Below are 144,179 nucleotides of genomic sequence, written 5' to 3' on the forward strand. Positions count from 1 at the left end.
CTCTCAAATGCCACAATAAGGAGCGGAGCGTGGATGTTCTCCATTGGCTCCCAGGTCCGAGCCTCTGGACCATGACCCTTCCAGTCCACAAAATAAAACTTTTTACCACGCACCACCCTGCATCCCACGATGGCATTGACCTCAAACTCATCCAAAGACAGGTCTGATGTCCCAGCAGATGACTCGGAGAACTGGGACATGTGAATAGGTTTAAGGAGGGACACGTGGAAGGTGTCAGAGATAGCCAAGTGTGGTGGAAGAGCCAGGCGGTAGACCACTGGATTGATCTGCTCAAGAACCTTTAAGGGACCAATATAGCGAGGTGCAAACTTAGTGGACTCGACCTGCAGCCTGATATTACGGGCAGAGAGCCACACTAAGACGCCAGGAGCAAAAGTCGGAGCAGGGCGCCGGTACGTGTCAGCAGACACCCTCATTCTCTCCTTAGAGGCCCAGATGGCATCCTGAGTGGGGTCCCAAATGTCACGAGCCTCCACTGCCCAGTCTGCCACCCTGGAATCAGTGGACGACATGGGCATCGGGACAGGGACACGCGGATGCTGGCCGTAGTTAAGGAGGAACGGAGTCTGACCGGTGGAATCGGCCACAGCGTTGTTCAAGGCAAATTCTGCCCATGCTAATAAGGATGCCCACTGCCCAGTCATCCTGCCTGGCTGAGACAAAATGTTGCAGGTATGTGACCAGGGTTTGGTTAGCTCTTTCAACCAACCCGTTTGTCTCGGGGTGATAGGCCGAAGAAAGATTTAACTCAATAGTGAGCAGACTGCAGAGCTCCCTCCAAAACCGAGACGCGAACTGGGGACCCCGGTCACTGAGTATCTTGTCTGGCATACCATGCAAGCGGAATATGTGTTATATAAACAACACTGCCAGGCCCCGTGCAGAAGGTAGCCACAAAAGTGGCACCAGGTGCACCATTTTATAAAAATGATCAGTGACCACCCAGATGATCGTGCTGCCGCTGGACTTGGGCTGACCGACCACAAAGTCCATGCCGACCATCTCCCAAGGTCTGTCCGCCACCGGTAGGGGGTAAAGTAGTCCGGCAGTTCTCTGCCGAGAAGACCTGTTCTGGGCACCGGAGTCTCATGCTCGAACGTAATCTCCCACGTCCTGAGCCATATACGGCCACCAATATGTTCTTGCCAGGAGTTCGGTGGTTCGCTTCATCCCAAACTAACCGCCCACCTTGGACGCGTGAGCCCAAGAGAGAACCTCTGGTCGCAGACAAGGAAGGACAAAAGTCTTGCCCGGAGGCACTGACTCAAGAGCAATCGGGGCCACGGTCCTTAGGCTCTCAGATGGGACGATTAGCCGAGGCTCAGACTCCTCCTCCTCCGCTGACATCACGGAGCGAAAGAGGGCATTGGCCCGGATGTTCCTCTCACTGGACAGAAAATGCAGGGTGAAATGGAAGCAAGAGAAGAATAGCGACCATCTGACCTGGCGAGAGTTCAGCCGCTGGGCCGTTTGCAGGTATTCCAGGTTTTTATGGTCGGTGTACACCTGGAAGGGGAACTGAGCTTCCTCCAGGAGAGTCTCCACTTGACCAACTTCATTGCCAGCTGCTCCCTGTCGGGGCGATATGGCGGAAGAATCTCTGCCGCCTTTTTAGAGAATATGTCCGTGTACTGTTGATAGTGCTTAGGGAGCGACGAAAGATCCGCGGGGACCTCAGTGGAAGCTACCTGAACGCACTCCTTCATGCATCTACCCTGACAGGACTTGCTAAAGCCAAGTATTTTCCCCGAGGACCACTCTATGTGAGGAGAGTGACAACGCAACCAGGGAACTCCTAGGAGAACCTGATCGATGCATAATGAGGAGAGACAAGGTCTTGTGGTGGGACAGAGACAGCGAGAGCTTAAGGGGAGCTGTCTGATGTGTAATTTGGGAGGGTAGTGTCGAGCCGTTCACCACCCTGATGGTAGCGGGGTGAGGTAGCAGCACCAAAGGGACTGCGTGCCGTTGGGTGAAGGCTGAAGACATAAAATTGCCCTCTGCCCTGGAGTCCACGCAGACCTCTACCACCAAGGTGGAAGCACCACTCTCTACCATCCCCTTAAAGGACAGCTTGGAGGAGAAAGTTTCAGTGTCTAGCAGGCCTCCTCCAATTACCACTAGATGCAGGCGTTTCCCGACCGCTGTGGGCACCTATTCGCCAGGTGAACAGGCTGTTGACACTGGAAACAGAGTATTGGGGTGCGCACCGAGCGGGACATGGAGCCTGTGCAAGACACCTCCATGGCCTCTGGAGGCTCGATCCCCTGATTGGGAGGTTCCAGAGGTTTAGAGAAGGTGGGAACCAACCTAACCCTCGATCTGGACTGGGAGGGCTCCAACCCACGCTCCGTGAAATGAAGATTTTCCTATTTTGCATCTGTTTTCTCTCAGAAAGGAAATGTAACATCAACTGTTCTTCACTGTCCTATTAAGGGAATAGAAGAATCCAGGATATCTATAAACAGAAAGATAGTGAAGAAACACTTAGCTAACCTAAATGAATTCAAGTCTCCAGGTCCAGATGAATTACACCCCAGAGTACTGAAGGAGATAGCAGAAGAAATTTTTGAACCCCTCTCCATAATCTTTGAAAATTCTTGGAGAACAGGAGAAGTGCCAGAAGACTGGAGAAGAGCAAATGTTGTTCCTATCTTCAAAAAGGGGAAGAAGGTGGACCCAGGCAACTATAGGCCGGTGAGTCTGACTTCTATACCAGGAAAGATCTTTGAGCAAATTATCAAACAACATGTATGTCAGCACCTGGATAAGAATGAAGTGATTAAACAGAGTCAGCATGGGTTTGTAACTAATAAGTCATGTCAGACTAACTTAATTTCCTTCTATGACGGAATCACTGATTGGGTGGATCAAGGAAATGCTGTAGATATAGTATATCTTGACTTCAGCAAAGCATTTGACAAAGTCTCTCATACAATCCTTATTGAAAAAATGACTAAGTATGGAATGGACAAGGCAACTGTTAGGTGGATTCATAACTGGCTTAGTGATCGGACCCAAAGAGTGGTCGTAAATGGCTGCACATCCAGTTGGAAGAATGTCTCAAGTGGGTTACCACAGGGCTCTGTCCTGGGCCCTGTATTGTTCAACATCTTTATCAACGATTTAGATGAAGGAATTGAGGGTAAACTGATTAAATTTGCTGATGACACAAAGCTAGGAGGGATAGCTAATACTAGAGAAGAGAGAGAGAGGATTCAAAAAGATTTAAATAAACTGGAGAAGTGGGCAGCAACTAACAGAATGGTTTTTAACAGGGAGAAATGCAAAGTACTACATCTGGGCAATAAAATTGAAAAAAGCATATACAGAATGGGAGGAATAGGGCTTAGTGACAGCACATGTGAAAAAGACTTGGGTATACTAATAGATTGTGTTGAGCGAAACGGGTCGAAAAAATTCAAAAGTCGCCGACTTTTGGCAAAGTCGGGTTTCATGAAACGAAACCCGACCCTAGGATGAGGTCGGCCACGAGGTCGGCGACTTACGCGCCAAAGTCGCGTTTCAAAAGTTTGTTTTGCGCTCTTTATCAGCCAATCAGGATCCACGGACACTGTGGGCAATGTGATGACCTAGGCACGGGTCACCACCATCTTTCAGAAGGGCATGCAAGTGATTGGCTTGCTTTGGTGGGCGTCACAGGGGGTATAAAAGGGCGTGCACGCCGACCGCCATCTTACTTCTGCCGATCTTAGTATAGGGAGAGGTTGCTGCTGATTCTGTAGGGAGATCGTTAGGCAGGGAAGAAGACAAAAAAACTGCTTCTGCTGCTAGCGATTTGGCCTGCACAACACACAAGTCACTGTGTGTGCAGTGCAAGGGGAGGCTATATTGTGGTGTATCAGTGGTGTTGGTTGTTGGGCTGCCTTTTAAGGCTTCCTGACACGCTGGCATTGCTGTTTACGGACTGCTCCGCAAACTGCTTTTTTAAAAGCAATCCAATCTCCCTTATCCTCTAGTCACTTTTGTCACAGCTGTGCCATCGAGCCTGTCACATAGCGCTCAGATATCAGTGGGCCTCACACAATCCACAAGCGTCCAGTGTCCAAAAGTGTGCGCAGAGATTCAAAATCTCCATTATTCTCTCGTCACTTTGGTCACAGGCAGCTGTGCCATCGAGCGTGTCACATAGCGCTCAGATATCAGTGGGCCTCACACAATCCACAAGTGTCCAGTGTCCAAAAGTGTGCGCAGAGATTCAAAATCTCCATTATCCTCTCGTCACTTTGGTCACAGGCAGCTGTGCCATCGAGCGTGTCACATAGCGCTCAGATATCAGTGGGCCTCACACAATCCACAAGTGTCCAGTGTCCAAAAGTGTGCGCAGAGATTCAAAATCTCCATTATCCTCTCGTCACTTTGGTCACAGCTGTGCCATCGAACCTGTCACATAGCGCTCAGATATCAGTGGGCCTCACACAATCCACAAGTGTCCAGTGTCCAAAAGTGTGCGCAGAGATTCAAAATCTCCATTATCCTCTCGTCACTTTTGTCACAGGCAGCTGTGCCATCGAGCCTGTCACATAGCGCTCAGATATCAGTGGGCCTCACACAATCCACAAGTGTCCAGTGTCCAAAAGTGTGCGCAGAGATTCAAAATCTCCATTATCCTCTCGTCACTTTGGTCACAGCTGTGCCATTGAGCGTGTCACATAGCGCTCAGATATCAGTGGGCCTCACACAATCCACAAGTGTCCAGTGTCCAAAAGTGTGCGCAGAGATTCAAAATCTCCATTATCCTCTCGTCACTTTGGTCACAGGCAGCTGTGCCATCGAGCGTGTCACATAGCGCTCAGATATCAGTGGGCCTCACACAATCCACAAGTGTCCAGTGTCCAAAAGTGTGCGCAGAGATTCAAAATCTCCATTATCCTCTCATCACTTTGGTCACAGGCAGCTGTGCCATCGAGCGTGTCACATAGCGCTCAGATATCAGTGGGCCTCACACAATCCACAAGTGTCCAGTGTCCAAAAGTGTGCGCAGAGATTCAAAATCTCCATTATCCTCTCGTCACTTTGGTCACAGGCAGCTGTGCCATCGAGCATGTCACATAGCGCTCAGATATCAGTGGGCCTCACACAATCCACAAGTGTCCAGTGTCCAAAAGTGTGCGCAGAGATTCAAAATCTCCATTATACTCTCGTCACTTTGGTCACAGGCAGCTGTGCCATCGAGCCTGTCACATAGCGCTCAGATATTAGTGGGCCTCACACAATCCACAAGTGTCCAGTGTCCAAAAGTGTGCGCAGAGATTCAAAATCTCCATTATCCTCTCGTCACTTTGGTCACAGGCAGCTGTGCCATCGAGCCTGTCACATAGCGCTCAGATATCAGTGGGCCTCACACAATCCAAAAGTGTCCACTGTCCACAAGTGTGTGCAGAAATTCTAAATCTCCCCTGCCCTATAGACACCTTGTACCTTGTTTTACATTACTATATAGTTTGTTGGATTTTGTCTACATTTCTACCAAAAATGAGGAAGGCTGGTGGAAGAGGCCGTGGAATTGGGCGGGGGTTGGCAGCTGGTAATGATGGTGTTGGTGGTGGATCTGATGGTAGTGGCAAGAGCAAAATAGGACCGAATGCAGGAGGTGCTGACCCTGCGTCATCGTCTGGCTACATAAGGCCTCGAACGCTTAGTTTTCTAGGAGTTGGCAAACCGCTTTTAAAGGCAGAGCATCAGGAAAAAGTTTTGTCTTACATTGCTGACTCAGCCTCCAGCTCTATCGCCTCCTCTTCTTCAGTTGTAAAAAGTAAAAGCACTGAGTCGTCATTGGAGGCTCATGTTCATAAATCACACCTTTCCTTGTGTCCTTCACCCCAACCAAGATTGAAGGATGACGCAGGCCATACTACTGATTACTCCATGGAGCAGTTTTCACATACCATGCCTGGATTATCAAGTGAAATGGTGAATTACCCAGGCCAAGATGAATCTGACATGGAGTGCACTGATGCACAGCCGCTGATGGATGATTCTGCTGGTACATTCACTCAGAGCACTACATTGTCCTCGCAGTGTACAGAGCCAGATTTTGACCCTGATGAGACTCAGGTGCCCCTTCCCGCATACTATACCACCATACACGGTGACACAGAGAAAGGTGCACATGACATAGAAGAGGAGGTGATGGATGACCCAGTTGTTGACCCAGATTGGCATCCATTGGAGGAAGAGGGTGCTGCTTCCAATAGCTCAGATGAGGAGCATCCACAGCAGACATCGACATCGCAACAGCTGTTATCTGGCAGGCCCAGAGCACTCCAAAGACAGGTTCCAAACATCAAAAGAGTTGATGGACAGCTTGTCCAGAGGGTCAAAAGATCACAGCGTGCTAGGCCGCAAAATGTCTGCCAAAGTAGGAAGAGTGCAGTTTGGCACTTTTTTGAACAAAATCCTCATGATCAGGCCAGGGTTATCTGTAAGAAGTGCGCAAAGACCTTTAGCCGAGGGAAAAATCTGAAAAATTTGAATACCAGTTGCATGCTTAGACATTTAACCAGCATGCACTTGCAAGCATGGACACAACACCAAACCTCAAGTGCCACATGTGCAACTGATCACAACGAAGGTAGTCAGCAACGCTACATTGTTTCCCCCACTGTAAGCCCACCGGTTAGCACAGCAGCAAATGTTGAGGTGTCGTTGCAAGACCACAGCAGTCAGGGAATCCCACTGTTATATCAACGAAAGACTGATTCTAGGCCATCAGAAAGAACACCAACTCCATCAACATCATCAACCCTCTCTCAGTCCGCCCTGTCCACCGCTACTTCCACCATATGCAGCTCTCAAGTCCAGCTCACCCTCCCAGACACTATGAGTAGGTCAAGAAAGTACTCAGTCTCTCATCCGCGTACACTGGGTTTGAACGCCCACATTGCCAAACTAATCTCGTTTGAGATGATGCCCTTTCGGTTGGTGGAGAGCACAGCTTTCCGCGAACTCATGGCCTATGCAGTACCACGCTATGACCTACCCAGTCGCCACTTCTTCTCTCGCAAAGCCATCCCAGCCCTCCACCATCATGTGAAAGACCGCATTGTCCATGCACTCAAGCAGTCAGTGAGCGGAAAGGTGCACCTCACAACTGATGCATGGTCCAGTCGGCATGGCCAGGGCCGTTACGTGTCCATCACTGCGCACTGGGTTAATGTGGTGGATGCAGGGTCCACAGGGGACAGCGGTGGTGGGACAGTGCTGCCTAGCCCACGGTATAGGAAACAGTTGGCTGTAGGCGTTTGACCCTCCTCCTCCTCCTCCTCCAGAAGCGAAAGCTCGTCCACAGAGCGCAGTCGTACGAGCACTCCATCTGCAGCTGCCACTGTTGCACATGATGTTTCCCCCTATCGAGCAGCTAGTGGAAAGCGTCAGCAGGCTGTGTTGCAGATGATGTGTTTGGGCGACAGACACACCGCCGAGGTGCTGGCCGAGTACTTGAAGCGACAAACTGAGTCATGGCTGGGCAGTGTACATCTGGAGGCAGGCTAGGTAGTTAGTGATAACGGCCGTAATTTTGTGGCAGCCATAGCCCTTTCAAAATTCAGCCACATACCTTGCTTGGCTCACACCTTGAACCTGGTGGTGCAGTGCTTCGTCAAAAATTATCCGGAGTTAACAGCCCTGCTCCAGAAGGTGCGAAGACTGTGCGCGCACATCCGCCGGTCGCCTGTACACTCCGTTCGTATGCAGAAGCTGCAGCGATTGCTCCACCTTCCCAACCACTGCCTCATTATCGACATTGCAACAAGGTGGAACTCCACCCTGCACATGGTGGAGCAGCTGTGCGAGCAGAGGCAGGCCATAATGCATTTGTGGGAGGATACACGGCCAGGCACTTTGAGAGCAGACATGGAGTTGACAGGCGTGCAGTGGTCGAAGCTGAAAGACCTTTGTAAAGTCCTTCAGTGTTTTGAGGAATGCACACGGCTGGTAAGCGCAGACGAAGCCATCCTAAGCATGAGCATCCCACTTATGCGTCTGCTCATGCAAACTTTGACGCACCTTAAGGACCAGGCGTCTGCAGCCAATGTTGATGAGGAGGAAGAGGAGGAGGGAATCCTTGATGACATTCAGCCATTGTCTGCTCAGGGACCTCTCCTGGACGAGGTGGAGGAAGAAGAGGAGGAGGAGGAGGATGATGGGGATGATTACTTAGGGGAGGAGGATGCATCTCGTGGGGCAAGTGAAAATATTGGCGTGGCAAGGTCTGGTACAGGGTTTGTGCGTGACTGGAGGGATGTGGATTTGCCAGAAAGTGCTCCTCCAACCAGCACTCGCAGTGCATCATTTACTCCGGGAACATTGGCCCACATGTCAGATTATGCCTTGCGGATCCTAAAAAGGGACCCCCGCATTGCCAAAATGATGAGCGATGACGACTACTAGTTGGCCAGCATCCTTGATCCACGCTATAAAGGCAAATTACAAAACATCATGCCACAGGAGAACCTTGACCTAATATTGGCTAATAAACAAGCAACTCTGGTAAATCGGTTGCTTGAGGCATTCCCAGCACACAGCAGCAGTGATGGTTCTCACACGAGCCGTACGGGCCGGGGGCAGCTTGGCAGAGGTGTTCGTGGTGCACACAGCAGAAGTGGCGTTGGAGACAGGGGTTTCATGACAATGTTGCGGACTGATTTTTCAAATACCGCTCACACAACTGGTAATACTGCATTGATGGAAAGTGACAGGAGACAGCAGTTGTCAACTATGGTTACAAACTACTTTTCCTCCCATATCGATGTTCTCCCACACAGGTCATTCCCCTTTGACTATTGGGCCGCTAAACTGGACACCTGGCCTGAATTGGCCCAATATGCCTTACAGGAGCTCGCTTGCCCAGCTGCAAGTGTGCTATCGGAAAGAGTCTTCAGTGCAGCTGGATCAATCCTGACAGAAAAAAGAACCCGTCTGTCAACCCAAAATGTGGATGATCTAACCTTCATTAAAATGAACCACGCATGGGTTTCCAAGGATTTTGTCCCACCTTCCCCTGATGACACATAGGGTGACAGAAAAATGGCTTGCTTTGGTCCACCTCTTCCTGGTACTTCACCTATTTCGCCTTTTGCATCAGCTGAATGTCCAACATCAACATATGCCACTTTCTAAAACTCCCTAACTGTGCTGCCTCCCCCCCCATGGCCGGGGTCACCACCTACCGCACGACACCGTGCGAGTGCCGTTGCCCTGGACAGGTGGGTAGGCCGACTCTTGGGTGCGGCACTGGCACAGGGTCCCTCATAGTGCAATCAAGTGTCTCTGACGGTGGTGGTGCACACCCGCCGTCAGACACACCGCTGTACTATGAGGGGCCCAGTGCCAGTACCGACGCCCACGAGTGGGCCCCCCTTGCTTGGGCAGGGCCCCAGCATTTGCAATCTTTACCTCTCCCTGCTCCTCCGCTGTGTAATCTGGGCCGTCAAATCCATACTGTGCCTGACACCGTCTGAGCCTGCCTCCTGAGACATATATTTTGAATGTGTACGCTATCCATACATGTTATCCAGGGATACGGTACCCTTTCTAACCTTTGTGCAATCACGTGCAATCCATACTGGGCCTGACACCGTCTGAGCCTGCCTCCTGAGACATATATTTTGAATGTGTACGCTATCCATACATGTTATCCAGGGATACGGTACCCTTTCTAACCTTTGTGCAATCACGTGCAATCCATACTGGGCCTGACACCGTCTGAGCCTGCCTCCTGAGACATATATTTTGAATGTGTACGCTATCCATACATGTTATCCAGGGATACGGTACCCTTTCTAACCTTTGTGCAATCACGTGCAATCCATACTGGGCCTAACACCGTCTGAGCCTGCCTCCTGAGACATATATTTTGAATGTGTACGCTATCCATACATGTTATCCGGGGATACGGTACCCTTTCTAACCTTTGTGCAATCACGTGCAATCCATACTGTGCCTGACACCGTCTGAGCCTGCCTCCTGAGACATATATTTTGAATGTGTACGCTATCCATACATGTTATCCAGGGATACGGTACCCTTTCTAACCTTTGTGCAATCACGTGCAATCCATACTGGGCTTGACAGCCTTTGATCCTGCCTCCTGAGACATATATTTTGAATGTGTACGCTATCCATACTTGTTATCCAGGGATACGGTACCCTTTCTAACCTTTGTGCAATCACGTGCAATCCATACTGGGCGTGAGAACGGCTGGCGAGCTGTTAAGCAAGCTACAGCACCTGTCCAGACAAGTACAGGGATTCCCTAGCGAGGAGACTTATTTGATTGTTTTCAATGTTGGGACAGCAGTTTTTGGGGAGCACTATACTCTGGAGAATGATAGATGGGGCCCACCATACACTGGAACATTCCAAAGGTGGACATCAGACACTGGAGCAGCATTTACAGGGCCCATTATACACTAGAGCATTAGAAATGGGGCCCATTATGTTTGGAGCATTATTTGGGCCCGTAAGACAGTGGAGCTTCATCCATGGGGACCAACATATACTGTAGCATTATGTGGAGCTCATCATATACTGTTTCAAACATTATATGGGACCAATGATTCTGTATGGAGAAATAGATGGGCCTCGTCATGAGATGTAAAAAGTGAGGTATTTTTCATTGTACTATACCGCTATTTATCTGCCGTATCGGAGCATGATGAGTTGTGGTATGTGTTAAAGGGGCGCTCTTTCGCCCAGGGCACATGAAAACCTGCAGCCAGCCCTCCCCCCCCCACAACTTTAGCCAAATAACCCCCATTTTTCAGTGCGTAACTTGTATTATGAAGTTAATTAAGGTTGACAAGCTTAAGTAAGAAGAATTGATGCTTTTGGCATTCAAATGGGCACTGTAGGTGTGTTTCCTGTCCTCCTCTCACTGCCGACTTTTATTCCCCATTGACTTACATTGGGTTTCGTGTTTCGGGACGACCCCGACTTTTCCCTATAATCGGACGATCTTGCTCGACCCGACTTTTGGAAAAGTCGGGTTTCACGAAACGAAACTCGACCCTAAAAAACCAAAAGTCGCTCAACTCTACTAATAGATCACAGACTGAATATGAGTCAACAATGTGATGCAGCAGCAAAAAAGGCAAATGCAATTCTAGGATGTATTAACAGAAGCATACAGTCTAGATCACGTGAAGTCATTATTTCCCTCTACTCCTCTTTGGTCAGACCTCACCTGGAATATTGTGTCCAGTTTTGGGCACCACATTTCAAAAAAGACATCAACAAACTGGAGCAAGTTCAGAAAAGAGCGACCAGAATGGTGACCGGTCTGCAAACCCTGTCTTATGAGGAAAGGTTGCAGGATTTGGGATTGTTTAGTTTACAAAAGAGAAGACTGAGAGGAGACTTAATAGCTGTCTACAAGTATCTAAAAGGCTGTCACATTGTAGAAGGATCAACTTGGAACAGGCTGCCATGAGAAGTGGTGAGTTCTCCTTCAATGGAAGTCTTCAAACAGAGGCTGGACAGGCATCTGACTGGGATGATTTAGCGAATCCTGCTTTGAGCAGGGGGTTGGACCAGATGGCCCAGGAGGTCCCTTCCAACTCTACGATTCTATGATTCTATGATTCTAAGATCTACGCGGGTGGAGATGGTGATAAGCTCCTCCAGATTAACGCGAACCTACCTGGTGGCCAGAGCGTCCTTAACGTGCTCTGCCAAACCCCTCCAGAACACTGGTATAAGCACCTTGTCAGCCAATTCCAGTTCGGAAGCCAGTGTCCGGAACCGGATGGCATAATGGCTGACCGAGGAGGAACCCTGTACCAGTGCCAACAACAGAAGCGCGGTATAATGTGTGACCCATGGCCCCAGAAAGACCTGTTTCAGAGACACCAGGAACTGGGAGGCACTCTGTACCACGGGGTCACCACGCTCCCACAGTGGAGTGGTCCATTCCAGAGTCCTGTCCAACAGGAAGGAGATAATAAATCCCACCTTAGCCCGTTTTGAGGGGATTTGCGTAGTCAGCAGCTCAAGCTGAATAGAGCACCCTGCAGGAGGCGCTGTAACCTGAGAACTTATCGGGCAGCGGGAGACTGGACAACGTTGGGGCAGGAATGGATGTGGAGGTGCAGGAGACAGCTTCTGCAGCTGCCTGAAGAGCGACTGCAGTGACATCTGCAGCTGAGGCTGACCGCTCGAGAGCTGAGAACCTGCCCTCCAGCTGCTGGACATATCTCTGCAGACGCTGATCGTCCGTTATTGCTAGCCAGACCCTGGCGCTATGATAATGTTAAGGGCTAGCAGAACTCACCCGATAAAGAAGATGGTATACGGAGGGTTCGCAGCCCGGGGTCCACCGTGCAAAGATGGAAACTGCTGCTTAGACAATGACTGATACAATAACACAGGTGGAAGCCGGACACTGGCGGGCAACCACTGACCCAGTGCTTGCAAGAGCAGACTCTGTTACCACACGGACTGTACTAGCCGGCATAAAACCGTGCCCTGTTAAGCGTCACTGGACACGAGTGGGAGTAGTACACCGCACAGAGTGGGTACTATGACTACCCTGGCGGTCGCCACTTACCAGTATAAGGACTGTGCTGGAAAGCGCTAGTAACTGCGCACGGCGCCGCACGGATAGCCACTGTGGTAACTGTGGAGTTGTGGTGTCTGCACTGTCTGACGCCCACTGGTGCTAATGGAACCTGAGCTAACTGCACTGCGACGCTAAGCAGTACTAGTGCTAGCTGCAGGGACTAACTCTAAGACCCTAACTCATACACAACAGAGGAAGGGGGATCATAATGAGTCAGTCACCAGAATCATGCATCCATCTACAGACACACCACTAAAGCAAAAGACTCAATGTCTATCATAGCGCATAGCGGGGAGGCCATGCAAACCTTTTATAGCCGCGTCCTTCCGGGACCTTCCTGATGGTCCAATCCGAGCTGGAGAAGGACCTGAACATGTGACCTCCGATCTCCAATGGTAGATCGTCCCACGGGCATGCTCAGTGGACCGAAAGGAGGACTTAGTCCCTGGAATCATTCGCTGCTGACCTGCATGCATTGCTATTGCTGGACCAGAGATGGCAGCAGCAACTAAACCCTCAGTGCTGGTGTGAGCAGAGTACCCGGATCAACGGGTCTGCTGAGCATGCTCCACTGCGGCTGGAGAGGAATGGGAGACCGCCAAAGGCAAAGTTCAGGATTCCTGCTGTGCAGCGCCAGGAACCCGAAGCCTAACAATGCATCAGAATTAGCGTTCTTACGTCTCACTCAGTAATTGATGGTAAACTCATAGTTGGAGAGCCAAGCCATCCAGTGCACCCAGCTTTGCCATTTTAATGTGTGTTATCAGATTATTGTCTGTGTAGATAGTAAACTTTGCTAAAGCCAGGTAGTGCTTGAAGTGCTCCGTTACTGCCCAGACTATGGCGAGGAACTCCAGTTTAAAGGAACTGTAGTTGTCGGGGTTCCTTTCAGTGGGATGAAGTTTCCTGCTGGCGTAGGCAATCACTCTCTCCCTGCCTTTCTGCAATTGTGAAAGCACTGCTTCCAGTCCCATGTTGCTGGCATCTGTGTAAAGTACAAATGGTTGGTCATAGTCAGGGTAGGACAGGACTTCATCTCCCGCTTATCCAAGCTGATCCAGCTTCATCTGAGTGAAGGATTCTTCTAGCCTGTTGTTCCACTCGAGCGGAGGACTCTTGTTCTTGGCCTTCTTGGATTGGCCCACTAGCAGGTCTTGCAGAGGTGCGGCTATCTTGGTGAAGCACTTGATGAATCTCCGGTAGTGGCCCACCAATGCAAGGAACTGCCGTACTTCATGAATGTTGCTGGGTCTTTTCCAATCCCGGATAACGGTGACTTTGTCAGGGCCTGGTGCCACGCCTTCCGCACTTACCATACGGTCAAGGTACTGCACCTTGGGTTTCACAAGGTGGCATTTGGGCGGCTTTACTTTCAAACCAAAATTGTACAGGTCTTCGAACACCTCGGCTAGGTACTTCAAGTGGTATTCATAGGTTTTGGAGAAGTTGATGATGCCATCCAGGTACAGCATAACGGTTTCAAAGTTTTTATGTACTAGGCTGCATTCCATTAACTGCTGAAATGTCCCCAATACACTGCAGAGTCCGAATGGCATGGAGTTAAACTCGCAGAGGCCCATTGAGGTTGTAAAGTCTCTCTTCTCTCTGTCTGCTTCTGACACGGGAACCTGCCAATACCCACTGGTGAGATCTAAGGTAGAGAAATAGTTAGCGGATCTCAATGCAGCTAGTGATTCCTCAATTCTAGGTAACGGATAGGCGTCCTTGTGTGTAATCCTCTTACTTCTCCTGTAGTCAACACACATTCTCATGGTACCATCTTTCTTTTTAACAAGGACTAATGGAGCTGCCCAGGGGCTATAACTATCTCTGATTACCCCAGCTTGCTTCATCCCTTGTAACATATCCTTGGCACGTTGATAATGAATTGGGGGTACAGGCTGGTGCCTCTATTTAATGGGCAGATGATCTCCAGTGGGGAAATGGTGTTGGACCCCTTTTGCCTGCCCAAAGTCTAGAGGATGTTAGCTGAAGACCCACTCATACTCTATACTCTCGAGCCACCCGGTAAGCCCCATGCTTTTGGTGCAAAGGAAAGGAGTCAGTGCCTATGTGTAGCTGTTGACACCAATCCTCCAGCTGCCACTGAGAGCCATTGTCCTCCACCTGGTTGGATGGAAGCAAGGGTTCTGCTGCCTCTATTGCATTGTTACTTACAGTGAACAGCTTATCAAGGGTGGCATATCGGGGTAAATGGACCTCTTTCTCCCCACAATTCAGGATGCGAATCGGTACTCTCCCCTGGCGGACATCAACTACCCCCCTGCCTGTCAGGACAGTGAGCCTGCTATCAGAGTACACTCGTTCTACCTTGGCCTGGTAATCCTGACCCCTGAGGCCTATTGCTGCCTGATACCAAATTAACATTTCTCTCCTTGGGGGTACTGCAATGGGGAATGGATCACTCACTCTGATGCTGCCAACTCCTCCACCAGACAGCTCTTCCTGTTGTCTCTGCATCAGTGCTTTGATCTCCTTTTGCAGGACTCGCTGCTGACTGGAACTGGCGGTCTCCGCTACCTGTTACAAAACAATAATTTCTCCAAGACAATATTCTATTACATTTGAGCCTAAAGTAATTATAGGATGGCATTTTTATTTGTCGATATCAGCTATAATCAAACATTGTGACTGCAATTCTACTCGACCAACCTTGATGGTCACCTCTTTATACCCCACCTGAGGCAAGGGCTGACCATTACTGGCAAAAATGACAAGGTCTTCATCTGGGCTGCAAGTAATGTCTGAGTCAGCCCAGTACCTCTTAAAGAGGACATATGGCATTGTCGTCACCTGGGAGCCGGTGTCCAGTAAGGCATTAATCGTGAAGCTATCAATCACGACGGGCAGAACCGGCCGTCCTCCCACGTACTTGTCTCACCAGTTTTGTGGGTCTGGGCGTCTTACTCCTGGGGGTTGGCCCTCTGCTCAGTGGTCCCTCATTTAAAATACAGAATCTTGCGATGTTCCCCGCCTTGCTGCAGTGGCGACAGATGGGCTGTCCAACCTGGTCGTAGAGATCACTGTCTCTCCCTCTGGTCTGTGGAATCCTCCTCTGCCGTTGCCATAGAACGTCATCCGGACTGGAGGCCAGCTGAATCTTTTTCTTTGGAGCCTCTTGCATGGACTGCATAGATGTAGTTAGTGCAGCCACAATTTGGTCAGCTCCTGGACCTGGAAACAGATCCACAGAAAAGTCATTATCTTGGGTTGGCATGTCGGCACGCCTAGGGGGCAGTGTGCCGCTAAGATCTGGATCACGCAGCACACAGATGGCCCTGTCCTCAAAGTGGGCAAATCCAGTTCAGGATTTTGTAGGACTATTATGCGCAGCTGTGGCCTTTGATTGTTAAACAGGAGACCTTCTATAAACTGCTCCGTTTGCAACCTATCTTCATCTTGGACGCTGTCAGGGTCAACCTGCTTTACAGCCCTTAGTGCTTCCTGAAGTTAAGAGCATAGTCCCGTATACTGTCCTGTACCCTTTTTTTTGCACCCAAAGAATCTCTCTGCTGCAGTGCAGATGTCAAAGGTGTCCTTCAGCCTGGCCAAGATATGTTTGACAGTTCTTTAATCAGTGCCTGGCCATGACTTTACTTCCCTCTGGGCCGCACCGGTTAACTGGCCAGTGAGGATGCTGACTTTTTGACTCTCAGACAGTAGGTACACTTTAAACAAACTATATAGTCTCTCCTTGAAATCACTCAGGGTGTGTGACTCCCCTGAGTACTGTAGTAACCAGGCCGCTCCTGGTATGGACGGCATTTGATAGCGGCATTATGGAGTCTGTAGCTGGGGTTTATGGGGACTGCAGCCGCCGCTAAATCTGGATGCCTTATGGGGGATGACGCCGCCACTGAATCTGGCTGCATCATGGGGGTTGCAGCCATCGCTGGATCTGGCTGTATCACAGGGGCTGATGCCGCCGCTGGGTCTCCACCCGAGCCGGACATTTGCTTTCCCCCTAGTAACCTCAGCCAGGCCCTGCGTGTGTTACAATTGCAAGTGGCTGCTCCGCAGACAGGATCGATGGAGCTCCTCCAGATTATTTTTTTTTCGGCGGGGCCTCTTGCTTCCGCTCACCACAGAGCGCGGCCCGTGATTCACTTTGCACCCTTCTTCCAGGATCTGCCCACGACAACAGGCACCTCTCTTCCCGCGTGCCGTGCAACACAACAATGATGATGCTTTCACAATTTAGCAAAATCTCTGGCGTACAGTACCCGGCATTGCAGGGCTACAAGATCCTGTTTGTGACGCCAAAATGGAGCTCCCACCAGGGGCGTGGAGATACTCGGTACTGGGCCGCTTCTTAAGGAGATGTGTCATGACAGCAGTGACCCGGTCCATGGCCCTGGGCATCCAATGAAAAATAATGATTAAAGGGGAAATAAAGTTTATAAGAGATGATTCGTGATGCTACCTGTGGTACTCAACTAGAAATGGCCGACGCTGCTTAAAGAGACCGCTGGGGCTGATGGTGATGCGTGGATTCTGAACTGAATAACGATGGCCTTGTTGATTTTGAGACTCAACAACTGCACTCTTCTGCTCACAAATCCTTTCCAACATATACAGTGTAGATTTCCAACACTGGGGACATCACACAACAGTCAGTGAGCCGGAAGCTGCAAATGCTGCTGAATCACGGCAAGGGCAGCTGAAGCTGTGTGCTAGACCTGACACACCCTTGAACACCGCGTTCGAGGGTGCATCATGAATTAACGCATCATTGCTAATGCATGCCGATATTGGCATGCGTTAGGATGCTTTACTGTCATTGCGGGCAATAGCTTTGTGATGGTGTGATATGTTGTGTGGGTATCATTTTGTGTACATTTATATTTTATGTATTTCCATAGTGTTCTCTTGTTGCCCTTTATCATTCCATGTTTTCCCCATCTTGTCTAGAGTCTCAATTACTTTCCAAAAGTCTGATAACTGAATTATCTCTCTTACTGTTTGCAGCCTGACTGTATCTATGCCTCTTGATGAACCCCTTGTAGTGCCTTAATCCCCAAGGCACCTTTGTAAGGTCTGGGAGGCCTGAAAACCACCCCAACCTGTCTGACTACCCCTAGACATAAGGAGGGGACTGGTGAGGACAGGAGCTGTTCAAGTCGGACCCTGTGTTGTAATGAACGTGTGAATACGGTAAGTCAGAGAGAAGGGGAAGCATATGGACCCATTTTATCCTCTGCTGAATTTTTGGACTCTCATCTCCTTGGACATTCATCCTGTTATGAAACTTCAATCGCGTTCTGGACTATTGTATCCTCAGTGTGGATTGGTTATTGACCCTTTAGTTTTGCCTATAATAAAGGTCTTGGGATTGTTATCACTTCCCTTGCTCTGTCGATTGTGTGATATCGGAGAAGAACCACGTGATAACTAGTGGCAGCAATGGAATCAACAGAGTGTAACCAATGGAGAACCACCCACAGAGTGAGTACAGAAATTGGACTGTATCCAGTTTACTGGAGAGAGCCAGAGACCTGGGCCTGAACTACCAGGGACTGACTAAAGAAGCCTTACTTGAACTAATGGTGGGTGCTAGCCCATCCACCTCCTCCCAGATGTCTGAAGGACAAGCGCTGGAGACAGGGATCCCCACCTCAAAAAGCCAGTGGTTGATGTGGTACGAAGAAGAGATGGCAGTGTTGGGCCCTGGCGTCTCTCAGGAGTATAAGGAAGAGGCTGTCCGCCGGGCACAGCAGAGACAAGAAGCAATGGAGCTTGAAAGAGGGAGTAATGCAATGTGGAGTTTAAACCCAACGATCCGGGAGCCTGTAGGGATCACCTGGACTGAGTTTAAGCAATTTGATGAGGCTTCCAGAGATGTGGAGGGGTTCTTCAAGGACTTTGAGCAGCAGTGTGCTGTGATGGAGGTGCCCCACTCTGACTGGATGCGTTTGTTAGTGGGACTCCTGAATGGAAGCATTGACTCACAGCGGAATCGGGATTATACTACTGTAAAGCAGACTATCCTGGATTACCATGCTATCACCCCAGCCTCTTATAGGGCAAAGTTCCAAGACCTCCCATGCACCACGGGGGGATCATTTAGGATGTATGCACATAAGATGTCCCAGGCATGTCGGAGATGGATGGAAGCAGAAAACGCCTTTACTGTGGAAAATGTTATACAGGCATTCCTTATAGAACAATTTCTTGCAAAGTGCCCCGCAGAGGTACGGGAATGGGTCAGAGAGCGCATGCCGGGTACCGTGGAAAGAGCTGCAGCCCTGGCCAATGAAGCCCTTACTATCCGACCACAATGGAGAAGGCTTCTGGACAATGAACCACAGCCTGCTCCCACGCCCCGTCCCCCTTCGATTATATCTGCCCTTTCACCTAGTCACAAGCCGACGACAATCACGCCTCACCATCCTGGGCCCCAACAGTTCTGATCATGACCTGAGGGTTTCACAGAGAGGAGATGTTATGGGTGTGGGCAACCTTGAAATTTGTAGTTTGGCTATCCCTCAAGGATTCGGAGGGAGCCCCACCTCGTCCAGTGCATCTTGTGCATTCCATCCTGCCTGAGGAAGAGCTACCACCACCCCCACCGAAGTGGACCACCGACCACGGCACCATACATACCCTTCCTGGAGTGTACAGACTCTGGCCTTTGTCCTTTAGCTACCCAGAGCAACCGCAATACCACCCGCAGGATGTCTTAATTTATGGATACAAAGTTTCAGGATTTAGAGACACAGGGGCATGCCTGACTATTGCTGACCCCCGTGTGGTTCAACCCGAGGCAATTTACCATGGTCTGGGAATTCCCATTGTCCTGGTGGGGGGGGGTGCCCGCAAATATATACAGCGAGCTTCTGTGTGTTTGGATTATGGTTGTGGAGAAAAACTGTGTTGAATTGGAGATATGGAAGGACTTCCTGCAGATATGCTCCTTGGGAACAACATTGGGGAGTTACAGTGCCAATTTGTGGGAGCAGTCACCCAACTACAGGCCCTTCAAACACTACGTCATCCGGACCTCACTAGGGAGCAACCACCACGAACCGCAGCAGAGTTGGTAAGCAATACTGTACGTTTGCTGCTACTACATTGGGAGAGTCTTGGGACAGAGAGGAGTTTAGGAGAGAAATAGAAGGTGACACTACCTTAGCAGCCCTTAGGTGAAGGGCAGAAACTGGGCACATGGGAGATAATGGGGATGGCTTCACTCGAGAAAATGGACTGTATTATCATGTAGCAAAGGTCAGTGACAAGGGCAACCATGACGCAACAACTAGGCAACTCATTGTCCCTCAGAAGTACAGGGCACAGCTACTCCAACTGGCCCATGACATCCCTGTGGCTGGACATCTAGGGAGGAAATCGACTGAAAAGAAACTCACACAAAGATTTTACTGGCCTGGCATCTCGCAGTCAGTAGCCCATTATTGCAGCACCTGCGATGTGGGCCAGCGAATGCGGCATCCAGGAGCTCGACATAAGGTACCCCTGCAATCCTTGCCCATAATTGTAGAAACATTTCAAAGTGTAGCTGTTGACATCATAGGTCCTCTGGCCTACCCCAGCAAGTCGGGAAAAAAATATATCCTGACAGTGGTGGACTATGCCACTTGGTATCCTGAAGCTGTGGCCCTGTCCAGTATTACAGCAGTAAAGGTGGCCGAGGCCCTTGTTACAATCTATACCCGGGTAGGGTTTCCTAGTGAAATATTATTGGATCAAGGGACGCAGTTCATGTCAGATCTGGTCCAGTCCCTATGGCATACCTGTTGTGTTCGAGCCATTCGCACCATCCCATACCACCCGCAGACCAACGGACTACGTAAACGCTTTAATAGAACCCTAAAAAATATGCTGAGGGCTTTTGCTGACGTTGAAAAAGACTGGGAAAAATACCTGCCACATCTCCTCTTCGCCTATTGGGAGGTTCCCCAAGAGTCCACAGAGTTCTCTCCCTTCGAACTACTGTTTAGCCGGAAGGTCCGTGGGCCTCTCACTCTTCTGAAAAAACATTTGGAGGGAGACGTCTCAGATACCGGAATGCCCATTGTTCCCTATGTTCTAGAGTTCAGAGACTGTCTCGCCCAGCTAGCTACCTTGGCTAAAGAACACCAGCGAATGGCCCAGTCCAGACAAAAAACCTGGTATTATGACCATAATGCCAGGACCCGGGAATTTATGGAAGGACAACAAGTGCTCATGATTACTGCTTTCCCTGCCAACAAGCTTCAAGCATTGTGGGAAGGCCCTTATCAGGTTGTCAAGAAATTTAATGACACTAAGTACGTTATTGCACTGGACTCTAGTGGTCGATGACAGAAAACCGTCCACAATAACATGCTGAAAGATTACCACGACCGATCTCAGCCTGTTCTAGCCGTCTGCCACCCCCCTAGTGATACCGCCGACAACGAGTGTCTCCCCGATCTTCTCCAGGTCGCCCAAGCGGGAGGATCACTGGAACAAGTGCCCCTGGGCTCCCATTTATCGGATATACAAAAGGACGATATTTTTGCTGTACTAGAGCCAAGGGCTGCTGCTTTCTCCTCAAAGCCGGGGAAGACTACTCTCACCAGCCACCATGTGGAAACCCCAAACAACACCCATCCAGCAGGTTGCCTACTGGGTTCCAGCGGCTGTTCAAGGCATGATAAAGAATGAACTGGAGGAGATGAAATGAGTGGGAGTTGCTCTGCCATCCCACAGTTCTTGGGCCTCTCCTGTCATCCTGGTCCCCAAGAAGTATGGTACAACACCTGCATTGATTACAGACGATTAAATGATGCCACCAAGAGTGATGCTTACCCCATGCCCAGGATTGATGATCTATTGGATCATCTGGCCAGTGCCCAATTTGTGACCAAGTTAGACTTGAGCAAGGGGTACTGGCAGATACCCCTAACGGACGACGCTCGGGAGCGCTCGGCCTTCATTACTCCATTTGGGCTTTTTGAGTTCCTGGGAATGCCCTTTGGTATGAAAACTGCCCCCGCTACTTTCCAGTGACTGGTAGATCGACTGTTAGAACAATGTCAGGACTTTGCCTGTGCTTACTTGGATGACATTGCTATTTTTAGCACAACCTGGGAGGAACATCTTAAACACTTGGGCATAGTGCTAGACTGTATCCTTACTGCAGGACTGACCATTCACCCTGATAAATGCCAAATAGGGATGGCTGAGGTGTAGCACCTCGGTCATAGAGTAGGGGGTGGGACCCTAAGGCCAGAGCCTGCCAAGGTGGAAGCCATTAGCAACTGGTGAAGACCCCAGACTAAAAAGCAAGTACTTGCATTTTTAGGAACTGCTGGTTACTATCAAAAATTTGTTGCTAATTTCAGCACCTTGGCCCAGCCCCTAACCAACCAGACCCGCAAGAACATGCCTAGGAATGTGATGTGGACGACTGCATGCGAGGATGCCTTTTCAGCATTAAACACCTACCTCATCACTGCTCCTGTCTTGGCTGCCCCTGATTATAAGCGCAGGTTCCTCGTGCAGACAGGTGCATCCACCTTTGGGATTGGGCAATACTTAACCAAGTGAACGCCGCCAGAGAAGAACATCCTGTTGCTTTTGCCAGTCGGAAATTACTGGATCGGGAAGTTGCCTATTCCACTATTGAAAAAGAGTGCCTTGCCATCGTATGGGCGCTAAAAAAATTGCACTTGTATGGCAGAGACTTTAAAATTATTACAGACCACAACCCCCTCACATGGCTGAACCACGTATCGGGGGACAATGGAAGATTGCTGCGGTGGATCTTGTCCTTACAACCCTACAGCTTCTCCATCCAATACAAGTGGGGAAGCCAACACCAGAACACCGATGGGCTATCTCGACAAGAAGAACCATAGGCTCCCCAGGCCGACCTACCCCTGCCACTGTACAAGGAACGATAAACGATTGAGCAATGTGGACTAAAGCGAGCAGGCCAGAGGTCTGTGTAGACCTCATTGCATGCTCACTTATTATGAGGGGGGAGAGTTTGTGATGGTGTGATATGTTATGTGGGTATCATTTTGTGTACATTTATATTTTATGCATTTCCATAGTGTTCTCTTGTTGCCCTGTATTATTCAGTGTATTCCCCATATTGTCTAGTGTCTCAATTACCTTCCAAAAGTCTGATAATTGAATTAGCTCACGTACTGCCGGCAGCTTGACTGTATCTATACCTCTTGATGAAACCCCTGTAGTGCCTTAATCCTCAAGGCACCGTTGTCAAGTCTGGGAGGCCTGAAAACTGCCCCACACCTATCTGACTACCCCTGGATGTAAGGAGGGGGCTGGTGAGGACAGGAGCTGTTCAAGTCAGACCCTGTGTGGCGATGATCGTGTGAAGACGGCACATCAGAGAGAAGGGGAAGCATATGGACCCATTTTATCCTCTGTCTGCTGGATTTTTGGACTCTCATCTCCTTGGTCATTCATCCTGTTACTGAACTGCATTCGTGTTCTGAACTATTGTATCCTCAGTGTGGCGAATTATTTATGGACCTTTTAGCTTTGCCTATAACAAAGGTCTTGGGATTGTTCACACTTCCCTCGCTCTGTTGATTATGTGATATCGGAGGACCCCGTGACAAGCTTTATAAAGCTAAAGAAACCACCGGAGCAATAGGCACAGGAGGGCATGAATTTTGGGATGTGCAGATCTTTTAACTCCTGCAGTTCTGTGTGTATTGCTGTTGATTTTAAGCTTGAGTTTGTGCCTGGTGTTCCACTGTGAGGAGGGTGGGGCTTATTTAGATGAGGTAACGGTCTCTTTTGTGAGGATAGTGGGGGCTGGTCTCTCTCTGTGTGGGGGATGGGGGTTTATATAGAGGAGGTAAATTGTCTTTCTACCTCTTTCTTTCACCAGATGAAATGGAGAAGACATCAGACAGGGAAATATAATACTGGGGGTTTATCACTTCACATAGCTGGCTCCTACATCATGTATGGGATTAATATTACCTCAGAAATTCATATAGCCAGTCATGAGGTCATCACTTCACATTACAGATGATAGGTGCACAATCACCTCAGACATTGTGTAGTTTCAGCTCCTACATCTTGTATGGGATCAATATTACCTCAGAATTCATGTATCTGCCATGTTCCCTCATGTCTGCAGTGAAAGGAGGTCATCACCTCACATTACAGATGATTTTAGGAGCACAATCATCTCAGACATCATGTATCAATATAGTATCAGCCCCTACATCATATATGGGATTAGTATTACCTCAGAGATTCATGTGGCCACCATGTCCCCTAGTGTGGCTGCTACAGGTGTACAGGGTCTGCCGTAACATGGTGGAGCTGGGTTTACTTGACACTGGTGAGAGGAGAGCAGCTGGGGATGGTATATGTATGAGAGGACAGAGCGTGGACACATACATTGTCTGCCATTAGTTCTGTGGGCACATGTGCTGGAGATAAGGGTGAGAGGGGAAGAGTGAGGGGGATGGGGTGTGCTGAGGACGAGTGGCTGCACTCCATGGCAAGGCTGTGTGTAGTGGCCTTGCTGTGCTGATTATTCCCTCTCCCCTTCCCATTTATGGAGTCTTGTAACCTGTATGTGACCTCATCTATGCTATATGCTGATCATTTTGTGTGTACATATCCTGTGTATCCAGGTTGCTTTCACTATGTATGTGGTATCTGTGTAAAGGCTCCATCCAAATGTGCTGTATACTTATCATGGATACATAGCTGAGGTCCATGTTATCACTTCTCACCCTGCTATATACAGATCATGCTGTGTATAAAGACACTGTGAATACAGGTTTTCCCTTGCTGTACATATAATCTGGACCTGACTTCCAGCTTAGTTCTTTCTTTCTGTAGTTATGGCAGCTTTTATTCCTCTTATGTTACACGCTGTCCTGCCTGATATATCCATCCTGTTTCTGTGTATTGTCCCCCTCATATATTGCTTGATCGGTGTATACCAACCATGTTCTTATTTCATATTACGTAAGATGGTGGATAGCACAGGCCTGAGTGGATTACCTGGAGCTTTAATATATATATATATTATGTCACGATCCCACCCGCTGACACCGGTATGTCATGGACGGAGAGATGCGACGCACTGCCAACACACGGCTATCACAGGCGCACGGGGGCTTATCTTAGTTATCCCACCGCTCGCACCATGTGATAAAAACAGCAAGCTATTCTTGCCCTAACAATTTACCGCAGGTGGGTTATTTTGAATGTCCCACCACTGCTAACAATCTTCCACGAACTGCGGGGATTTATGAATACCCACTTTTCAGTTCCACTTTGGAACTCGCAGCTCTCCAGCGCCACCCTTACCCTCAGGTCAGTCAGGGAACTACACCTGGGATAATTGGTTTCCGGACGGGCTGCTTGTTGTGCACGGGCGATTAGGCCGCTGCAGTGAGGGAATTATCAATGCTTTGGCTGCAGCCACACAATCAGCTTCTAAAACCATTCTGTCACTGCCAGCTAGCCCAACCGACCTAAACACACTTCAACACCACCAGCTCCAGCTTTCTCTGCTTAAGTTATAAACTTAATAGAGGGGTTTGAAGCCAACCCAATCAGTGGCGTAATTATCTTAAAGGCACGTGTTCATTTTTAGAGCATGAAGACAGACTAATAAGTTTTATAATTTATTCCCAAAAGGGTGGGCAGTGATTACACAGATAAAAAAATGTTACAAAGTTGAGACATTAGGTATGTACAAAGCAAATATAAAATAAAAGGGATTAACATAGATCAACACTTACAGTTGCTTAGATGGTCTGTAGGCTAACCATGTGGGGAGGCGGGGGCCACATGTTGCCCTGCATCTGGGGTCCTTTTGGCATCAAACCTCCAGCTCGAATGAATGATTTTTTGGAAATGAATGCCTTAAAGCTTTGAGTTTGTGACCTCACAAAAGGGGCAGTCTGGAGAGGGTCAGCCCCTTTTCTTGGAGCTACAATTCTGACTACAAAACTTTTTATAACTATATCTCGCAGAGGGTACCTCATATAAACACGCACATGGTATCATTCTTTTTATTCTGTCAAATATAATAATTCAAAACCAAACATGCAGTAGTTATGTTACACCGTTTAGGAGAAATCCAGTTCTCTGTTTCTATGGGTGCTGGAACAGTGAAAATTATGGGCCAGAAGGCTGGTTTCATGTCCTACGCGGATATGTGATTTTTATATCTCTGTCGCATATCATTTTCACGATCCAGCCTCTTGAATATTACTCATACATACATCCAGCCGCATGGTGCTTCAAACAAAGACATTCTTTTCACTTAGCTAATTTATATAGCTTAGCTGTGGCGAGGAGAATGTGTGCACAGGATGTGTCTGGTGTAGGGTTTCAAGCAGGCAGAGGAGACACACACAGCTGCTAAGGGGGAAGGAGGGAGGGGGGTCACATCTCCAGCATGTGACAAGCAAAAGTATAATCTGTAGTGTAACAATGGGAGATTCTGGAATGTTCCAGCGAAGTCATATTTTACTTATTACTACACTGTGTATACAGGCTTTTCCTTGCTGTACATACTGTATAATCTGGACCTGACTTCCAGCTTAGTTCTTTCTTTCTGTAGTTATGGAAGCTTTTATTCCTCTTATGTAGCACACTGTCCTGCCTGATATATACATCCTGTTTCTGTGTATTGTCCCCCTCATATTGCATGATCAGTGTATACCCACCAAGTTCTTATTTTATATTACGTAAGATGGTGGCTAGCACAGGCCTGAGTGGATTACCTGGAGCTTTAATATATATGTTTCATCATCATCATATATAAAAATAAATATTTGTGGAGTAACTCAGCACAGGGCAGGATGGTGAGTGGGGCACTATTAATTCCGCACATGGCGGGTAGTGAGTGGGCACTAATAACTCAGCACATGGAAGGCAGTGAGTGGGCACTAATAACTCAGCACATGGCGGGGCACTCACTGGTCACTAATAGCTCAGCACATGGCAGGGTATTCAGTGGGGAACTAATAACTCAGCACCTGGCAGGCAGTGAGTGGGCACCAATAACTCAGCACATGGCAGGGCATTCAGTGGGCACTAATAACTCAGCACCTGGTGGGGCATTCAGTGGGCACTCCTAGTGTGATGCTACACCTTGCTCTAGAGGACATATCATGGGCCCCATTTTCAGCCCTTTCTCGTCTATTGTATGTATGTTGTGTGACTGATTGGGATACAGACCTTGCAGTATTCTGCACATACACCTATGGCTGCAGGCAGCTTATACTAGACCTACATATTATATTTCTTACTATTTATGTGCAGCTGGTGATTTGAGAGCCGTGTCTGTCGTTAACTGCTGTAGAGGAGCAGGTGGCTTCTCCTCATTTATTGTTGCAGCATATTGTTAGGGGCTGGCGGAATGCATCAAATAATAAGAAGATGGTAATAAGGTTCGTTCACAGCCTGGGGTCCACCGTGCAGAGATGTTAACTGCTGCTGGCAATGGCGGACACAAAATGGCGGTATCGCACTGGACACACGTGGGTTAAATGGTACCCAGTATGTAGTGGCAATGGGCACTGTTGCTTCACAGAGCCACAGAACCACAGAACACAGATGCCATACCCTGTTGACTGTCACTAGGCACAGCTGAATCAGCGCTAGTGTACAGACACAGGACTGTGCCCCAAGGACGCGGGGTAAGAGCCTCTCTAGACCCACTAGGTGCATGGCGTCGCTCTTACAAGCACCCCTAATCGACGCTGGCTACTGTGGAGCGCAGTCCAAGTGCACAGTGGCGTACAGGCAGAGCCACTACTTGGCGCTGAAGCTCGGCCCTGCACTATCAGCCTAGGCACTACCTGGCAAGGTTGATCAACACATGCGTACCAACGGTAGGGGTTTCATAATGAGTCACTCACCAGAGACACTCATACATGCACAACACTCACTCCACATGGATTATACTAGCGCACGGCTATTCGATCCTTTTATAGCCGCAGCCTTCCAGGACCTTGCTAATGGCCCAATCTGAGCTGCTTGAGGACGTGAACATGTGACCTCTGACCACCAATGAGTGGTCGTCTCACGGGCATGCTCAGATGGGAAAAAACAGGACTTAGTCCCAGGGGTGTCTGCTCATTGCTGACTAATGCTGATTGCTTTAGCTGAACCTGGGGCAACAGCAGCAACCAGATGCATACCATTAGCCTGTGCAACATGCCAGGACCAATGTCTCTGCTGAGCAGGAACCTCAGTGGCTGTAGAAGAATGGAAGACAGCAGAGGACATGGCTTGAGATTCCCACTGTTTATATTGACCAACTCTTCTGGCTAAAGCAGTGCATTAATCTGAAGAACAGTATACCTAGCCATTGAGTCAGTGGGGAGTGACTAAGGGTGAAGTAATCAAGCAAGATGCTTTCTTTGATGATTTTGACCCAGTTAGAGCGGTTAACAGAGAACGTCATCAACTGTATTAAACAATCAACAATGGCGTGGCAGGGTTATTCGTAATGCATTCAGACATATTTATTTCAATTAATATATCCAAATATGAAAGTTATTTAAGGGTTGGTTTTGATGTTATATTGTGTATAGCTTTTAATTACTCCTTATTTATAGTATCTCTTTATATACACTCTCCTCTTTTCCAGCAGTTTCTCTTTTAGTTCAGAGTGCATTCAGTGCATATAATGCTGTGACTGCCCTTTTTCTCAGTTGGAAAAGCCATCCTGTCTGGCCTATGCTATTACGGGTGGTTCAGTCCCTCTGTCCCACTTGTCCTCTGACATATTTATGTCACTTGACAAGTGGAAAGGTTTTAAATACAAGAGTTAGGACTGTCCCACGGGGGTTGCCGTGAAGTGGTGGGATGGCTTGCACATTATTTTGATCAAAATTATGTTAACTACATACCCTTATTATTATTACTACTTTCATTCAATTTTTGCAATTTATTTTTTACTTTTTTATTTTAGGATATTTGTTTTGTGTTTTGTTTTTGGTTTTCTCTTTTCCGGTAGTAGTAGTAGTAAGTGGGTTTAACCCTCTGTCAGGAACAATATTCGCACTAACTCATAATGGAACAATGTGCCTGTCAAGCGCAGGCTAGAAAAATGCCTAGAATATCTAATTTTCTCAATTTCAGTGATCTAAAAGTGATCAGAGACCTTCATAGGGATGTAATAAAAGAGACTACACATTATCAGGTGCAAAACAAACCCATTTACTCAACATAAAAGTAATAACTTTGATATACACAAATTTCAAAACTCCTGAGAAGCACACTTTCATTTGTAAGAAAATCTGCCTTATTTATATAAAGTATCCTAAAACCTTTCTCTATCCATTCATAAAACAAGCTAAATAAACAATAGTAATGACTAAAAACATTACATACCAACCTTATAAAGTGTGATGTGTTCGGGACCAATGAGCCTGAGAAGCCAGCACAGCTATATCTTCCTTCCTGAAGCTCTGCAGACCAACTGTGGTATCAGGTTTCACACAGCAGCTAGAGCCAGGAGACTATCTGGAGTGAGGGGGTTTCCTGAAAATCTGGTGAGAAGGGAGAAATGAAAGTAGAAGAGCTGCGCCTGTCAGATCCATTGTTCCTGACGGAGGGTTAAGGAATAATTCCTGCCCAGCACAGCTACTGTATATAGTGGTGGTTTCTAGAACCAAAATCTGTGAAGTGGTGAATTATTACAGCTGGCTGCGATACCTGCAGCATAATAGATTTTGAGGCATGACAGATATCATTATACAGGTATCCGACTGTGGCCACCAACTTTATTATGGTTTACTTTCCACATTCCCCATAAAGGGATCCTCATTGCAGGATGTCTAGTGACTGATATCTTGCTGTAGTTACCGTATTATCGATCATAATTTGGTAGAGTTGCAATGATAAAATTATTCTGCTGGAGCTCTGGAATTGCGTTACTTGTAGGCACAGACTTTCCGTAGCATGTAGAACTGGTTGATGAGGGCCGAGTCCATTTAAGGTGTCAAATGGCCTCGTTGGTGGTGGTCCCTTCATGGCTGTCTGTCCTGGTGCCACCCCTTTTTGGCCGTCTGTCCTGGTGCCCTTTTTGGCCGTCTGTCCTGGTGTCACCCCTTTTATGGCTGTCTGTCCTGGTGTCACCCCTTTTATGGCTGTCTGTCCTGGTGTCACCCCTTTTATGGCTGTCTGTCCTGGTGTCGCCCCTTTATGGCTGTCTGTCCTGGTGCCACCTCTTTATGGCTGTCTGTCCTGGTGCCGCCCCTTTATGTCTGTCTGTCCTGGAGTCGCCCCTTTATGGCTGTCTGTCCTGGTGCCGTCTGTCATGGCTGTCTGTCCTGGTGCCGCCCCTTCATGGCTGTCTGTCCTGGTGCCGCCCCTTCATGGCTGTCTGTCCTGGTGCCGCCCCTTCATGGCTGTCTGTCCTGGTGCCGCCCCTATATGGCTGTCTGTCCTGGTGCCGCCCCTTTATGACTGTCTGTCCTGGTGCCGCCCCTTTATGGCTGTCTTTCCTGGTGCTGCCCCTTTATGGCTGTCTGTCCTGGTGCCGCCCCTTTATGACTGTCTGTCCTAGGGATGCCACTTTATGGCCATCTGTCCTGGTGCCGCCCCTTTATGGCCATCTGTCCTGGTGCCGCTGTGGTGCCCCTGAGGGTTCAGTTGCCACAGAGGTACTGCACCTCCTCCTGAGGTGTGGTACCCCACCATCCAGGAAGGTTGGAGGCTCCTAACCATGCTCCAACCCTTGCATCCCACATAACACAGTAGTTCAGCAAAGCCACATTGTGGCTCCCTGCTTGGAGTGTAGCAGAGCACCTTTGGTGGCTCCCTGCTTGGAACACTAAACGTGCTGGGAGGCGGGTGGAGTTAGAATACATAAAAGAGCGGGAAGGGATAGGATTTCAGGTCAGTCAGAGAGTCACTCAGAGAGGAGTGAGGAAAGAAGATCCCTGGGAGAGGGATGGAGGAAGGAGGTGCTGCAGCAGATCTCAGTGACCTGGGTCTGCTGGCATGGGAAAGGAAAGAAAGAGAAGGACATTGAATAGAAACCTGATCTTCCATAAGAAGGAAAGACTAGTATGGAACGTAGGAGTAAAAGGGAACAGAGGACGTGGGTTAGAGGAAGAACCCTGCCTAGAAGTTCTAAGTGCAAGGCCAGGGCCCGGTCCCCGAGGTTGTATGGACACTAATGGTTCTGCAGCAGACACCGGTGGAGTAGTGGGCTGTAAATGCACTACTCCCATCTAAGACATGGGGGCACAACAGCAACATTGATAGTGAGCCGGGACTCAGGAGTAAGGAGTCCCCGAAGCAGGCTACAGCTGTCTGCCATACAAGTAGAGTTCTTGGGAACATCTGTCAGGAGGAACTCCAGTGTAACTCAGTACTAGGAGATCTTCACACTTAAAGGCGCTATAGAGGAGACGTTCAGAAAGGCACATGTTGGCGGAGTGTTGGAAGGGAGCGTCCTATCTTGCCTGGAGGTCGACTGAGTCCCTGACCCGGAGGACACAGCACGGAGGCAGGCATCTGTGTGTACTACAGACTGTGAGTAAAGCTTTGGAACTACAAGCCCTGGTGTCCTCCATTCATTCCTGCGCCAACACACCAGGTACCGCTACATCTGGGTACCAGCTGCTACACTGCCTGCGCCTCTCAGCCGCCCCTCCATCTACACTGCCCTGAGACTACAGCTCCACCTGTGGGGAGCTTCACCATCTTGGCTGCAACACACCACCAGTCCCAGAGGATCTGCATGCAGAGTCGGCTTAACATCTCCCTTGCCGAACACCACAGGTGGCGTCACAAACTATTCATCAATTCTATTTCATTGTTCTTTCACCCCCTTTTGCCATGGAGCCCCAGGGCCACGGACGGGGTCACAGCTTCTGTGACAACTCCCATTGAGATCAACGGGCCCGGTGCCGAGTACCCCCACAGCCCTGGGAGGGCGATCCACCGCACCTTTATGTCCGTCTGTCCTGGTGCCGCCCCTTTATGGCTGTCTGTCCTGGTGCCGCCCCTTTATGGCTGTCTGTCCTGGTGCCGCCCCTTTATGTCCGTCTGTCCTGGTGCCGGCCCTTTATGGCTGTCTGTCCTGGTGCCGCCCCTTTATGGCTGTCTGTCCTGGTTCTATATGTCAGACAGCTGGGGGTATCACGGTACTTGTGAATCCCAATGTACTAGCACTTCACCTGACTGCTACTGTGATTCTTTTAATCCTGTGATTTAAATAAAGCTGTGGCCAGTTTGACAACCAAAACAGTGTGTTTGTGTATTTATTCTAGTGCCTAGGTTTACTGTAGTTATGGTGGATATAAGATGGAGTGGGGATCCGTCCCATATCCACAAGTCATGTGACTAATGTAATCTTTTGCAATGTGTAAAATGGAGGCGGCATTTTGGGGGGTTTAAATGAATAAAATCACACATTGTTTGCACTGTCTGGGACCTGAGGATTTCTGAAAATTCATCACATTTGATATTTGACGAACAGTTCATTAGTCTCTTCATGACAAGATAAAGAAGGATTATTGGTCGTGTCAAATGTAACCATCACTTCTTACCAGTATAACTAATATCCATGAAATAAACCCATGACTGCCTGCGACTTGGGTAAAATAGCCGCAGCAGCCTTTTATTAAACATTGCCACAGACTTGGGGCGCCCACATCCCTGGCACCCCGAACATTATATAACATTACCCAGCTGATAGGTCTGGTGCAGAGGCAGAACCCACAACCTTCCAAACCTTCCCCGGTCGCACCGCACCGGCCCAGAGAATGAGGTATTAATAACACTGAATTAGTACCCCTAACTTCACAGGACTTACACCCCCAAGTGGCCTTGGACTGTCACAGAAGCCACCATACCGTACTAGTGCCTTCCCTCCAAATGCCATCACCACTGGACCAGCCTCTAACCTGGACCTATCCCCCGCCGATGTGACAGGAAGAAGGGTGGGTGGGCAGCGGGATCCAGGGTGGAAGAGAAGGCAGGAACCCTCCCCTGTCCCTTATATATCACCACACAACCCCGCCTCCGAAACGGCCTCCCACCAATCAGACTCCAGTACACCACCACAAATCCCTCCCATCCTGATTGTCACACAAGTTAACCCCTTCACTCCCACCCTCTAAATTGTGCTGCAGCCTGTCCACCCTGCGGCTCCTTCACTTGTCTCATTTCTCAGCATTCAGTCTTTGTCTCTCCGGTAACATTCTCATATGTTTCTCAGGTCCCAGTATCCCGCTGCTCAGATCCCTGCTCCCCTGGAAGCTGGAAAAAGGGGAAACCGACAATTCACACCTGCTGCTATGACTGCGTCCTGTGTCCAGAAGGCGAGATCTCCAATATAACCGGTATGTACAGTCTGAGGGGTGTAACCGGCATCCGGCACCTTCTTATAGAAGATAGGCTCCGCATCGACCTCATTCACACAGTGCAGAGCAGGACGTCACTCAGGGATCGGTGTGTGGGAAATCAGCCCCAGCACTGCCTGCAGCGGTCACCACCCAGCACTGTCTGCAGCGGTCACCACCCAGCACTGTCTGCATCGGGCACTGTATGCAGCGCTCACCACCCAGCACTGTCTGCACCGATCACTGGCCAGCACTGTCCGCACCGGTCACTGCCCAGCACTGTCTGCAGCGGTATCCGCCCAGCACTTTCAGCACCTATCACTGCACAGCACTGTCTGCACTGGTCACTGCCCAGCACTGTCTGCAGTGGTCACCGCCCAGCACTGTCAGCACCGATCACAGCACTGTCTGCACCGGTCACCACCCAGCACTGTCGGCAGTGGTCACTGCTCAGCACTGTCTGTACCGGTCACCACCCAGCCCTGTCTGCACCGGTCACTACACAGCACTGTCTGCACCGGTCGCCACCCAGCACTGTCTGCAGTGGTCACTGCTCAGCACTCTCTGTACCGGTCGCCACCCAGCACTGTCTGCATCGGTCACTGCTCCGCACTGTCTGCATCGGTCACCACCCAGCATTGTCTGCACCAGTCACCGCCCAGCACTGTCTACACGAGTCACCGCTCACCACTGCCTGCACTGGTCACCACCCAGCACTGTCTGCATCGGTCACCGCCCAGCACTGTCTGCACCAGTCACCGCCCAGCACGGTCAGCACCAGTCTCCGCCCAGCACTGTCTGCACCGGTCACTGCCCAGCACTGTCTGCAGCGGTTACACGGAGGATAGAACTTCATATTTTTCAGATTTATCACACATGATAGGATTAGATCCATGGCTCAGCAGATGGTTTCACACATGATAGTTTTAGATATACAGCTCAGCAGTGAGTATCACACATGATAGGATTAGATACGTGGCTCAGCAGATTTATCACACATGATAGGATTAGATACACGGCTTACAGAAGGTATCACACAAGATAGGTTTAGATACATGACTCAGCAGATGGTATTGGAGTGCCCGCCATGGCCATGGGGTACTCGGTATGGGGCCCCTTCTTAAAGGGGCAGTGTCACAGTGGCAGTGACCTGGTCCGTGGCCCTGGGCAGCCACTAAAAGGGGAAATATTCACAAGGGATGATAAAGAGTTTGCAATAAAGTGTTTGTGATGGCACCTGTGGTTTCTGGTCAGGATTAGCGTTAAGCGATACCTTCCGATATTGGGAAATATCGGATCGGATTGGATTGGACAGATACCCCAAAAATATCGGATATCGTCGATTCCGATACCGGAATCAATGGGACACAAATATCGGAATGAAAATAAACCCTTACTTTCCTTGTACGTTAATTCTACATGAATGAAAACAACTAAGAAGAATGTAGAATGTATTGGGGGAGGTGGAGGAGACATAAAAGGCATAGAGGTTTCACCCAATCAAATGGAATAGCAGGAATAGCCCGTTTTGAGTTTTGGAAGAGGCATGCTCCTAATGGGTGCCGAAGTGGAGGCTACAGGCAACCGAGTTTGCCCCCTCCCTCTCCCTCCTTTTTGGCCGTTCGGGGAATCTCTTCCTCAGAGCTGCTCCCACCACCTTCCTGTACCTCATGCCATGATGGGTCAAGGACCTCATCATCTACACTACCCTCTTCAAACGACTGCTTCTCCTGGGTAGTCTCGACAGCACAGCACGCACCAGAAAGTGGCACCTGAGTCTCATCATCAGATGCGTACTGAGGTGTGCTGACCAAAGGCACTGGCCCATCCGCCTCTTCAGATTCAGAGAGACAAAGCTGTTGCTCATCACTGCATACTACCTCTTCATCAAATTCTCGAATGCTGCTTGGCTGGCCCCCTCTTTCCAAGCCAACAGATTCAGAGAACAGAAGTAGAGATGGCTCCTGTCCAGGGCTCTCTGACTGCCTGGGCAATTTGGCAGGTGGTGAAGAGACAGATGGTTGCTCTTCAGGGCTCTGGACCTGAGAGGATCTGGAACTAATTGAAGTCAATGCATTAGCTGCCATCCATCCGACAATGGCTTCAATTTGTTCGTCCCGCAGCAGTGGGGTATGGCTAGCGCCTACAAAGCTGCGCATAAAGGACTGTTCCCTGGGAAAACGGGGGGGATGCTGAGTCACTGGTGCCCGCAGCAGGCACAGAATCCCCACATCCACTCCCTGCAGAAACTCCAAGCCCATGACCACGTGCCTTACTCCCTGCCTTCTTCATCTTGGTAGACTGATAAAGATAGGCAGAAAAGTACTAAGGGCTTAGTGTGCTTATTCCTGAACAGCTGCTAACAGGTATAAGAAACACTAATTTTATAAAGTGTGGACTAGACTTTAATATGAGCTAATGTGGCCTACACAACTGTAAAGTGGAGTGTTTGGTGAACTTTATTAACTTTTTTTTTCCACAAAAAGACACTGGATGTGCCCAAAGATGTAAAACCGATAGTATTACAAACTTTTTGTAGCTATTACAATGCAGGAAGGTAACCTACAATGCAATAGATGAGGCTCCATAAAATAGGCTAATACTAATTTGGCTGGGGCTGCAGGGCACAAGCTAGCAGAAAGGCTCCTCTATCTACTCCTATATAGTGTTTGCAAATATTCTAGCTGGATACGGAAAGAACCACACTAATAGGAGAAATCTGGAAAAATGAGCAGCACTAATGCAAAAAAGGACAATGTATGAGGCAGTGACACACGCTGAGCGGACTACAACCGGAGGTGGCTGCAGAACACACTACAGCGTGAGCTTCACTCACACACAGAGACCTCGCAGACAGCCATGAACAGTGCTGCAAGGCTGCAGAAAAGCTTCTCTATCTACTCCTATTTAGTGTTTTCAAGCAATCTAGCTGGATACGGATGGAACCACACTAATAGGAGAAATCTGGAAAAATGAGCAGCACTAATGCAAAAAAGGACAATGTATGAGGCAGTGATGCACGCTGAGTGGACTACAACCGGAGGTGGCTGGATGCAGAACACACTACAGCGTCAGCTGCACTCACACACAGAGACCTCGCAGACAGCCGTGAACAGCGCTGCAAGGCAAAAGAAAGCTACAGCGGTTGATAAAGTAGCCTGGGTAAAGCACAATATAGCAAATCACTAGGTCACACTGTCCCTCAGAACAGCAGCGTCCTATCCTTAACTGAATTTACAGCAGTGTGAACCCAAAATGGCGGCGGCTTTTATAGTGCATCATGACATCATTTCAGCAGCGAATCACAGCCATGCCAGTAGTTGCATGCCTAACATGCTCTAACAGGATGTGCCCACACTTCTTAGGATCCTCATTGGCTGAATAAAATCAACCTGGCTCATTGCATTATGAGAACTTTTGATTCTCATTTTCGATATACTAAAAGTATCGGAACTCAGTAACGGAATTCCGATACCGCAAATATCGGTCAATACTCGATATTGCAGTATCGGAATGCTCAACACTAGTCAAGGAGTGACCAATGTTGCAGAGCAGATCCTCTGGGACTGATGGTATGATGCAGTAGAGTGGGAATAGCTCTCCACAGGCAGAGCTGTTGTCCTAGGGCAGTAGTTGTTGTCATAAATGTCAAGTTTAATGATGGTAGATGTAGCAGTGCTGAGTGAGTGTTGAGTTAAAAATTCAGAGGACACAGCTGGGTGCAGTTCCAAAGCTTTACTGACAGTTCTAGTGTGCACAGATGCCTGCTTGGTGCTGCGTCCTCCAGGTGAAGGGCTCAATCAACTCCCAGGCAGATGGAGCACACCTTTCCTCACTCCCATCTATATATGCCTTTCCTGGCTGTCTCACAGTGTTGCTTTCTCGCCTCTTCCTACGCAACACCTCACAGTAAGTGTACCAGGCCAGAAGCCGCGGACCTTGTCGGGTAAAGTAAAGTACTCTACATTTCCTTTTGGCTGCCTTTCCGGTGAAGATTGCTGTGGTTAGTGGCTGAGGTACCTAAAGGTGCCACACCTGTTGGCTCGCTAGCTGAGTCCGTTGTAGACTACACTGGGCTAGGGGCCAAGACCCTTCTGCGACCTGACATCCGTCAGTGTAGAATGAGCCCCACGGGTGGCTCCCACCCAGCCCATGCCTCTGGGATCCCTTCCCTGTACAGGGAGCTTCTTTCTGTATCTATTCCTTCGAGCAGCTCCTCCAGACCAAGAGCTACTCCACATACATCCTTCCACCTCTTCCCCAATGGAAGACTCTCCTAACTTCCCTTCTATTCTCCCACTCTGAACCCTCTAGCTCCACCCACCTCCCAACACCCTTTATGACCCAAGCAGGTGTTATCCAGGGTCCGTGCTACTCTAGGGTGTGTGTTGGATGCAGGTGTAAGGCTATGTGCACATGTTGTGGATTCTGCTGCGGATCCGCAGCGGATTTGGCCCTGAAGATTCTCCTGCGGTGCACAGTACTATTCACACATGATAGGATTAGATACACTGCTCAGCAGACAGTATCACACAGGATAGGATTAGATACACAGCTCAGCAGATGGTATCATACATGATAGGATTAGATACACAGCTCATCAGACAGTATCACACGTGATAGGATTAGATAAATGGCTCAGCAGATGGTTTCACACAGGATAGTATTTCACTGTGTGCAGAATTATTAGACAAATGAGTATTTTGATCACATCATCCTTTTTATACATGTCCTACTCCAAGCTGAAAAGGCTTGAAAGCCACCTGCCAATTATGTAAATCAGGTGATTTGCATCTCTAATGAGGAGGGGTGTGGTCTAATGACATCAACACCCTATACACCCTTTTCCAATCTCTGCTCTGAATCCACTCCTGTGTCTCCATTCAATGTCAGCAAGCAGTTAATCCTGAATGCTATCTGTGTTTTCAACTCTGCAAGCTTATATCTGGTAACCAGCTTTTCCAATCTCTGCTCTGAATCCACTCCTGTGTCTCCATTCAATGTCAGCAAGCAGTTAATCCTGAATGCTATCTCTGTGTTTTCAACTCTGCAAGCTTATATCTGGTATATAGTTTTTTCAACTTACTCTGCTTGTCCCCTTATGTTGTGAGGTCAAGAAACTTTTTAAAGTGCTTTATGATCCATGTAGTGCTGGACATGTGTTTATTTGACCACAACATTTTATTGGGTCCTGGTGTCTCAATTTAGTGTGATTGATTAACGAGAAGAGAGCCAACAAAAAAGAAAAAAAAAAAAAAAAACTTAGCCTTAACCTCCTATATATTCAGACCTAGCTAGGGGGAGCATTTATGCAGGGGGCATTTATGCACATGTAATCGAAGTACATGTATCAAAGTACTATTGGCAGTTATAACATGGCAGTTAGACAGGGCAGGAGACAGGTAAGACATTTATATACATCTACTCCCTATACATTTGGAGTACAACAAATATATACCATATGCATTTGTGTAGTTTATATCCTGGCCTCTGCATTCACACACATCCACCGCCCTGGCATTAACTCTCTACACTCCATTCATATCTGCCCCTCGCTTCTTTCCTCTCCTATGAATAGCACTCACGCTCTTTTCGCATTGTTAAATTGCACAGATCCAGTCAGTCCCACCATTCAACATCAGAGACGCTCTCACAAATCACTTAACCATCTGCTCACTCTTTCTATCCTCCTTCTCCTAGTCGCAGGAGACATTGCTCCCAACCCTGGTCCGCCATGTTATAGAAAGTCAAACCCCCCGACTGCTACACTCAGAAACCCCTCTAATCTTATTAATATTCCCTGTATGCCATCTGTCTCTCTTAATTGTGCACTTTGGAATTCTCGCTCAGTGTGTAACAAACTCTCCTTCATCCATGACTTCTTCCTTTCTAATTCTCTTAACCTCCTGGCACTTACTGAAACCTGGATCCAGCAGTCAGACACTACCGCTGCTGCTCCTCTTTCATACGGGGGGCTACACTTCTCTCATACCCCAAGATCAGACAATAGAGCAGGTGGAGGCGTTGGTCTGCTCCTATCATCAAAATGTACCTTTCAGGTTATCCCTCAAGTACCCTCACTTGTCTTCCCTTCTTTTGAGGTCCATGCCGTCAGACTCTACACCCCCCTCTCCATGCGAGTGGCGGTGGTGTATCGTCCTCCCGGCCCCTCCCATCAGTTCCTGGATCATTTTGCCACTTGGCTTCCACATTTTCTCTCCTGTGACATCCCTACCCTCATCATGGGAGATTTCAACATCCCCATTGCTCTTCCCCTCTCACCATCTGCTACTCACCTTTTATCTCTAACCTCCTCATTTGGCCTTTCGCAGCTTACTAATTCTCCAACGCATGAAGACGGAAACTCCCTCGACTTGGTCTTCTCTCGGCTTTGTGCAGTGGATGATTTTGCAAACTCCCCTCTCCCGCTCTCTGACCACAATCTTCTTTCATTCTCTATAAAGAACTGCCAGGCTGCTCAGGTCACCCCCACTGTCCAGACTTATAGAAACACACAGGCCATTAACACCCAGAAACTTATGAAGAACTTGCAGTCTTCATTGGCCCCTATCTCCTCCCTCTCATGTCCTATTTCTGCATTGAAGCATTACAATAAAACACTTCAAAGTGCCCTGGATGAATTTGCACCCCCTATAAATAGAACACCACAACGCAGACAGCAACAACCCTGGCACACTGTGCAAACACGTTTCCTGCAGCGGTGCTCCAGGTGCGCCGAACGTCTGTGGAGAAAATCCAATCTACATGAAGATTTCATCCATTTTAAGTTTATGCTTAGAACATACAACACTGCCCTTCACCTCTCCAAACAAACCTATTTCAACACCCTCATCACCTCACTGTCAAATAACCCGAAACGTCTCTTTGACACTTTTCATTCTCTACTCAATCCAAGAGTACAGGCCCCAACCACAGAGCTCAGAGCTGACGATCTGGCTAATTACTTCAAAGAAAAAATTGACCCGATTCGACAGGAAATTATCTCCCAATCACCTCATACCACGCACTGTCCTCCCTCCCCCACTGCATCTAGCTCACTCTCTGATTTTGAACCAGTCACAGAAGAAGAAGTAAGCAGGCTCCTTGCATCTTCTCGCCCAACTACTTGCACCAGTGACCCATTTCCGTCACATCTCCTCCAGTCCCTTTCCCCTGCTGTCACCCCTCACCTAACTAAAATATTTAACCTCTCTCTCTCTTCTGGTATTTTTCCCTCCTCATTTAAGCATGCCATCATACATCCACTACTTAAAAAACCATCCCTCGACCAAAACTGTGCCGCTAACTATAGACCTGTCTCTAATCTTCCCTTCATCTCTAAACTCCTGGAACGCCTGGTCCACTCCCGTCTTATCCGCTATCTCTCAGAAAACTCTGTTCTCGACCCTCTCCAATCCGGTTTCCGCTCTTTACACTCCACTGAAACTGCCCTCACTAAAGTCTCTAATGATCTGCTAACAGCTAAATCAAATGGTCATTACTCCATGCTAATTCTCTTGGATCTCTCTGCAGCATTCGACACTGTGGATCATCAGCTCCTCCTCACTATGCTCCGTTCCATTGGCCTCAAGGACACCGTTCTCTCCTGGTTCTCCTCCTATCTCTCTGACCGCTCCTTTACTGTATCTTTTGCCGGTTCCTCCTCCTCTCACCTTCCCCTTACTGTTGGGGTCCCCCAAGGAACGGTTCTAGGCCCCCTCCTCTTCTCCTTGTACACTGCCCCTATTGGTCAAACAATCAGTAGATTTGGGTTCCAGTACCATCTCTATGCTGATGACACCCAATTATACGCTTCTTCTCCTGACATCACGCCAGCCTTTCTAGAAAACACTGGCGATTGTCTAAACGCTGTGTCTAATATCATGTCCTCACTATATCTGAAACTGAACCTGTCAAAAACTGAACTCCTGGTGTTTCCTCCCTCTACTAATGTACCTATACCCGACATTGCTATTTCTGTGGGTGGCTCCACTATTACTCCCCAGCAACAGGCCCGCTGTCTTGGGGTCATACTTGATTCCGAGCTTTCCTTTGCCCCCCACATTCGATTACTGGCTCGCTCTTGTCATCTGCACCTCAAAAACATTTCTAGAATTCGACCTTTTCTTACTTTTGACTCTGCAAAAACTCTTACTGTTTCTCTTATTCATTCTCGTCTTGACTATTGTAACTCTCTTCTAATCAGTCTCCCTCTTACCAAACTCTCCCCTCTCCAATCTGTCTTGAATGCTGCAGCCAGGATCATATTCCTCACCAATCGTTACACCGATGCCTCTACCTTGTGCCAGTCATTACACTGGCTACCCATCCACTCCAGAATTCAGTATAAACTTATTACCCTCACCCACAAAGCCCTCCATGGCTCAGCACCACCCTACATCTCCTCCCTTGTTTCAGTATACCACCCTACCCGTGCCCTCCGTTCTGCTGATGACCTGAGGTTAGTATCCTCAATAGTCAGAACCTCCCACTCCCGTCTCCAAGACTTTACACGTGCCGCGCCAATTCTTTGGAATGCACTTCCCAGGTCAATACGATTAGTCCCCAATCCCCACAATTTTAAGCGTGCCCTGAAAACACATTTTTTCAGACTGGCCTATCGCCTCACCACATTAACCTAATCTATCCCTGTGTGGCACAGCCAAAAGTTTTACCATAACCAGATTTCCTGCATCATGTTCCCACATGCTTTATGCATCCATTAGCCCTCTGTGTCTGTACTGTCACACACTTAACATTATGGCTGGTCCATACAATCAGGTCAACTGTTACCACCCACCTTTCGTGTCTCCCTTTTTTCCTCATAGACTGTAAGCTTGCGAGCAGGGCCCTCATTCCTCTTGGTATTTGTTATAATCTACTGTATGTGATTATTGTTATGCTGTAATGTCTATTGTCTGTATAAATCCCCTCTGAAATGTAAAGTGCTGCGGAATATGTCGGCGCTATAAAAATAAAATTTATTATTATTATTATTATACACTCACTGGCCACTTTATTAGGTACACCATGCTAGTAACGGGTTGGACCCCCTTTTGCCTTCAGAACTGCCTCAATTCTTCGTGGCAGAGATTCAACAAGGTGCTTGAAGCATTCCTCCGAGATTTTGGACCATATTGACATGATGGCATCACACAGTTGGCGCAGATTTGTCGGCTGCACATCCCTGATGCGAATCTCCCGTTCCACCACATCCCAAAGATGCTCTATTGGATTGAGATCTGGTGACTGAGGAGGCCATTTGAGTACAGTGAACTCATTGTCATGTTCAAGAAACCAATCTGAGATGATTCGAGCTTTATGACATGGCGCATTATCCTGCTGAAAGTAGCCATCAGATGTTGGGTACATTGTGGTCATAAAGGGATGGACATGGTCAGCAACAATACTCAGGTAGGCTGTGGCGTTGCAACGATGCTCAATTGGTACCAAGGGGCCCAAAGAGTGCCAAGAAAAAATTCCCCACACCATGACACCACCACCACCAGCCTGAACCGTTGATACAAGGCAGGATGGATCCATGCTTTCATGTTGTTTACGCCAAATTCTGACCCTACCATCCGAATGTCGCAGCAGAAATCGAGACTCATCAGACCAGGCAACGTTTTTCCAATCTTCTACTGTCCAATTTCGATGAGCTTGTGCAAATTGTAGCCTCAGTTTCCTGTTCTTAGCTGAGAGGAGTGGTACCCAGTGTGGTCTTCTGCTGCTGTAGCCCATCTGCCTCAAAGTTCGACGCACTGTGCGTTCAGAGATGCTCTTCTGCCTACCTTGGTTGTAACGGGTGGCAATTTGAGTCACTGTTGCCTTTCTATCAGCTCGAACCAGTCTGCCCATTCTCCTCTGACCTCTGGCATCAACAAGGCATTTCCGGCCACAGAACTGCCGCTCACTGGATTTTTTTTCTTTTTCGGACCATTCTCTGTAAACCCTAGAGATGGTTGTGCGTGAAAATCCCAGTAGATCAGCAGTTTCTGAAATACTCAGACCAGCCCTTCTGGCACCAACAATCATGCCACGTTCAAAGGCACTCAAATCACCTTTCTTCCCCATACTGATGTTCGGTTTGAACTGCAGGAGATTGTCTTGACCATGTCTACATGCCTAAATGCACTGAGTTGCCGCCATGTGATTGGCTGATTAGAAATTAAGTCTTAACACACAGTTGGACAGGTGTACCTAATAAAGTGGCCAGTGAGTGTATAAGGTGTGTTTGTTAGGTAACTTCCTTTCCTTTGGCAAAATGGGTCAGAAGACAGATTTGATGGACTCTGAAAAGTCAAAAATTGTGCGATGTCTTGCAGAGGGATGCAGCAGTCTTGAAATTGCCAAACTTTTGAAGCGTGATCACTGAACAATCAAGCATTTCATGGCAAATATCCAACAGGGTCGCAAGAAGAGTGTTGATATAAAAAAGGCGCAAAATAACTGCCCATGAATTGAGGAAAATCAAGCGTGAAGCTGCCAAGATGCCATTTGCCACCAGTTTTGCCATATTTCAGAGCTGCAATGTTACTGGAGTGTCAAAAAGCACAAGGTGTGGCATACTCATATACATGGCCAAGGTAAGGAAGACTGGAAAATGACCACCTTTGAACAAGAAACATAAGATAAAACGGCAAGACTGGGCCAAGAAATATCTTAAGACTGATTTTTCTAAGGTTTTATGGACTGATGAAATGAGAGTGACTCTTGAGGGGCCAGATGGATGGGCCTGAGGCTGGATCAGTAAAGGGCAGAGAGCTCCATTCTGACTCAGTGACCAGCAGGGTGGAGGTGGGGTACTGGTATGGGCTGGTATCATCAAAGATGAACTTGTGGGACCTTTTCGGGTTGATGATGGAGGGAAGCTCATCTCCAAACCTACTGCCAGTTTCTGGAAGACACCTTCTTCAAGCAGTGGTGCAGGAACAAGTCGGTATCTTTCAAGAAAAACATGATTTTCATGCAGGACAATGCTCCATCACATGCATCCAAATACGCCACAGCGTGGCTGGCCAGTAAAGGTCTAAAAGAAGAAAAAATAATGACATGGCCCACTTGTTCACCTAATCTAAACCCCATAGAGAACCTGTGGTCCCTCATAAAATGTGAGATCTACAGGGAGGGAAAACAGTACACCTCTCGGAATAGTGTCTGGGAGGCTGTGGTGGCTGCTGCACGCAATGTTGATCATAAACACATCAAGCAACTGACAGAATCTATGGATGGAAGGAAGGTGAGTGTCATCGTAAAGAAAGGTGGCTATATTGGTCACAGATTTTTTTGTTTTTGAATGTCAGAAATGTTTATTTCTAAATTTTGTGTTATATTGGTTTACCTGGTGAAAATAAACACGTGAGATGGGTATATATTTGTTTTTTATTAAGTTGCCTAATAAATCTGCACAGTAAGGCTAGTTTCACATTTGCGCCATTTTGCGCAGCATTTTTTGCGCACTTGAAACGCTATGAAAAAATGCTTGCAAACGCATGTCAACGCAGTGATTTTTTTAAGCATCAGTGTGCGCATGGCAACAAAAATACACAGCGTTTGCATGCGTTTTTGCATGCATTTGCGTTTTTTATGCGCATGCGTTGTCTAGGTGTCGCATTTCACAGGATGAAAATCCTTGCAAAATTCTTGAAACAGACTCCACCATTGGGACACCAGTGGGCGTGTGTCATGGGAATTCTTTATATATACCCTGTTTACAGCTGAATTCTTCAGATTTGCTTGCTTTTTCCTTTGTCAACATGGATCTGGAAGAGTTTTCACTTCAACTTGGATCTGGACATCGCGCTGGCTCATGCTTTTGCATTTGCTTGCCAGCAACAAAGGGACAAAGGGAGAGAGAGACAGCGAAGACGGCAGCGGGGGCATTTGTGGATACATCCGATTATTGAACTCCGGGAGAGCCATGGAGCGTACCACACCCTCTACGGCGAGCTCCAAGCAAACCTGGAGAAATTTACTGACTATACCCGAATGTCCCAAGAAAGCTTCAGGGATTTGCTTGCTCGTGTTCAAGAATCCATCCGGAGACAGGACACACAGCTCCGTCGTGCGATTCCTCCTGAGGAACGGCTCCTGGTCACATTACGGTAGGTAATATTGAAAAACCAATGCCTGCATAATTTTCTTTGTTCTGCCATGTACTATTCCAAAGCCTGCAGAATTATTTTTATGGCATGTAGTAAACAAAAGCCTGCAGAATTATTGTTATGCCATGTACTATTTTTTTTATTATTTTAAAAAACCATATACATAAATATTAATTTTTGTCTTTCTCAGTTTCACAGATTCCTGGCTACTGGAGAGAGCCTCTCTTCACTCCACTTCCAGTACCGGATTGGAATAACCACCTTGTCGGCAATAGTTGCGGACACCTGCCGGGTTTTGTGGGACGTTCTCTGTCCAGAATTTATGCCCCTGCCCACCGCGGAAAAGTGGATTGAAATAGCTGAAAAATTCTGGACAGTCTGCAATTTCCCCAACTGTTTGGGAGTGGTGGATGCAGAGGTGTAGCTAGGGTTTTGGTTCAGGGGGGGCGAAACATATATATTCCATTATTGTGGTGTCAGTGCAGGCCACAATAAAGGAAGAGAGAGCATCACATGATGCTCCCTCTCCCATCATTAACCTCTTCCTCTGACACAGCGGGCGCACGATGACGTCACGTCATCGCGTCCCCTCTGTGTGCCGGTCTGACTGAAGCGCAGCTCCTGCTATCAGAGCAGAGCCGCCGCCAAAATCAGCATGGGAGCGAGGAGGAGAGGTGAGTATAGTTTTTTTTTTTTTTTAATTTATATAGTGAGTCCTGGTTGCATGATTATGATACCCCATATGGGGGGGCAGCATAATACCTGTATGAGCGGGCAGCATGATATACCCCGTATGAGGGGGGGCAGCATGATACCTCGTAGGAGTGCGGTAGTATAATACCCCTTATGAGAAGTGGGCAGCATGATACCCCATATAATGGAGGGCAGCATATTACCCCATATAAGGGAGGGCAGCATGCTACTCTATGAGGGAGGCTGCATTATATTCTGAAGGGGCTACATTATATTTTTTGGGGGCACTGTATTATACCATATGAAGGGGGCTACATTATAGAGAAAGAAAGAACAGAAAGATTAGAAGGAGAAAGAAAGAAAAATATTAGGAGGAAGAAAGATTAGAAGGAGGAAGAAAGATTAGAGAAAAAGAACAGAGAAAGAGAGGAAAGAAAGAACAGAGAGAGAGAGAGAAAGAACAGAGAGAGAAAGAAAGAACAGAGAGAGAGAAATAAAGATTAGAGTGAAAGAAAGAAGGGAAAGAAAGAACAGAGCGAAAGAACAGAGAGAGAGAAAGGAAGAGGGGAAAGAAAGAAAGAACAGAGAGAGAAAGAAACAGAGAGAGAAAGAACACAGCGAGAGAAAGAACACACAGAAAGAAAGAAAGATTCTATAAAGATACTATAGCAGCCCAGCTCCCATTGTAGTGCCCACCTGAGCCTCCCAGTGCAGGACATATCATGATCCGCTCACATGGCCGACATCCCAGAGTGCAAGACGATCCCGCTGTCGGAGGAGACGGTGATGAATCTGATGCATTCCCAGAGGTGCCTCCATGATTCCACCACAATCTCCTCCCGAAATTACCTCATTTCCGGTCAGCTTCCAGCACGTCACTTTCGGTGGAACATCATGTTCAAATTTTAAAGTGCTCCTCGGGGCTCTGCCATGTACTCATGTGTCCACGGGAAAATTAAGCTCCCGACAGAAAAATCGAGACGGTTGGGAGGTATGAATGCTCCCCACCAGACACCTTGTACACGCATAGCTCCACACACCTCATACACACACGGTTCCACTTTGTATGCCTCGTACACACACGGCTCCACTCAGTACACACATGGCTTCACTCTGTAAACCTTGTATACATGCGGCTCTGCTCCATACACCTCGCACACATGCGACTCCGCTCCATGCACCTCATACACACGTGGCTCAGCTCCGTACACACGCGGCTCCACTCCGTAACTCGTACACACGCGGCTCCGCTCCATGCACCTCGTACACACACAGCTCTGCTACATGCACCCTGTCAACCCCTCCAGAACCCACACAGAAACTTCCCTTCATCCAGCACCATGAGATCCAGCACAGCAGAGTCCTGCATACACTGAGAGGCCCCTGATCATGTGACCCCTTACTCCTCCCCTCCTGTGACCTCATCACAGGTCCTGTGCACCCAGAAGAGATTAGAGCTACGCTACTGCTCCAATCCCAGGACGCCATGACAACCAGCACAGCAGAGTCCTGCATAGTGCATACAGTGAGGCCCCTGACCATGTGACCTCAACTCCTCCCTTCCTGTGACCTCATCACAGGTCCTGCTGCATAGAAGAGAACATAGGGGCAGAGCAGGGAGATGATCGATTCTCCCTCTCTGCTGCAGATACAGTTAAGTGTAAATCTGGCTGGGCCCCCTCAGAGTGCGGGGCCCGGGGCGACCGCCCCCTCTGGTAGTTATGCTACTGGGTGGATGGGAAACACATCCGGATAATCAAACCCAAAAGACGTGGATCAGAGTACTACAAGTACAAAAAGTACTTTTCTACAGTACTCATGGCCATTGCGGATGCAGACTGTATGTTTGTTGCAGTGGACATTGGGGCATTTGGCCGTGGGAATGACTCCCAGGCTTTTAAAAACTCTGACATGGGCCGGAGGTTTTATGGGAACCATTTCAATTTCCACATGCCACAGCCTCTTACCCACACCGAAGGTCTGCCACAGCCATTTGTAATGGTTGGGGATGAGGCCTTTCAAATGTGCCAAAACATGCTGAAACCCAACTCCAGGCTGGACTTGGACCACAACAAAAAAATCTTTAATTACAGACTGACCAGGGTCCGAAGAACTGTAGAGTGTGCCTTTGGTATTCTTGTCTCCAGATGGCGCATTCTCACCACAGCAAATAATCTGAAACTGGAAACAGTGTATGAGGTGGTGAAGGCGTGTCGGGTTCTTCATAATTTTGCGATGGCTAAAGAGCACCCTAACTTTGAATTCGATGATACAGCTCCAAACTCATTGCCTGAATTCACTCAGCACCCTCTCAGGTCATCCGTTGAAGTTGGCCAAATGAAGGACCAAATTGTGGCCTACTTTATCTCAGATGTAAGATGGGTGGAATGGCAAGATCGAATGGTGTAAAAATGTTTTCTTGTGTGTATGTTAATAAAAAACCTGTTTTGATACCTGTACCGAGTGCACTGCTTTTATACACTCCAATACAATAATCACCTGCCCAGGTGTACCAGTGAATTCATGATGCTGTGTTTTGTATATCATGAATTTACTAGTACTCCTGACCAGGTGACTCTACATACACACAATTTGTATGACCTTTATCATCTCTACAGTTTGTGTTTAATTTGCAGCGACGGTGGAGATAATACAACTAATATTTGTGTCACCTGGCCTGATGTTACAAATAGTGATTTGGGGATGCTCTAGCATCCTTCACTCTTTATGACACCTGACCATGTGACTATAAATATTATTTGTAGGATCACCACTGTGGCTTGAGTATGAACGCAGACTGGAGAGATAATAAAGTTTATACAACTTCTACAATCCCCAGGCCTGGTGTCATGCTGAAGTGAGGATGCCCAAAATAACATATCCTGACTTCAGAATGTTATCACACATGGGCAGGTGAATACACATATGAGTTAAACTGCAGCATCGCTCCAGTCTGCGTGAAATAGATAATGCAGACTGAAGTGACGCTGCAGGTTAACTCATATGTGTATTCACCTGCCCAGGTGTGATATATAGTTATGATACAAGGCCAGGGTATTGTACATATGACGTGTATTTTCCCCATCATCTCAGTTTATACACCGCATACTGAATAAAGGATGTGACTAATTACAAGGTATATCTAGAATCCCCTGGCCTTGTGTCACAAATAGTGAAATGATGATGGTAAAAACACACCATCCTCAATTAACTTTTTATAATACCTGGCATTGTAATGATAGATAAGCCTTGCAATCAACACCACCCTCTATTCAGTCTGTGCAATATTTGCAGACACTAAAGGTGGTGAAAATACATGCCATATATTTGTGTTTTTGACTACACATATCTCCAGGAATGACACAAAACATGTGTCAGTAATGGAGCTATATGGTGGCAAAAATGCAAAGTGTACGGTGCAGTGTGTATAGGTGGAGAAAGGCACAATAACCAAACAGTATTATGGTAAACCAGAATTTAACATTTTTTTGGAAAATGAAAAAAAAAAAGGTTTATTGGGAACAACGTTTGGGGAAGATGGTGACACTTTGAGGGTGTGGAGAGGCAAAGAATGGCTGGAAGGCGAGGAAGGGGTTCTAGGGGAAGGTTTCGACGAAAGTATTGAGGGAAGGGAGCTCAGGGATGGAACTGGAGGCAGGGTGAGACACATTAAGAGGAGAGGGGGGGGAGGGACAGACAAAGTTTTTTTTTCTGTATCCGGGAGTCTCCTGCTTGGACCTCTTGGCACGCTTTGACTTTGGTGACATGCTGGACCTGGTGGAACTTGGGTGGCTTTCCACAAAAAAATGGAATGGGGATCACACTTCTGCTGCTAATGCTCGGTGGTGGCACTCCTAGCAGGAGGAGCGCTGGCGGTGCTCCTAGAAGAAGTGGTGGCGGTACTCCTAGAAGGAGGAGCGGTGGCGGTGCTCCTAGCAGGAGGATTGGTGGCGGTGCTCCAAGAAGGTGGATCGGTGGCGGTGCTCCAAGAAGGTGGACCGGTGGCGGTGCTCCAAGAAGGTGGACCGGTGGCGGTGCTCCAAGAAGGTGGACCGGTGGCGGTGCTCCAAGAAGGTGGACCGGTGGCGGTGCTCCAGACAGGAGCAGCGATTACCATGGTGGTTGCGTGGGAGTGTCCAGCAGCACTTGGATTTGGGGTGGTGTAATGGTGTCCGGCTTGGCTTGGAATGCAGGTGGCCCTGCAGTGGTATGCAGCAGAAGTCGATAATGTGGTGAAGCTAGCCAGTGGTGGCACAGTTGGAAATGACACTACTGACTGCTGCACGTACTGACTCTGCTGCACAGCCTGGAAGTAAGCAGTGTTGCAGGCCTGCATCACATTCAGCTGTTGATCAGGACTAAGGTGTTCCGCCATGGCCATTCAATTTTGCTGAAAAATTGGTGCGCTGGTCTGTTGAGGTCGGCCTCCAGACGGTCAAGGCGACTGTCGACAGAGGGGAAGTGGTGGTCCATGTGGTTAAAACCGTGTTCCATGAGGGCAAAACCGCTTTCCACACTGTCTGACAGCGCCTTGAGGCTGTTCTGAAAGGCTGTGCTCAAGTGCATGAACTCGGGCATGACATTCCAGTCCAAGGCTTTCTGCCGCTGTCAGGAAGTGCCTGAAAAACCAGTGACAGAGACCTAGGACAGGGGAAGACCTGACATACCAGCTTCATGGTCTCCAGTTGTCTGTGTTGCCGACCTGCAAGCAGCTTCCTGGCTGTCGGATAGCTGGGACAGGTCCGAGGTCTTTCGATGAAGAACCGCTCCAGGGACAGGTTGCAGGGTGCTGCTCCAGGTGCTGTGAAAGGAAAAGAAAAAACATTAGTATCATGCATTTAAAAGCACCAAGTGCTGTGGAATAGAAAAGCACAGAGTAAAAACAATACAATACAACAAAATACTTACTCTCTGGTGGCAAGGACCGGTCTTAGGAATGCCAACTCCCGATAATAGCGGTATTTTCTTCTGGTCCTTGCCGCTGAACCACTGCGAACCTGGCCCTCATCAAGAACATCCCTGTTGAAGCGGTCCTTCGTCGAGCGCCAACGGGTTCTGACTTTGTTCACTGTGGGAATAACAAAGAAAAAAAATTATGCAATGCACTGATGGCAAAATCTCTATCATCACACACCTGTGTGAACATGGCCAAAAGTCAATGTGGCATCACAGAGCAATACAATAAAAACTACACTCACTATTGACCATGATAACACAATTGTGTACCATGCTGGAATATATCTAGCATGACACACACCTGTGTCATCACGGACAATAGTCTGGGGCATCACAAAGCATTGAAATACTTACTAAACTCCTTTTTTCCCCCATTGAGAAGCGTTGTACAAGCCTTCCATCAGCACTGCGGCCACCTCATTCCATAGCTGCTGGGTCACCACCTTTTCCGCATGCTGCTGGTCACAGCTGTCCCACAACGGGACACGCTCCTGGACCAGGTGGATCAGGGCCTCGTCCAGAACGATGTCTTCATTCCATTAAGGAACCTATTTAAAAAAAGAAAAAACCGGATTACTTACCGGTAATACTCTTTTGTAGAGTCCACGACAGCACCCACTGAGAGAGGGGATCCGCCCCTGGAACAGGAAACCTACAGAGAGATAAATGGGGCGGTCCCCCTCGCTCCCTCAGTTTGTGTTACCGAGAACAACAGAGGAACCGCCATACATGTTTTAGTCAATTTATTTGGGCAATTCATCTATCTTACCCCTATGTAGTTTTAGGTTTACTAAGTTTAATCACATATCTAACTTAAATCACAATCTCCACCACCAAGGAGACCCATGTGTGAAAAATTCTTACTGGAGGGAAGTGAGCGGGTGCTGTCGTGGACTCTATACAAAAGAGTATTACCGGTAAGTAATCCGGTTTTTCCTCTTCGCCACGACAGCACCCACTGAGAGATTTCCAGAGATAATCACTTGGGCGGGCACACCGTGTTAAGGACTGACCTACCAAAAGTTAGATCCTCGGTAGAGGACAAATCTAGTCTATAGTGACTATAAAAGGTAGATGGAGAAGACCAGGTTGCATCCTTACATATTTGTTCAATTGGGACGTTCGCCCTCTTGGCCCAGGAGGATGATATGGCTCTAGTGGAGTGCGCCTTAATCCCCAGTGGAGGGTCTTCTCCTTCTGTCAGATACGCCATTGTGATCGCATCTCTAATCCATCTGGATATTGTGCCTGATGTAACTGCAGACCCCTTCCTGCTGCCCTGGAATGAGACAAAAAGAGACCTACTCTGCCTCCAGGGACTGGTCCTATCTAGATAGGCTAGCACGGCTCTTTTCACATCTAAGGTGTGATATTTCTCCTCATCCTGTGTTGACGGGTTCTCATAGAATGAAGGTAGGCATATCTCTTGAGACCTATGAAATTTAGTTGCCCGTTTGGGCAGGTAGGACGGGTCCGTCTTTAAAATGAGACTGTCTCGTGTTGTTAACAGGAACGGTGGGTCTACTGACAGAGCATGAAGATCACTCACTCTCCTGGCCGATACTAAGGCCACCAGCATAGCCGTTTTCAATGAGAGGGACTTTACTGATGCTGAGCTTATGGGCTCAAATGGTGCCTGAGTGAAGGCATCCAAAACTAGAGTAAGGTTCCACGCTGGTAGCCAAGGCACATGCACCGGTTCTGCTCGTTGACAAGCCGAGATAAACCGAGTCACCCATCTATTTGCTGCCACGTTATAGTTAAACAGGGCTCCTAGGGCTGACACGTGGACCTTAAGCGTGTTTACTGAGAGTCTCAGTTCTCGGCCTTTTTGTAGAAACTCTAGAATGGCCGTAATGGGTACTTCACCAGCTAGTTTTGTTGGGTGAAAGGCCAGGAACTTCCTCCACACCTTAGCATATATTTTTGTCGTGGACTCCTTCCTGCTTTGTAGCAGGGTATTGATTAGGTTCTTTGAGAAACCCTTCTGCCTCAGTAGCTCCCTTTCAAATTCCAGGCCGCAAGGTGCAGGGCTTTGGCCTCTGGATGGTAGCAGGGTCCCTGCGAGAGAAGATTCTGGTGCAGCGGCAGGATCCACGGGTCGGTTACCGCCATGGCTCTCAGCCATGAAAACCACGGTCTTTTTGGCCAAAATGGGGCTATCAAGATGACCCTCGCCCTCTCCTGTCTTATTTTCCTGACTGTTGGTAGTAGCACCATTGGAGGGAAGGCATAGGCTAGTTTGAATGCCCAGGGTGCTTGGAGGGCATCTAGAATGTCTGGGTTGTCCGACCTGTAGAGAGAAGCAAACCTTTTTACGCGCCTGTTGGCTCTGGTTGCGAATAGGTCTATCTCCGGTCTGCCCCATTCTGACGCTATCATTTCGAAGACATCTCTGCTGAGGACCCACTCTCCCTGGTATAGGGCCTGGCGACTGAGATAGTCTGCTCGGGAGTTGTCCACTCCTCTTATATGGAGCGCTGACAAGGAGAGAAGATGGACCTCGGCCATCTCCAGAATCTTTCCCGCGATAGACATCAGTGGCATTGACCGCGTGCCTCCTTGCCGGTTTATATAGGCCACTGCGGTGGTATTGTCTGTCTGGATCTTTACGTGGGCGCCTCTTAACTGCGGGAGAAAGTAGGATATCGCGTAAAAAAAAAAAAAAAAAAAAAAAAAAAAAAAAAAAAAAAAAAAAAAAATCGCTGTTAGCTCCTTTACATTAGAGGAGGCCTCTATTTCATTCTCACGCCACCAGCCTTGTACCATGTGCTCCTCTAGGTGGGCTCCCCAACCTAAGGGGCTGGCATCCGTGGTGAGTATCTTGGAGGGAGTCACCCACCACTGTACTCCCTTCGATAGATTGGAAGGAATTAACCACCATTTTAGGGATTCAACCACCTCGGGCGATAGGGACATCTTCCCTTCCAGCCGCCCCTGCAGTCTGTCTCCTGCAGAATAGCCCACTGTAGTTCTCTGGAGTGGAACTGAGCCCATTGCACCGCTGGAATGCACAATATCAGAGACCCCAGCAAGGACATGCCCTGTCTCAATGATATTACGGGTCCTCCTGTAGTATTCTGTACTTTATCGATTATGGCCATTACTTTGGCGTTTGGCAGAAAGCACTCCTCAGTTACGGAGTCCACTTGCAGGCCCAAAAACCTTTGACAGGTCACTGGCTCTAGTCTGGACTTCTCCCAGTTAATTAGCCAACCCAGTGTTTGTAGGGATGAGATAATCCTAGCTATTCTTGCTTCACACTGTGTAACAGAATTCCCCACTATGAGTAGGTCGTCTAAGTAAGGGACAACTAGGGTGTCATTCAGCCTTACATACGACATTACTTCCAGCATTAATTTGGTAAATACCCCAGGAGCCATGGATAGCCCGAATGGCATTGCCGCAAACTGGAAATGCTGAATCCGACCTCTGAACCAGACTGCTACCCGCAGGAACCTCTGGTGCTCTCGATATATGGGGAGATGGTAGTAGGCGTCCTTTAGGTCCAAGACTGCCATATAACACCTGGGAAACAAAAGCTTTATTGCAGAATTAATCGACTCCATTTTAAACGACCTTAGTCTAAGGAAGGTATTAAGTTTCTTTAAATTTATTATAGTCCTGTAAGAGCCATCTGGTTTTGGGACTAAAAATAGAGGAGAATAAAAGCCCATCCCTATTTCGTTGTCTGGGACCTTTACTAAGACCTGTTTAGTTAGCAGTACCGCAATCTCCATCTCCAGTGCTTCCTGCTGTGATCGGGACTTCATAGAAGTCAATAAGAAGGAGTTCGGTGGATACCTAACGAATTCTAATTTTAGGCCTGATGATACAATATTTAGGGCCCACGGGTTTGATGTCACCTTCATCCATTGGCGGCTGAATCTTAATAGCCTGCCACCTACCGGTGTAACGGTTTTATCGGGATCTGTCTCCCCTGAAGGGACGTTTCCCGAATAGGTTGCCTCTTTGCTTGGGGTCCTTATTTCCCCAGTGGTCCTGGGGTCTAAAGTCCTTCTTTTTACCGAACGGCGGCTTCCTCTAGGCCCTCCTGTTGAACGGAACATACGGGTTAGGGAACCCCTTCTTCCTCTCCCCCGCTTTTGTCAAAATCTCATCCAGTTCCGTACCAAACAGGTACTTACCCTGGCAGGGTATAGCACACAGTCTAGTTTTTGTTTGTGTGTCTCCTTTCCACCCCTTCAACCATAAGGCCCGCCTGCCTGCATTGGTCAGTCCTGCTGCTCTAGCCGACAACCGGAGAGAGTCCGCGGAGGAGTCGGAGAGGAAGGCCGCTGCTCCCTTAATGAGGGGTATAGAGGAAAGAAGTCTACTCCTAGCTACTCCATTCTTAATATTGTCCTCCAAGTCGTTCAGCCACACCAACATTGATCTTGCCGTACACGTGGCTGCTATTGCGGGCTTAAAGGCTGCCGTACAAGCTTCCCAAGATCTTTTGAGGAATGTATCGGTCTTACGATCCGAAGAATCAGCCAAAGTTCCCGAATCCTCTACCGGCAAGGAGGATCTACGGGAGGTAGAGGCCACTGCCGCATCCACCTTGGGGGCTCTCGACCAGGCTGTTAACTCCTCATCGTCAAAGGGATACTTACGCTTTGACGTTAAGGGGAGGAAGGTTCTCTGACCTTGTTTCTCCCATTCCCTCTTAACTAGGTCTTTTACAGCTGGGACCACTGGGAATGCTCGGACCTTTTTACGGGAAATACCCGCAAACATTATGTCCTGAGGGGTCTTGGGGTCCTTACTCTCTGGCAACCCCATGGTATTTCGGACAGACTTCACAAGATTACTGACACTGTCTGTGGGGAAACACGTCTGATCCTCGTCCTCTGAGGAAAGGTATTCCTGGGACTTATCGGAATCTAGTTCTCCGGTATCTGACGGCGACTTTGACGCCAGCGAGACTCCTCCTTTAGGCGAACATATTTCTCTCACGGAGGAGTGACCCCCTAGACTACTGGAACCGCCTAAGGCCCGTAGTTCCTCTCTTATCATTGCCCGGATATCCTCCTTCTTTCATGAGGATTCCTCCTGTAAGGCCTCCTCAATACATGATTGGCATAATCTCTTTGGGTGGCCATCCGGGAGGGGCTGCGAACATAAGGCACACTCTCTATGTTTCGCCTTCTCTGTTCTTTTAGCCTAAAAGGGGGTATGGACCAGAAAGAGAAGGCTATCAATTATCTATCCTGACCAAAAAAAACACTCACCCGTGAATTTCGTCAGCAACTACCGGCTGCGGTGTCCGAGACCCAGGCTGAGGCGAGGCATGGGACAACTTCTTTTCCTTACGTTTCTTCTCTAACGGCTCATCTTGCCTGGAAGGTCCACTGGATTCCTTCCTAGAGCTGCCACTTTTTCTGGTGCTATTGGTTCTCCTTGTAGCACTGCTCTGTCTACTGCCAAGTGGGGATACCACTAGCTGACCTAATGGGAGCGAAGCTGGGTCATCCAAGGACGACATGACTGCGCACTAGCGCTGTGTCTGGGGCTTGCTTTTAAAGCCTTTGCCATAGCTGCTCCTCCTTCTCTTTTTTTTTTTTTTTTTCCCCTCTTCGTCCCATTTTTTTTTTTTTTTTTCCCCCTTTCTCCCCCTACTGCGCATGCGCGGGCGTTTTCCCGCGGTCTCTGCCTTCAGCCTGATCCCGGAAGTCCTCCTCCACTTCCGTGTTGCCTCTCCTGGAGCGCTGGGTCACCGCAAATAGTGATGCGGCCGGCGACACCGCGCGTCTGCGCCCCCCCTCCACGCACGGGGTCCTTCTCCTGCCGCAGGTATGACTCCCAGCGGCACCGCTCAGCACACACGCTCAAGCCCTTCTGCCACTCAGGGGGGGGCGCGCGGCCTCAGTATGCCCAGATGGCGTTAGTAATGGGTTTTCCCCCCCTGGGTGGGGGGGTTGTATAGCCATGCCCCCAGTGAGCTTTGGCACCACTGTCGCCTCCAGCCTCACCTGCATTACACCAGCTCTGGGGGGGGGGGAAATACACCTCTCCGCCCGACGCTGCCTCCGGTCCTGGGGCCCCTGCTGCTCATATTCTGCACGCAGGCGGCTACCAGATCAGGCATCCTCTTCTGCGGGTTCCTTTCCAGGAACAGGAAACCAAACTGAGGGAGCGAGGGGGACCGCCCCATTTATCTCTCTGTAGGTTTCCTGTTCCGGGGGCGGATCCCCTCTCTCAGTGGGTGCTGTTGTGGCGAAGAGGAAAAAACAATCTTGGAAAGATTTGTAAATGAAAAAGATACAGAAAAGAAGAAAGATTGAAGATGAAAAACAGGACAGAAAAATAGGCAGGGGGAAAAAAAAAAAAAAAAAACGGACAAAAAGTCAGTCTATACTTACAGGCTGTCTCACCGCCGGCACTTGGCTGTTCCTGCACTTCGTCCTCTGAAACCATGCCCGATGTCTGAAAAAAAAAAAAAAAAAAAAAAAAAAAATAGTAATTTGCCACATGTGCAGATGAACAGCCAATACTTACCCAAAATGTAGGGCAGGAAGATACTCACTTCACACTCTGCTTGGGCCACTTCACCCCGGGACGGTGTGTACTCCGATCCAGAAGACATACTGCAATAAAAGAATAAATACATTAGTAGAGAATACATTTTTTTAAAAGGACAGGCAGGCATTTGGTTAGAATACTCACATTCTTGATGTTGCTGCATTCAGTATCACACAGGAGAGGATTAGATACACGGCTCAGCAGTCGGTATCACACAGGAGAGGATTAGATACACGGCTCAGCAGACAGTATCACACAGGAGAGGATTAGATACACGGCTCAGCAGACAGTATCACACAGGAGAGGATTAGATACACGGCTCAGCAGTCAGTATCACACAGGATAGGATTAGATACACGGCTCAGCAGTCAGTATCACACAGGAGAGGATTAGATACACAGCTCAGCAATCGGTATCACACAGGAGAGGATTAGATACACGGCTCAGCTGTCAGTATCACACAGGAGAGGATTAGATACACAGCTCAGCAGTCAGTATCACACAGGAGAGGATTAGATACACAGCTCAGCAGTCAGTATCACACAGGAGAGGATTAGATACACAGCTCAGCAGTCAGTATCACACAGGAGAGGATTAGATACACAGCTCAGCAGTCAGTATCACACAGGAGAGGATTAGATACACGGCTCAGCAGACAGTATCACACAGGAGAGGATTAGATACACAGCTCAGCAGTCAGTATCACACAGGAGAGGATTAGATACACAGCTCAGCAGTCAGTATCACACAGGGGATGATTAGATACACAGCTCAGCAGACAGTATCACACAGGAGAGGATTAGATACACGGCTCAGCAGACAGTATCACACAGGAGAGGATTAGATACACAGCTCAGCAGTCAGTATCACACAGGAGAGGATTAGATACACAGCTCAGCAGTCAGTATCACACAGGAGAGGATTAGATACACAGCTCAGCAGTCAGTATCACACAGGAGAGGATTAGATACACAGCTCAGCAGTCAGTATCACACAGGGGATGATTAGATACACAGCTCAGCAGACAGTATCACACAGGAGAGGATTAGATACACGGCTCAGCAGACAGTATCACACAGGAGAGGATTAGATACACAGCTCAGCAGTCAGTATCACACAGGAGAGGATTAGATACACAGCTCAGCAGACAGTATCACACAGGAGAGGATTAGATACACAGCTCAGCAGTCAGTATCACACAGGAGAGGATTAGATACACAGCTCAGCAGTCAGTATCACACAGGGGATGATTAGATACACAGCTCAGCAGACAGTATCACACAGGAGAGGATTAGATACACGGCTCAGCAGACAGTATCACACAGGAGAGGATTACAGGTATTAGATGTGTGATACATTATACAACCCCTGGCAAACAATATGGAATCTCCGGCCTTGGAGGACGATCATTCAGTTGTTTAATTTTGAAGGGAAACAGCCGATCACAGACACGGAACAAAACGTCAATTCCAATGGCAACTTTCTGGCTTTAAGAAACACTAGAAGATAAAACTGTAATAGATAATGTATCTATTATCTATCTTTCTGTCTGTGAATCCGCCTAATATCTTTCTTTCCCTCAATGTTGGATACAGATAAGTTTTATTGGATGGAGTAAATCGCCGGTCACATCTCTCTCAGTAGAAGCATGAAATCTCGTGTGTTTTCTCCATGCCGGGTCGCCGTCTCCTTATTTTTCTGGACAAAATACACAGACGGACAAAACCTTTTTTTAGAGCCCACAACCCTTCACACCCCCACAATAAGGTCCTGGGATCTGTGAGGCGGCGCTGTCATTTACTTGGGGAATTCTCGCTTGGCAGCGAACAAAACACATCCGGCCGGGTTTTCCATCAAACATCGCAGTCCATGTGGTTTATTATGCAGCATAAACCGACAGGAGCAATCACCAAAACTTCACATAAACAGCAGAGCGTCCAGCATGGCTTCCCCCTGTAATCCCAGTGTTCACCCAGGGTGCTCAATGTCCAGCATACATTCTCTCTCAGCCTCATCTCTCACCCACGTCAGGGTCTCCACATGGTTCCGTCACTCAGGCTGCAGGCGTCCATATCACTCCAGGGAACTTTCAGGCTCTGCAGCCATTACACACAGCCACACACCGGCTGTTAGGCAGGAGACAGTCCTACGCACGGGACCTTCCGCTCTGGACCAACCAGGTCCCTGCATTCACCACATGTGACCTACCCTGGCCACATTATATGGTCTATAGCCACGCCCACCGGGTCACGTGACTACGACCTCATCACAGGTCCTTCAGGCATTTTCTCACTCTTTACAACCGTGCTTTAAACACACCCCCTGGGTGGGTTTGTAGGTAACCAGGCCCCCCCTACTCTCTAGTTACCTGGAGACTTCTCCCTCACTTAGTAGCGCAGCACCTCAGCAATGTCCTTGCTGATCACACATACACAAGTCTCCATCTCAAAGCCGCCCACTTTGAGATACATAACGGCCACTCAACACTCTGCCATTCATCCTTTCTCCAGGGACCTCCACACAGCGCCCCCTAGCAGACACAGTGGTTACTACACCACAGATCACAGACATTGAAATTAAACAGCTTGTTCAGTAAGATAGACATTTTTTGGCCACAGCGATAAAACACAGATAAGGCAAATTTCACATTAGTGTTTTTTTGTGCAGCGCATCATGCACAATAGAAGTGCATGCAAAAATGCATCATGCATTTTTGCATGCGTTTGCGTTTCTTATTTGCATTCATTCTCCAGTGTGTAGACATGTTTTTACTCTTAAAACGCATGCTCACAGAAACGAAGGCTTACGCATGTCCATGCACACGCCTGCGTTCCTATAGACTGTAATGTGTGTTTTTGATGCATTCCATGCGCAAGCGAACTCATGCTTTTTTTTAACGCCGTTGGATGGACCCAAAAATGCAACAGGTTGCGTCTGGTGTATCTAGACACACGCCTGAAAAAAACGCATGCGCACGAAAACGCAGCCGAATGCATGCAAACGCAGGACCATGTGCACACCATGTTAAGCATAGGTGCGCATGGCGCATGTGCACGGATGCACATGATGCGCTGCGCAAAAACGCTAATGTGAAACCAGCCCAACGTTACTACTTAGGACCCCGGCATCACTGCAGCCAAACACAAAGCTCAGCGGTTTGTGCTGGACCCGAGGAAGATGAGCTCTACTTTACAGGGGTAAAAGCATTTGGGGACAACTTTTCTTAAAGTAGATGTGGAGACTTGAGGGTCAGTGGGCGCTCTCGTCCGCTGGCTGAGGGGTCTTTATAAAGGCTGCATGGACCAGGGCTCATCCCACCTAATGCCCACACTCCTTCTCATGGGCAGAATACTCCTCAGATAACACAGGGCGAGGGTAAAACTGTGCAGCTATAGTTTACTGAGCCACCAGCAGACAAGAACATATAGAACAGTCCCAGTAAATATCCAAGATCATGCAAAAGATAATAGATAATACAGGGTGGGCCATTTATAGGGATAGACCTGAGTGGGTCATTTATAAAGTTGGATCCAAAATGGCCAACTTCAAAATGGCCGCCATGGTCACCACCCATCTTGAAAAGTTTCCCCCTCCCATATACTAATGTGTCACAAACAGGAAGTTGATATCACCAACTATTCCCATTTTATTTAGGTGTAGCCATATACATGGCCCACCCTGTAGATAGCTAATCTATATATATAATTGGCTTAAATTGTCTGTCATCCACTTCCGTCTGGATGTCCCCGAATCCCACAATCCACTGCACCACACCGGAATTATGCCGACTGCCATTTTGGTACAACCAAGTGATGCCGCTCGGATACAGTACGCAGCTGTGATCCAGAAAGCACCGCCGCTGGGATCCCAGCTGTCGCTCAGATCCAGGCCACCGCTGTGATCCCAACCACTGCTGGGATCCCAGCTGCCGCTCGGATCCAAGCCACTGCTGCGATTCCAACCGCCCCTGGGATCCCAGCTGCTGCTCGGATAAAGGCCGCCACTGCGATCATGAGGCTGTGAAAGGGGTGTAATGAGGGGGTGTAATAAAGGGGGTATAATGAATGGGTGTAATGAGAGGGGAGTAATGAGAGGGATGCCACCACAGGACCCCCGCCAGGACCCACTGCCTGACTACACGTGCCGGATCCCGCCGCTGCCTGCCCACCTACTCTGTGCAGTCACAGCCGGCAGGAAAGACTGCGGCTTGTGCTGGAGATTGAGTGCAGCCACCCTCTGGTGGCGCCGCACACCATCTCCAGCACAACTGCAAAACACCATCTTACATGCCGGTTGTGACTGCATGGAATTGGGAGGGCCACCACCCCCAGCGCCACAAAGCTGCCCCCATCGAGATGTTACTGCCCTCCCGATGCTATCGCACATCTAGTAGATAGATAATAGATTATTGATATATAATAGATAGATAAATAGATAAAGACAAAAAATGGGAAGCAGCTTTCCAAAAATTACTTGAAGAGTAAAGTGGACTTTATTGGATCCACATGGCGTGGTGACGTTTCGGCTCCCAAGAGCCTTTATCCTGCATGATCCCCCTTACTCTTGAAATAATTTTTGGAGTGCTACTGACCATTTTTCATTTTTATATATTTGACAAGTATACAGATTGTTTGCAGGGAGGCCTGTGCACCCACCTATTTGGAAAGTGTTCTGCTCTATTTTTTTCTAAAATAGATAAATAAATAGATAGATAGATATATACCGTATTTTTCGGACTGTAAGATGCACCGGACCATAAGACGCACCCCAAATTTTCAGAAGGAAAATAGGGAAAAAAATAATGTGTCAAATGGGGGTCAATCTTAGTCCAAATTCAGCTTACCAGGGAAGGGATCTGGCACAGGTGGAGGATTGGTCACAGGGGTCATTCAGTGGTCCAGGCTGGCGCGGTGGCGGCAGCTCTGTGCTGGGGCAGGTGGGCTGTACTGAGGCAGTTTGGTTGTGCTGGGGCAGGTGGGCTGTGCTGTGCTGGGGGAGGTGGGCTGTGCTGGGGGAGGTGGTCTGTGCTGGGGTAGCTGGGCAGTGCTGGGGCAGCTGGGCTGTGCTGTGGCCGCTGGGCTGTGCTGGGGCAGGTGGACTGCGCTAGGGAAGCTGGGCTGTGCTGAGGGAGGTGGGCTGTGCTGTGCTGGGGCAGCTGGGCTGTGCTAGGGCAGCTGGGCTGTGCTAGAGCAGCTGGGCTGTGCTGGGGCAGCTGGGCTGTGCTGGGGCATGTGGGCTGTGCTGGGGTAGGTGGGCTGTGGTGTGGTGGTGGTGGCGGGATGTGCTCCGGTGCAGGGGCGGCGGATCCGATGCAGGAGCAGCGGCTCCGCCAGCATTTCCTCAAAGCCCGTAGGCCATCGCACATCTGTTGCTGGCTGCTGCCATGTTGCGGTGGCCTCCGGGAACATGGATGCCGGGAAGATGGCCGCCGGTCCGGGGATAGCGCATGCTCAGGTTCAGATCTCGTCCCGAGATCTCGGGAGACGAGATGCAAATCTTGGCAATGAGATCTCATCCCGAGATCTCGGGACAAGATCTGAACCTGAGCATGCGCCGTCCCCGGACCGGCGGCCATCTTCTCGGCATCCATGTTCCCGGAGGCGACCGCAACATGGCAGCAGCCAGCAACAGATGTGCGAGGGCCTCTGGACTTTGAGGAAATGCCGGCGGAGCCCCGAGAGCCGCTACCCCTGCACCGGAGCATAGCCCGCTGCCACCACCGCACCACAGAGCCCCGTGGCACCAGCACCAGCCACCAGCCATGGTCGCAAGTAAGTATATTGCGACCATAAGACGCACCCCCCACTTTCCCAAAAAATTTTGGGGGAAAAAGTGCGTCTTATGGTCCGAAAAATACGGTAATAGATAGATAACAGTTATTCTTCCCACAATAAAAGTAACACATTGTGAAATTTTCCTACAGACAGCGAGAGCTGCATAAAATGCCAAAACGACAAATGGCCAAATGAGAAGAAAGAACAATGTCTGCCTAAAGTGGTGGAGTTCATCTCTTACCAGAATGACACAATGGCTTCTGTATTCTCCTGTATCTCGGTCTTCGGATGTCTTGTGACCGGCTTCACTTTTGGGATATTTATTTCCTACCGGGACACTCCTATTGTGAGAGCCAATAACCGGAACCTGAGTTACCTCCTCCTGGTCTCCATATTTCTCAGCTTTCTCTCTGTGTTTTTGTTCCTTGGACGACCCAATGATGTAACTTGTAGATTACGTGAAACCAGTTTTGGATTTTTCTTCTCAGTAGCCGTCTCTTCACTTCTCGCCAAGACTGTCATGGTTTGTGTTGCTTTTAAGTCCACCAAGCCTGGAAGCACTTGGAGAAAATGGCTGAATGTCAAACTGCCCTATACCATAGTGTTGTTGTGTTCATCCCTTCAGGTTGTAATCTGTGCTTTCTGGTTGTCTATTTCTCCACCATTCCAAGATCTGGACGCTGAGTCTTATCCTGGGATTCTCATCATTCAGTGTAATGAAGGCTCAGATATCTGGTTCTACTCCATGTTGGGTTATCTGGGGCTCCTGGCAGCTGTGAACTTTGTCCTGGCTTTCTTGGTGAGGACATTACCGGACAGTTTCAATGAGGCAAAGTACATCACCTTCAGCATGCTGGTGTTCATCAGTGTCTGGATTTCCATGATCCCGGCTTATCTGAGCACCAGGGGGAAGACCATGGTGGCTGTGGAGATATTTGCAGTGATGGCTTCCAGTGCTGGACTTTTAGGTTGTGTGTTTTTCCCTAAATGCTTTATTATTTTGTTTAAATCTGGAATGAATAAAAAGACGGAGCTGCTCGGAAAAAGAAAGGAATGACTGCACAATATGAGGAACCACTGATAATAATGACTAATTCTGTACATTAATCCCATAGAAACCATTAAAAAGTAAGATGCAAGATTCTCTATCAACCTGTGCATGAAATAAACATTTACACATTTCTTATCCCGTTACCTCCAGTAATTGATGCATTTATCAGGACGTCCCATATTTGTATTAGAGTTTGGGAAATGTAGAAATTTCTCTGAGGTTTTGGTAAATTATCTGCTTCCTCCTTACAGAGAATCTTTTACCAGTTTCTCCATGATAAACCGGATTCATCATGGAATAGCGGCTGCAGAGCTGAGCACAACACAGCTTTTATCTTATAATGTCTCATCTCCATTGTGGAGATACGAGTTTAGAAATACAGGTTATAATTTATGAAGAGCCCAACTGGGCATCACCAGAGATTTTTTATCTGGGAGTGAGCAGGGAAAAAAAGGAATACGTCTCTAGAATGTCAAAAGAACATCTTTCTCCTATGATAGTAATGATAGATAGTCCTGCTCCCAACCCTGATCTCTGCCCAATATCTACTGCAGAGTGTGATTACAAACATCTTTAGCTTTCATCTCTCAGCAGTGAGTGTGGGAGGAGGAATTACAGCTGTACTGACCGTCCATTGAGGGGAGAGCTGCAACTGCTCCATTGGGCTTATAATAAATTATAGCCTAAACTTCACAACTAAAGTTGAGCGAAACGGGTCAAAAAAATTCTAAAGTCGCCGACTTTCACCAAAGTCGGGTTTCATGAAACGAAACTCGACCTTAGCGTGAAGTCAGCCACGAGGTCGGTGACCATCTCGCCAAAGTCACGTTTCAAAAGATGCTTTAGCGCCCTTTTTCAGCCAATCAGGAAGAACGGACACCGTGGGCAACGTGATGACATAGGCAGCAGTTACCACCACGTTTGTGAAGGGCATGCAAGTGATTGGCTTACTTTGTGGGGCGTCACAGGGGGTATAAAAGGGTGTGCACGCCGACCGCCATGTTACTCATGCTGATCTCAGAATAGGGAGAGCTGCTGCTGCTGCTGATTCTGTAGGGAGAGCGTTAGGCAGGGAAGAAGATACCAAAAATCACTTGTTGCTAGCGATTTTGCCTGTACAACACACCAGTTACTGTGCAGTGCAAGGTGAGGCTATATTTCGTTGCATCAGCTCTGTTGGTTATTAGGCTGCCTTTTAAGGCTCCCTGATAGCTGCATTGCTGTTTTCACACTGCTGAGCAAACTGCTTTTTTCAAAGCAATCCAAATTTTATTGTTTTGTCCTGGTGAGTTACTGAGCGTTCATTTTTTCACACACCGTACAGCGGTGTACGCTTCTCACACAGTACCGTGTACCGGATGTTATCACGGACAAATTGAAGCTATCTGTGTGTGACTCTGTAAGGAAAAGCCGAGGAGTTTGTCCGTTCTTATAGACCTACACTCTAGGGAGATTCCAATTCTGCCCAATTCTATGGTTCTAGAAAGTTTTACCCCCAGCAGTTTGCCCCCAGCAATTTGCCCCCAGCAGTTCGCCCCCAGCAGTTCGCCCCCAGTTACATTTCGTCCCCGTACGGTTCGCCCCCAGCAGTTCGCCCCCGGATTTTTCACCCCCAGATTTTTCACCCCTGGATGTTTCGCCCCCAGCAGTTCGCCCCTGGATTTTTCACCCCCAGCAGTTCGTCCCTGGATGTTTCACCCCAGCAGTTCGCCCCTGGATGTTTAGCCCCCAGCAGTTCACCCCTGGATTTTTCGCCCCCAGATTTTTCACCACCGGAAGTTCGCCCCCGGATGTTTCGCACCCTGGTAGTTTGCCCCCGGATGTGTGTACCCTGTTTTGCCCCCAAAATTTTGTGTTTGGATGTTTCGCCAGTTTGTCCTTGTGGTTCATGAATTCCCTTCCGTCATCAATTCACATGTCACATAAGTACTGTACAGAGTGCTGCACTTTTGAGACATTTTAAATCAACTGTTTCCATCTGTAAACCTCACAACTGATTGCATTATAGTGTCAGAGCATTTTGCCGCAATTTTAACAAGACATTTTCCAAAATGTTTCTGACACGTTTTTGTGTTACATAAACATAACATGAAAAAAATAAACGGATTTAAAAAATGTAGTGTGAATATGGCCTGATTTATGTGGGGAATGTAAACCACTCTAAAATCAAAACATTTTGTGAACTTTTACCTGACCCAGCACTGAGCTGCTTTTTTGCAAGTTTTGTTGCAGATGTAGCAATTTTCATGTCAGGTGTCCGGCAAGTTACATTAGACGAGCTCTTATTCCATCTTTACATCAGAATATAGCAGTGTCTGAAATCTCTACAGAGAGGTGTACTAGCACCAAACATCAGTCAGCTTCCACAGCATCCACTTTCTACAAGTATGAATTGAGTTCTATCCAAACGTGGGAAGAAGTTGGTCTACGAGAATCACATTTACGTATCTTCCAAACGGTCGGCTGACGATGTCCTTTCCATCTGGGTCTGTGAAAAACAGTTGACTTGCAAGTAACCAATCCCCACAACCACGCAGCACAAGCAGCAAGACCGGAAGCCATCCGACTTGTCAAAGAGGCGGTCACCAGGGCAAGGACAACACAGGAGACACCACCACAGATTCTCACAGAAGTCATTTCAGGAGCCCATTCTAATGTTGTAGCACTTCTCCCAAGGAAAGCATCACTGAAGAGGACAATGCGATTATCAAGGCAACGTGGCAATATTCCGTGGTTGCCCCAAACCCTTGATCAACTTGTTATTACCCAGGAGTTCCAGGGGATCAGTATTGATGGTATCCAGCAGCAGTTCCTTCTGCAGGACTCTGGTGAGCATTTAACATTTCCATTATATAGAATTATTGCAAAGTTTATGTTGCACAAATGTGAAAATTTATCTATTACAAAGTGCTGATATAGAATTATATATAGAATACTATGTGATTATTTTACCTTAAAGGGAAACTTTGAGGACAGTGTAATGTCGGGTGAGGCCTGCTGATTCCAACTATGCCTCACTTTTTTAGTTGCAGTCTGATTCTCTGCTCAGTCCTGCCTTTGAGAGGCAGTGGTCTGCCATGTTCATAAGCAGAGTGGTAACCTTGTCCACCAACCATGATTTGCAGGTATCCAGCCATAGTCAATCACAGCCAGAGGACGAGGTTGTCGCATCAGACCCTCATCACTAGATGTCAATTTTAGTGTAGAATTTCCTGCTATAAATTAGCTGCAGATTGTCTGCTGCAAGTCCTTAGTGAATGTGAATGGACCTTAAGGATTCATTAACATGTCTCCTAACCTCTGCCCTGCCCCTCTAGCCATGCCCCCTGCCAACAGCCTGAAATGAAGTTCCAATGCTGAATTAGTGCTGGGAAGAGGGTACACCATGCCCCGCTAGGTGCCGGTCACTTACCGGAACATGGCAGGTTAATATTCACCACCTGCTGCCAAACGCTGCTTTGATACAGGACCTGGAATGATGTATGCAATCATGTGATCGCTCACGCCTCAGGATCTGTATCGAAGCAGAGTGAGGAAAGCAGCGCAGTAGCAGCAGGCGGTATTAGTTTATCCTTGCCATGCTCCAGGAGGAGACAGGCACCTACTAGAGCATGACAGATCCAGGGGGCCCGCTGTTCATGGGCGCATTACACCCCTTGGCGGCAGGCCCCTGACGGCCCGAGGGCAGTGGCGTCCCCTGCCTACCTGGTAGGTACACCACTGCTGCACTGCAGGTCATTTTTTTTTAACTGTGCATCTTTTCATCAGCATGTGGATGGGATTTAGACCTTTCCGCTGCATATGACCCCGACCTAATGACCCGTTGAGTTAGTATGTTTTTTTCACAAATACTTCTTACACGTTTGCGTGTTTTTCCAGATGTAAACCTTTTATTATCATGGAATTCTGCATTTTGCTAGTTTCTGCCGCCGATATTCCTTTCACGACTTTGAAAATGTGACATTTTTGAATCTTGGAGGCATTTTTAAAGAGGAATATATCATTTTCCACTGGGACAATACATGTTGTAGAAAAAGCTATTGTTTAGCTCCTTCACACCAGATTTTGCTTCAATTTAATGTTTTTGTTATAAAATCAGAAAATCTGAAACTAAATGTGAGTTTTTAATGTGAGATATGAACAACGGATGCTTCTGATTAGGAAAATTTACTGTGAATTCATCCCAAAATTCTCTGTCGTGCATCCGCCCTTTTTGCACTGCACCGAGCGCACAAAAATGCACGTTTGGCGCACATGGGCGCAGCGCAAAATGGGCGGATGCACAGACAAAAGTGTACCAGTGCACGACCAGCATACCCAACGCTAAGAATAGGGTATGCTGATCGCATGCAGCTGACAGGAGGGGGCGCAGCCGGAGGCGGAGCTTAGCGGCGGCCCTGCGCTGCGCACAGTAATGCTAATGTGAAACTAGCCTAAGTGTCCAAGAAAAAATATGCAACTCCAGGTAGAGAAAAGTTAATTCATGTGGCACAAATGACCAGAGTACATATCAGAGATTTGAAAGCTAAGGTATAAGGAAGATATATAAAAGAAAAAGTGTTGCTACATTACCTTAAGTAGTGGAGGTACCCCATCGCGCGTTTCACATTTGCTTTTTCAAGGGGAGTGTGTTTTTTAATATAATCAGGTAAAATTACCATTGGGTATCTCTTATACAGGGTGCTGCTACCTCCTGGACTAGCGCGTCCACCCCGACGCGCGTTTCAGCTCCTTTCTCAAAGGGCCTGCTACCAACCATGTGTCTCCATTATTTATATCTCCCAGCCACAGCGTGGTATACCACGCGACCGGAAGTGACACTCACCACCCGGATGTGACGTGTCACATCCCAGTGGTAAGCGTTACTTCCAGTCGCGCGGACCAGAAGTGACCAAATTTATCTGATTATATTTGTGGAGTATTATTGTAATTATGGGTATGAGGGTTATTGCCAAGAAAGCGGCATTGTTTTATGGTGGACATCTAGATCATAATCTGTGATGTGGCCTATACACCTTGCGATATAATTATGGCTATATTAATATTTGTAGTAGTTTATTATTAGGGCTTTTTCAGTTCTGCCCCTTGTAGCTGCAATATATTGCTGGCAGTCCCTGTGTCTATCTGTTTTCGTGGTAGCTGTCTCTTCCTGGATTTGCGCGTTAATTATGAATTAATGAGTGACTGTGAGCAGTGAGTGTATCTGTACTCTCCTACTTCCCCAGTTTTGGCAGTATGGTTTTAATGAATTTGTTTCAATAAAAATGATATTTTTATACACACAAATAATTGCCTTGTGATCATCCTTTTTCCTATGGTTCTATGAGGTACCTGCAGACGCGGAGGGTCCTCTTCAGTCCTCTTCCATGCACTTCCACATTGTGTGAATGTCATCGTACCCGTGGGAATCCCTTTCATTATTCCTAGCTAGGGATTCCCTTGATCAAGGAGACTCTCCACACAGGTAGGGACCTCGGCAAAGGGGAGAGAAGTGATTTTTCTTTTTTGATGAGCAAACTCCAAACATTGCCTGTTTGGGGTCGGTGTGGTTGAACCCGAGCAGGCAATGTTCGATACGAAACCTGAACTTTCCAGATTGGGTTTGCTCATCACTAGAGTTGAGCGATACCGTCCGATACTTCAAAGTATCGTATCGGATGGTATCGGCCGATCTTTAAAAAAAGTATCGGTATCGCCGATTCCGATACCGGAAGTCCCATTCAAGTCTATGGGACTTCCGGTATCGGAATAAGAAAAACCCTTTCCTGCCCTTGTACAGCCTCTCTGGGGTCTGTACGGGCCTTTCGGGGGGCTGTGCCGGCCTGCCAGGGGGTCTGTGCAGGCTCCGGTGGTCTGTGCCGGCCTGCCGGTGGTCTGTGCAGGCTCCGGGGGGCTGTGCCGGCCTGCCGGGGGGCTGTGCCGGCCTGCCGGGGGGCTGTGCAGGCTCCGGGGGGCTGTGCCGGCCTGCCGGGGGGCTGTGCCGGCCTGCCGGGGGGCTGTGCCGGCCTGCCGGGGGGCTGTGCAGGCTCCGGGGGTCTGTGCAGGCATCGTCCGATGGGACTACAAGTCCCATCGGGCGATGCCTGCTACCATGACAGTGATTGACACATTAGCCAATGATGGGACAGTAGTAGTCCCATCATCCGGCTAATGTGTTAAATGTAAAAAAAAAAAAAAAAAAAAAATTACATGCTACATACATACAACATGCATACTACATACATGCTACATTCATACTACATACTACATACATGCTACATTCATACTACATGCAACATACATACTACATATATACTACATGCATGCTACATACATACTGCATGCTACATACATACCACATATATACTACATACATACTACATGCATGCTACATGCATGCTACATGCTACATACATAACACATATATACTACATGCATGCTACATACATACTACATGCTACATACTACATATATACTACATGCATGCTACATACTACATGCTACATACATACTACATATATACTACATGCATGCTACATACATACTGCATGCTACATGCATGCTACATACATACTACATACATACTACATGCTACATACATACTACATATATACTACATACATACTACATACATACTACATGCATGCTACATGCATGCTACATACATACCACATACATAACACATATATACTACATGCATGCTACATACATACTACATGCTACATACATACCATATACATACTACATGCATGCTACATACATGCTACATACATACTACATGCTACATACATACTACATATATACTACATGCATGCTACATACATACTACATGCTACATACATACTACATATATACTACATGCATGCTACATACATACTACATGCTACATACATACTACATATATACTACATGCATGCTACATACATACTGCATGCTACATGCATGCTACATACATACTACATACATACTACATGCTACATACATACCACATATATACTACATACATACAATACATTCATACAATACATACATAGACATACAGTACATATAACATAGAGTAACATACTTACCAATACTTGTCACATTGTTCCCCGAAGCCATTGTCTTTCCGGAATAAATATTAACATAACAAACCACAAAAATACTCACCCACGATCCGAAGCAGTCCACGAGTGTGTCCCACGACGATCTTGGGTAGAGAACTGCAGCATCAGCTGTTGCTGCCGTTCTCTACGAGCTGCAGAAATCCAATGACGGAAGGTAGGTATCCTTCCGCACTGTATTCCTCCGCCACTTAAAAAAAAAAAAAGTCCCTAGTCTCACTTTATGCCATTGCTGTGTGGGAAATTCCCACGCAGCAATGGCATAAAGTGAGACTAGGGACTTTTTTTTTTTTAAGTGGCGGAGGAATACAGTGCGGAAGGATACCTACCTTCCGTCATTGGATTCCTGCAGCCCGTAGAGAACGGCAGCATCATCTGATGCTGCAGTTCTCTACCCAAGATCGTCGTGGGACACACTCGTGGACTGCTTCGGATCGTGGGTGAGTATTTTTGTGGTTTGTTATGTTAATATTTATTCCGGAAAGACAATGGCTTCGGGGAACAATGTGACAAGTATTGGTAAGTATGTTACTCTATGTTATATGTACTGTATGTCTATGTATGTATTGTATGAATGTATTGTATGTATGTAGTATATATGTGGTATGTATGTAGCATGTAGTATGTATGTAGTATGTATGTAGCATGCATGTAGCATGTAGTATGTATGTAGCATGCATGTAGTATATATGTAGTATGTATGTAGCATGCATGTAGTATATATGTAGCATGTATGTAGTATGTATGTGGTATGTATGTAGCATGTAGTATGTATGTAGCATGCATGTAGTATATATGTAGTATGTATGTAGCATGTAGTATGTATGTAGTATGTATGTGGTATGTATGTAGCATGTAGTATGTATGTAGCATGCATGTAGTATATATGTAGTATGTAGTATGTATGTAGTATGTATGTGGTATGTATGTAGCATGTAGTATGTATGTAGCATGCATGTAGTATATATGTAGTATGTAGTATGTATGTAGTATGTATGTGGTATGTATGTAGCATGTAGTATGTATGTAGCATGCATGTAGCATGCATGTAGTATGTATGTAGCATGCATGTAGTATGTATGTAGCATGCATGTAGTATGTATGTAGTATGTATGTAGTATGTATGTAGCATGCAGTATGTATGTAGCATGTATGTAGTATGTATGTAGTATATATGTAGTATGTATGTAGCATGTAGTATGTATGTAGCATGTAGTATGTATGTAGCATGCATGTAGTATGTATGTAGCATGTATGTAGTATATATGTAGTATATATGTAGTATATATGTAGTATGTATGTAGCATGTAGTATGTATGTAGCATGCATGTAGTATGTATGTAGTATTTTTTTTTTTTTTTTTTTTTTTTTAACATTTAACACATTAGCCGGATGATGGGACTACTACTGTCCCATCATTGGCTAATGTGTCAATCACTGTCATGGTAGCAGGCATCGCCCGATGGGACTTGTAGTCCCATCGGACGATGCTTGCACAGACGCCCGGACATCAGCACAGCCCCCCGGCAGGCCGGCACAGCCCCCCGGCAGGCCGATACAGACCCCCACAGGGTGCACAGACCACCGGCAGGCCGGCACAGCCCCCCGGCAGGCCGGCAGAGACCCCGGGCAGTCCACACAGCCCCCCGGCAGGCCGGCACAGCCCCCCGGCAGGCCGGCAGAGACCCCCGGAAGGCCCGAAATGACGGCGCATCATGATGCGCACACACCGCGCATCATGATGACGTCAGGCCGTCAATCAACTGAACTTCCGATTCCGATGCCGAATTCCGATATTGAAAAAATATCGGAAGTCGGTATCGGAATTCCGATACAGCAAGTATCGGCCGATACCCGATACTTGCGGTATCGGAATGCTCAACACTACTCATCACTAGGTATAGTATGATATGTAATGGATGACAAAAAGAAGCCATTAAGTGTAACACCACTAGTACATGACAGTAAAATGATGGTCACCTGTCTTAGATCAGGGGTGTCAAACTCATATTCACCAAGGGCCACACCAATTTAATGGTTGTCCCCAAAGGGCTGTTTGTTACTGAGAGACCGGATGCACACAATCGAGTCCCGTCCAGAACATGCATTTCTCTGCACAGAGCAGTGCATGCCCCTGTATAAGGCATGTCACGGGGGATCAGCTCTTTACCAAGCATCCCTGGATCTCACTGAAATCACGGAGAGCTATGGCTGCAGCTTCCAGTCACTTGTCCTTGTCGTTGGTCCTCCTGAAAGCTGCTGATAAACAGCTGGTTCAATGCAGAATACAACTGGACCCTATTCTTGGCCAAATCTGAGGAATGGGCATCAATAGAAAAAGGGATCCTGAAGTGAGAATACCACTTTTATCTGCTGCCCCATTCTTTGGTGTACTGGCAGAGTGTTCTGTGAGGGCTAATCCCAACCCCCCCCTTCTGAAGACCTGATAAAGAGGTTCTGTAGAAGCTGGTTAACCACCACTTTAGTTCAGCAAAGCCAATATCTCAGTTCTGCAGAGATGTTTGGTGGGATTAACCCTGTAGTCAGTCAACAGTCCCGCTGCTTCCATACATAGCCTGCTTTAAGGGGGTATTCTCATGCCAAACAGCAAAATAAGGCAGCATGCTTTCAGCAATCATGTTGTGGTAAGCATGCTGCCGTTCTTCCCCTCCTGGTACTTACCTAGAGGTATTCTGCTCATCTTTGTCTGATCTTCTCCTGGCTGTGTGGGCTGGCGATCGCCATGCTGGATTCAGAGGCCATCATGAGTCCTCTCCTTCTTCCCAGTGTCCTCTTCTTCTGCCTGATCTCATCGCGGCATTGCGCATGCGCAGCAGTGCTTTGGTGACAGGAGAGGCATCCTGCCCCCTGGATTGACTGATGAATGGGGCAGGAGTGACGTCATGTCAGTGAGCGGCCAGGAGATAGTCGGCCTCACTGCCGCGGCATTCTTCATGCTTCATGGACCAGTGATCCAGGCAAGATGAAAAGACAGGAGAAGACTTCAAGGGGAACCACTAGACTGCACTCCGGGACCCAAGGAGCTGCAGCTGTGACAGGTAAGTATGTCAGTTTTTTTGTGTTCTAGGGTGATAATACTCCTTTAAGGCCAGCCAATAGAGCTGCTGAAAAGGCAGCCACAAGAATCCCCAGCAATTGGGGTCCTGTATATTTTACCATCAGGTATGTTCAGCCCTAGATGTTTTGTTCCCTGCATGTTGACCCCAAAAGCAGAGGGTGAAACATCTGGGGTCAAAATGCTAGGGGCAAAACATCAGATGGTGACACATCCAGGTACAAAATGCTGTAGGTGAAACATCCGGGGGCAAACTGCTGGGGGCAAAAAATCCAGGTGCGAAACATCTGGGGGCGAAACATCGGGGGGCGAACAGCTGGGGGAGAAACATCTGGGGGCAAACTGCTGGGGGCGAAACATCCGGGGGCAAACTGCTGGGGGCGAAACATCCGGGGGCAAACTGCTGGGGGCGAAACATCCAGGGGCAAACTGCTGGGGGCGAAACATCCGGGGGCGAACCGCTGGGGGTGAAACATCCGGGGGGCGAAACATCCGGGGGGCAAACTGCTGGGGGCATCCGGGGGCGAAACATCCGGGGGTGAACAGCTGGGGGCGAAACATTCGGGGGTGAATCATTCGGGGGTAAACTGCTGGGGGAGAAACATCCGGGGGGCAAACTGCTGGGGGCATCCGGGGGCGAAACATCCGGGGGTGAACTGCTGGGGGTGAAACACTCGGGGGTGAAACATTCGGGGGTAAACTGCTGGGGGGCAAAACATCCGGGGGCGAACTGCTGGGGGAGAAACATCTGGGGGTAAACTGCTGGGGGCGAAACATCCGGGGGAAAACTGCTGGGGGCGAAACATCTGGGGGCGAACTGCTGGGGCGAAACATCCGGGGGCGAACTGCTGGGGGCGAAACATCCGGGGGCGAACTGCTGGGGGCGAAACATCCGGGGGCGAACTGCTGGGGGCGAAACATCTGAGGGTGAAACATCCGGGGGGAAAACTGCTGCGGGCGAAACATCCGGGGGCGAACTGCTGGGGCGAAACATCCGGGGGCGAACTGCTGGGGGCAAAACATCTGGGGGCGAACTGCTGGAGGCGAAACATCCGGGGGGCGAACTGCTTGGGGAGAAACATCCGGGGGCGAAACATCCGGGGGCGAACTGCTGGGGGCGAACTGCTGGGGGCGAAACATCCGGGGGCGAACTTCTAGGGGCGAAACATCTGGGGGCGAACTCCTGGGGGCGAAACATCCGGGGGCGAACTGCTGGGGGCGAAACATCTGGGGGCGAAATCCTGGGGGCGAAACATCTGGGGGTGAACTGCTGGGGACTGCTGGGGGCGAAATGTGCGGGGGTGAAATGTGCAGGGGCGAAACCTCCTGGGGGCCAAATGCTGTGGACGAAATTTGCGGGCGTGAAATGTACCCGGGGCGAACTGCTGGGGGCGAACTGCTGTGGGTGAACTGCTGGGGACGAAACATCCAAATCCCCATTTCTATATACACCTTGTAGTTAGTCATGCACTAGGCAATTTCTGCCTATTACATTGTGGTGTAATCTGTCCTGGGCCAGAGACAATAGTTCAGCAGCCAAATTGAAGCTATCTGTGTGTGACTCTGTAAGAAAAAGCCGAGGAGTTTGTCCGTTCTTACAGACCTACACTCTAGGGAGATTCCAATTCTGCCCAATTCTATATACACCTTGTAGTTAGTCATACACTAGCCAATTTCTGCCTGTCACATTGCGGTGTAATCTCTACTGGGCCTGAGACAATAGTTCAGCGTCCTCCAATCTATAGTGAGATTCAAATTCTCACCAATACTCTATACAGCTTCTGCCTTCTCATACACCAGACAATTTCTGCCTGTCACATTGCGGAGTAATGTTAAATATTATTAGTTATGGATTTATATTAGTTATGGAGTTTAATTTCTTATTATACTCAGTTCTGTACATTGTCTTCCACTGACACTGCATGTACTATTTTAGCAAGTGGTAAATTTCAGCTCCACTACATATTTAAGTTTAGCTTGAGGTAAATGTCAAACTCCATATATACAGAGATCACGTGCTTTAAGAGACGAATATAATTCATGGCTCACTCTAGAGGTCGCTCGCTCCTTCCCTCACCATCATGAGTCACAGACGCAAGATGTCATCTCTGCACAGACATAACTGAACAGCTGGTATATAACTTTACTATGAAGAAGCCTAAGAGAGACAGAGGCCATTTGCCATGTGGAATCCCAGAGAAAGAAGGTGACAAGCTTTTGCTATGAACTAATGGACAATCTCTCTTTCACCTATTTTTATGTTTTTCTGTAAAAATCTTTTCTTTGATGGAAGAATCCAAATAAGCCACTATATTTTTATCTGGTAACTAGTCCTGAGTATTTTACGAGGTTAAGCATTATTTTACAAGCAATCTCTACTTGGCCTGAGACAATAGTTCAGCATCCTCCAATCTACAGTGAGCTTCAAATTCTCACCAATACTATATACAACTTCTGCCTTCTCATACACTAGCCAATTTCTGCCTGTCACATTGCGGTGTAATCTGTCCTGGGCCTGAGACAATAGTTCAGCGTCCTCCAATCTACTGTGAGCTTCAAATTCTCACCAATACTATATACAGCTTCTGTCTTCTCATACACCCGCCAATTTCTGCCTGTCACATTGCGATGTAATCTCTACTGGGCCTGAGACAATAGTTCAGCGTCCTCCAATCTACAGTGAGATTCAAATTCTCACCAATACTATATACAGCTTCTGCCTTCTCATACACCAGCCAATTTCTGCCAGTCACATTGCGGTGTAATCTCTACTGGGCCTGAGACAATAGTTCAGCGTCCTCCAATCTACAGTGAACTTCAAATTCTCACCAATGGCAGGCACTGCACTGGTTAAGGAGAGTGCCTCTGACTGGTGTGCTCATGCCTCCTTGTCTCTCAGGTGCACAGCGCGCTTTTCCTGCCCACTTTTGTAATTGGCGGGTGTGGGGTTAATAGTTCGGGCAGGTCAGAGCCAATAGGGCCAGCAAAGGAGTTGTCCCAGCCCCTTCCTGTAGTATATAGGGTTGGCACAAGGTTTCTCCCCCCTCTTTCCCCGGGTATCCAGGTCCTGGAAGTGTTTGTGCTAGCGCTGTCCGGTTGGGAAGGATGGCTGACCCCCTGGTTGAGGCCCTGAGATAGAGAGCGGAGCAGGAAGGTGAGCACTGGCTGCAGTCCCTGATTGCGAGGCTCAGCGCTCACCTTTCCAGCGCTCAGCTGCAGCTTTCTTCGTCGTTACTCCCCGCCCCCCCGCACCCAGCTGCTGACCTTGCCGCCGCTGCGTCGCCGCTTCAGGGACAGGTGGCGGTGGCGGGATTGAGTGGAGGCAGGCGGTCCGCTCGGCACTCCCGCCCTCCAATGCGTCTGAGGGACATGTCGCCGGGGCCCCTGGTGCTCCTCGGCGTCGCTCGGGCAGGAGGAAGTCCCAGCACCCTCACTTCCTGCCGGCCAGTCAGACGCACGAGGCTGCAGCGTCTCACTGGTCCGGTGTGCACAACAGTGCAGCGGCGCCTTTACAGCCCCCTGTCCCCTCCATCCAGCCCTGGCAGGTGCATGACACTAGCGTGGGCCTCAGGGGCAGTATACAAGCACAGCCTATTAGATTGATTAACCCCATCCGTTCCTCAGCGTTGACCATGGGGAATAGACAGGATAGTTCCTCCACTGCTTCAGTGGAGGAACAAGTTGCTTTACAACCTGGGGGGAGTGCAGTATTACCCCCGGGGGTAGGCCAGCTTTCCGCGACTCCTGGGCAGGGGCAATCACAGGAGTCTGGGGTTAATCAGCACCTATTGCCCCTTTTGGTTTGTCAGTCCCCAGTTAATACGGGGTTGACATCAGTCACTCAGTCCTGCCCTGTGACCATGAGCCAGGGGCTGGTGGATACAACAGTGGCTCCTGCTACTGCGGGACCTAGTACGAGCAGGGGAGGGTCGGGTTCACATGCCTTAGGGGAACAGTTACACAAGAGGAAGCAGGGCAGGCATAGATGCCGGAGATCCTATTCCTCATCCTCTTCATCCCCCCATTTTCGCTGGGGTCATCATGCTCCGGATAGGCATCAGAAAAGATCCAGGCGTGGAGGCCGTAGGGTGTCGTCCCGTAGGGGCCATGAATCTCGGTCCTCAAGGCGTGGCTCTCCATCGTCATCCTCGTCGGTGTCAAGCGCGTCTGTGAGCCCCGAGCTGGTGCAGCGCCCTCCTTCTGGTCGCAGGGAGTCGAGGGCGCAATCAAGGACTTCCAGCCGGGTTGAGCCGAGCGCGCCACCTGAGGCTTCAAGTCATGGTGTTCCTTTCCACGCGGGTTATCCGGGAGCCGGAGTTCCTCCGCATATGGGAGTCCCTCCTCCACAAACGGTGGTTTCTGGTGAGTGGGTGCATAAGGATGCTATGTTTTGTGGAATTAGTGCGCTGGGATCGCACATAGATGAGGATACTAAGCTGAAGATATGGAACAACGATTACATTGATATCTGGGCGTTGATTTCCGTGGATCAGCACACGGTTGACAAGGAACGGAGACCTGCTGAAAGGTTTCTGGATCGGGTACGGCAAAAGGTGGCAAAAACTATGAACAACTAGTTGCAGGCCTTCGCTGTACTGGGTTGTGTTATGGGTCAGCGGCACCCGGAAAGTTGCTCGGAGCTGTTTATATACCAAGATATGATTTATAATTCCTATAAGGCTCACGGTGGTTCCGCCTGGTGGCGGTATGATGAAGAATTTCGGAGGCGCCTGGCTCTGCATCCAGAGTTTGCCTATAAGGAGAATCGTTCGGCAAACGACACTGTCAATCTGGCACTGAAGTACATTTTGGATCATACAGATGAACTGCACTCATACAGTATGTCCGGATTCTTTTCATGGACTTTATCTCAGCGTTCAACACCATTCATCTGAATTTACTTCATAAGAAAATGGTAGTAGGGGTGTGTTTTGTCCCCGTTACTGTTTTCTCTCTATACGAATGATTGCATCTCTTCAGCAGACTCAGTAAAAATCTTGAAATTTGCCGATGATATGACACTGATTGGTCTCATTAGGGGAAATGCTGAAGACTTGTATCGGAGTGAGATGGAAAGAATATGTGACTGGTGTAAAGCCAATAATCATGTACTCAACACTAAAAAAAGTGCTGAGATGGTTGTGGATTTTAGGAAAGATCAACATGAGATACTTCCAATCTACATCCATGACGAAGTGGTTCTTAGGGTCACAGAGACCAAATTCCTTGGTGTTATCATCTCTCATGATTAGAGTTGAGCGACTTTTGGTTTTTTAGGGTCGAGTTTCGTTTCGTGAAACCCGACTTTTCCAAAAGTTGGGTCGAGCAAGATCGGCCGACTATAGGGAAAAGTCGGGGTCGTCCCGAAACACGAAACCCAATGTAAGTCAATGGGGAATAAAAGTCGGCAGTGAGAGGAGGACAGGAAACACACCTACAGTGCCCATTTGAATGCCAAAAGCATCAATTCTTCTTACTTAAGCTTGTCAACCTTAATTAACTTCATAATACAAGTTACGCACTGAAAAATGGGGGTTATTTGGCTAAAGTTGTGTGGGGGGGTAGGGCTGGCTCCAGGTTTTCATGTGCCCTGGGCGAAAGAGCGCCCCTTTAACACATACCACAACTCATCATGCTCCGATACGGCAGAGAAATAGCGGTATAGTACAATGAAAAATACTTCACTTTTTACATCTCATGACGAGGCCCATCTATTTCTCCATACAGAATCATTGGTCCCATATAATGTTTGAAACAGTATATGATGAGCTCCACATAATGCTACAGTATATGTTGGTCCCCATGGATGAAGCTCCACTGTCTTATGGGCCCAAATAATGCTCCAAACATAATGGGCCCCATTTCTAATGCTCTAGTGTATAATGGGCCCTGTAAATGCTGCTCCAGTGTCTGATGTCCACCTTTGGAATGTTCCAGTGTATGGTGGGCCCCATCTATCATTCTCCAGAGTATAGTGTTCCCCAAAGCAAACTTTGGGGAAAAATATTGACATTGATCCTGGTCAAATTTTTATTCTGCCATTTTTCTATTACTAATATTCAGGGAAAAATAAAGATATAGTATACACTCCCTGACACAAGTTATGTCGATTATCCATGTCTTGTAAATAAAAGCTTATAAACTGACGTTAATGGGTCGCCCTCCCAGGGCTGTGGGGTACTCGGTACCGGGCCGGTCTCTCAGCGGGGAATGTCACAGCAGCGGTGACCCGGTCCGTGGCCCTGGGTGCCCATGTAAAAGGGATGAAGTGATGGAATAAAGTTTATGAGTGAATGATTTGTGACGCCAGTTGTGGTGTTCAGCAATGAAGGTGTTAAGCCGACGCTGCAGACAGATCCTCTGGGACAGATGGTGGGTTGCAGCAATGATGGTGTAGCCCTCCACAGGCAGGGCGGTAGTCCCTGGGCAGAGAAGATGAAGAGGGTAGGTGTTGAAGAAGAGGGTGTAGTGTTTGGCACAGAGATCTAGCAGTCCTGGAGAGTTTGCAGGAAGAAGGCAAGGACACAACATGGTGCAGTTTCTTTACCTTTACTTTGCTTGGAAAATGCAGTCCACGGTCCAGATTACAGATGGCACATGAGCTAATGAGCCTGGAAGCAACTTAGGAATCTCTCTATCAGATGGGTTGTGTAGTCTCCTTCCTAGCGCTTAGTTTTAGGTACTTGCAGTACAGTGCTACACTGAAGTTCCACTTGCTTATTCTCTTTAGAACTCCCTCGTATGGCAGACAGCTGTAGCCATTTTCTTCTGACTCACACGTCGCTGTTGTGCCTCCGAGTCTTATGTGGGAATAGAGCATTTACAGCTTCCTATTCCTCCCATTTCTGTTGCAGGAACATCAGTATCCGTACAACCTTGGAGATCAGGCTCCAGATCATGTGCTATAGCTGGGAATGAGCCTGAACTCTCTGCTCAATCTCCCAGCTCTTCTCCTCATGTCCACACACGTTGCCCTCCTCACATGAACTCCTAATTTCCCCTTCCTGGCCCCCAGAGAGCAGCTCTTCCCCCAGTTTTGGTTCAGAGCTCCCTCTGCTGGCCTGGAGTGGGAACTGTGTTGTGTGTTGTGTTTAACTGACAGAGAGACCCTTCATTGCTTCCAAGCATGACATCACACTCCCAAGGGGAAGGTAATGCCATTGTGGCGACCATACTCCTGGGGGCGCCACATTAAATTCATCCATTGTTTGTGTAAATTATTCTTTTGAAAGCTGAAACACTCCAAAATGTGGTTTAGGTTAAGAAAATAAATTGGAATCAATGCAGAAATATTGATCATTTAATGGACACAATGGTCAGATTTTGGCAAGACAAAAATGTTGTTGGCCACAGAAAGTAATATGATATTCAAACAAATAATTAACTTAAAATTCAAATATATGTTGCATAACATTGCTGAATGAAGCTGTGGTGCTATTAGAGTCATATTTAATATTTTGTGTGACTTCCATGAGCTTGAAGGACTGCATCCATGCGGTTCAACAATGATTCATACAAATCATTAATGAAGTCATCAGGAATAGCAAAGAATGCAGTCTTACACGCCTCCCAGAGTTCATCTAGATTCTTTGGTTTTGTCTTCCAAGCTTCCTCTTTCATCCTACCCCAAACATGTTCAATGATGTTCATGCCTGGTGACTGGGCTGGCCAGTCCTTGAGCACCTTGATCTTTATTGCCTGGAGGAACTTTGTTGCAGAGATGAATGTATGGGATGGAGCACCATCCTGCTGCAGAATTTGTCCCCTTTTATGATTTGGAATTTAAGAGGTAGCTAATACTACTTGATATTTTAGGCTATTGATATTGCCTTACACCTTGCAAATGTTTCGCACACCACTATACTGAATGAAGCCCCAGACCATGACCTTTCTACCACAAAATGTAACTGTTTTCTGGGTGTATTTTGGATCCATACAGGCTCCAGTAGGTCTCCTGCAGTATTTGCCGTGGCTGTGGTGTAATTCTACTGAAGATTCATCAGAGAAATCCGCCCTCTGCCACTTTTCCAGCATCCATCTGTTTAGCAGGCTGTGGAACTTTGCAAATGCCACACGGTTTATTTGCCTTTTGTTTAGTGCTGTACTCTGGGCACTGATTCGACCATGGAAGCCATTTCGATACAGAATCCAACAAACTGTTCTAGTTGACACAGGGACTTGAGATGACCAGGCCTGTTGGAGCTCTGCTGCAGTGGAAGAAGGGCTTGCTTTGGATTTTCTAACCAACAAACTTTCCTCCTGAGCGGTTGTCTTGCGGGGTCTGCCGGACCAGGGCTTGTCAAACACATCTCCAGTCTCTTCTAACCTTTTTTTAATTCTTTGTACTTGACATTGAGATACATTAAAGGTGTCAGCCACCTCTGCAGTGGATCTGGTCTTCAGCCTCTTGATAATCCAGGCTTTGGTCGCAGGGTGGATTTTTGCCATGTTGTCAGAGCTCAAGTTGCAGTTCAAGTGAAGGTTTGGGGTGCTGGGTTTCTTTTTATACACACCCACTAATTAACTGATCATTTACTGAGCACAGGTGACGATGTAAACTAGGATTGGGTGCATTATATGACCAGGCGACAAAGTTTTTGTCTTACCAAAATCTGACCATTCTGTGTCCATTATATGATCAATATTTCTGCATTGATGCCAATTTATTTTCTTAAACTAAACCACATTTTGAAGGGTTTCACCTTTCAAAAGAATAATTTGTACAACCAATGGATGAATTTAACGTCAGGTTATAAGTTTTTTTTTTTACATAACATGGATAAGCGACATAACTTAGTTTGAGCTTACTTTGTAACATGAGATCTGATATGGCCAATTCAGCTGATCTTTGTTTTACTGAGACCTGGTTGAATGACACCATCCCTGATTGTAGTCTGGATCTACCTGGTTTTGTTATCTACAGAGCTGACCGTGATAGTGTAGCTTCAGATAAACAAAGGGGGGTGGGGTATGTGGAGAACAGGAGAAGTGCCAGAAGACTGGAGAAGAGCAAATGTTGTTCCTATCTTCAAAAAGAGGAAGAAGGTGGACCCAGGCAACTATAGGCCGGTGAGTCTGACTTCTATACCAGGAAAGATCTTTGAACAAATTATTAAACAACATGTATGTCAATACCTGGATAAGAATGAAGTGATTAAACAGAGTCAGCATGGGTTTGTAACTAATAAGTCATGTCAGACTAATTTAATTTCCTTCTATGATGGTATTACTGATTGGGTGGATCAAGGAAATGCTGTAGATATAGTATATCTTGACTTCAGCAAAGCATTTGACAAAGTCTCTCATACAATCCTTATTGAAAAAATGACTAAGTATGGAATGGACAAGGCAACTGTTAGGTGGATTCATAACTGGCTTAGTGATCGGACCCAAAGAGTGGTCGTAAATGACTGCACATCCAGTTGGAAGAATGTCTCAAGTGGGGTACCACAGGGCTCTGTCCTGGACCCTGTATTGTTCAACATCTTTATCAACGATTTAGATGAAGGAATTGAGGGTAAACTGATTAAATTTGCTGATGACACAAAGCTAGGAGGGATAGCTAATACTAGAGAAGAGAGAGAGAGGATTCAAAAAGATTTAAATAAACTGGAGAAGTGGGCAGCAACTAACAGAATGGTTTTTAACAGGGAGAAATGCAAAGTACTACATCTGGGCAATAAAAATGAAAAAAGCATATATAGAATGGGAGGAATAGGGCTAAGTGACAGCACATGTGAAAAAGACTTGGGTATACTAATAGATCACAGACTGAATATGAGTCAACAGTGTGATGCAGCAGCAAAAAAGGCAAATGCAATTCTAGGATGTATTAACAGAAGCATACAGTCTAGATCACGTGAAGTAATTATTTCCCTCTACTCCTCTTTGGTCAGACCTCATCTGGAATATTGTGTCCAATTTTGGGCACCACATTTTAAAAAAGACATCAACAAACTGGAGCAAGTTCAGAAAAGAGCGACCAGAATGGTGACCGGTCTGCAAACCCTGTCTTATGAGGAAAGGTTGCAGGATTTGGGAATGTTTAGTTTGCAAAAGAGAAGACTGAGAGGAGACTTAATAGCTGTCTACAAATATCTAAAGGGCTGTCACATTGTAGAAGGATCAACTTTATTCTCATTTGCACAAGGAAAGACTAGAAGCAATGGGATGAAGCTGAATGGGAGGAGACACAGATTAGATATTAGAAAAAACTTTTTGACAGTTAGAGTGATCAATGAGTGGCACAGGCTGCCACGAGAAGTGGTGAGTTCTCCTTCAATGGAAGTCTTCAAACAGAGGCTGGACAGACATCTAACTGGGATGATTTAGCGAATCCTGCTTTGAGCAGGGGGTTGGACCAGATGGCCCAGGAGGTCCCTTCCAACTCTACGATTCTATGATTCTATGATTCTACATCAGCACTAGCTGGTGCTGTGATGTTAACATACTGGGAAAAGGTTGCTCTCCAGATCTAGAGTACCTTGCACTCAATTGTAGACCATTTTACTCTCCAAGAGAGTTTTCATCTATGGTTCTGGTTGCAGTATATATTCCCCCTCAAGCATCTGTTAAAGCTGCTATTGGTGAATTAGCTTGCAAAATATCAGAATGGGAGAAAGGATCTCCAGAAGCATTTGTGATCATAATGGGGGACTTTAACAAAGGAAAACTCAACCTGGATCTCCCCAAATTTACTCAACATATAAACTGCTTCACGAGAGAGAACAATATGCTTGATCACTGCTATACAGTCATAAAAGGGGCCTACAGGGCAGTGAGGAGAGCAGCAGTGGGCTTTTCAGATCATTGTCTAATTCATTTAATTCCAGCCTACAGGCAAAGTTTGAAAACATCCAAACCTACAGTTTATACAAAGAAGACATGGTCTGAGGAGGCAAAATTGCAACTACAAGCATGCTTTGAATGCACGGACTGGGAGGTATTCCAGGAAACATGCTCGGGTCTGGATGAATGGGTTGATGCAGTGTCCTCATATATCCGTTTTTGTGAAGACACGTTTATTCCATCCAAATCTGTCCACTTTCGGGGAAACAACAAGCCGTGGTTTACAAATAAAGTCAGGTTGATCTGTAAGAGAAAAGAGGAGGCTAATAAAGCAGGCGATATTACTGAACTCAAGAAACTTAGGAACTCGCTATCTAAAGAGATCAAGTTAGCCAAACACGAGTATGCAAAGATTCTGGAGGAAAGGTTCTCATCAAAAGATAGTAGATCTGCATGGAGAGGATTAAGAGAGGTCACCAATTATAAAAGCCACCCCACTATAGTGAACCCCAGCAGAAGTCTGGCAGCAGAGTTAAATGAATTCTACTGCAGATTTGAGGCAAGCTCTACACACAGTGGCTATTCATCTCTAAGCTCCTCAGTCTGCTCATATAAAGATCATTCATGGTGCAACACCCAAGTAGTGATCTCCGAGGCAGAGGTGATACGCATCCTGAAGGGACTTAAGGTCAAAAAGGCACCTGGCCCTGATGGTGTATCTCCAATGTGTCTGAAAGTATGTGCTACCCAGCTTGCCCCTATACTGACAAATATATACAATGTGTCACTGAAAGAGTGCGTTGTACCTCAGTGTTGGAAAAATTCCACAATTATCCCTGTCCCCAAGAAAGTGGGATCCTCTGAGTTGAACGACTATAGACCAGTAGCACTCACATGTGTAGCTATGAAAGTCTTCAAAAGAATTATGATGTCCCACCTGATAAAATTCACGCAGAAGCTATGGGACCCGCTTCAGTTTGCCTATAAGGAGAATCGTTCGGCAAACGACACTGTCAATCTGGCACTGAAGTACATTTTGGATCATACAGATGAACTGCACTCATATATCCGGATTCTTTTCATGGACTTTAGCTCAGCGTTCAATACCATTGATCTGAATTTACTTCATAAGAAAATGGTAGCTCTTGGAGTCCCTCTCAACTTATGCTTGTGGATTTATAACTTCCTGACAGCCAGGATACAGAGTGGAAAAGTTGGACCATTCAATTCGGACACCTTGGTCATAAACATCGGGGCACCTCAGGGGTGTGTTTTGTCCCCGTTACTGTTTTCTCTCTATACGAATGATTGCATCTCTTCAGCAGACTCAGTAAAAATCTTGAAATTTGCCGATGATATGACACTGATTGGTCTCATCAGGGGAAATGCTGAAGACTTGTATCGGAGTGAGGTGGAAAGAATATGTGACTGGTGTAAAGCCAATAATCTTGTACTCAACACTAAAAAAAGTGCTGAGATGGTTGTGGATTTTAGGAAAGATCAACATGAGATACTTCCAATCTACATCCATGACGAAGTGGTTCTTAGGGTCACAGAGACCAAATTCCTTGGTGTTATCATCTCTCATGATTAGAGTTGAGCGACTTTTGGTTTTTTAGGGTCGAGTTTCGTTTCGTGAAACCCGACTTTTCCAAAAGTCGGGTCGAGCAAGATCGGCCGACTATAGGGAAAAGTCGGGGTCGTCCCGAAACACGAAACCCAATGTAAGTCAATGGGGAATAAAAGTCGGCAGTGAGAGGAGGACAGGAAACACACCTACAGTGCCCATTTGAATGCCAAAAGCATCAATTCTTCTTACTTAAGCTTGTCAACCTTAATTAACTTCATAATACAAGTTACGCACTGAAAAATGGGGGTTATTTGGCTAAAGTTGTGTGGGGGGGTAGGGCTGGCTCCAGGTTTTCATGTGCCCTGGGCGAAAGAGCGCCCCTTTAACACATACCACAACTCATCATGCTCCGATACGGCAGAGAAATAGCGGTATAGTACAATGAAAAATACTTCACTTTTTACATCTCATGACAAGGCCCATCTATTTCTCCATTTCTCCATACAGAATCATTGGTCCCATATAATGTTTGAAACAGTATATGATGAGCTCCACATAATGCTACAGTATATGTTGGTCCCCATGGATGAAGCTCCACTGTCTTATGGGCCCAAATAATGCTCCAAACATAATGGGCCCCATTTCTAATGCTCTAGTGTATAATGGGCCCTGTAAATGCTGCTCCAGTGTCTGATGTCCACCTTTGGAATGTTCCAATATATGGTGGGCCCCATCTATCATTCTCCAGAGTATAGTGTTCCCCAAAAATTGCTGTCCCAACATTGAAAACAATTAAATAATTCTCCTCGCTAGGGAATCCCTGCACTAGTCTGGACTCCTCGTCGTTCCCATCTTCCATCTCACTGCACAGTATTTCAACCTTGCAAGTGCTGTGATCCTGAGCAAGCAGGGGGGGCCCACTCGTTGGCGACGGCACTGGCACAGGGCCCCTGATAGTACGGTGGTGTGTCTGATGGCGGGTGGGCCGAACCTGCACTTTCATCTGCAACTTCCTCTTTGTCACCGTGTAAGATGGAACTGTATATGGGAAGGGTAACCTGAGTTTCATCAGGGTCAGATTCAGGCCGTGTAGCGTGCGAGGGGAATGTAGTGGTCTGGGTCAATGTACCAGCAGATTCATCGAGTAGTGGCTGGGCATCAGTGCACTTGTGTCGCCCGAAGGAGTACGGTCGCCACAGTGGCATTACCTTCCTCCTAGGGAGTGTGATGTCATGCTTGGGAGCAACGAAGGATCTCTCTAGCAGGTTAACTGATTGGGCGGCGTTATTCCCACGAGTCATGACCCTCCAAACAGCGTTCATGAAGGCAAAGTGTTTGTTTTACGTGGGCAGTATGGTTGCAAAGCTAAACCTTAAAGAAATGTCCAGAAGGGCACCACCAGGAGGGGAGCCTACGGTTTAATTCGACTCCACCTGGGAAACCTCAACCATGCCAGTTACAGAAAAGATGCACACATTGCAAGCTTAATTCCGTTAACGAACGAGACTCCGTCATGCCCCGCGGTCCGAGTCCGGCTTACTAGAGGGACACGTGAGGCTCTGGCACATGAGATTGGCCAATAACTGGTGTGTCATGCCCTTACATGTCCGTGGCTGCATGTGCGCTACACTGAAAAGGCCAGCGTTTGTCGCTTACAGGTGCAGATAACCCGCTGAACGTTAGTGATGGGGATCTGTGATTACAATTATTACCCGCGAACGATGATTTCCCAGTAAGTGGAGGTCAACCGCAGTTCCGGAATTAGGCCTAACCGTCATTCCTGAAAAAATGAAAAACTTACGTGTGCAAACCACAGGTGCTGTAGCTTGCTTAACAGCTCGCCAGCCGTTCTCAGGCCCAGTATGGATTACACGTGATTGCACAAAGGTGAGAAAGGGTACTGTATCCCCAGATAACATGTATGGATAGCGTACACATTCAAAATATATGTCTATACATCAGGAGGCAGGCTCAGACGGTGTTAGGCCCAGTATGGATTGCACGTGATTGCACAAAGGTGAGAAAGGGTACCGTATCCCCGGATAACGTGTATGGATAGCATAGTGTACATATTCAAAATATATGTCTATACATCAGAAGGCAGGCTCAGACGGTGTTAGGCCCAGTATAGATTGCACGTGATTGCACAAAGGTGAGAAAGGGTACCGTATCCCCGGATAACATGTATGGATAGCATAGTGTACACATTCAAAATATATGTCTATACATCAGGAGGCAGGCTCAGACGGTGTCAGGCACAGTATGGATTTGACAGCACAGACTACACAGCGGAGGAGCAGGGAGAGGTAAAGATTGCAAATGCTGGGGCCCTGCCCAAGCAAGGGGACCCACTCGTGGGCGGCGGTACTGGCACTGGGCCCCTCATAGTACGGCAGTGTGTCTGACGGCGGGTGTGCACCACCACCGTAAGAGACACTTGATTGTACTATGAGGGACCCTGTGCCAGTGCCCGCGCCCAAGAGTCGGCCTACCCACCTGTCCAGGGCAACGGCACTCGCACGGTGTCGTGCGCTAGGTGGTGACCCCGGCCATGGGGGGGGGAGGCAGCACAGTTAGGGAGTTTTAGATAGTGGCATATGTTGATGTTGGACATTCAGCTGATGCAAAAGGCGAAATAGGTCAAGTCCCAGGAAGAGGTGGACCTAAGCAAGCCATTTTTCTGTCACCCTATGTGTCATCAGGGGAAGGTGGGACAAAATCCTTGGAAACCCATGCATGGTTCATTTTAATGAAGGTTAGATCATCCACATTTTGGGTTGACAGACGGGTCCTTTTTTCTGTCAGGATTGATCCAGCTGCACTGAAGACTCTTTCCGATAGCACACTTGCAGCTGGGCAAGCGAGCTCCTGTAAGGCATATTGTGCCAATTCAGGCCAGGTGTCCAGTTTAGCGGCCCAATAGTAAAAGAGGAATGACCTGTGTGGGAGAACATCGATATGGGAGGAAAAGTAGTTTGTAACCATAGTTGACAACTGCTGTCTCCTGTCACTTTCCATCGATGCAGTATTACCAGTTGTGTGAGCGGTACTTGAAAAATCAGTCCACAACATTGTCATGAAACCCCTGTCTCCAACGCCACTTCTGCTGTGTGCACCACGAACACCTCTGCCAAGCTGCCCCCGGCCCGTACGGCTCGTGTGAGAACCATCACCGCTGCTGTGTGCTGGGAATGCCTCAAGCAACCGATTTACCAGAGTTGCTTGTTTATTAGCCAATATGAGGTCAAGGTTCTCCTGTGGCATGATATTTTGTAATTTGCCTTTATAGCGTGGATCCAGGATGCTGGCCAACCAGTAGTCGTCATCGTTCATCATTTTGGCAATGCGGGGATCCCTTTTTAAGATCTGCAAGGCATAATCTGACATGTGGGCCAATGTTCCCGGTGTCAATGATGCACTGCGAGTGCTGGTTGGAGGAGCACTTTCTGGCAAATCCACATCCCTCCAGTCACGCACAAACCCTGTAACAGACCTTGCCACGCCAACATTTTCACTTGCCCCACGAGATGCATCCTCCTCCCCTAAGTAATCATCCCCATCATCATCCTCCTCCTCCTCTTCTTCCTCCACCTCATCCAGGAGATGTCCCTGAGCAGACAATGGCTGAATGTCATCAAGGATTCCCTCCTCGTCAACATTGGCTGCAGACGCCTGCTCCTTAAGGTGCGTCAACGTTTGCATGAGCAGACGCATAAGTGGGATGCTCATGCTTAGGATGGCGTCGTTTGCGCTTACCAGCCGTGTGCATTCCTCAAAACACTGAAGGACTTTACAGAGGTCTTTCAGCTTCGACCACTGCACACCTGTCAACTCCATGTCTGCTCTCAAAGTGCCTGGCCGTATATCCTCCCACAAATGCATTATGGCCTGCCTCTGCTCGCACAGCCGCTCCACCATGTGCAGGGTGGAGTTCCACCTTGTTGCAATGTCGATAATGAGGCGGTGATCGGGAAGGTGGAGCAATCGCTGCAGCTTCTGCATACGAATGGAGTGTACAGGCGACCGGCGGATGTGCGCGCACAGTCTTCGCACCTTCTGGAGCAGGGCTGTTAACTCCGAATAATTTTTGAGGAAGCACTGCACCACCAGGTTCAATGTGTGAGCCAAGCAAGGTATGTGGCTGAGTTTTGAAAGTGCTATGGCTGCCACAAAATTACGGCCGTTATCACTAACTACCTTGCCTGCCTCAAGATGTACACTGCCCAACCATGACTCAGTTTGTCGCTGAAAGTACTCGGCCAGCACCTCGGCGGTGTGTCTGTCGCCCAAACACATCATCTGCAACACAGCCTGCTGACGCTTTCCACTAGCTGCTCGATAGGCGGACACCTCGTGTGCAACAGTGGCAGCTGCAGATGGAGTGCTCGTACGACTGCGGTCTGTGGACGAGCTTTCGCTTCTGGAGGAGGAGGAGGAGGAGGGTCAAACGCCTACAGCCAACTGTTTCCTATACCGTGGGCTAGGCAGCACTGTCCCACCACCGCTGTCCCCTGTGGACCCTGCATCCACCACATTAAACCCAGTGCGCAGTGATGGACACGTAACGGCCCTGGCCATGCCGACTGGACCATGCATCAGTTGTGAGTTGCACCTTTCCACTCACTGACTGCTTGAGTGCATGGACAATGCGGTCTTTCACATGATGGTGGAGGGCTGGGATGGCCTTGCGAGAGAAGAAGTGGCGACTGGGTAGGTCATAGCGTGGTACTGCATAGGCCATGAGTTCGCGGAAAACTGCGCTTTCCACCAACCGATAGGGCATCATCTCAAACGAGATTAGTTTGGCAATGTGGGCGTTCAAACCCAGTGTACGCGGATGAGAGACTGAGTACTTTCTTGACCTACTCATAGTGTCTGGGATGGTGAGCTGGACTTGAGAGCTGCATATGGTGGAAGTAGCGGTGGACAGGGCAGACTGAGAGAGGGTTGATGATGGTGATGGAGTTGGTGTTCTTTCTGATGGCCTAGATTCAGTATTTCGTTGATATAACAGTGGGATTCCCTGACTGCTGTGGCCTTGCAACGACACCTCAACATTTGCTGCTGTGCTGACCGGTGGGCTTACAGTGGGGGAAACAATGTAGCATTGCTGACTACCTTCGTTGTGATCAGTTGCACATGTGGTACTTGAGGTTTGGTGTCCATGCTTGCAAGTGCATGGTGGTTAAATGTCTAATCATGCAACTGGTATTCAAATTTTTCAGATTTTTCCCTCGGCTAAAGGTCTTTGCGCACTTCTTACAGATAACCTTGGCCTGATCATGAGGATTTTGTTCAAAAAAGTGCCACACTGCACTCTTCCTACTTTGGCAGACATTTTGCGGCCTAGCACGCTGTGATATTTTGACCCTCTGGACAAGCTGTCCAGCAACTCTTTTGATTTTTGGAACCTGTCTTTGGAGTGCTCCGTGCCTGCCAGATAACAGCTGTTGCGATGTCGATGTCTGCTGTGGATGCTCCTCATCTGAGCTATTGGAAGCAGCACCCTCTTCCCCCAATGGATGCCAATCTGGGTCAACAACTGGGTCATCCATCACCTCCTCTTCAATGTCATGTGCACCTTCCTCTGTGTCACCGTGTATGGTGGTATAGTGTGCGGGAAGGGGCACCTGAGTCTCATCAGGGTCAGAATCTGGCTCTGTACACTGCGAGGACAATGTAGTGCTCTGAGTGAATGTACCAGCATAATCATCTATCAGTGGCTGTGCATCAGTGCACTCCATATCAGATTCATCTTGGCCTGGGTAATTCACCATTTCACTTGATAATCCAGGCATGGTATGTGAAAACAGCTCCATGGAGTAATCAGTAGTATGGCCTGCGTCATCCTTCAATCTTGGTTGGGGTGAAGGACACAAGGAAAGGTGTGGTTCACGAACATGAGTCTCCAATGACGACTCAGTGCTTTTACTTTTTACAACTTCAGAAGAGGAGGTGATAGAGCTGGAGGCTGAGTCAGCAATGTAAGCCAAAACTTTTTCCTGCAGCTCTGGCTTTAAAAGCGGTTTGCCAACTCCTAGAAAAGTAAGCCTTCGAGGCCTTGTGGAGCCAGACGATGACGCAGGCTCAACACCTTCTGCATTCGGTCCTATTTTGCTTTTGCCACTACCATCAGATCCACCACCAACACCATCATTACCAGCTGCCAACCCCCGCCCAATTCCACGGCCTCTTCCACCAGCCTTCCTCATTTTTGGTAGAAATGTAGACAAAATCCAACAAACTATATAGTAATGTAAAACAAGGTACAAGTTGTCTATAGGACAGGGGAGATTTTGAATTTCTGCACACACTTGTGGACACTGGACACTTATGGATTGTGTGAGGCCCACTGAATGTGAGAGCGCTATGTCACAGGCTCGATGGCACAGGTGTGAAAAAAGTGACTACAGGATAAGGGAGATTTTGAATTTCTGCACATACTTGTGGACACTGGACACTTATGGATTGTGTGAGGCCCACTGAATATCAGAGCGCTATGTCACAGGCTCGATGGCACAGGTGTGAAAAAAGTGACTACAGGATCACGGAGATTTTGAATTTCTGCACACACTTGTGGACACTGGACACTTTTGGATTGTGTGAGGCCCACTAAATATCACAGCGCAGAAATTGGCTAGTGTATCACAAACTACAAGGTGTATATGTCCTCCACTTATCCTTCCACAGTGACACACAGATAGCTTCACTGTGGCCGTGATAACAGCCGTTACACGGTACTGAGAGGAGCGTGCACGTACACGGCTGTCCGGTGTACGTAAAATTGCCAAGCTCCGTGTTTTTTAAGTATACGGACTGACACACGCTGTCTCTCTATAGTTTTGTATGCGATCAAACAGCAAATATATTTAACTGTTTGAAAGCTAGACAAAACTAGAAGGTGCAGGTCTGTAAGAGCGGAACATGTCCTCGACTTATTCTCACAGAGTGACACACAGATAGCTTCACTGTGGCCGTGATAACAGCCGTTACACGGCTGTTACACGGCTGTGTGAGGAGTGTGAGGAGTGTACACCGCTGTATGGGGTGAAAAAATGCACGCTCAGTACCTCAGCAGGACAAAAAAAAAAATTGGGATTGCTTTTAAAAAAGCAGTTTGCAGAGCAGTGGGTAAACAGCAATGCAGCCGTCATGAAGCCTTAGAAGGCAGCCTAACAACCAACACCGCTGATCCACCAAAATATAGCCTCCCCTTGCACTGCACACACAGTGACTGGTGTGTTGTACAGGCAAAATCGCTAGCAGCAGAAGCAGTTTTTTTTTCTTCTTCCCTGCCTAACACTCTCCCTACAGAATCAGCAGCAGCAACCTCTCCCTATGCTAAGATCGGCAGAAGTAAGATGGCGGTCGGCATGCACGCCCTTTTATACCCCCTGTGACGCCCACCAAAGCAAGCCAATCACTTGCATGCCCTTCTGAAAGATGGTGGTGACCCCTGCCTATGTCATCACGTTGCCCACAGTGTCCGTGGATCCTGATTGGCTGAAAAAGAGCACAATACAAACTTTTGAAACGCGACTTTAGCGCGTAAGTCGCCGACCTCGTGGCCGACCTCATCCTAGGGTCGGGTTTCGTTTCATGAAACCCGACTTTGCCAAAAGTCGGCGACTTTTGAAATTTTTCGACCCGTTTCGCTCAACTCTACTCATGATCTTAAATGGGGGAAAAACGTGGATGCTGTTATAAGAAAAGCACAACAGAGGATGTTCTTCCTGCGTCAGCTGAAAAGATATGGTTTGTCTAAGAATCTGCTGATCTTATTCTTTAATGCTGTCATCAGATCTGTGATTTGTTTCTCTCTGATAGTCTGGTATGGAGGAGCCACTGCGCATGACAAACTCCGCTTACAAAGGACTTTCAGAACAGCAGAGAGAATTATAGGTTCCCCCCTGCCTAAAATCCAGGATCTTTATGATAAGAGTATTCGATCCCACGCATTGAAAATTTCATCCGATCCCTCTCACCCGGGACACTCCTCATTCCAACTACTCCCTTCAGGACGTCGCTTCAGAGTCCCCAAATGCAGCACCAACCGCCATATGAACAGCTTCTATCCACTCTCTGTTCAACAATTAAATCGTCATGTGTAGACTATATACTGTATCTGTCTTGTTAGATGTTACTTGTTGTATCTGTTGTTATATATTATGTTGCCTCTTTGCCACAAAGAATTCCTTGTATATATGTAATATGTACTTGGTGATAATAAATTTGATTGATTGATTGATTGATTGATGGATTGATTGAACTTCTGTCAGGGAGTGTAGAAAAATATTTTCAACATAGATGGTTTGGACACGGCAGGCACAGCGCCTTTAACGGGCTCCTTTTCAATCTCCTTGGTAAAAAGTAACTGTATGTGGCTGTGACTTCACAGGCCCAATTCATTAAGTTTTAATGAAGGCATTGATGGAGGAAGACATGCTTAGTTCATTAAGAGGCACACGCTACTTAATATATTATGCTCATTTACAACTGGTGAGTGGCTCCATCAGAAATATTATTTCAGAACTATATTAATTTTAGTGAATTTGCCAGGAGGACCTCTCCACACCATATCCCACCCCAGCACCGCCGACTTTGGGGAACCTTGTTGGGAATAGCATAAAAACACCAAATGTTGTGTAAGGGGTTGCAATGTATAGTATATGCCCATAACCCCTTAAATATGTCCCAGTTATGTAAATGTGATTTTCATGTTATTATGTATAAATATGTATAAATGATATATTTCTTAGCACATATTTATTGCCACTAGATGGGGGTACATTGCATAGTAAGATATTGTACATAGGATAGTAAGAATAGGAAACCAGCATATGAATAGTTAACATAGGAGGGGTCAGCTGCACCTAAGAGAGGGAGGACTTCCTCAAGGAGTTTAGTAGAGGCCAAGGTGCTCAGACCATTCTGAGGGGCCATTGAGCTCAGGAAGAGGCAGCTACCACGTACCATTAAGTACAGGACCCAGGTATCCAGGGCCCAGTGGGGCAGAAGTGCAGACAAACAGCATTGGGCACTACAGTGAAGGAACAGAGTTTACTGTGAAGACCAGAATAGCACAGGGATGCAGGTCACTCCAGAATGTGGCAGCTTATCACATGGGCTGATGCTCTCAGATCCAGGGCGAAACAACTGAGGGAATCTCGAAGTGCAGTGAGTGTGAACATGAAGGACGCTGCGTTGACACCAGAGGTGGCACAACCCAGTAGTATGCTAGGAGCCAAAGAAAGTGAAGTAAGGAAAGTGGAATACGTGGACTGTATGGAACCTGTTGATGCAACTAAATTGGATGTGCTGTGAACAGAAAGAAGTAAAATGTTGTGTCTTCAGTTAAAGATGGACTGCATCTCAGTGTGTGTGCAATTGTGTGATAGAGAAATCCAGCGATGCAGAGGAGACCCTGACGGTGCAGCAAGTGAAGCCACAGGTATGCTGACCTTTGAAGACCTTCTGCATGCAATTGTGGCACCCCTGAGGCTCGGTCACCACAGAGGTACTGCACCTTCTCCTAAGGTGTGGTGCCCCACCATCCAGGTAGGATGGAGGCTCCTGACCACGCTCCAACACTCTCACCCCACACAATAGAGTAGTTCAGCAAAACCACATTGCGGCTCCTTGCTTAGAGAGAAGCAGAGCACCTTTGGTGGTTCCCTGCTTGGAACACTAGACATGCTGGGAGGTGGGTGGAGTTGAGAACACATAAAAGAGTGGGATGGTTTAGGATTACAGGTCAGTCAGTCAGAAGGGGAGTCTGAGAGAGGAAGCCACTCGGAGAGGAGTGGGGATCCCTAGAAGAGGGATGGAGGAAGGAGTGCTGCAGCTGCCTCAGTGATCTGAGCCAGCTGGCATGGGAAAGGAAAGAAGGAGAAAGACATTGAACTGAAGCCTGAGCTTCCATGGGAGAGAAAGACAAGTATGGAACGTAGGAGTAAAAGGGAATGCAGAGGATGTGGGTTAGAGGAAGACCCCTGCCTAGAAGTTCTAAGCGCAAGGCCGGGGCCTGGTCCCCGAGGTTGTATGGACACTAATGGTTCTGCAGCAGGCACCGGTGGAGTAGTAGGCTGTAAATGCACAACGCCCATCTAAGACTTGAGGGCACAACAGCAACACAGATAGAGAGCCGGGACTCAGGAGTAGAGAGTCCCAAAGCAGACAACAGCTGTCTGCCGTACAAGTGAGGTTCTTGGAAACATCTTTCAGGAGGAACTCCAGTGTAACTCAGTACTAGGAGATCTTCACACTTAAAGGCGCTATAGAGGAGAAGTTCAGAAAAGCCACATAAGTTGGCAAATCGTGGAAGGGAGCATTCCATCTTGTCTGGGGGTTGGCTGAGTCCCTGACCCGGAGGACACGGCACAGAAGCGGGCACTACAGACTGTGAGTAAAGCTTTGGAACTACATGCCCTGGTGTCCTCCATTCCTTCCTGCGTCCGTCTGCCTTGCACAGCTACATCCCCTTTGCCAAACACTACACCATCTAAGTGTCTCCACATCTACACTGCCCTGGGACAACAGCCCTGCCTGTGGAGGGCTATAACACCATTGCTGCACCACATCATCTGTTCCGGAGGATCTGTCTGCAGCGTCGGCTTAACACCTCCCTTGCCGAACACCACAGGTGGCGTCACAAACTATTCATCTAACTACATTCCACCCTTCAAATCTTCCTATTACTTGGGCGCCCAGGGCCACGGTCCGGGTTACCGCTGCTGTGACACATCCCGCTGATACCGGCCCAGTACTGAGTACCCCACAGCCCTGGGAGGGCGACCCAACTTGGCGTCACGAACAGGATGACGAGACCCGATGCCATCGGGTTCTGTGTGCCTAAGATTTGTTGGACTTAAAACTTTTGAGAAAGTGCAGAAGACCCAATTTAATAGACTGTTAAATGAACATCAAAAATGGCCATTGGTGTGGAGAAGAAGGGTGTGACGAGATGGGAGGTCCTAGGAAAAGACAGCGAACAGTCTTGGGCTTCCCTGCCTTAATTACTATGTGACAGCAACATGGCCCACCCCCCGAGGGGTTCGTATACTGGTTTGGTATGGAGGCGCTGGAAGAAGACGCTGCCCCAAGAAGGATGGGCAGAAGCCAGTGGCGGGAAAGGGGACGAGAGGAGGGAGAAGAACGCCAGAACGCCATCTTGGAGAGAGATGGGAGGAGGCCTGCGGAGCATGGGGAAGTGGATCTCCCTGGCGCCATGGCTGAAGGCTCCAACCCAGTAGCTGAGATGAACCACCAGGCAGATTCCGTGGAGCCTGCCGCCGCCATCACACCACCGGCAGCATCCGAAGCCCCCTTGCTGCTACCACAGGAAGACTTGTACGAGGCCCCGGGGGCCAGAGCAGAGGAAGGGGAGCTCCTGCCTGGACCCGGCGCGGCTGCCCCACCGGAGGCCCCCACGGACCCGGAGCCACCACCTGCTGTCACCGGCCCGCTTTCGCTGGAGCAGAAACCACTCCACCAGGATGCTCCAGGTACGTCCGATGCCCTGACACCTGGGAAGGCCCTGGGGTATACCACGGTCGCAGCAGCTGGCCAGGTCGTGCTAGATCTGGTCTGGGACCGGGATACCAGTCCCCTGGGGGAACACCGGATCCCCTGGAGGTGGCGCCGCAATACCAAACCAGCCTAGATCGGTCCCGGGAGGAATGGGAGGATGAGGAGAACTGGGCTAGTTGTCAAGCTACCATCCGGCAACTGGCAGCTGAACACCGGGAGAGGGAGCAGCGCTGGCAAGCGATACCAGGCCCTGATTTGGACCTGAAGGTGCGGGTCCGTTCCGGTCATTATGGTCCTAGAGATGCAGCAGGTTGGGGCCACATCCTGAACGTGAATCACGAGAGGGGGTTCGGCTTTATCCATGACCATAGCCTAATCTCCGATCTGTTTTTCAACCGGAGAGACGTGGAACCTCACTTGAGAAAAGGGCACCCTGCCAGGAACCTGAGCCCGGGAGATCACGTAACATTTACCAGACACTTTAATCCATGTCAACTGGCTGCAAGTGTGATTCAGTTATTGCCAACACCTGTTAGGTGCCACAGGTAAGTTACAGGTGCTCTTAATTACACAAATTAGAGAAGCATCACACGATTTTTCGAACAGTGCCAATACTTTTGTCCACCCTCTTTTTTATGTTTGGTGTGGAATTATATCCAATTTGGCTTTAGGACAATTCTTTTTGTGCTTTTTCATTTAAGACAAATTAAATGAAGATAATAATACCAAAGGGGTGTCAATACTTTTGGCCACAACTGTAAATCATTTGTGCTAATTTTGTGGTCCAACCACCAGTCCACATTTTAACATAACAATTTTTTTGTGCTAATTCTGTGGCCTAGCCAAACTATATCAGCTAATAAATATTGATTATTAATTTATTGTCAGGTGACTGCGAGGTCTGGGCCTAGGATTGTCAAACAGCTGGTTAAAAGAGGGGAAGGGAACATTCAACATGAGTGGAAAAAAGCAAGGTCATGGTGGAAAGAGGAATAGGCTTTGTGTTCGAATTGCACATGGGTTGGTGTCAATATTACTGAAGGCTCTACTGAATAAACTCCGGCTTGTACTATTCAAAGACAACAGACAACTTGTGTTATTGGATTGGTTACTTGACTCACACAGCGGTACCCTTCTTCATGAGGACCAGAAAGAGCATGTTCTCCAGTGGATAGCAGGTGCTGCATCAAGTGGCCTCTTCTAGTCTTCCACCACCTTAACATCACACACAGTACAGTCCTTATAGGTGGCACCTCAATTATCCTTGTTTCTCCCCATGTCACAACTCTCCAATCGCCAAACTGACACAGAATACAAATTGTATAATTGCACAGCATTGATGCATAGGGCAGGGTATGGATTAGGGCTGGGACCAGCATTTCTAGCTTAAACATTGATCAGTAACAGGTGGATGAGTGACAGGTGTAGGCCTGGTGCTCTGAGAGCCCTGCCAAATTCAGGCAACAAGCATGAAGGAGACCCATCCTGGAGTCCAAATGTTTCAAAAATTTAGGAGCAGCTACCACTAAAATGTCATCAAATTCTATAGAATAGAAATAGGGGCTCTGACACTCCTTCCACTACAACCAAGCCATCAGATGGAGACATAATTTGGAGTCTCCACATTTCAAAAAATAGTTACACACCTGGTCAAAATAGTTGGTAATGACAGAAAAACCCACAATGGTCACAGAAATAACTTGATTCTGACAACAGTAATAATAACTCAAAAATCTATGATAATGATCAAATAAAAGTCAGACATTGCTTTTCATCTATGCTTCCATAGAATTTTTAAATAAATAAAACTCATGAAATAGGTCTGGACAGAAATGATGATACTCTTAACTTAATATTTTCTTGCACAACCTTTTGAGGCAATCACTGCAAATCAAATGAGTCCTGTAACTGTCAATGAGACTTTCGCACCTCTCAACAGGTATTTTGGCCACTCCTCAAGAGCAAACTGCTCCAGTTGTCTCATGTTTCAAGGTTGCCTTTTCCAGATGGTATGTTTCAGCTCTTTCCAAAGATGCTCAATAGGATTTAGGTCAGAGCTCATAGAAGGCCACTTCAGAATAGTTCAATATTTTCCTCATTCTTGGGTGTTTTTAGCTGTATGCTTTGGGTCATTATCCTGTTGCAAGACCCTTGACCAGTGACAGAGAATAAGCCTTCTGACACTAGGCAGCATAGTTCTCTCTAGATTCTCTTGATAGTCTTGAGATTTCATTGTACCCTTCACAGATTCTAGATGCCCTGTGCCACCAGCCCTAGAACATAACAGAGCCTCCTCCATGTTTCACAGTAGGGACAGTGTTCTTTTCTTGATATGCTTCATTTTTCTATCTGTGAACATAGAGCTGATGTGCCTTGCCAAAGAGTTCAGTTTTTGACTCATCTGTACATATGGCATTCTCCCAGAAGCTTTGTGGCATGTAAACATGTAGTTTGGCAAATTCCAGTCTGGCTTTTTCATGATTTTTTTTCAACAATGGTGTCCTCCTTGGTTGTCTCCCATGAAGTCCACTTTGGCTCATACAACGACATATGGTGTGATGATACCAATTGGAAAAAGTATAATGTGCTACTTTTTTGTGTTTTTTTACGGCGTTCACTGAAGGGGTTAACTAGGGTGACACTTTTAAGATGGGATTTTTACGGATGCGGCGATACCAAACGTGTATTTATTTGTTTATTTTTTACATAAAAATGTGTATTTTTTAGGGGAATTTTAAGGGGATTTTTTAATTATTTTTATTTTTTTTTACATTTTTTTTAAATGTTTTTTTTTTTTACCTTGTCCCCTTATGGGACTTTCATGTTCACTTTAGGTATAATACATTGCAATGCTCCAGCATTGCAATGTATTATGCCTAAGGAAAAATCTGGTATTGTGAGGAAAGAGGGAGACACAAGCGCAATATAGTTTCTTATACCACAAATAAAGTAAGCGGTTTGACAAAAAACTGCTCACCTGGTAGTAGGTATTCAAAGCATGTATAGATAAGGGCTGCTGCAGATCCACAAGTCGGTCACCGACTATCTGAAACAGAGCTCTGCAAAGGAATACGTGGATTTCGTCCGCGCTGCCCAAATGATGAAATTCCAGAAGGTTAATATGGTGGTATTTCCTGAAGAAGAGGTTGCAAAAAACCTTGAAACGCGTAGAATAAACCACTGTCAAACTTTATTAACCTTCTGGAATTTCAGTATTTGGGCAGCGCGGACGAAATCCACGTATTCCTTTGCTAAGGAAAAATCTGCTGAGACCATGCTGGGAGCATGGTCTCAGCAGCTTTCTGTAGCTGAATGACGCGGAGGTTGTCAGGGGTGACGAACCCACCACGAGTGGCGACACGCGTAGGGCACTCTGCTAGTCCCAGGTTGACTATTTGCTTGCGCTTTCTTGCAACATGAATTTACAATTTTTGGACAGGTTTTTCACTTGCAGTCCGGTCCCCATTTGAGCAACTATTCAGAGATCTAGTTCCACATGGAGGATTTTTGGCTTTGCTATACAACCTCATCTTGTCTCAATTGTGGGAACTCCATGTCTGGATGAAGTATCAGCTCATATGGGTTCATATTATTTTTTGGCTATTAGCTTTACAGCTCACAAATATATTTTCTAAGTTTACATAACTGTCGCATGTTTACAAAATTTTGACTGTGTTCTCTGTGTGGGGGCTTTATATTTATAAGTGGACTCAACACATGTGGTCCATGTCCGTTATTTAATTATTGGTATGCTACTCATTTGTGTCTTGATAAAGGTGCTTGCATTTATGTCTCCTGCATTACAGGCCTTATTACATGCCTATGTATAATTATATGTTAGGCGTCGGGTTTCTGCGTCTGCTCTGCAGGAATCCAGAACCTCACATTCCGCGGTCTCCTGCTGTCTTTCTACTGCAGAGGAGATTACTTTGCAGCAGACCACTCCAGAGACTAAGTCCCTCTGTGCTCCTACTGGGCACGCTCACGAGACAATCTCCCATTGGAGATCGGGAGTCATGTGCCCAGGTCCTGTTCCAGATCTCATTGGTCCATCTCGGAGATCTGGAAGGTCCCGCACAGCTATAAAAAGTGTGCATGGCCGTTCCGCCATGCGCTAGTATAGACTATATTGCTATGTGTGAATGGTGACGGATGTATGATTCTGGTGACTGACTCATTTGAAACCCCCTCCCTCTGATAATACGCATGTGGATAGGGAATTAGTTTAGCAGTCAGCGCCAGTCAGTGGCAAGCCTTAAGCCACTGTGCTAACCGCACCGCTACGCTAGCGTCCGACATAGCGCCTGTTATGTCGTCGAGTGGCAGTGTCCTACACCGCGCTGCAGTTGCAGCCCTCCTTGGTGCTCGCAGCAGCGATGCCGCACACACGGTAGGTCTAGAGGGACGCAGCTCCTCTGTCTTGGGTCCTGCTCCTGTGACCAGATACCGTGTGTGCATCTACCTGAAGCCTGTGTCACTGACAGGTTCAGCATTTTGTAGGTTTTTTGTTGCGGCACCTCTGTGTGTGAACAGAGGCCGCTCTGCGCACTTTGGGTGAAGTTTAACCCCTGTGCATCATACCGCTATATTGCTTGTCTGCCACCACTTAGCAGCAGTTATACCACCTACTGCACGGTGGACCCCGAGCGGCGAACGCACTTTATTATTATTTTATTTAGTGCGTTCCGCCATTCCTAACAGTTATATACGTCACAATAGTGACTATTTTAATGTTTTTAAAAAGAAGCTTGTGTGTTTTTTGGTGTTAAAAATAAAATATTTTCTATGCGATTTCCATGTTGTGTGGTGATCCCCCTTTTTTTACCTATATCTTTCTTCTTGATATGTGGTAAAGATTAGTGTAACTGGGCAGAAACCTGGTGCCCATAGCAGTACCCCAAAAAATTAAAAAATTCAAGATTTTGACTCAGAAGCTGTCTTTCTCACTAAACAATTTTTAGAGAAATGTCATGATAATGATACCTTAGAGGAAACCAAGAATGCTGTGAGAAACAAACCCACTAAGGATTTCTTGAGTGGCAATTCTTCTATTAATAGGAATGCAAAAGGATGTGAAATCCAAGAGGAATTCATACATATTATTCTGGAATACATCTCCAATTCTCATATCTTGTCCAAAATAGTGAGGAAACTTTGGGATACCCTAAAGGAGGACACGATTTTAGGGCCACTAATTCCCCTAGGTCCCAGATTTGTGCATAAAAGAGCATGCAACCTTGGGAATATTATTGCCCCTACCGTACCCTTGACACATACTCAGAAACCGTTATTGCATTTTTCATATAATTTTAAAGGATTTTTTCCATGTAGGAAATGTTGCATGTGTCAACAAACTAAAACTTCCAAACAACTGGTGCTTGTAGGAGGTAATAAAGAACATATAATCCATGATTACATTACTTGCAGTACTGAAAGTGTTATTGACACAATCAGATGCCCCTGCAATAAACTATACGTGGGACATACCAAAAGTCACTTGAGAATTAGGGTGAATGAACACATCCGCAATATCAAAAAGAAATTTATGGAGCATCCATTAAGTAAACACTTTGCTAATCATCATGAGGGGTCTGTATCAAACATGATGGTTATAGGTGTGGAATATGTTCAACCACAAACCCACAAGGGTGATCATATTAAACTGATGTCATTTGCTCAATCTCGCTGGATATTTGCTCTGGATACACTCACTCCAAAAGGACTTAACGGTGAGATTGAACTCTTTGGATTTTATTGACTGAAAGTTAATCTCCAGCCTTGTATGAACTTATCCGCTAAGATTCTATAAATATCTTATGACTGGAAGAAGGACCATTCTCTGATTTTGGAGACAGACATCTCCGAAATGCGTTGTAAGTGTTTTGATCCGTCTATTGCTCCGTAGTGGCTGCAGCCCAGCGGTACCATGTGTTCTCTTACATCACGCAGGTCCTGTGCTGATGAGCACTAGCGTTGTGCTCTGACTCAGCGTGGTTACTGCCGGAGTTTTTTCATTTTACCGGTCTTTTAGTTCTTTTAGCCGTCGCTGCCTCCGGCCAGGGCAGCGCTGCTATCAGCCACCAGTTTTCATCTACTGGATTGTGGATTCTGGGTCATCCTGAAGATTCACCATTCTATGTAAAACATATGGATTACTAAATAAGAAGAATTTGCCTCTACATCGCTATCTATAGGTAACCTTTCCTAGTGTATCCCTCTTCTTTATGTCACGTGCAATAATTTAACTACCGTATATACTCGTGTATAAGCCGACCAGCATATAAGCCAACCCCCCTTATTTCCCCCCCCCAAAACTGGGAAAACTTATCCCCATAAGATGCTCCATAAATACCCCCCATAATATGCTGCTGCACAAGGGTTAATGCTGCCCCATAAGATGCTCCATAAGAACCCCCATAATATGCTGCTGCACAAGGGTTAATGCTGCCTTATAAGATGCTCCATAAATACCCCCATATGCTGCTGTACAAGTGTTAATGTTGCCCCATAGGATGCTCCATAAATACCCCCATAATATGCTGCTGCACAAGGGTTAATGCTGCCCCATAAGATGCTCCACAAATACCCCCCACAATACGCTGCTGCTCAAGGGTTAATACTGCCCCATAAGATACTCCATAAATACCCTCCATAATATGCTGCTGCACAAGGGTTAATGCTGTCCCATAAGATGCTCCATAAATACCACCCATAATATGCTGCTGCACAAGGGTTAATGCTGCCCCATAAGATGCTCTATAAATACCACCCATAATATGCTGCTGCACAAGGGTTAATGCTGCCCCATAAGATGCTCCATAAATACCCCCCATAATATGCTGCTGCACAAGGGTTAATGCTGCCCCATAAGATACTCCATAAATACCCCCCATAATATGCTACTGCACAAGGGTTAATGTTGCCCCATAAGATACTCCATAAATACCCCCCATAATATGCTGCTGCACAAGGGTTAATGTTGCCCCATAAGATGCCCCATAAATACCACCCATAATATGCTGCTGCACAAGGGTTAATGCTGCCCCATAAAATGCTCCATAAATACCCCCCATAATATACTGCTGCACAAGGGTTAATGCTGCCCCATAAGATGCTCCATAATACTCCCCATATGCTGCTGCACAAGGGTTAATGCTGCCCCATAAGATGATCCATAAATACCCCCCATATGCTGCTGCTGCAATAAAAAAATGACATACTCACCATCGCTGGGGGCCAGGTACCGGTGTCCTGAGCCCCGGCACTGGCTATATTTACCGGTCCCCATTCCATCGCCGTTCACCACTCTGTCTTCCTGGTCTCTGAAGTGACATTAAGCAGAGGGTGCGCACTAACCACGTCATCACACCCTCTGCCCTGAACGTCACAGCAGGAGGACCGTCAGACAGAGCGGTGCACGGTGATGGAACGGGGACAGGTGAATATTGCTCTGCCCCATCATACTCACCCCCTCCTGGTGCACAGTCTTCTCTGCAGCCCCTGCCTCTCCCTCAGGCGTCTTCATCCTGCATTCAGCGGTCACATGGTACCGCTTATTAAACTCTTGAATATGTGCAGATTCATGAGTTTACTGAGCGGTACCATGTGACCACTGAATGCAGGAAGAAGATGACCAAGGGAGAAGCAGGGGCTGCAGAGATGTGCCAGGAGGGGTGAGTATGGTCTCTGACACCCCCGCTCCTCCTCCCCCACTCACCCCCGGTATATGACTTACGTATAAGCCTCGAGGGGGACTTTCAGCCCCAAAATATGGGCTGAAAATCTCGGCTTATACGCGAGTATATACGGTGCATATATTTTTTTGTGGAGGCATTATGGAACTCTCATAAACTGTATTTTGCAGAGGATTGCATGAACCTTGTGTCTGGAGGCATTATTGGATACTTTTATATTGTGAATATCAAGATTTACTTCAGAAGCACTATTGCTCTTTTGCTCATTGCAAACTTATTGTTTTAAATTGTTTTGTTTATACTTATAAGGGCATGTGAGCACACATTATACCTACACTATATATCTTTTTTGGATTTGGATTTATTTGGTGTTGAGGGGGAAATAATCTCTACGAAAACACATCATAAACCCTATAGTGGGAATACTATTTTACATGCAACCAGCAGTCACAATAAACATACCCTTAAAGCAATACCAGTAGGAGAACTCACAAGGGTTAAACGTAATTGTAGTGAAGAGAGTAATCTAGACAGTGAACTGGAACATGTAAAGAAAAAATTAAAAAATCGCATGTATCCGGATTGGTCTTTGAATCGAGCACAACAAATAGTAAAAAATAAAAAACGTAATGAAATGATTTTTTCTGGTGGCAACGCAAATGAGACAGTTATTGGGAAAAAAACCGTATATTTGTTTTCAGTTCAGTCGCCAATTTCCACAAATCAAGGGAATCATTAATAGATATTTGCCCATTTTATATGAAGATAGTAAATTGGCAGATATATTAAAGCCAGGTATTAATATAGTATCGAGAAGAGCTCCTACATTGGGAGACAAATTATCACCTAATTTATTTTCTCTCAATAATAAAACTAATAAAACCTGGTTAACCTGCAATGGTTTTTTCAGATGTGGAGCTACAAAATGCAAAACATGTAGATATGCAAATGTCACAAAAAAATTCTCTGATGCGGCAAATAAAGTGCAATATACCATAAAACAATATATTAATTGTAATTCAACTAATGTAATATACAAGATAGATTGCACCATTTGCAAATGATCATATATAGGGTGCACATCTAGAAAAATGAAGATGCGCATTAGGGAACATCTTCATGATATTGAAAATACGAATAACATGAATCGTAATATATCAGCTGTGTCGCAGCATTTCATTAGGCACCATGCTAGAAACATCTCGAGTTTTAAAGTGCAAGGAATAGAACAGGTTAAAATTCCTTTCCGCGGCGGAGATTCAAAGCGACGCCTGTTAACAAGAGAGGCTTTTTGGATTTATCACCTAGATGTCCGATCCCCGAATGGTTTAAATAAACGAAATGACCTAATGCTTCATTATTGTTAAAAAGATAAATATTTTTCTTTTGCAACATGTATTTTAATTTATTTTGTACATTGCTATGTAATTTTAATGAGTTAATTGTCATGTGATTGTTTTTGTGCATGTCATTGGATCAAATGCAGTATATATGCAGCTGAGATCAGTGTATCTCTATGGCTCTGACAAAGATCTTACAGATCGAAACGCGTTGCCGTGTCCGTGTGTATGGCATACTATGAAGATGACATAATTTTAATGTTGAAATAAAGAAGAAATTTTTTTACACGCAGCTGGAACTAATTGCTTTTTCCTATTATACCTACACTATCTAGAATTTTGGAAAAAACAGATTATTTTTCATAAAATATTTATTGACAATTTGATTGTTATATGGGACCACACTGAGAATGATATTGATTTTTTTAATCCAATATATCAATAATAATAAATGGGGTTTATCTCTTAATGCACTGTATGATATTAATAGTAGAGTTGAGTGACTTTTGTTTTTTTAGGGTCGAGTTTCGTTTCGTGAAACCCGACTTTTCCAAAAGTCGGGTCGAGCAAGATCGGCCGACTATAGGGAAAAGTGGGGGTCGGCCCGAAACACGAAACCCAATGTAAGTCAATGGGGAATAAAAGTCGGCAGTGAGAGGAGGACAGGAAACACACCTACAGTGCCCATTTGAATGCCAAAAGCATCAATTCTTCTTACTTAAGCTTGTCAACCTTAATTAACTTCATAATACAAGTTACGCACTGAAAAATGGGGGTTATTTGGCTAAAGTTGTGTGGGGGGGTAGGGCTGGCTCCAGGTTTTCATGTGCCCTGGGCGAAAGAGCGCCCCTTTAACACATACCACAACTCATCATGCTCCGATACGGCAGAGAAATAGCGGTATAGTACAATGAAAATTACTTCACTTTTTACATCTCATGACAAGGCCCATCTATTTCTCCATACAGAATCATTGGTCCCATATAATGTTTGAAACAGTATATGATGAGCTCCACATAATGCTACAGTATATGTTGGTCCCCATGGATGAAGCTCCACTGTCTTATGGGCCCAAATAATGCTCCAAACATAATGGGCCCCATTTCTAATGCTCTAGTGTATAATGGGCCCTGTAAATGCTGCTCCAGTGTCTGATGTCCACCTTTGGAATGTTCCAGTGTATGGTGGGCCCCATCTATCATTCTCCAGAGTATAGTGCTCCCCAAAAATTGCTGTCCCAACATTGAAAACAATGAAATGTCTCCTCGCTAGGGAATCCCTGTACTAGTCTGGACTCCTCGTCGTCCCCATCTTCCATCTCACTGCACAGTATTTCAACCTTGCAAGTGCTGTGATCCTGAGCAAGCAGGGGGGGCCCACTCGTTGGCGACGGTACTGGCACAGGGCCCCTGATAGTACGGTGGTGTGTCTGATGGCGGTTGGGCCGAACCTGCACTTTCATCTGCAGCTTCCTCTTTGTCACCGTGTAAGATGGAACTGTATATGGGAAGGGTAACCTGAGTTTCATCAGGGTCAGATTCAGGCCGTGTAGCGTGCGAAGGGAATGTAGTGGTCTGGGTAAATGTACCAGCAGATTCATCGAGCAGTGGCTGGGCATCAGTGCAGTCCATGTCAGATTCATCTTGGCCTGGGTAATTCACCATTTCACTTGATAATCCAGGCATGGTATGTGATAACAGCTCCATGGAGTAATCAGTAGTATGGCCTGCGTCATCCTTCAATCTTGGTTGGGGTGAAGGACACAAGGAAAGGTGTGGTTCATGAACATGAGCCTCCAATGACGACTCAGTGCTTTTACTTTTTACAACTTCAGAAGAGGAGGCGATAGAGCTGGAGGCTGAGTCAGCAATGTAAGCCAAAACTTTTTCCTGCAGCTCTGGCTTTAAAAGCGGTTTGTCAACTCCTAGAAAAGTCAGCCTTCGAGGCCTTGTGGAGCCAGACGATGACGCAGGCTCAACACCTCCTGCATTCGGTCCTATTTTGCTTTTGCCACTACCATCAGATCCACCACCAACACCATCATTACCAGCTGCCAACCCCCGCCCAATTCCACGGCCTCTTCCACCAGCCTTCCTCATTTTTGGTAGAAATGTAGACAAAATCCAACAAACTATATAGTAATGTAGAACAAGGTACAAGGTGTCTATAGGACAGGGGAGATTTTGAATTTTTGCACACACTTGTGGACACTGGACACTTATGGATTGTGTGAGGCCCACTGAATATCAGAGTGCTATGTCACAGGCTCGATGGCACAGGTGTGAAAAAAGTGACTACAGGATAAGGGAGATTTTGAATTTCTGCACACACTTGTGGACACTGGACACTTATGGATTGAGTGAGGCCCACTGAATATCAGAGCGCTGTGTCACAGGCTCGATGGCACAGGTGTGAAAAAAGTGACTACAGGATAAGGGAGATTTTGAATTTCTGCACACACTTGTGGACACTGGACACTTATGGATTGTGTGAGGCCCACTGAATATCAGAGCGCTATGTCACAGGCTCGATGGCACAGGTGTGAAAAAAGTGACTACAGGATAAGGGAGATTTTGAATTTCTGCACACACTTGTGGACACTGGACACTTATGGATTGTGTGAGGCCCACTGAATATCAGAGCGCTATGTCACAGGCTCGATGGCACAGGTGTGAAAAAAGTGACTACAGGATCACGGAGATTTTGAATTTCTGCACACACTAGTGGACACTGGACACTTTTGGATTGTGTGAGGCCCACTGAATATCACAGCGCTATGTCACAGGCAGAAATTGGCTAGTGTATCACAAACTACAAGGTGTATATAGAATTGGGCAGAATAGGAATCTCCCTAGAGTGTAGGTCTGTAAGAAAGGAACAAGTCCTCCACTTATCCTTCCACAGTGACACACAGATAGCTTCACTGTGGCCGTGATAACAGCCGTTACACGGTACTGAGATGAGCGTGCACGTACACCGCTGTCCGGTGTACGTAAAATTGTCAAGCTCCGTGTTTTTTAAGTATACGGACTGACACACGCTGTCTCTCTATAGTTTTGAATGTGATCAAACAGCAAATATATTTAATTGTTTGAAAGCTAGACAAAACTAGAAGGTGCAGGTCTGTAAGAACGGAACATGTCCTCGACTTATTCTCACAGAGTGACACACAGATAGCTTCACTGTGGCCGTGATAACAGCCGTTACACGGTACTGTGTGAGGAGTGTGCACCGCTGTATGGTGTGAAAAAATGCACGCTCAGTACCTCAGCAGGACAAAAAAAAAATTGGGATTGCTTTTAAAAAAGCAGTTTGCAGAGCAGTGGGTAAACAGCAATGCAGCCGTCAGGAAGCATTAGAAGGCAGCCTAACAACCAACACCGCTGATCCACCAAAATATAGCCTCCCCTTGCACTGCACACACAGTGACTGGTGTGTTGTACAGGCAAAATCGCTAGCAGCAGAAGCAGTTTTTTTCTTCTTCCCTGCCTAACGCTCTCCCTACAAAATCAACAGCAGCAACCTCTCCCTATGCTAAGATCGGCAGAAGTAAGATGGCGGTCGGCGTGCACGCCCTTTTACACCCCCTGTGACGCCCACCAAAGCAAGCCAATCACTTGCATGCCCTTCTGAAAGATGGTGGTGACCCCTGCCCCTGTCATCACGTTGCTCACAGTGTCCGTGGACCCTGATTGGTTGAAAAAGAGCGCAAAACAAACTTTCGAAACGTGACTTTGGCGTGTAAGTCGCCGACCTCGTGGCCGACCTCATCCTAGGGTCGGGTTTCGTTTCATGGCCTGTTGCTCAACTGTCTCTAGTTTTTCCCCTGGCCTCCAAACCAGCCAGTTGCTGCTCAGTTGTGGCATCTGCACAATCCACACTTGTTCCTGTGTTACTGTGGATCAGTCATGTCAGTGGATCCCCTGATGTGTGTCTAGCAATGTCTCCTGCTCTGTCCACATTCCAATTACTAGTAGTGGGAATGTGGACAGAGCAGGAGACCTTGCCGGACACACATCAGGGGATCCACTGACGTGATAGAGCCCCTGTAACCCAGGAACAAGTGTGGATTGTGTAGACGCCACTTCAGAGCAGCAACTGGCGGGGTTGGAGGTCAGGGGAAATACTAGAGACAGTAGAGCCAGAGGCACAAGTGGAGCACGATTACAATCAGTAGTAGGGTACAACCGATATAAAACTTGCTTCAAGTAGGCCTCAGCCAGCTCTGTGATTGATCCTGGGCTTCAACACAGCCAGTTGTTGCTTGGAAATGCCATCCGAACAGATAGAAACACTCGCTTCTGTGTCAGTGGGGTTCAGTAACGCCAGCTGCTCCCCTGCTGTGTGGATGGCAAAGTCTCCTGCTGCCTCCCAAATCACACTACATCTTATTTTCTACTTGCTCCAAGTAGGCCTCAGCCAGCTCCGTGATTGATCCTGGGCTTCAACACAGCCAATTGTTGCTTGGAAGTGCCATCCGCACAGATAGAAACACTCGCTCCTGTGTCAGTGGGGTTCAGTAATGCCAGCTGCTCCTCTGCTGTGTGGATGGCAAAGTCTCCTGCTGCCTACACAGTCACACTACTACTGATTTTTAACCATGCTCCACTTTTGCCTCTGGCTCCACTGTCTCTAGTATTTCCCCTGGCCTCCAACCCCGCCAGCTGCTGCTCTGAAGTGGCGTCTGCACAATCCACCCTTGTTCCTGGGTTACAGGGGCTTTGTCACGTCGGTGGATCCCCTGATGTGTGTCCGGCAATGTCTCCTGCTCTGTCCACATTCCCATTATTAGTAGTAGACGCCACTTTAGAGCAGCAACTGGCGGGGTTGGAGGCCAGGGGAAATACTAGCGACAGTAGAGCCAGAGGCCTAAGTGGAGCACGGTTACAATCAGTAGTAGTGTTCAACCGATCTAAAACTTGCTCAAAGTAGGCCTCAGCCTGCTCCGTGATGGATCCTGGGCTCCAGCATCGCCAGCTGCTTCTCGGAAGTGTCTTTGGCACGGGCACTCCCTCCTGCCCAGCCTGGTTCCAGCACACCTGCTGTTTCCGCGGAGTGTCAACGTCACTTTGCCACCAATATGTTGTCCTGTCGTGTTGCGGTCGGGTTAGCCGAGTCTATGGTGCCTTCAGTTTCAGTGTTTCCTATGTGGGCTGCGGGTTCTGGTAATAAAGGCTGGTTCCATAGTGCCAATAGGACAAGCACCCCCTGTTGGACTGTGGATTTCGGTAACTGCATCCTGCTCGTGGCCTTGCAACTTTGTTGATTATGTGTACCTTGTGCTACCCATATGGGTTCCAGCACCGTCAGCTTGTTCACGGCAGAGCCTTTGGCCTAGGTGCCTCCTTGGTATCCGAGTTCCAACAACGTCTGCTTGTCCTTGGTAGTGCTTTGTAGCACAGGTACCTCCTGCTTAGTAACCATGTTCCAGCACCATCAGCTGGTCCACGGTTGTGCCATTGGCTCTTGTTTCATCTGCTGCCCCTCCGGGTTCCAGCACCATCAGCTGGTCCTCGCTAGTTTAATTTGCTCTTGCTGCTTCTGCTACCCATCCGGGTTCCAGGACCGTCAGCTGTTTCTCGGCAGTGCCTTTGGCCTAGGTGCCTCCTTCTTGGTATCCGAGTTCCAGCAACGTTTGCTGGTCCTTGGTGGTGCTTTGGAGCACAGGTACCTCCTGCTTAGTAACCGTGTTCCAGCACCGTCAGCTGGTCCACGGTTGTGCCATTGGCTCTTGTTCCTTCTGCTGCCCCTCCGGGTTCCAGCACCATCAGCTGGTCCTCGCTAGTTTCATTTGTTCTTGCAGCTTCTGCTACCCATCCGGGTTCCAGCACCGTCAGCTGGTTCTCGGCAGTGCCTTTGGCCTAGGTGCCTCCTTCTTGGTATCCGAGTTCCAGCAACGTCTGCTGGCCCTTGGTAGTGTGTTATGATGAGTCACCGAAGGTGGAAAAAACAAAATACCAGCTAAGTCCAGAAAAACCAGAGAGGTTGGCAGCTATCGGATTGCAGACCCCTGAACCTATCACAACAACTAGCAGTAGCCGTGGGGGGTTCCTACGGTGCCCTAGACCCCTCGATCACAGCTGGAGAACTATATAGCCTAAAGACAGAAAGGGGAAAAACTAAACTGCCCCAGAGCAGACCCAAAAGCAATAGGCAGCCCCCAACATATAATGACGGTGAAGCAAGATGAAAACACTAACACAGATAGAAAGATAGGTTGAGCAAATGATGGGGCCCAAGCTAACTACATAGGACAGGATAGGAAAGCTGCTGTCTGACATCCGCAAAGACCCTATCAAAATGAGCCAACCGACTGATAGGAAAAACAGGCCCTGAAGTCGCTAGGCTTCAAAAAGACTATATCAGCACTCAGGTATATTCTGAAGACAGAGCAAAATATAAACAGATCAGAGACAAAAATGGAATTCAGCTCACCCCAGGCCGGGGAAGACAGAACTCCCAAAAAACAAGGCAAAACAAGAACAAAACTGAAGAGTACAAAGCAGAGCAGAAAAACTTAGCTTTGAGATGCAGGAATCAGACTTGTCTCCAAGAATCCAGCAGGAAAATCACCAGCCAGGAATAAGGGCATCGGCAGCCTTATATCCAGTCCTCAATTCCAGCCACCCAGTCATCATCTAGCTGCCCAGGTGTTTGATAATCAGTCTCACTACCTTCCTTCACCAGAGGAGGGAGTTCATCAGACCTCAATGGTGAAGGGAAAAATGAACTCACAACAGTAGTGCTTTGGAGCACAGTTACCTCCTGCTTAGTAACCGTGTTCTAGCACCGTCAGCTGGTCCACGGTTGTGCCATTGGCTCTTGTTCCTTCTGCCATCCCTCCGGGTTCCAGCACCATCAGCTGGTCCTCGCTAGTTTCATTTGCTCTTGCAGCTTCTGCAACCCTTCCGGATTCCAGCACCGTCAGCTGGTTCTCGGCAGTGCCTTTGGCCTAGGTGCCTCCTTCTTGGTATCTGAGTTCCAGCAACGTCTGTTGTTCCTTGGTAGTGCTTTGGAGCACAGGTACCTCCTTCTTAGTAACCGTGTTCTAGCACCGTCAGCTGGTCCACGGTTGTGTCATTGGCTCTTGTTCCTTTTGCTGCCCCTCCGGGTTCCAGCACCGTCAGCTGGTCCTCGCTAGTTCCATTTGCTATTGTTCCTTCTGCTACTCATCTGGGTTCCAGTACCGTCAGCTGGTTCTCAGCAGTTCCTCAGCCTTCTTGTACCTTCTGCTACTTTTCCAAGTTCAAACTTGTGGAATTGTTTTTTGATTCTCACTCTGGATCTCCCTGACGATGACCCTGAAGACGACAACCCTGAAGACCACACCGAAGAGGACCAAAAAGATGATCCTCAAGAAGATGACCAAGAGGACAAAGAACATGAAGACAACCACCAAGATGCAGAACAACAAGAGACAGAAGACCAAGAAGCAGAAAAACCAAAAGCAGAACATTAAGCATAAGACTAAAAATAAAAGCAAATGATATTATCTAAATTATAAGCAGAAGAAGACTAAGCAGTGTATGGGGGTGAGTCCGCTCCTCCTCGTGGTGCCCCTGGAAAATGCCTGCTGCTGCAGGCCAAACTGAACGCGGACAAATCCTGTTGTAAATCTTTTGTGACAGGCAGACCGGAAGGTGTAATCTTCAAACTTTTATAAATAACAACTACAGGAATGCCTGTCACAAATAAGAATATGATGAACAAGAAGAATAGGAAGAGGATGAAGAAGTAGAATATGAAGAAGAATAATAGTTGCATAAGAAGAATATGAAGAATGTAAAAAAAAGATTAATAGGAAGAAGGTGAAGAAGAAGAAGTAGATGAATAAGGTGAAGAAGAAGTTGATGAAAAAGATGCTGCTGAGGATAATGAAGGAGAAAGTGTCAGAGAAGTAAAAAAGGAGGTGAAGAGCATGGAAGTAGTGAAACATACAGATCTGACAAAATATAAAAGAGGCTAACATAGTCAATATCTTTGTAACTCCAAACGTCTTTAAAATAAAAAAATAATTCCTGCTATTCCATTTGATTGGGCTAAACCTCTATGGCTTTAATGTCTCCTCCACCTCCCACAATACATTCTACATTATTCTTAGTTGTTGTTCTTCATGTAGAATTAACCTACAAGGAAAGAAAGGGTATTTTTCAATTCCGATATTTCTGTTCCATTGACTTGAATGGGACTTCCGGGATCGGAATCGGCGATACCCGATATTTTTTTTAGATCGGCCGATCCAATCTGATCCGATATTTCTCAATATCGGGTGGTATCGCTCAACACTAATTAATAATAATAATAAAAATACTACTAATAATAATAATCTTTATTTATATAGCGCCAACATATTCCGCAGCGCTTTACAGTTTAACAGTTTCAAAGCACAAGTCATAAGTAACAACGTTAACAAAATACAATAATTAAAGCAAAATAAGACGACCCTGCTCGTGAGAGCTTGCAATCTGCAATGAGGTGGGGGAGATGCAAAGTACAGGTGTGTATTTACAATGAAGGTCCAGCCATCTTGTGGGAGTGAAGGATGGATGGAGATAGTGAATGGGCTATACACGCACACTTACACATAGAATGACTTTGATTAGTGAACGTGATAGGCCGCTCTGAACAAATGTGTTTTGAGGGAGCACCTAAAACTATGCAAATTGCGTTTAGTCCTAATTTCTTGGGGTAGAGCATTCCAGAGGATAGGAGCAGCGCGGGAGAAGTCTTGGAGTCGGGAGTGGGAGGTACGGATTAATGCAGAGGTTAGTCGAAAATCGTTTGCAGAGCGCAGTGATTGGCTAGGCCGATAGAAAGAAATGAGGGAGGAGATGTAGGGAGGTGCCGCACTGTGGAGAGCTTTGTGGGTGAGAACAAGTACTTTGAATTGGATAATATAATGAATGGGCAGCCAGTGTAATGACTGGCGAAGAGCGGAGGCGTCCGAGTACCGATTAGCCAGATGGACGACCCTGGCTGCTGCATTAAGTATGGACTAGAGATGGGATAGTGGAGTGACAGGGAGGCCAATTAATAGAGCGTTGCAGTAATCCAGGCGGGAGTGGATCAATGCTACAGTGAGGGTTTTTGTTGTTTCCATGGTGAGAAAAGGGCAGATTCTGGAGATGTTCTTTAGGTGTAAGCGGCAAGAGCGGGCAAGAGATTGTATATGGGATGTGAAGGAGAGATTGGTGTCAAACAATGAAATGTCAGATTTAGGGAGGTTAGTAGACGGCGGGAGCAGAAGAAGTTCAGTTTTGGATTCTACAAGTGCGCCGACATTACAACAACTGGGCCCCAATATTTGTGCTTTTTCCATTGCTGCAGCCTGTTGTAGCTTTAGTGATATTATGAGTGTGAAGCGAGTAATCGCGAAACGGCCGTTGTTCAGCACCTCCCTCCCCTAGCATTCCTCTAACGTCCTGCATGTCCACATATCTATTGATGGAATTTATGTGAAACAAAGACGCACAGATTTTCAGCTATATCGGTGAGTGCTGCATATTTCTCCTTTTTTCACTCCACATAATAATAATAATAATAATAATAATAATAATAAATTTTATTTCTATAGCGCCGACATATTCCGCAGCACTTTACATTTCAGAGGGGATTTGTACAGACAATAGACATTACAGCATAACAATAATCACATACAGTAGATTATAACAAATAACAAGAGGAGTGAGGGCCCTGCTCGCAAGCTTACAGGCTATGAGGAAAGAGGGAGACACGAAAGGTGGGTGGTGAAATATTCATGTTTTTTCACGCAAGCACCTCCGTTTTTTGACTGAAATATATACCGCAATACTTCAGATAAATAGCTCCGTCTGTTAATGTGGTGATTTGTGTGCCCTAGTATGCCATTCATCTGTTTGCTCTTTGCTGGGATATTATGAGTGTGCCTGTTGTAATTTAAGGGCTAAGTGTCATCCCTAACATTCAGGTTTACTGCAAAGCCCCAAAATTGCTTCTGTACTTGAAGAATCTGTAATTCACTTTGTCTTGCTGATACTTGCTATTCCTTTTAAAATATTCACCATTTATCCCTCTCTATAAAAAAAACCTGTCAAGTGCTTCACGCTCATCTCTTGTGTGTGTGCGGATCATGGACAAAGGATTCCTGAGTCGACCCCTGGCAGAAGAAGACCCTCCTGCATCCCACCACAGCTCCCAGAAAGATTCCGGTGGACGCACTGTGCTGTATGGAGGTGAGAACTATCAGACATCCTTCCCCCAGAGACGGCTTAGTGGGGTGCTACAATAGCTGAAAATTATGGGGCAGAAATGTCGCCACAGTCATGTTATACAAGAAGAGAAACTCAAAAGGGGTTAATGTCCATTCTGATGATTGAGAAATGGGTTTGTGTTAAAGCAACAGAAAATAAGTTTCATTACAAGAGCGAATATAAAGTCTTATTTCTGTTCATTCATCTTATTCTTCAATTATCCAGTGTAAAGACGGTTCAGATCACAATCATCGGGGAGCGGATCCAGAATACTGTGTGATGAGATCAGACAATGTAAAATATATCCCATCATTCTGTATAAAAAGAGGGGAGATGATCGCCGTCTTCATGTCACTGATCCTATGAGCCGTGTGCTTTGTGTCACTGCTGCTCGAGCGTCTTCATCACGTATCTCTTAGAAGAGAATCTACTTCTTATCAATTATATTATTATGTATAAGGAGATGCTCAGTTTCCTTATTATACTGTTGATTCCATGGCTTCCTTTCACAAAATCTGTCTGTGATCTCAAGATAAAAGATTTTGATCATATTTTGGAAAATCCTTATCAGGATGGAGATTTCATCATTGGTGGGCTGTTAACGGTGGATCAAAAGGCAGAGGATCTAGGATATCCAGATCACTTTGACATGGTTATATCATGTACACAGTAAGTCATGATCTCATGTCTGTAGTGTCCATACGTGGTGAGAATAGTGACTGCTGCAGACCTCGCTCCACCAATCGATCAGTACTGGCTTCTATATATGACATTTCAGAAATACTAAATGAGGCTTACGGGGTCCTGGGTCACCAACTGTCTGTAAATTCCTGGTCGGTCTGTACAAATCAGGGACTTATTACTAATCACCATATAATATCTGACAAGTCCATGATTATTTTGGGGTCGGAGGAGCTTGTGCCGGTTATTGTGTTTGTAGCTGCCATCATGTTCCAGTTCTCAGTAATTGCTACTAATGTGTCTTATCAATGTGCTCATCATCTGTCTGGGTTACATAGGGCTGCATCTTTTCAGATTTGAATTTAATTGTTTCAGATAATTTTTCCCAACAAATGTAGATTTTCAGCAAATTTTCCTTAAATTGTCCTGGAATAACGTGTATAATGGTCTGTGGTCTCCTAGGATTGTGTCCCATCCCTTTCCTGCTCTCTAGAGGGAACCTGATGGCTGATACCTGGTGCCCGATCACAGGCAGCGTTTATCAGACATCGGCTGCTTGATTTCACCAGGAATGTTTGACTTTGTTGTTTCAGAGAAAAACATACTATAAAAGCCGCCGGGGTTCAAGCCGCACTGGTGACTAGAGGGAAAGGCCTGACCATGGCAGCCTCTGCCCACCCGATAACACAGACTGCCAGGTCTCGCCCTCTACATGCATGCTGGGAGAGACCGGTCACTCACGGGGGACGGGCAGGGAGAAGATGATGGGGAGAGAAGTCTTAGACAGGTCTCCATGAGGTTTTGTCTCTCAGCTGCTCTTACATTATTTTTTCTCTGAAATACCGCATGCTTTCAGAGTCATACATACATGGCAGAAATCATACAGACAATGTGTGACACATGATGGCCGTGTTTATGAGCTGTCAGGTTCCCTATAACAAAAACCCATCCCAGTAATAATAAAGTCACCGCACCATAATGACCGATGGAAATCCGATAGTGCCCAACAGCCTAATCAATAACGCGGAGCACTGACAGATGCATGTTAATGGCCGGGCCAATTTTTACAATTTTTACAATTCTGACCACTGTCCCTTTATGAGGTAATAACTCTGGAGCTTCCATGGATCCCGGTGATTCTGACATTGTTTTCTCGTGACATATTGTACTTCATGTTAGTGGTAAAATTTCATTCATATAACTTGCGTTTATTTGTGAAAAAAATGGAAATTTGGCGAAAATTTTGCATTTTTCCAACTTTGAATTTTTATGCTCTTAAATCACAGAGATACGGCACACAAAAAACTTAATAAATAACATTTCCCACATGTTTACTTTACATCAGCACAATTTGGGAACCAAATTTTTTTTTGTTAGGAAGTTATAAGGGTTAAAAGTTGTCCAGCGATTTCTCTTTTTTACAACACCATTTTATTTTTAGGGACCACATTACATTTGAAGTCTCTTTGAGGAGTCTATATGATAGAAAATACCCACAGTGACACCATTCTAAAAACTGCACCCCTCAAGGTGCTCAAAACCACATTCAAGAAGTTTATTAACCCTTCAGGTGCTTCACAGGAATCTTTTGAATGCTTAAAGAAATGATCATTTACCTTTTTTTCACAAAAAAAATTACTTCAGGTTCAATTTTTTTATTTTACCAAGGGTAACAGGAGAAATTAGACTGCAAAAGTTATTGTGCAATTTGTCCTGAGTACGCTGATACCTGATATGTGGGGGGGAACCACTGTACGGGTGCATGGCAGAGCTCGGAAGGGAAGGAGCGCCGTTTGACTTTTTCACTGTAAAATTGGCTGGAATTCAGATTGGATGCCATGTCACGTTTGGAGAGCTCCTGATGTGCCTAAACAGTGGAAACCCCCCACAAGTGACCCCATTTTGGAAACTAGACCCCCCAAGGAACTTATCTAGATATGTGATGATCACTTTGAACCCCCAAGGGCTTCACAGAAGTTTATAAAGTACAGCCGTACAATTAAAAAATCATATTTTTTCCACAAAAATGATCTTTTCACCCCCAATTTTTATTTTCCCAAGGGTAACAGGACCCCAAAAGTTATTGTGCAATTTGTCCTGAGCAGGCTGATACCCCACATGTGGGGGTAACCACTATTTGGGCGTATGGCAGAGCTCGGAAGAGAAGCAGCGCCATTTGACTTTTTTGGCTGGAATTTAGATTGGACGCCATGTTGCATTTGGAGAGCACCTGATGTACCAAAACAGTGGAAACCCCCCAATTCTAACTCCAACCCTAACCCCAACACACCCCTAACTCTAATATCAGCCCTAACCCTAGCCCTAACCCTGGCCCTAACCCTAACCCTAACCCTAATGGGAAAATGGAAATAAATACATTTATTAAAATTTTATTATTTTGCCCTAACTAAGGGGGTGATAAAAGAGGGTTTTATTTACTATTTATAGCGGGTTTTTATATTTGGCAGCTGTCACACGTTAAAAGATGCTTTTTATTGTAAAAATAGTTTTTGCATCACCACATTTTGAGAGCTATAATTTTTCCGTATTTTGACCCACTGAGGCTGGTTTCACATTTGCGTTTTTTTCGCGGTATTTTAGCGCTAAATAGCGCATGCGTTTTTTTTTCCTATACTTTGCATGGGATGCGCTTATGTGCGCATACACATGCGTTTGTACGCGTTTTACTGCGCATGCGTTTTTTTGCGGTATGCGCTCGGGCGCACAAAATGCAACCTGTTGCATTTTTTGGTGCGTCTGACTTGCCTCAAAAAAACGCATGCGCGCGCAATGCGTTTTTTTACAGCAAGACACCCATTATAGTCTATGGGTGCGCATATGTGCGCAGTGGCATGCTTATGTATGCGTTTTTTTGCACATGCGTTTTTTTTTGTTAACCATGGAATTTAGGGGTTTGGGTTAGAGTTAGGGTTAGTTAAGGGGGTTTAGGGTTAGGGTTAGGGTTAGGGTTAGGTTTAGGGTCAGGGTTAGGGTCAGGGTTATGGTTAGTTAGGGTTTAGGGTTTGGGTTAGGGTTAAGTATGGTTTGGTTAAGGGTTAGGGTCAGGGTTAGGGTTAGGGTTAGGGTTAGGTTTAGGGTCAGGGTTAGGGTTAGTTAGGGTTTAGGGTTTGGGTTAGGGTTAAGTATGGTTTGGTTAAGGGTTAGGGTCAGGGTTAGGGTTAGGGTTAGGGTCAGGGTTAGTGTTAGGGTTAGGGTTAGGGTTAGGTCTAGGGTCAGGGTTAGGGTTAGTTAGGGTTTAGGGTTTGGGTTAGGGTTAAGTATGGTTTGGTTAAGGGTTAGGGTCAGGGTTAGGGTTAGGGTCAGTGTTAGGGTTAGGGTTAGGTTAGGTTTAGGGTCAGGGTTAGGGTTAGTTAGGGTTTAGGGTTTGGGTTAGGGTTAAGTATGGTTTGGTTAAGGGTTAGGGTCAGGGTTAGGGTTAGGGTTAGGGTCAGGGTTAGGGTTAGGGTTAGGGTTAGGGTCAGGGTTAGGGTTAGGGTTAGGGTCAGGGTTAGGGTTAGGGTTAGGTTTAGGGTCAGGGTTAGGGTTAGTTAGGGTTTAGGGTTTGGGTTAGGGTTAAGTATGGTTTGGTTAAGGGTTAGGGTCAGGGTTAGGGTTAGGGTCAGGGTTAGGGTTAGGGTTAGGTTTAGGGTCAGGGTTAGGGTTAGTTAGGGTTTAGGGTTTGGGTTAGGGTTAAGTATGGTTTGGTTAAGGGTTAGGGTCAGGGTTAGGGTTAGGGTCAGGGTTAGGTTTAGGGTCAGGGTTAGGGTTAGTTAGGGTTTAGGGTTTGGGTTAGGGTTAAGTATGGTTTGGTTAAGGGTTAGGGTCAGGGTTAGGGTTAGGGTTAGGGTCAGGGTTAGGGTTAGGGTTAGGTTAGGTTTAGGGTCAGGATTAGGGTTAGTTAGGGTTTAGGATTTGGGTTAGGGTTAAGTATGGTTTGGTTAAGGGTTAGGGTCAGGGTTAGGGTTAGGGTTAGGGTTAGGGTCAGGGTTAGGGTTAGGGTTAGGGTCAGGGTTAGGGTTAGTAAAGTCATGGTTTGGGTTAGTGTGAGGGGCCAACTAATGTTGGAAAAAACCGCAAACGCGGTAAAAACGCACTAAAAACGCATACAAACGCATAAAAACGCTGCATTTTTTTCATGCATGCTCATAAAAATGCTTGAAAAAAACGCAGCAGTTGTATGCTTTTGTATGCGTTTTTTCAATGCGTTTTTTTGCGGGAAAACGCGCTGCAAAAAAAAGCAAGTGTGAAACTAGCCTGAGTCATATGAGGTTTTTTTTGCGGGACGAGTTGACATTTTTATTGGTAACATTTTTGGGCATTTGACTTTTTTGATCACTTTTTATTCTGATTTTTGGGATGCAGAATGAACAAATACCAACATTTCATGAATTTCTTTTGGGGGGGGCATTTACACTGTTCCACGTGTGGTAAAATCGATAAGGCGGTTTTATTCTTCGGGGCAGTACGTTTACAGTGACACCTCTTTTATGTCTTTTTTTATGTTTTAGCGCTTTTATACAATAAAAACAATTTAATATAAAAAATAATTATTTTGCATCGCTTTATTCTGCGAGCTATAACTTTTTTATTTTTTCACTGATGATGCTGTGTGGTGGCTCATTTTTTGCTGTACAAGATGATGTTTTCAGCGGTACCCAGATTATTTATATCCGTCTTTTTGATTGCGCATTACTGCACTTCTTGTTCGGCGGTATGATGATAAATGCAATATTTTTTGCTTCGTTTTTAATTTTTATTTTTTAAGGGGTTCGCAAAAGGGGTTAACTAAGGGAACAGTTTTATAGGGCGCATCGTTACGGATGCGGCGATACCAAATATGTGCACTTTTATTGTTTTTTTTCTATTTTCAAAAAATGGATTTATTAGGGAATATTTTTTTTTAATTTATTTAGCGATTTTTTATAAATTATTTTTACACTTCTTTTTTTAACTTTATTACACTGTCCCAGGGGGGACATTACTGTCATGTGACAGATCAGCGATCTGACACAGGCACTGCACAGGCTTCCTCATGCCTGCCCTCTGCGGTCAGTGAGGAAGCCGGCTCCCTGCAGGTCCCCGAAGGTCCCCGCCACCATATTGGATCCGGGGACCTGCAGGGAAGGAGGCCCCCGCAGCATTGCTGCACATCGCGCTTCTGTGGGGGTCGCAGGGAAGCACGGAGGGAGTGCCCTCCATGCCAATGCTTCCCTAAACCCCCGGTACACTGTGATCATGTTTGATCACAGTGTGCCAGGGCTTAACGTGCCGGGGACGGTCTGTAACCACCCCTGACACATACTGATGAGTGTCAGCTGTGATAAGAAGCTGACACCCAGCCGTGATCAGCGGCGCTCCCCAAGGGGGAGCCTCTGATGGCTATGATGTACTATTCGGTCCTTGGGACTTAAGTCCCAGGTCACATGGATGGAATAGTACGTCTAATGGAGGAAAGGGGTTAAATTAGTTGTTTGCGATCAGACATCCAGTTCTGTGCAGAACACTGACTCAAAATCACATTTTTTCCATTAGATGTAACATAATCCTGCTGTGAGAGATGAGTGATGAGCCGTCTTTACCATAATGGCCTCCGCTAGTTCCCCACAATACACTTACCGGAGGCAAATGAGCCAAGTGCAGTCTGTTTGGTAGTACTAACGCCCGGGCGGCTGGTGCCAGTGGTCGTCGGGGTTCTGTGGCTCACACATTTTTAGTCGTTGTACAGGGTTTTTTCTAGTGTTCTATTGACACTTTTTCTTTTACCAAACATTTTGTACAACACAATAATTAACTTTTGGCAATAATTTCAACTCCAAATTTCAACCCTTGCAAAATGCTATTGAAGTAGATACACAGTTGTGTGAAAAAGTGTTTCCCCCTTTCTGATTTCATATTTTTTTGCACTTTTGTCAAACTTAAATGTATCAGAGCACTGTAATCTATAATGATTTGACCTGTCTCTTTAAGAAAGAAAATCTTGTGACTGGAAGGTTATAGACAGGAAGTGGGTTGGAGGAGTTTCAGTTTCAGTTTAGCCTGATGAGGGAAATGTGATGCTGTGTGCTGGAGGAAGAAGGAGAAAAATAAAATACAGTTAAAGCGTTCTCTCTTGAATTCTTTATACCTTGTGGACATTACAACTGGCGACGAAGCTGGGATCCAATCACCTGCTGCTGTGAGTACTAACCCCTGCTTTACCGCTTCACATGCCAGGGCCACTGAGAGACTCCATCATGGCTGACTACTTGCACACGTTTCCACAGTTTGATATGACTGATATCATTAATCTCTCCCATACCTGGAGAAAATGGCTAAACCAGTTTGAGAACTTCCTGGAAGCTATGGACGTAAAAGAGGAGAAAAGAAAGAGAGCCGTGTTCTTGCACTGCGTCGGCACAGGAGCATGTGACATATATAGCACATTACCTGCAGCAGAGACAGACATGTACAGCAACTGCACCAAAGCTCTCACTGACTATTTCAACCCCAAACAGAACATCAGATATGAAAGATACAAGTTCAGGATTGCTAAGCAGCTTCCAGAAGAATCCATAGACACCTATGTCACAAGTCTAAAAGAGCTAGCTCATGGATGTGCATTTACGGATGTAGATGATGAAATCCTAACTCAAGTAATTGTCACCTGCTCGTCTAATAACATAAGGCGCACAGCTCTGCAGCAGGATCTCTCTGCATGATTTACTCAAGATGGCCCGTGCTATAGAGATAGCAGATCATCAGGCCACCGCAATGGAGAATGGGGATAATCTACATGTGCATAATCTCGAACATAAAAGTGCACAAGACAAGCAAGCCCCGAAACAGAAGAAATGCCATAGATGTGGACAAGATTTCCCTCACCACCTGAACAAATGTCCAGCTATAGGACCAACATGCAGTAAATGTGGAAAAGGGAACCATTTTGCAGCTGTCTGCAAGTCATCGCACAACAAGTCTCCTCTGTCTATGACAAAGCCGGCCAATATAAAAATGGTAAATCAGGATACCGAAGAAATGTCTGTGGCTGAGAACTACGTGTTCACGACCTCTGTCACTGGCTCAGTGCAGGCTCCCTGTATCACGCTCACCATCTGTCACACGGATATCACCTTTACAATAGATATGGGAGCTTCAGTGGATATCATAGACAGCAATGCATATGAACAATTGAAAACAAAGCCAGTCTTACAGCAAGTGCATACTAAAATCTTTCCATATGGCTCTAAAATACCTCTAGGTACAATGGGACAATTTGATGCTGAACTAAATCGAAAGGTCATTGCTCCCTGCTGATTCTCCTGGATCTCTCTGCCGCTTTTGACCCCTAGTGATCACCAGCTCCTCCTCACTATGCTCCGATCTATAGGCCTCAAGGACAAAGCCCTCTCCTTGGTTCTCCTCCTACCTCTCTGACCGCTCCTTCATTGTATCTTTTGCCGACTCCTCTTCCTCTCCTCGTCCCCTTACTATCGGGGTCCCGCAGGGCTCAGTCCTAGGCCCCCTCCACTTCTCTCTATACACTGCCCCTATTGGACAAACAATCAGCAGATTTGGGTTCCAGTATCATCTCTATGCTGATAACACCCAATTATACACTTCTTCCCCTGACATCACCCCTACCCTAATTCAAAATACCAAGGATTGTCTGTCTGCTGTCTCTAACATCATGTCCTCCCTCTATCTGAAACTAAATCTCTCCAAAACCGAACTTCTTGTGTTTCTCCCCTCTACTAACCTCACTCTACCTAACATCGAAATAACCCTGGAGGGTTCAACCATATCTCCCAAGCAGCATGCCCTCTGTCTTGGGGTCATATTCGACACCGAACTTTCCTTTACTCCCTATATCCGATCACTCACTCGCTCTTGTCACCTGCATCTTAAAAACATCTTCAGAATCCGACCTTTTCTCACCTTTGAAACTGCTAAGGCTCTTACTGTTGATCTTATCCATTCTCGTCTGGACTACTGCAACTCTCTTCTGATCGGACTCTGTTATGAATGAGTCACCGTAGGAGGCAGACACAAAAATAGCAGCTAAGTCCAGAAAACCGGAGAAGTTGGCAACTATCAGATTGCAGACCCCTGAACCTAACAACACAACTAGCAGTAGCCGTGGGGGGTTCCTATGGTGCCCTAGACCCCTCGATCACAGCCGGAGAAACTAAATAGCCTAAAGACAGAAAAGGAAAACTAAACTGCCCCAGAGCAGACCCCAAAGTAAAAGGCAGCCCCCAACATATAATGACGTTGAAGCAAGATGAAAAAACGCACACACAGATAGAAAGATAGGCTGAGCAAACAATGGGGCCCAAACTCACTAAAATAGGACAGGATAGGACAGCTGCTGTCTGCAATCTGCAAAAACCCTGAAAAGACATAAGCCAACAGGCTGATATGGAAAAAGGCCCTGAAGCAGCTAGGCTTCAAAAACTATATCAGCACTCAGGTATTTTCTGAAGACAGAGCTAAAGGAATTCAGATCACCCCAGCAGGGAATGACAGAAATCCAGCAAAACAAAAACAACGTACAAATGCAAACGGCAAAGCAGAAAACTTAGCTTTTGGAGAGCAGGAATTCAGACTGGTATCCAAGGATCCACAGAGAAATCACCCACAGAGCAGACGGGCGTGGACAGCCTTATATCCAGTCAGAAACTCCACTCAGCCAATCATCATCATTAGACCCAGATGCCTGATAATCAGGCTCACTATCTTTCTTTACTAGAAGAGGGAGTTCATCGGGCCTCAGTGGTAAAGGGGAAAATGAACTCACAACAGGTCTCCCTCTTACCAAACTTTCTCCTCTCCAATCCACCTTGAATGCGGCAGTCAGGGTCATATTTGGGTCACCCTCCAAGGGCTGTGGGCACTCGGTACCAGGCTGGTGTCAGGGGGTAAGGTGTCACAGCGGCGGTGACCCGGTCCATGGCCCTGGGCACCCAAATCAATGGTGGTTTGTAGTTAATGAAGTGGAATAGTTCGTAACGCCACCTGTGGTGTTTGGCAAGCAAGATGTTAAGCCAACGCTGTGTGTAGATCCTCTGGGGCTGATGGTGTGTTGCAGCATAGATGGTATAGCTCCCCACAGGTGAAGCTGTAACCCCAGGGCAGTGTATAAGCGCAGGCGGTGTGAGGAATATTGGTACCCAGATGTAGCAGTGCTGACGGTGTTGGCGCACAAGTGAATGGAAGACACCAGGGCTTGCAGTTCCAAAGCTTTACTCACAGTTCGTGGTACACACTGGTGCCTGCCTCCGTGCCGTGTCCTCCGGGGCAGAGACTCAATCAACCTCCCGAGCAAGTCAGGATTCTCCTCTCCAACACTCCGCCAACATGTACCTTTCCTGAACGACTCCTCTATTGCGCCTTTTAGTGTGAAGAGCTCCAGTACCATGGTACTCTGAAGTTCCTCCTCTCAGATGTTCCTAACAACTCTACTTGTATGACAGACAGCTGTAGCCTCTATCGGGGTATCCTTTCTCCAGAGTCCTGGCTCTCTATTCAGTTGCCGTTGTACCCCAAGTCTTGGATGGGAGTAGTGCATTTACAGCCAACTACTCCACTGGTGTCTGCTGCGGAACCATAAGTGTCCATACAACCTCGGGGACTGGGCCTCGGCCTTGCGCTGAGAACCTATAGGCAGGGTTCCTCTTCCAACCCACAACTCCTCTCTGTTCTCCTACTCCTTTGTTCCGCGCTGTTCCTTCTCTCTCTTATGGAAGCTTAGGTTGCAGTTCTACGTCTTTCTCCTTCTGTTCCTTTCCCGTGCCAGCTGGCTCAGGTCACTGAGGCAGCTGCAGCACTCCTTCCTCTCTCTCGGACCCGTCCTCAGTCTCTCCTGACTGACTGTCCTTCTCCCGCCTGACCTCCCGTCAGACTGACCTGTAATTCCAAACCTTCCCAACCTTTTATAGATCTCAACTCCACCCACCTCCCAGCACATCTCGTGTTACAAAGCAAGGACCCACGAAAGGTGATCTGATACCCTCTAAGCATGGAGCCGCCATCTGGTCCATTGCTGAACTATCCTGTGTGTGGGTGCAGGTGTTGGAGTGTGGAAAGGAGTTCCCGACTTGCCTAGGTGGTGGGGCACTACACCTTAGGAGAAGGTGTAGTACCTCTGTGGTGACTGAGCCTCAGGGGCACCACATACCCCCCTGTTAACCACAGCATGTCCACGGGCTGCAAGATAACAAAGTAGACAGCAAAGAAACATAGAAAAAATTTTGTAATGCATAACAAACTTTTCTTATACTAATCTTCCTAGTATAGGAGGTACTCATCTTGAACATTACAAACAATTCTATCTTAAATTCTATCTAAAATTGTTAATTCTAAGTGCAATTCTCAATTCAAAGTGCTATTCTCTGTAACACATTTTTCTCTCTTCCTCTAGACGCAAGACGCTGACCGCAAGTACCTGGTCCGTCACCTATCACTTTCAATTCTTTATTCATATCACTCATCTCTATATCAGACATTCCTAATTCTTCTATAAAAGCCATTTCTCAGTTACTAATACTCTTATAAAACACATTATCAAATACTTCACAGTAAAACATTCAACAATTATTCTTGTAAGTGCTGGACACCACTCCCAGCTGGGATTTCTTGCAGTGTCCTTTGAGGTAGACATCAACTTCGAAAAATGTCCATGCAAAAGCATTATCTTCGCAAAGTGTCTTTTTATGTAAAACCAAGAGAGGGCACCTAAAGAGGCGCAACTATTTACAAGTGAGAGTTTTTGGATCACTCCAAGTTCATGATCACTAGTTCAAAATTAGAAAACGCTGCCATTGCAAAAACTAGGCAACAAAAGTGCTACCAGAAAAACATGATAACAAAAAGGCACAACTGGTGCAAACAAACCCTCCTGGGTAACAAGATTTTGTAAGTGTTTACTTGTTTTCCCCTCCTGGGGTTCTGGAAGCTGAACTGGAACTGCTACCAGGTGCGAGGTACTCATTTGCCATCAAGTACTCCTCTTCCCACGGTGTCAAGCCAGGGATCTTTGCTCTGGGCTGCAGGGCGCAGCCTGGTTCCTGGGAGCAGGTACCTGAGCAGTCTGGGTAGCAACGGTGGGTGGAGGGGCAGCGACAGGTGGCTTTGGCTTGTACCTTTCAATAAGCTCTTCCGGAATACGACGTACATTCAGGGCATACCACCCCCTGAGCCCCTCATGCCGGGTGAATGTCACATACTCCCCAGGCTGCAGGTCTCTGTCAGGATGTCCCTTCCTCAGATGTGACTCGACATCTCTCCTGCTGAAGAACAAGTCACTAATTCACTTGGGGTCCGCAATAAATCCAAAACCCCTCTCCTTGTTCACATTCAGCACTTGTCCCCATCCAGCTGCATCCCGGGGGCCGTAATGCCCTGCACGGGCCCTCTCCTTCCGGGCCAGATACGGGCCCAGCACAGCCATTTTTCACTGCTCTCTCTCCCGATACTCCGCTGACAGCTGCTGGATGGTGGCCCGGCATCCTGCCCAGTTCTCTTCATCTTCCTGGGACTGGCCCTTGCCCACTGGGGCCCGCGGCACCACCGTTATGGGTCCAGATGTTTCCCCCTGGGGACAGTCATCCCGGTCCCAGACCAGGTCTAGCACGACCTGGCCAGCTGCAGCAGCCGTGGTGCAACCCAGGGCCTTCCCAGGTGGAGGAACATCTGACGTATCTGAGGCCTCCTGGCGGTGCGGTCTCTGCTCTGTTGCAGGCTCATGACGGTGGGCAGCTGCAGGGATATCCACCGGAATGGCTGGTCCGGGCGTCAGTGGTGGTGAGGCCGATGGCAGCTCTGGGTCCACGGGGGTTTCGATCGGGACCTGCGCAGCCGCAACTGGTGCGAGCAGGTGCATGGTCTCAGCTCTCGGGTCCTCCGGTGCACTCAGCCGCACAGACAGCGTGGAGGTGAAAATCAGCGCTGCCGTAGGACAGTCCAGTGCAGCGGCAGCAGGTACCGGTGGAGCGGGTACCGCAGGCGTAGGCCACTCCAGGGCCTGCTGCCATCTCAGCTGCTCCAAGGCCTCCTGTCTCAGTTGCAGATGCGTGGTCAGTTCAGCAATATCGTCTTCTAGTTGCTGGCAGTCCATTCCGGAGTTCAGGTTGGAGCTGTCAGCCATGGCGCCAGGGAGATCCATTTCCTCCTGCTCCGCAGGCCTCCTTCCCTCACTCTCCAAAATGGCATTCTCGCATTCTTCTTCCTGCCTCAGCCCCTTTCCTGCCACTGGCTTCTTCTGCTCCCCCCTTCCGGGGCCAGCGTCTTCTTCCAGCGCCTCCATACCAAGCCAGTATACGAACCCCTCGGGGGGTGAGCCATGCATCTGTCACATAGTAATTCAGGCAGGGAAGGCCCAATACTCTTCACTGTCTTTTCCTTGGACCTCCCATCTCTTCACACCCTTCTTCTCCACGCCAGCGGCCATTTCTAATGTCCATTTTACAGTCTATTAAATCAGGTCTTCTGCACATTTTAAAAAGTTCAAAGTCTGACAAATTTCAGGCGCACAGAACCTGATGGTCTCATCATCCTATTTGTGATGCCAAAATTAGGTCGCCCTTCAAGGGCTGTGGGGTGCTCGGTACCAGGCTGGTGTCAGGGGGAAAGGTGTCATAGCGGCGGTGACCCGGTCCATGGCCCTGGGTGCCCAAATCAATGGTGGTTTGTAGTTAATGAAGTGGAATAGTTCGTGACACCACCTGTGGTGTTTGGCAAGCAAGATGTTAAGCCAACGCTGCGTGCAGATCCTCTGGGGCTGATGGTGTGTTGCAGCATAGATGATATAGCTCCCCACAGGTGAAGCTGTACCCCAGGGCAGTGTATAGGCACAGGCAGTGTGAGGAATGTTGGTACCCAGATGTAGCACATCGCTTGTGCTGACGGTGTTGGCACACAAGTGTATGGAAGACACCAGGGCTTGCAGTTCCAAAGCTTTACTCACAGTTCGTGGTACACACTGGTGCCTGCCTCCGTGCCGTGTCCTCCGGGGCAGAGACTCACTCAACCTCCCGGGCAAATCAGGCTTTTCCTCTGCAACACTCCGCCAACATGTACCTTTCCTTAACGACTCCTCTATTGCGCCTTTTAGTGTGAAGAGCTCCAGCACTATGGTACTCTGAAGTTCCTCCTGTCAGATGTTCCTAACAACTCTACTTGTATGACAGACAGCTGTAGCCTCTATCAGGGACTCATAGAATCATAGAATCATAGAATCGTTGAGTTGGATGGGACCTCCTGGGCCATCTGGTCCAACCCCTGCTCAAAGCAGGATTCGCTAAATCATCCCAGTCAGATGTCTGTCCTGCCTCTGTTTGAAGACTTCCATTGAAGGAGAACTCACCACTTCTCGTGGCAGCTTGTTCCACTCATTGACCACTCTAACTGTCAAAAAGTTTTTTCTAATATCTAATCTGTGTCTCCTCCCATTCACTGTCATCCCATTGCTTCTAGTCTTTCCTTGTGAAAATGAGAATAAAGTTGATCCTTCTACAATGTGACAGCCCTTTAGATATTTGTAGACAGCTATTACATCTCCTCTCAGTCTTCTCTTTTGCAAACTAAACATTCCCAAATCCTGCAACCTTTCCTCATAAGACAGGGTTTGCAGACCGATCACCATTCTGGTCGCTCTTTTCTGAACTTGCTCCAGTTTGTTGATGTATTTTTTAAAATGTGGTGCCCAAAACTGGACACAATATTCCAGATGAGGTCTGACCAAAGAGGAGTAGAGGGAAATAATGACTTCACGTGATCTAGACTGTATGCTTCTGTTAATACATGCTAGAATTGTATTTTCCTTTTTTGCTGCTGCATCACACTGTTGACTCATATTCAGTCTGTGATCTATTAGTATACCCAAGTCTTTTTCACATGTGCTGTTGCTTAGCCCTATTCCTCCCATTCTGTATATGCTTTTTTCATTTTTATTGACCAGATGTAGCACTTTGCATTTTTCCCTATTAAAAACCATTCTGTTAGTTGCTACCCACTTCTCCAGCTTATTTATATCTTTTTGAATCATCTCTCTCTCTTCTCTAGTATTAGCTATCCCTCCTAGCTTTGTGTCATCAGCAAATTTAATCAGTTTACCCTCAATTCCTTCATCTAAATCGTTGATAAAGATGTTGAACAATACAGGGCCCAGGACAGAGCCCTGTGGTACCCCACTTGAGACATTCTTCCAACTGGATGTGCAGCCATTTATGACCACTCTTTGGGTCCGATCACTAAGCCAGTTATGAATCCACCTAACAGTTGCCTTGTCCATTCCATACTTAGTCATTTTTTCAATAAGGATTGCATGAGATACTTTGTCAAATGCTTTGCTGAAGTCAAGATATACTATATCTACAGCATTTCCTTGATCCACCCAATCAGTGATTCCGTCATAGAAGGAAATTAAGTCAGTCTGACATGACTTATTAGTTACAAACCCATGCTGACTCTTTTAATCACTTCATTCTTATCCAGGTACTGACATACATGTTGTTTAATAATTTGTTCAAAGATCTTTCCTGGTATAGAAGTCAGACTCACCGGCTTATAGTTGCCTGGGTCCACCTTCTCCCCTTTTTGAAGATAGGAACAACATTTGCTCTTCTCCAGTCTTCTGGGACTTCTCCTGTTCTCCAAGAATTTTCAAAGATTATGGAGAGGGGTTCAAAAATTTCTTCTGCTATCTCCTTCAGTACTCTGGGGTGTAATTCATCTGGACCTGGAGACTTGAATTCATTTAAGTTAGCTAAGTGTTTCCTCACTATCTTTCTGTTTATAGATATCCTGGATTCTTCTATTCCCTTAATAGGACAGTGAAGAACAGTTGATGTTACATTTCCTTTCTGAGAGAAAACAGATGCAAAATAGGAATTTAAAAGTTCGGCCTTCTCAACATCCTGTCTTACCATTTCATCATTTTCATCCTGTAAAAATCCTATAGCATCTTTGACTTTTCTTTTACTTTTGACATATCCCCAAAATCCTTTATTATTGCTTTTGACAGGTTCTGCAGACAGCATTATATTCTTCTTTAGATATGCCTCCCTCTTTCCATTTTATAAACATTTTTTTCTTCCTTTTTAGCATGTGCTTAAGTTCTGTGTTTATCCATCCTGGTTTCCGTAAATGCTTCCTATTCTTCCCTCTTTTCGGAATTGTTAACAATTGTGCTTTGAGAATTTCATTTTTCAAGATTTCCCATCCTTCCTGGACATTTTTGTCTTTAAGGATATCCTGCCATTGGATCCCTCCAATTCTCCTTCTGAATCCCTTAAAATCTGCCTTTCTCCAGAGTCCTGGCTCTCTATTCAGTTGCTGTTGTGCCCCAAGTCTTGTATGGTAGTAGTGCATTTACAGCCAACTACTCCACCGGTGTCTGCTGAAGGACCATAAGTGTTCATACAACCTCGGGGACCGTGCCCTGGACTTGCGCTGAGAACCTGTAGTCAGGGTTCCTCTTCCAACCCATAACTCCTCTCTGTTCTCCTACTACTTCGTTCCACGCTGTTCCTTCTCTCTCTTATGGAAGCTTAGGTTGCAGTTCTACGTCTTTCTCCTTCTGTTCCTTTCCCGTGCCAGCTGGCTCAGGTCACTGAGGCAGCTGCAGCACTCCTTCCTCTCTCTCTCAGACCCGTCCTCAGTCTCTCCTGAGTAACTGTCCTTCTCTCGCCTGACCTCCCGTCAGACTGACCTGTAATTCCAAACCTTCCCAACCTTTTATATATCTCAACTCCACCCACCTCCCAGCACATCTCGTGTTACAAAGCAAGGACCCACGAAAGCTGCTCTGCTACCCTCTAAGCATGGAGCCGCAATCTGGTCCATTGCTGAACTATCCTGTGTGTGGGTGCAGGTGTTGGAGTGTGGAAAGGAGTTCCCAACTTACCTAGGTGGTGGGGCACTACACCTTAGGAGAAGGTGCAGTACCTCTGTGGCGACTGAGCCTCAGGGGCGCCACATATTTCTGTCCAGCCGCTTCACCAATGCCTCCATTTTGTGCCAGTCATTACACTGGCTAACTATTCGCCACAGGGTCCAGTATAAACTCATCTCTCTCCCACAAAGTTCTTTACAGTTCTGCACCGCCTTATATCGCCTCTCTCATCTCTGTCTATCGCCCTACACGTGCCCTCCATTCTACAAATGACCTAAGACTAACATCCCCCATAATCCGAACCTCGCACATTCCGTCTCAAAGACTTCTCTCGTGCTGCGCCAGTTCTCTGGAATGCACTTTCCCAGATGATCAGACTGATACCTAGCCCCGACCTATTCAAGTGCGCTTTGAAAACCCTTCTCTTCAAACAAGCCTACCACATCAACTACTCAGTACACTAACTTTGCCCTGTTCCCTCCTTCCAAATATTATTCTGAATCTGCACCCTACTATTCATCTGTCTCCTCCATGCACACGATAACTGCACTTGATACTTGACTTGCACTTAAACACATGGGCTGATGACGGGATCAGGCAGCTTTATATGAAAATCCCTATTTAATATAATTGCCAGACCTGAATTAACAAGCACTTTTCACCTACTGTGTCCCCCCCATTTCCTTGTAGAGTGTAAGCTTGCGAGCAGGGACCTCACTCCTAATGTCACTGTTTGAATTGTCTTAACTTGTATTGAATTTATTGTCTGTACATATCCCCGCTTAATTGTAAAGTGCTGCGGAATATGTTGGCGCTATATAAATAAAAATTATTATTATTATTATTAACTTAGCTGTAAAGAAAATAGGCAGAAAACCACTTTTCACCCAATACAAGGACCAGGAGGCTGTCTTCTCAGCTATCACACTGCCCTGAAGCTAGGACTCATCCAGATTATTCATACTATAACTGACCCAGTGGATCTGGATTTACAGGCCATGGTGAACAGCTTTTCCTCCTTATTTAGTGGTTTGGGAAAACTAAAGAACTCTCAAGTGCATCTTCATGTAGATGACAGTGTTCATCCAGTAGTCCAGGCTCACAGGCACATTCCATTTCACCTGAGAAAGAAGGTAGAAAAGGAACTCCAATTGTTCATGGATGAGGAACTCAAGCTGAACACAATCGTGCTCTATATGCCATCTTCGAATGCCTGCTCTCTGCTGGACTTACTTTAAACAAAGAGAAATGTGAATTTGATAAAAGTTCATTGGAGTTCTATGGTCACATCTTCTCAGCGGAAGGAGTACGACCTGATCCCAAGAAAGTGGAGTCCATCAGAGCAGCCTCAATTCCACAGAATGCCAGTGAAGTGCGCTCTTTTCGTGGAATGGCCAGCTACTGTGCTAGATACATTCCAAATTTTTCAACAATCAGCACTCCGCTAAGAGAACTTACAAAACAAAGTTGTGTCTTTGAATGGTCCCAGGACTGTCAGGTCTCTTTTGACACAATTAAAAATGAACTCTGCTCAGCAACACCCATGGCCTATTTTGATCCAGCTCTTCAAAATGAACTGATTCTGGATGCCAGTCCTGTGGGACTGGGTACTATTTTAGCGCAATACAAGGATGACAATCAAAGTCCCCACATCATTTCTTATGCAAGCAAAAGCTTAACAAGTACTGAAAGAAAATATTCACAACCTGAAAAGGAATCCTTGGCAGTTGTCTGAGGATGTGAATACTTTCACTTATTTCTCTATGGAGCTCCCTTCACCATTGTCACGGATCATCAAGCTCTCCTTACAATTTTTGGAAATCCCCGAGCTAAAATGCCTGCACGGATCAAGCGATGGGGTCTACGTCTACAGGACTACAATTACAAAATTGTTCACAAGCCTGGAAAATATAGCAATCCAGCTGATTATCTCTCAAGACATCCTGTGAATGATGATATACCTGGGCATTCCTCCATGGAAGAATACATACGATTTGTTGCAGCTCACGCCGTGCCAAAAGCACTTTCTGTTGATCAGTTTGAGAATACAACAACAAGTGACAAGACACTCTGTGCCTTAATACAAATCATCCAAAATTGAAGGTGGCATGAAATTCAAAAGGAAAAATTTCCTGTTTCTGGGATTGATCTGAAGGAATTAAAACTATTTTCAAATGTACGTGAGGAATTGTCAGTCACTGAAGAGCATCTCATCCCTCGAGGTACCAACCTGGTTGTACCTAAGGCCTTGCACAACTTAGTCATACAGATAGCACACGAAGGTCATCTGGGAATTGTTGATACAAAAAAGTTACTCAGAAAAAGTGTGGTTCCCAAATATGGATGAATTGGTGGAAGAGAAGATTAGACATTGCTCCAATTGTCAATTAATTAGGCCATCATCAAAGTTAGAGCCACTACAAATGTCTCCATTACCCACTGCTCTCTGGGAGGAAGTGGCCGTCGACATATATGGGCCATCACCAAGTGGCCAATACATTCTAGTAACAATTGAAGAATATTCTAGATACCCTGTTATTTCATTCATCTCTTCAATGTCTGCTAATAGAACTGGACGACATATTCTCTGCTTATGGCATTCCAAGATTAAAACAGACAATGGACCTCCATTCAATGGACATATATTTACACAGTTTTCTGAATACTTAGGGTTCAGCCACAGGAAAATCACACCTTGCTGGCCGCAAGCCAATGGAATTGTAGAACGTTTCATGCGCACTAAGGGAAAATTAATCAAGGCAGCCAGTCTGGAGCACACCCCACTGATACAGTCACTATACATGTTCTTGCGCAATTACTACAATACGGCACATTCCAAAACTAATGCTGCTCCATCGCATCTAATGTTCAGCAGAACTCTTCATATATGGATCCCTGAGGTGACCAGCCATCCCCTACCAAGTGACTCTTCAGTGCGATCAACAGATTTCTCTAACAAGCAAGCCATGAAGCATTATGCAGACAGAAGGCGAAGGGCACAGCCAAGTGCCTTCAAATGAGGTGATGTCGTTGTTGTGCGTCAAAGATCAACCAACAAAACCTAAGCTGTATATAGTCCAGCAAGATATAATGTTACTGAGAGAAGGGGCAACATGGTCAAGGCTGAGCAAGATGGACACTCTATTACCCGAAATTCCTCACATTATAAAATCATACCGCCGAACAATGGTAATGAACTCCCACCGGTGGAAGATATGGTACCCGACGGTGGAGAGGGCCAACAGGGGGTAGTTTATCCGACAGCAATGGACTCCCCCAATGAACCCAGACATTACCCTACATGGGAAAGAAGGGCTCCATCGAGACTTATTGAAGAGATGTAATTAAAATGCCTGATTTGGAATTGAACAAATAAGACAATACAGACATATGTCTTTTCTTGGATGTTTCTTTTTTTTGTTTTGTTTTTTTCTTTCTTCTTTTCGTGTTGATGCCTTGTTTTTGAGGTTGGTAATATGTAAAAAAAAAAAAAAAAGAAAGAAAGAGGGATGATGTAATGTATAATAATTTGACCTGTCTCTTTAAGAAAGGAAATCTTGTGACTGAGAGGTTAGAGACAGCAAGTGGGTTGGGGGAGTTTTAGTTTCAGTTTAGCCTGATAAGAAAAATGTAATGCTGTGCGCTCGAGGAAGAAGGAGAAGAATAAAGTACAGTTAAAGTGTTCTCTCTTGAGTTCCTTATACCGTGTGGACATTACAATCACCAAACAAATGAAAATATTATACAAAGATAGCGCAAGTAATCACAAAATGCAGTCTTGTACGTAAATGAAGGTCTTTATTATTAAGGGAAAAAGAAATCCAAACTCACAGGGCCCTGTGTAAAAAAAGTGATTTCCGCCTAAACCAAATAACTAGAGATGAGCGACTTTGCCTTTTTTCGGGTCGAGTCGGGTTTCATGAAACCCGACTTTCGCAAAAGTCGGGTCGAACAAAATCGGCTGACTATAGGGAAAAGTCGGAGGCCGACTGAAACACAAAACCCAATGCAAGTCAATGGGGAAGCAAGGTCGGCAGGGAGTGGAAGACAGTAAACACACCTACAGTGCCCATTTCAATGCCAAAAACATCAATTCTTATAACTGAAGCTTGTCAACCTTAATTTACTTTCTAATAATAGTTGCACTTTGAAAACTTGGGGTTATTTGGCTAAAGTTGTGGGGGGGGGGGGGTTGGGCTGGCTCCAGGTTTTCGTGTGCCCTAGGCCAAAGAGTGTCAGTGCACCCCTTTAACACATACCACAACTCATGATGCTCCGATACGCCACAGAAATATAGGTATAGTACAATGACACATACTTCACAGCTTGCATGACATGACTGATCTATTTTAAATTGTACAATAGCTCAAAAACAGGACAGTATATTACTCCATTCAGTGTTATGGCCACCACATTGTGCGCCATACAGAATAATGAGCCCCATATATTTCTCCATACCAAATAATTAGTCACATATAATGTTACATACAGTATCTGATGAGCTCCACATAATGCTCCATATATAATGGGCCCCACTTGTAATGCTCCAGTGTATAATGTGCCCCTTAGATGCTGCTCCAGTGTCTGATCTGCCCCATTTACATTGCTCCAGTACATAATGGGCCTCATTGATGATGCTCCAGTGTATGATGGGCTCCAATAATGCTCCATATATAATGGGCCCCATTTGTAATGCTCCAGTGTAAAATGTGCCCCTTAGATGCTGCTCCAGTGTCTGATCTGCCCCATTTACATTGCTCCAGTACATGATGGGCCTCATGGATGATGCTCCAGTGTATGATGGGCTCCAATAATGCTCCATATATAATGGGCCCCACTTGTAATGCTCCAGTGTATAATGTGCCCCTTAGATGCTGCTCCAGTGTCTGATCTGTCCCATTTACATTGCTCCAGTACATGATGGGCCTCATGGATGATGCTCCAGTGTATGATGGGCTCCAATAATGCTCCATATAATGGGAGCCATTTGTAATGCTCCAGTGTATAATGGGCCCCTTAGATGCTGCTCCAGTGTCTGATCTGCCCCATTTACATTGCTCCAGTACATAATGGGCCTCATTGATGATGCTCCAGTGTATGATGGGCTCCAATAATGCTCCATATATAATGGGCCCCATTTGTAATGCTCCAGTGTAAAATGTGCCCCTTAGATGCTGCTCCAGTGTCTGATCTGCCCCATTTACATTGCTCCAGTACATAATGGGCCTCATGGATGATGCTCCAGTGTATGATGGGCTCCAATAATGCTCCATATATAATGGGCCCCACTTGTAATGCTCCAGTGTATAATGTGCCCCTTAGATGCTGCTCCAGTGTCTGATCTGTCCCATTTACATTGCTCCAGTACATGATGGGCCTCATGTATAAAGCTCCAGTGTATGATGGGCTCCAATAATGCTCCATAGATAATGGGCCCCATTTGTAATGCTCTAGTGTATAATATGCCGCTTAGATTCTGCTCCAGTGTCTGATCTTCCCCATTTACATTTCTCCAGTACATGATGGACCCTATTTTTAATTAACCCAGGCATGGTAAGTGAAAAGAGCTCCATGGAGTAATCTGAGGTGTGTGCTTCCACATCCTTCACTTTTGGTGTGGGTGAAGGACACAAGGAAAGGGGTTGCTCCTGACCAGAAGCCTGCAGTTACGACTCAGTGTTTGCATTTTTTTACAACTTCAGAAGAGGAGGCGATAGAGCTGGAGGCTGTTTCAGCAATGTAAGCCACAAACAATTCCTGATACTCCGGCTTTAAAAGCAGTCTACCTACTCCCAGAAAAGGGAGCCTTTCAGGCCTTCCAGAGCTACACCATGATGCTGGCTCAACACCTCCTGCCTTAGCTGCTATTGTGTTTTTGGCACTACCAGCAGATGCACCACCACCATCATTACCAGGTGGCCCTCCACGCCCACTTCCGTGTCCTCTTCCACCATACTTCCTCATGTTTTTGAAAATGAACCCAAAATACCAGCAGATATATGGTACTGTATCAGAAGGGTACAGCTCTATACAGTCTATGGATAACAGTAAATCTCCATATATATTTCATGAGGCATATACAGATGCTCACAGGCTCAGTATGGATTACCCAATAAAATAACAAGTTGAAAAAGGTATCACCAGATACAAGGTATATATAGTATAGTGTAAACATTCTGATTCTCTGTATAAATTTCAGGAGGCAGACACAAACGCTCTCAGGCCCAGTATGGATTACACAAGAATATGAAAAGCTGTAAAAGGGTAATGTAACACAAGTGTACAGCTGTATACAGTGTTGGGGTAATCTTAAAGTTCCAAATATATTGCTCGAGTAACAGACAGATGTTTACATGCTCATTATGGATTACACCAGAATCTAAATAGCTGAAAAGGTTACTGTATCAGAAGCGTTCTGCTGTATACAGTGTTGGCCAAATTGAAAATATCGGTATATATTTCAGTAGTCACCCTCAGACGCTCACTCAGTTTGGTTTTGACCATAATAAAAAATGTTGTAAAAAAAAGGTCCTGAATAACAAGCTAGCAAGTATATATTTTTGAAATCTCCATATAAATAGTCCCGTAGTCACTCTCAGATGTCTGAGACACAGTATGGATTTGACTGTAATGCTAAATGTCGAACAAAGGTACTGTATAACAAGATACAAGCTGTATCGAGTATAGTGTAAACATTTGTTTCTCCGATTCACGGTATGTATAGAAGGCGTAACCCACACATGCTCACTCACTATGGATGATGTAGGGAAGGTGGACTGACAGACAAACCAGCCTGTAGTGAGAAGCAGAGGTGTAGCGCAGTGCAGGTGTGGAACCGCTAAGATAAAGAGAAAGGGTGCAGTGTTTTAGCTTGCCCATTGGAGGGCAGTGGAGAGTGTAGGAGTGGGACTGAATAACTGCCATTGGTCAGAGAAACTGTTAGGTGATGGTGGGCGGAGTTACCAGAACTGGAAGTATAAAAGGCTGAGGAAAGGTTCTGGAAGAGTCAGTCAGCGATGGGAGCACAGTAAAGAGGAAGTTCTTCTGACGAAATAGAGACAGAGGAAAGCTGCAGAGAGGACTGACAGTTGAGGCGGTCACGGGGGGTGGGCCAGAGGACTGTAGCCGCAGACGAAGACGGCCTGGGGCTATCATATGGACGGTGTGCTCAGACTGGTGCAGGCCTGTGGTGGTTGGGCCAAGGACAGACACAGTGGAAGAGCCACAGATGATGCCACGATTATAGTTACAAAGGAAGTGAAGGTACCGGGGCCTGTGTACAGAGAAGTGTGAAATGGCTGTGGTGAATTGCTGTTGTCGACAGAAGGATGGGCACTAAAAACGGACCTGTTCAATACAAACTCTGTCTCAGTCTCCTGTTTGTCTGCGGCAAGAAGAGGGTCCCCCCCAGTTGGTTATCCTACAGATGATACCTTAATACAATTTTTTGAAACAAGGTACTGTATCAGCACATACCAGGTGTGTCCAGTCTAGGGATAAATTTCCATCTATACTTCTGGAGTCAGACACAGACACTCACAGGCTCACTATGTATTACACCAGAATTAAAAAAGTAGAAAAAGGGAAAGGTATTCATAGCGTACACCAGTATACAGTGTTGTGGTACTTTTAAATTTTCGTATAGATTTCAATCTCAGTATGCCTGTCCAGAATCTCCGCTACTGGAAACTACATGGATACAAGTATAGATGCAAAGTCGAGTGTTAGCAGAATTTTTGTAATTACTCATTGCGGGAAAACCTCCCAGTAGATGATGCAGTGGCGATGCAGACCCTCAATTACTGTGTCTGTGGAGAAAGCGAAAAAGGTTCTTTGTGAAGAAAGGATTGCTTTATCGCAGTAGCTTGGATCACATCACTGTTACTCGTCTCCATCAAATTGTGATCACAGGGAGAGCTGTAGACATGGTCCTCACTGCCTATCATGATGTGTCTTGTCATTTTGGAGTGCAAAAGACAGAAGCCACAGGGCGTAGGCAATTTTGTGACTATCACAACTGTGAAAGGTGATCATAAACCACCACTGCATCCGCTTGTAAGTTGATGTCCATTTCAAATGGTAGCCATTGATCATCTGAAGGTAGAGGCCAGCAAAACAGGCCACAGCTACATCTTAACCATCATTGACCAATACACCAAATTTCCAGTGGCCGTCCCTGTGAAGGATTTAACTGCCCAGACTACACAGCAGTGGAGCAGGGAGAGGTAAGTGTTGCAACTTGCAAGTGCTGTGGCCATGACCAAGCAGGGGGGGGCACAATCGTGGTCGACGGTACTGGCACAGGGCCCCTCATAGTACACTTTTGTGTCTGGCAGCGAGTGGGCCCTCCCAACGTCTGAGACACTGTATTGTACTATGTGCCATTGCCGTTGGCCATCAGTGGGCCCATCCACCTGTTCAGAGCAACGGCACTTGCCCGGGTGCGCCATGTCTTGACCCCAGCTGTTGGGGGAGAGGTGAGGAGCCCAGTTAGGGAGGTTTAAAAATTGGCATATGTAGATGTGTTGGCTGGAAATTCAGCTGCTGCAAAGGGCAGAATTGGGCAAGTCTGAGGAAGAGGAGGAAAAAATCGAGGCACTTTTCTGGTAACCTATGTATCATCAGGGGAAGCTGGGACAAAATCCTTTGAAACCCATGCATGGTTCATTTTAATGAAGGTTAGATCATCAACATTTTGGGTCGACCGACGGGTCCTTTTTTCTGTCAGGATTGATCCAGCAGCACTGAAGACTCTTTCAGATAACACACTAGCAGCAGGGCAAGCGAGCTCCTGTAAAGCATATTGTGCCAATTCAGGCCAGGCGTCCAGTTTAGAGGCCCAATAGTCAAAGGGGAATGACCTGTGAGGGAGAACATCGATATGGGAGGAAAAGTAGTTTGTAACCATAGTTGACAACTGCTGCCTCCTGTCACTTTTAATCGATGCAGTAATAGCATCAAGCCATTGTGCCCACTATGGCTTGTGGGAGAACCAGCACTGCTGCTGTGTGCTGGGAAAGCCTCAAACAAACTGTTTACCAGAGTTGCTTGTTTGTTTGCCAATATTATCTCTAGGTTTTCCTGTGGCATGATGATGTGTAATTTGCCTTTGTAGCGTGGATCAAGGATGCTGGCCAGCCAGTAGTTGTCATCCTTCATCATTCTGGCAATGCGGGGGTCCCTTTTTAGGATCCGCAAGGCATTATTGCACATGTGGGCCAATGTTCCCAGTGTCAATGATGCACTGCCCGTGGTGGGTGGAGGAGCAGTTTCTGGCAAATCCACATCCCTACAGTCACGCACAAACACTGTCCCTGACCTTGGAATGCCAAGATTTTCTTTTGCCCCCTGAGAAACATCCTCCTGCCCAAAATATTCATCTCACTCATCCTCATCCTCCTCCTCTTCCTCTTCTTCCTCCACCTCATCCAGGACAGTTCCCTGACCAGACAATGGCTGACTGTCAACAAGGCTTCACTTCTCCTCCTCCTCCTCCGCTGCAGACGCCTGATCCTTAATGTGCGTCAAACTTTGTATGAGCAGACGCATAAGTGGGATGCTCATGCTAATGATGGCGTCGTCTGCGCTTACCAGCCGTGTGCATTCCTCAAAACACTGAAGGACTTTACAGAGGTTTTTCAGCTTGGACCACTGAACACCCAATAATTCCATGTCTTCCCTCAAACTGCCTGCTCGTGTATCCTCCCACAAATGCATTACAGCATGCCTCTATTTGCGCAGCCTCTGAACCATGTGCAGGGTGGAGTTCCACCTTCTTGCAATGTCTATGATTAGGCGGTGCTTGGGGAGGTGGAGCAATCGCTGCAGCTTCTGCATACAACTGGAGTGTACGGCCAAGTGATGGATGTACAAGCACAGTCTTCGCACCATATGGAGCAGGGATGTTAACTCCGGATAATTATTAAGGAAGCACTTCAACACCAGGTTCGAAGTGTGAGCCAGGCAAGGTATGTGTGTGAGTTTTGCACGGGCTATGACTGCCACGAAATTACGGCCATTATCACTGACTACCTTGCCTGCCTCAAGATGTAGACTGCCCAGCCATGACTCTGTTTGTCACTGTAAGTAGTCGACCAGTACCTCCGCGGTGTGTCTGTTGTCGCCCAAAGACATCATCTTTAACACAGCCTGCTGACGCTTACCACTAGCTGTTCGATATTGGGACACCTCGTGTGCCACACTGCCAGCTGCGGATGTAGTGCTCGTGCGACTGCGCTCTGTGGACGAGCTTTCGCTGATAGACGAGGAGGAGGAAGGAAAGCCTACAGCC

The 144,179-nt window shown here is 46.9% G+C and overlaps 2 protein-coding genes across 2 annotated transcripts; one reads left to right on the forward strand and one right to left on the reverse strand.

The window, feature by feature from the left end:
* The first annotated feature begins 15,837 nt into the window (after positions 1-15,837).
* Positions 15,838-64,034, forward strand: LOC141058893 (vomeronasal type-2 receptor 26-like). The gene is made up of 3 exons (XM_073555096.1): positions 15,838-15,936; positions 32,802-32,925; positions 63,127-64,034. The coding sequence occupies exons 1-3, from the start codon at positions 15,838-15,840 to the stop codon at positions 64,032-64,034; spliced, it is 1,131 nt and encodes a 376-aa protein (XP_073411197.1).
* On the reverse strand, positions 50,607-56,974 carry LOC141058885 (uncharacterized). Its single transcript, XM_073555091.1, has 2 exons — positions 51,033-56,974; positions 50,607-50,790 (listed from the first exon to the last, which is right to left on the reverse strand). Exon 1 carries the CDS (start codon positions 53,044-53,046, stop codon positions 51,658-51,660), a length of 1,389 nt encoding a protein of 462 aa, XP_073411192.1. The 5' UTR covers positions 53,047-56,974; the 3' UTR covers positions 50,607-50,790; positions 51,033-51,657.
* Positions 64,035-144,179: the final 80,145 nt, after the last annotated feature.

The sequence above is a fragment of the Dendrobates tinctorius genome, unplaced genomic scaffold, assembly GCF_039654945.1.
Source record: "Dendrobates tinctorius isolate UK_male_01 unplaced genomic scaffold, ASM3965494v1 ptg000216l, whole genome shotgun sequence".
In the NCBI taxonomy this organism is placed as follows: domain Eukaryota; kingdom Metazoa; phylum Chordata; class Amphibia; order Anura; family Dendrobatidae; genus Dendrobates; species Dendrobates tinctorius.

Bases quoted from the DNA above. Each gene is read 5' to 3' on its own strand.
- LOC141058893 (XM_073555096.1), top strand. From the start codon at position 15,838: ATGTCGGCACGCCTAGGGGGCAGTGTGCCGCTAAGATCTGGATCACGC. The intron at 15,937-32,801 runs GTAGGACTATTA...TATGTTTCTCAG, and splicing joins CAAATCCAGTTCAGGATTTT to GTCCCAGTATCCCGCTGCTC. The intron at 32,926-63,126 runs GTATGTACAGTC...ATTTTCCTACAG, and splicing joins CGAGATCTCCAATATAACCG to ACAGCGAGAGCTGCATAAAA.
- LOC141058885 (XM_073555091.1), bottom strand. From the start codon at position 53,046: ATGGGGCAGACCGGAGATAGACCTATTCGCAACCAGAGCCAACAGGCG.